The sequence below is a fragment of the Telmatherina bonti genome, assembly GCF_933228915.1.
Source record: "Telmatherina bonti genome assembly, chromosome: 18".
NCBI lineage: Eukaryota > Metazoa > Chordata > Actinopteri > Atheriniformes > Telmatherinidae > Telmatherina > Telmatherina bonti.
The window spans coordinates 15,482,275-15,626,453 of record NC_136616.1 but is presented as its reverse complement, the minus strand read 5'-3'; the positions used below and the strand labels follow the sequence as shown (position 1 = coordinate 15,626,453).

Here is a 144,179-nt window from a genome sequence, read left to right as displayed (position 1 = left end):
AATTTAATCATTCATAAAAATGAAAAAAAAAAAAAAAAAATAGAATTGTGGAAAAAAAGAAACGTGCGTTTTTAGTCCATGGTGTTTTCAGTTGACCAACAGGCTCTGTAGTACTTAAATAGATGGTAACAAAAGGTTGATGCAAACATTAAAAAAAATTATACATGATTAGCAAAAGTTTAATTATTACTGCAAAGCATTTTAAACATCTTTAGATCTTGTTCATTAAAGTCAAACATTTGATATTTTTCCACAATGTCTCCATGTGCACCAGGGGCATGTGTGAGGTGTTGGTCTCGTAGCTATTAGAATGGACATTATCTCTGGTTGTTGTGGATTCAAATCCAGCAAGAGACATTATGTAATACGGCTGCACAATACGACGTAACACCTTCTTCCTCTTTTTAATCAAGAAATTATTCCTCTTTCCGCAGTTTTTGTCACTTCAAAACAATTTTTCTTTTACACTTCATCAGATTGGAAAGACGGCTGCACATCTGCTACAAGCTGGAATGTGCTGCCACTAAGCTTTTTTGCATTATACATCAGCAATTAACACATCATTGCGTTCACACTTGCTGTTATGTAATGATAGAAATACTCTAGTTTAATTTTTTGTACACTCAGATCTTGAAACTTGTGAGAAACTATTGTAAAATACGGTGTCAGTGTTTGCAGACTTGTCTGAACTGGCAGGATGAAAGCATTGAGTAAAAAGAAAATGTCTTATTACACCTGTTGCCTAAAAAGATGAACAGAACTGTGTTCTCATCATTTTCTGTTTGTACAAACAAGAGTTACATGAAACAGAAGAAGAACAAATAAGGGTGCAAAGTAAAATAAAAAGAAAACTAGTTTACCTTCAACATTTGCATCAATGGATGTACGGAGCACTGCAATAAAGATTAAAACTTTAGATTTACCAAACTGATTATACAGATGAGAGTGAAAGTATCGATCACAAGAAAAAAAGAAGAGCAAATTAAAATGATAATCATCTACAACTTGAACAACAGATATGCCATTTACACACTTCAGTTTAACCTGAGACAAGACATCTGCTGTTTAAACAATGTTATTAAGAAGTAAAACACACATCTGTTCTTCTCAGACTCTCAGAGAAACACATGACACCAATGACACACAGTAATTCTCAGTATGTAGAAATATTTTGTATAACCTGCAGACAGAAAGTCAGTGATGTACTTACAGAATAACCCCAGTACACAGAGGTGATCCATCATCACATCCAGTCCTGCTGCACAGCTAATCAGAAAGCCTTCTAATGTGCATCAGCAGTAATGATGAAGGCGATGTTACATCTGACGTGTATGGGAGACTCAAATCTTTCAAACTTGTTCTTAATAAAACACCTCCGTTTCCTTCCCTTTCACACTGACCTCAGACAGTGGTGATAGTTTTGACCGCAGTAGTTGGTTGTCATGGTTACATTTCCCTTTCCACTGCAGAAACATTTCAGTTTTTTCATCTACAGAGGTCTGTGCAGGATCTTCACTAATATAATTCCTAAAAAAGTATTACAGTACTTATTAATAAGGGAAGTGTTGTGTGGATGTAGTTATTTATGTGCTGTTTGGGTTTTCACAAGACTGTTTGTCTTGAATATGTTTCTATTTTCTGCTCCTCTGTTGGTGCATCCACTTCTTCACATGTCAAGTTACTAAAGTGGTCAGTTGCACCTTTCTCACCAGCTCCAGACACCTAAACTTTTGCACTCATCTGTTCACATCTCGCTCATCCTTCAGTCACCCTCACTGTATTCAACCAGCTCTCCGTCCTGTTACAAACATCATGTTTGTTATGTTGTTGACTTTCATTCCTGCCATTTGTGTTTCTTCTAACTTCACTAAAGCTGCATGGCAGCCTTTTTGTCAGCTTTAATTTTGCTGATTATGATTAAAGTGAGAACTTCAGTGACATAAGTTGATGATTTATTCCTGCAGTGATCAGATCCTGCCTTCAGGCTGCTTTATTTGAAGATACATCCTCTTTTAGTTAAAGTCTCACCTAGCATAACCTGAAATGACCATGACAATTGTAGTAAGCAATCAGCATTTCTTTTAACCATTTTTAATTACACAACCATTGTTTGATGTGTGCCACAGCAGAAATGAAAGATGGTAGCCTACAAATTCAACTTCCATGAGCTGCACTGAGGTGCATGAGAGAAAGATGTTAGCAAAGCATCATGAGACTGATACCAGCTGATCTGAGCAGCTCCTTCAGGCACAAACTGATTCACCCACAGTCTAGGAAGGACAGCTACAGACTCCCCAAAGCGAACAGAGTTTTCAGAAGCAGCAGAAACTAACCACAGTTGTTACAAATGACTTGCGTTTTTGTTTGACAGCCAGAGTGGTTCTTTCCATCTCAGACCTCTATTTGTCATTTCCTCTGTAACACACACATCATGCCTGGAGTGTATTTAAAGAACAGATCTGTGCATACATAAAAACTCAGGTATAGAGTGTTCAACCTGCCTAGAATAGATTTTAAATCTTTTTTATCTCCATTTGTCATATTTTCTTAATTCAATGCTTTGTTGTATTCATGTTAGAGTGTGCAGATGTTCTCGCATTGCATCATTGTGGTTTTGGCTCCACATAGAGGAAACCATTGACTGAATCTGAGACTGAAATGGAGCTGAACATTTTGTTTGACAAAAAGAACCAATTAAAAAGACAGAATTTACAACCAGAATAATAAACTATGACAGGTGAAGTGAAGAACATCGATCGTCTAATGACTTAAATTTACTGTCGGAAAATACAGCATTGCTTTGTTGTGTCAAACATTATTAGACTTCGTGGCCCTAAAACAAACTGGCAGACAAACTTTCCAGTTCCTCAACACAGACAAGGAGGTGTGAAACAATGACCTCATACATCACATACATCACATTCAGCTCAGAGTTTAGTGTATTTATAAGCAGATGAAACGTGTCAAACTATGCAAAGATAGAAATGGATACAATTTTTGTTTTAGTCCAATGATCCAGAAAATCCCATAAAGTGACTGAAGAAACATTTTCACATTAGGTTTATTAAATCAAATCAAACTTTATTTGTATAGCACTTTTCATACAAAAGCATGCCAAAGTGCTTAACATAAAAATAATTGCACACTTAAAAACACACACTTTACCCACACACTCACACACAACCCAACCCTTCCCCTGACCATTAATGCCAAAATCAGTCATCTGGATCTGGCTTGACACTGCTGTGAGGAAACAACATCTGGGGGAAAAAAAAAAAAAAACAAATTAAAAGGAAAAACAAGACGAAACAAGAGAAAACAAAAGGAAAAAAAAAGAAGAGACAGAGTTCCGGGAAGACCCGCAGTTAAATTTGCCGGCGCTCTGAGGCAGACTTTAGATTATCCAATCAGAGCGCAGGGGTCAGGACATGGGGTCTGAAGGTTTGGCCAAAATACTAAGTTCTTGGGGAATTAAACTTAACATTTTTCCAACCTCAAAACATGTCTATAAAATCCATTTATAGATGAGAAGAAGTATGAATGATCCTTATAAACATGAACCTTAAAACAGTTTTGCTGCTGTCAAAAGGGGAAAAGGTTTGTTAACAGGGCATTTCAAATACATTTCATCGATGATTTTCACTTTCCACGGACCTGGTGGGTCAAGAAATCCTTTCCACACAACAAGTTCTAACTTTGAGTCAGAGTTGTTAATAACAACAGCATATAATGTTAATCACAGAGTATTTAATCAGCCTGAAATGCATATCTCAACCTGTTCGAGGGTGTCTGCTAGATGGTGCCGTTTCTCCACCCAAGGAATCACAGAAATGAACTAACTTGCTAACTTCTGTGGATTTCACATCTGAAAAACGGTTAAAGTCTTGGATTAATTTAGAAAGGAAGAAGAGTCCATTTATTCAGGTGTGCTGAGGATACATCCAGTATTTTATACAGTTTAGAACTCAGAGCTTAAAGGTTCTGCTCTGGAATCTGGTCTTTGTGTGCTGTGGAGACAAAGGGACCTCCTGGGGTGATGGACAACAGGCTCTTACCAGGGTCCAACTTCAAAAGGGTGCCACAGTTTGTCTGTGTAGACATTTCCTACCAGGAACAAGATAAAACCAGCAGGGTTCCTGGTTTAAAGTGGAGGCCTGTATACCCGGATTGAGATGGATCTGCATTTTAGGGCTTTCATTGAGCTCTGTTTTGGAGATGTGTGGATGGACTTCCTTTTGAAGTAGAAAGTCATGAGTTCTTATCTGATTCGGGGGTTAGTTCAGCCTTAGGAGGTTGCTACACAACCCTGCTTTAACCCACCTGAATGAAATAAAGGGCTCGTTAACTGGCTGAGGGGCGTTAGAGGAGGATCATGTCTAAAACATGCAGGACAGGGGGTCGAAGGACCGGAATTGAGAAACACTGAGTTCGAGTAAAATTGTTAATCGTTTTGCTAACCTTGTTTGATCAGCAGGGCGTTATATTTCTTCATCTTTTCATAAGAACCCAATCCTGGCTAGTTTAATATCGCTGTCATTTTTGTATCCAAACCATCTTCAGACGTTTCTCTAATTCTCCCCGCCGCAGGTCGTGTCAGACGGTTTAACTGTTGAAGCATAACGAGAAACATTTTCTGCGACAACATATTATTTTTTCCAATTACCACCTCCTGATGATTCCTCATAAATGTTGCCCAAAATTGCAGACAGCAACGGTAATAGAAATCTTCCCTTTAAAACTGATATATCCCAGTTTTCTTATCAGCCAGCAGTCTGATCATTTCCTTCTGTTTGTGTTGACAAGAGGACAGAGGAATGTTTCCTTTTAAATAATTTAAAGCAATCTCACTCAGAGCCTGGAGAAGGTGGGATGAGCAGTGTACCAGGATCTCCTCAGACCGATGAGATTCTGCATGATACAGAGTTTTAAATAAACCTGCATTTAGCATCATCATGCACGCTGACATGATGATCTATGAACGTAAACAGCAGGCCACTGACCTGGGACTATCCCCAGTGTACGGTTCTGGGCAGGTAGCTGTCAGCTCCAGCAATAAATAGCAGTGGTTCTCTGGTGGCATCTTCAAAGCTCTGCAGAAAATAGGATTTTGTGAGGGGAAAACTTGATGTGCTAATATTGTCATCTGTAATTTATCCCGAGGATTTTTTAAGAAAAAAGCACCACATAGTTACTGTTTAAACTAATCATACGACTCATGAAAAATGTTTTGAGTCAGCATGAATACGCTTGTATCATTAGGGTGTCGATACTGCGTAAATATCTTCAGCACATCAGGATGTTCTGCTGCTTGGAACATGACATCATCCATAAAAAACAGGTGTTTCTGATTAGAAAGACACAAGTCTTTGTCCTCAAAAGAATTACAGTGAAGCTATAACAAACTTTGTTTTTATTTTTTTTATGCAATACACGGGTTGGAAAGAGTTGTAAATCCAAACATTGGAAGGCACTGCATCCATGACATGCCCAGTTTCTCAATGCTGTATTTATGAAATAGGATTTCCCACATGAACTGGGTCCTGCCACCAGAACAGAAAATGGTGTTTATCGTGTGCTCAAATGCCTTTACTTTGTCAGGTGCTGAAAAGTGTGACATTTCTTTCTTCCAATTTAATAATCAAAAAGCAGAGTAGAGCCATCAGGAAAATCAAAAGGCAGAGTAGAGCCATCAGGAAAATCAAAAGTAGAGTAGAGCCATCAGGAAAATCAAAAAGGCAGAGTAGAGCCATCAGGAAAATCAAAAGGCAGAGTAGAGCCATCAGGAAAATCAAAAAGCAGAGTAGAGCCATCAGGAAAATCAAAAGGCAGAGTAGAGCCATCAGGAAAATCAAAAGGCAGAGTAGAGCCATCAGGAAAATCAAAAGGCAGAGTAGAGCCATCAGGAAAATCAAAAAGCAGAGTAGAGCCATCAGGAAAATCAAAAGGCAGAGTAGAGCCATCAGGAAAATCAAAAGGCAGAGTAGAGCCATCAGGAAAATCAAAAGCAGAGTAGAGCCATCAGGAAAATCAAAAGCAGAGTAGAGCCATCAGGAAAATCAAAAAGCAGAGTAGAGCCATCAGGAAAATCAAAAAGCAGAGTAGAGCCATCAGGAAAATCAAAAAGCAGAGTAGAGCCATCAGGAAAATCAAAAGGCAGAGTAGAGCCATCAGGAAAATCAAAAAGCAGAGTAGAGCCATCAGGAAAATCAAAAAGCAGAGTAGAGCCATCAGGAAAATCAAAAAGCAGAGTAGAGCCATCAGGAAAATCAAAAAGCAGAGTAGTGCCATCAGGAAAATCAAAAAGCAGAGTAGTGCCATCAGGAAAATCAAAAAGCAGAGTAGAGCCATCAGGAAAATCAAAAAGCAGAGTAGTGCCATCAGGAAAATCAAAAAGCAGAGTAGAGCCATCAGGAAAATCAAAAAGCAGAGTAGAGCCATCAGGAAAATCAAAAAGCAGAGTAGAGCCATCAGGAAAATCAAAAGGCAGAGTAGAGCCATCAGGAAAATCAAAAAGCAGAGTAGAGCCATCAGGAAAATCAAAAAGCAGAGTAGAGCCATCAGGAAAATCAAAAGGCAGAGTAGAGCCATCAGGAAAATAAAAAAGCAGAGTAGAGCCATCAGGAAAATCAAAAAGCAGAGTAGAGCCATCAGGAAAATCAAAAGCAGAGTAGAACCATCAGGAAAATCAAAAAGCAGAGTAGAGCCATCAGGAAAATCAAAAGGCAGAGTAGAGCCATCAGGAAAATCAAAAAGCAGAGTAGAGCCATCAGGAAAATCAAAAGGCAGAGTAGAGCCATCAGGAAAATCAAAAAGCAGAGTAGAGCCATCAGGAAAATCAAAAAGCAGAGTAGTGCCATCAGGAAAATCAAAAAGCAGAGTAGAGCCATCAGGAAAAATATGTCGTTTGTCCTATACAACACAAAAGTTTGTCAAATGTTGCATCTTTTTATCATGATAACTGGTGTGCAGCGGGCAGTAACACACGCAGTGCTGTCGGCATCGGTTAGAAAACCCCCCACTAAATCTTTTACACAATCAAAGTTGACGCATGCAGAGAAATCATGGTTCTGCGTAATCCCTTTAACATTCATGACAACTTTCTGAAATTCACGGGTATGATAAGTGCAATTTTTAGGCCCTTCTCCGACATACCTTGAAGGTGTCACCATTCAGTTCATCCGTTAGAGCCGAGATTGTTACAGAGTTCCAGCCCCCTCACACCGTTTGACTACATAGATTAAAGGGCCAGTATTGCTGTGCAGACCACAGCTCTGCAGTTCTTCCACATAGCTACAGTTTTAAATGTGTATAAGTGATGGTAAAAGCGGCTATGAAAATGTTTTTTCCTGCGAGGAGTTATGACGCGATCGCTGCATTTCCACTGAACCATCGTGGTTTTGACTCCGGAAGGAAAAATATTCCATTTTGTACACGTCTGAGAGGACAAAGCTGAAAAGTGGCTCTGAATGACTGACGCGCTCGTTATGAAGGAGATGGTTTCTCTGGGCAAATTTATTCCAGAAAGAGTTCAGAGAGGTCTTGGCAAGCTGACGTTTGGCAGGGTTAACCTCAATTTTCTCCAGATCTAACTGGATACCTTGATGCATCTGATAATCTCTGTATATTTCACAGGACGCCTGATCAGTCGCACCAGCAGGATAACCCAGATGCCTCTTGCTTGTTCTTCGGGCGGATGTAACCGTGAAAGGTGGAATCATTGCATCTCTCAAAATGCCAGACTTCAGTAATCTCACTGCCTCTGTAACCCAACTCCAGAGCTTTACTCTACGGTCACCCACACCCCTGTCAGCGCCCTCCGCTCCTCAGTGTGGCTGCATGCAGACACCTAAACTTGTGTGCATTTTCTGCACATGTTCTGTAAAGATGAGCTTTTCGTACAAGGTTCTGAAAGGTAACACGCAGGAAAAGAGACCTCTCTACAATGTATAAATGACGCCTTTTATTTTTTTTTAATCACTTCACAATCTAGTGTTCAAGTTTTTGTTTACCGCCACCTGAAGGGTTGCTTATGATCTGTACGATGAACTACGTTGGAATCGGCAGCGATACTTTGGTTTGAACCAACTGGTCTAGTCACTCTTCAAAACTAGAAACAGTTTCTTCAGCGTTCTGATCAGCGATGGTCAGAGAGAGGTGATTTATGCCAGTTTTCACCTCGAACTTCTAACTGCAGTAAATCATTGCGGCCAACTTGCAGATGCAGTTCATTGACGAAATCTCTAATATTGTTTGGATGATGTATGAGTCAGTAAGAACAAGAAAAGCAAATCAACACATTTATTTGCTTAATTTTCTGTGTTTAAATCACTGATACAAGGAATAAAAATGTCACAAGTGAGACCTAAACTATATCCTCAGGTCCGGTTTGCAGAGGAACAGGGTGATGTAATATTTCCTACAGGATTAAAACTGCATGACAGTGGAAGAATAAAAATCTGAACCAAGTTTCCCACAGTACATTGTTTCTGTTACTTTTATATGTGACATGAATACATTGGAAAATGACAGGGCTCCTCCACACTCCAGGGGCCATGTTTGCTCAGTCTGCAGGGTCTTTGCTGCAGAGATTGCCCCGGTCTGAACATCTGGGGAGACCTGCACCGCAGCTTGAGGGTCATGGTGTAGGCTCGGTATGCACATATAGGGCTTTTTGACCTAAGAAGAACTGGTGCTAGTGCTGAAGTCAGTGCTTAGGTGGTTCAGCTTCGCTGCTAGCAAAGAACAGGTTTTTAGTTTCGACCGAAAGAGTCTGGTGCTGCGTCATTGCAGGCGGGTGACCAAGAACAGAATTCAGGATCTGGAAATGTTTGTTTCTTTTAGGTTGTTCGTTGCTGCTGTGCCCCAGCTCCTTTTTCTGGTCTCCAGAAATCTTTTGTAAAATGTGTTAAACTAATCTGCATTAATACTATTATTGTTATTATTACTGCATTACTCCATCACTATAACTGATTATTTTAATCTTATAGATTATGACAGAATGCATAAACCAAGTTGTTCTGTTATTATTATTATTATTATTATTTGGCAGGATTATATATAAGTTTATGCTTCTATCCATTCCTTTTCAACCATTTTTCATATGCTTTACTTCATTTCTTCTTTTTAAATTTGTCATTATGTTTAAAAAAAAAAACAACAACAAAAAAAAAAAAAAAACAACTTTCTTAACCAAATTAAATAAATAAATAAATAAGTAAAACCAAATCTTTTAATACTCATGTTTTGGCCAGGTAACCCCGTAAACCTGATGCACACAATATGAAGTGGTTCCAAGTTCTGGCCCATTAAAAGAGTTGGTGCCAGACAGAACCGGTTTTGAGAACAAGGAGCCGGTGCTTAGGCAGTCAAAAGCCAAAGAACTGGTGCCAAGTCTGGCTCTTGCTCCAAACCAGCTCTGGAACGAGCTCTGTTGAAAACCCCCCATAGAGACATCCTAACTCTGCTTTCCTGCAGGTAGCATTTCCATTTGGAGTTGAGCACATGCCCATAAATCAATGTTCTGTGTTTGAGAACAGCTGTATCGTTGAAAGACCGTGATGCTTTCAATAAAATGTATCTTATGCATGTTCACAGAAGCTCTATTCCCCTTCATTTTCTGTTTTACTGAATCCAATTCAGGGTGGTGGAAACACTAAAGCCAATCCCAGCAATTATCAGGCGAGGGTACATGCTGGATAGGTCACCAGTCCATCATAGGTTCTGAATCAGAAAAGTCACACTGCGCGAAAACCCCCAGAATCCAGAGATATCTTTGCCTGGATACCCTCAGATATGGCTCAAGCATGGTGATATCTGTCCTGGATACTCTCCAACCATGACAGCTTCAGATGTCATGTCAGGAGCAAATCAACTCCCGGTATGGGACCACTTTGATACTAGTAGAATCTGTAGTTCAGATTTTCTCCGGATATGGGATATGGGTCAAGGCCCATATTCGGAGAGTATCCCTACACTAGAGATATCCGGACAGGATATTTCAAGATTCTAATAAAGTAAAATCTAGTGATTTCTGATGTTAATGTAGCCATCATATCTGAGCTCAAGATTCTGTATATGTAGCCTGTAGCCATATTTGCAGTCCGAACACAAGTAATATCCGTAGTCTGGATATCTCCAGGTTCTACTCAAGTCAATTCTGGTGATTTCTGATGCCAGGATGCCAGGATACCAGTCACGTAAGCGGTCAGAATTCTGACATATATTCCAAATCAACAATATTCAGGTAAAAATGACAGCAAACCATTTAACTCCAAACATTTTAATTAAAAAAATGAATTCACAATAAATATTTCAAAATAAACACCATACTTCACTAGCAAACAATATCAACAGAAGAATACAAAATGCAGCAGAGAAAGGAAGTCTCCTAAGAGTCCTTATTACTTTCTTCCTCCACAGCACATCCATAGCAGCTTTTTGCAGGACATTGACTGCAGTTTGTAAAACCAGCACAGTATCTTGCAAGTGTTGACCTCGGTGAGATTCCCTTCCTCTTCTCATACAAGGCCTTTAGGCATCTGCTGATGACCGCAGTGAGCTAGATAGAGTGCCACTTTGGTGAGGGTTATTTATAACATGGTGTTTCCTCCTTGCTTTCCTGAAGTTTGCTTTTGCTCCTTTTCAATATGTGAGGTCATCTTCATCCGGATGTCCTTGTCAATTTTCACCCACTTCTTGAATAACTGTGGAAAAACAAGAAACACAAATTAATTCCAGCTTTCTCCAAACTATATCTATTTAAAAATAATCAAAAGACAAATGCTTTTAATTTTTTCTGTCAGTGGAAAAACTAAACTTGAAGGTGAAGCGTAAAACTTTCAGTTATATTCATAGCCAAGACATCAGTTTAGATATTACAGATGAGAGGTGAGTACTGGGCTTTGTCAGAGGGTCTGTAGACATCAGGTATCTTCAAAACATGGGAAAGACAGATGGAAAACAAGAATAAAGCTCTTTAAAGCACACAGATACAAGTGAATTTTTTTTAGCACCTACACACAAGCTACACAAGTGTTTATCATTACATGGGATCCTTTGACTGAGGATGAGGTATTCACACCCAGCTATGACAGACCGTATACTCAAAATATTACCGTATATTAAGTTAGGTTAACTAATTCATTAACCACAGGCCATGTCTGGATATATTGTACATATTAACAGACTCAGTATAAAGCACCTAAACTTTCCTAAAACTTTTGTATAACTAAACCATTATCAACATATATATATTTTTACAGATGCACCACAGCTTCTCCACTGGCATATTACTACCCTGCTTTTTCATCATCAAACAAATCAAACAAATTCTATTCTTTTTCTCCATCTGTTAGTGATGTTTCAGGCAATAAGTTGAAATGGACCACCGGTTAATAATAATAATCTAAAGTTGATAATTGATACACAAAACACACCAAAAACCCAAAATATAAAAAAAACAAAACAAAAAAAAAATGCAAACGAGAAAAAGAATCTATTTTAGTCAAAAGAAAGCCGTTCAGCAGGGTAATATGATCCAGTATAATAGAGCCAGAAGCAATGTTGTGCAGCTAATCCCAGGATGCCTGAAATGTCATGCAGAGCCAGAAACATGAAGCCTGACAATAGGTATGTTTCCATTATACCATTGCCCAAAAACTTAATATCACAACTAAAAAAATTCCAAATGGGAGCCACCACATTTTGGAAAAAAAATAATAATAATAAAAATCTAAAATATACACACTGCTCAAAAAAATAAAGGGAAAACTCAAATAACATGTTGTAGATCCGAATGAATGAAATATTTTTATTAAATACTTTGTTTTTCCATAGTTGAATGTGCTGACAACAAAATCACACAAAAATGATTAATGAAAATCAAATGTATCAACCCATGGAGGTCTGGATTTGGAGGTATACTCTAAATGAAAGTGGAAAAACTCACTACAGGTTGATCTGACGTTGATGAAATGTCCTTTAAACAAGTCAAAATGAGGTTCAGTAGTGTGTGTGGCCTCCGCGTGCCTGTACAACGCCTGGGTGTGCTCCTCATGAGGTGGTGGATGTTCTCCTGAGTGATCTCCTCCCAGACCTGGACTGAAGCATCCACCAACTCCTGGACAGTCTGTGGTGCAACTTGGCGTTGGTGGATGGAGACATGATGTCCCAGTTGTGCTCAATTGGATTCAGGTCTGGGGAACAGGCGTGCCAGTCCATAACATCAATGCTTTCATGTTGCAGGAACTGCTGACACTCCAGGCACATGAGGTCCTGGGTTCCTTCTTGCATCAGGAGGAACCCAGGGCCAACTGCACCAGCATATGGTCTCACAAGGGGTCTGAGGATCTCATCTCGGTACCTAATGGCAGTCAGGCTACCTCTGGCGAGCACATGGAGGGCTGTGTGGCCCTCCAAAGAAATGCCACCATTACTAACCCACCGTCAAACCGGTCATGCTGGAGGATGTTGCAGGCAGCAGAAAGTTCTCCATGGCATCTCCAGACTCTGTCATGTCTGTCACATGTGCTCAGTGTGAACCTGCTTTCATCTGTGAAGAGCACAGGGCGCCAGTGGTGAATTTGCCAATCTTGGTGTTCTCTGGCAAATGCCGAACGTCCTGCACGGTGCTGGGCTGTAAGCACAACCTCCACCTGTGGACATCAGGCCCTCAGACCACCTCATGGAGTCTGTTTCTGACTGTTGGAGCAGACACATGCACATTTGTGGCCTGCTGGAGCTCATTTTGCAGGGCTCTGGCAGTGCTCCTCCTGTTCCTCCTTGCACAAAGAAGGAGGTAGCGGTCCTGCTGCTGGGTTGTTGCCCTCCCACGGCCTTCTCCACGTCTCCTGATGTACTGGCCTGTCTCCTGGTAGCGCCTCCATGCTCTGGACACTACGCTGACAGACACAGCAAACCTTCTTGCCACAGCTCGAATTGATGTGCCATCCTGGATGAGCTGCACTACCTGAGCCACTTGTGTGGGTTGTAGACTCCGTCTCATGCTACCACTAGAGTGAAAGCACCGCCAGCATTCAGAAGTGACCAAAACATCAGCCAGAAAGCATCAGAACTGAGACGTAGTCTGTGGTCACCACCTGCAGAACCACTCCTTTATTTGGTGTTTAGACATCTTAACTGTGCCTCAGTCCAGCCCTCTCTAACTGTTTGACTGCAGCCTTCAAGTAGCTACTTACTAGATAACTCTAATATGAGATCTTCAAATCAAGGCTACAAATGATTACTTTAATATATTGAACAGATTGCAACACTAAGTACTCCCTCAGGGGGTTTCCTTGGCAACGCCCTGTGTCTGTTTGCTGAGAGTCAGCTTTAATGGTTTGCATGGAATTAAATATGGAAACATTAAATGTTGCCTTCATTATAATTTCCTTTGTCATATTTGCATTAACTTCATATCAGAAAATGATTTACTGTATGCCGGCCTGGATGTGCAGAACAAAATGCAACAGGGGGCGGTAGAAGTGTGAAGACAAAAAGGAAGTGTGAGATGTGTGACAAAAAAATAACTTAAAGACAACATATAATCTCATGATTTTGAAGGAAATTATTCTAATATTCACTGTGTACAAATCACTAAATATCTGAATAATTATGCTGTTTTTTCCTCCCTTACCATAGTTGTCTTTTATTTGTTTCAGCAACAAAAATATTTATTTACATTTGTAGAAGTTTGACCAGGTAGTAAAAAACAGGAAGTTTCAGTTTCTTAGTGGTGTAAGTGGACTAAGAGACCAAACCTAAGACAACGTCTGATCTCATGCCGACATGAACAGACATTGTTCTTGCAGTTCTCTTCAGATGCTGCAGTTTCAGCCCGTCTACTGATGCAAAGTGGAAATATTTCTCAGAAGCTCAGTGACACATTATCAGGGCTGGATGTGAGGATGGAGCAGACTTTACTCTGTGTGATAAAGTTACTGTGTAAGTACACACCTTATCGTTTTTTTATTGGTTGCTGGTTTAATTTGCTGCAGAGTTTGTGCTAAAGTTACAGATCAAAGAAAAAATAGTTTGTCCAAATGTTTTCATATAACATGAAAAGGCACCATTATAATTATCCTTTGATCTTCATTTAAATTGTTACGCTTAGTTCCTCATTTCTGACTTCATCAATTTTTTTAGTCTCACTTGTCAGTTATTTGATTCCTTGTTGTTTAATATGTGATGAAAGTTCAATCTTCCTTTTAGTGCTTGATTCATTCATCCATTGTGGACTCGCTAAAGGTAAACGATCATCTTTCTTTAATCTCTTTACTCCTTCATTTCCATCCTTTTTTGTGTCAGCAGTATTTTGTGCATCATTGCAGCCAATATGATATCTTGATTCAAGGACAAGTCCAGAGGCCCAACATGTTTTATAATAAATAATCTCAATCAATCAGGTTTGAATTATATAACAATATTATCCACCAAAAGCAATTTTTTAAATTACGTCCATATTAATGGATGAATTTATTAAATAATAGACACAAACATTCACACTGTAAACTCAGGCTTTGTTAATGACCATAAAAATACAATTGATTTTAAAACAGTAATAATAATAAAAAAAAATAAAATCCTGAACTAAACATATCTAAAGTAATTGTGATTTTATATAATAGCTCCAGTTCTTCTCTAATTAAGAGTCTACAACATGTTAAAGTAATTTAATGTTTAAAATGTTTCCATCATTACTTCAGTCATGCAGCAGAGGTGATCACCTCCTGCTCTGACTGCAGTTTGACGCTGGATGCAGCAACTGAGCTTCTTGTGCGTCTTTTGGACGGGGAGGAAATCACACTTTACATCTTCTTTCATGTTGCTCACCACAAGTCTCCAATATCACCAAATAAAGTTGCTAGATAGTCACTTCTTCTTTAAACAGACTCACTAAAGGCGTGTAAAAAAAATGGCTAAAGATAATGTAAATGTTGCTGAGTTAATGCAGAAGTTTACCGTATGCATCAGTGGTCAACGCCATGTCTATGGTTGCTATGTGTATTGTGGTCATGTTGCATGTCCTAGCTGCCTCAAAAGAATCCAAAGATCAAAAAGATACATGCAGCACAAAGTGAATGAAGTTTCCAAAATGGAGATGGAGTCCTGTCCGTTTGAAGAGTGCAACATACCTGTGTGCATGTGTGTATGTTTATTACATATTAATGGTGGGTTGTGTTCAGTTATTATACAAATGCAACCCCCTCCAAGATCAGAGACAGACCAACCGGGCCCCTATAGTTTAAAAGTAAAATAAAGATACATCAGTGCATCGCTGCACATGTTTCACAGTTTCACACATCTCTCATTGGTTGCTAAGATACTAGCTGTGAAAAGACTTCAGGGTATATTTTAGTTCTTGTTTTCACATCTCTCGTGTGATCATGCCCCCTGTCCTACACCTCAGAAACACTTTGTGCCAAAAATAAGCAACTACAGTTTTCCATTAGATGTCTTAGATCGCTATAGCAACGTGATCTAAAAACAAATATATGAACAACAACTGTTATCTTGCACTAAGTTTAAAAGACTGAAAGATTTCGCAACATATTTTGTCCATCAGTCTAGCAGGTAAGGCAAAGTGCTGCTTTCTGATCTGCTCACATGATGGAGTGGAATGGTCTAATGTACAACAGACTGAGCTGCAGGATGACAGAGTGGAGGTGTGACAGGAAAGCTGTGGGCTTATGGAGGGTGTGTGGTCTGTTGGGCTGGAGGCAGGGGGTGAACTGAACCTATTGAAGAACATGTTCAGGTTATTAGGTCTGTCCAGACTTCCATCAGTCTGATTCCCCTTTAACTTGAAGCTGGTGATCTTCTTCATTTCTGACCACACATCCCTCATGTTGTTCTGCTGGAGGAACTTTCAGTTTCCTGTAGCTCACTTTGCATTTCCTGATCTTTGTTTTAAGTTTGGAGTTTTAGGGCTACATGGTGCTGTGGTGGTTAGCATAGCAGCCTCACAGGGAGAAGGTAGCTGGTTGGATTCTTGGCTGGGGAGTCCTTTCTGTTTGACCGTACTTTGTGGAGTTTGCATGTTCTTCCCATGTATGAGTCCAAAGACATACATATTAGGTTAAATAGTCATTCTCCCAACACACTCAAAAATAGAGGTACCAGCTTGTACCTAAAAAGGTACAAATGCTTGTCGCTGGGGGTGTACTCTTTTGAGAGACATTTCTGTACCCTTCAGTTCTGGTCTATTTTTGTACCTTATCAAGTTCAACCTCACCTTATCAAGTCATGTTTTTTTTATGTTTTCCACAGGATTAGGCCTGGCCCATTCCACTTAGCAATATTATCTTATCTTTAATCTGGAAATAATCTTCAAAAACTCAAAATATTGACCAGACATACACTTAGTTTGCAGCATCTGACCTTCATTGTCTGGTGCAGTAAATGACTGTTAAGTAGTACTACTGTCATCACTCAACTCTGCTCCAGTTTGTAACATTACAGCCATTAACATTACATTTTTCAATGCTGCAGGTACCCTTATGGTCAAAATGGTACAAATTTGTACTTTATGTCACTTTGAAGCCTTTTTCATACTCTGAAGGTGTGCTTCTGGTCTCTTAAAGACCAGTATTGTACTTTTGCGAGAACATTTCTTTAAAATGTACCAATAGGTACAGAAATGTCCTTATCTTGTACCTCTATTTTTGAGAGTGTAGGTGTGTGTGTATGGTTGTTAGCCCCTCTGCGATGGGATGGCGACCTGTCCTGGGAGTGGATCAGGAGGCCCCATCTCCCAGGAAACCAGCAGCCAAGACAGGGAGCGGAGCAGAGGTCGCCCACCTCAAGGGCAACCGCATGCCCACCCAGTCAGGATGGGGTAGAGGAAAGCCACCCCCAGAGTCCCCTTCTCCCCATCAGAGGGTGTAGGCCCCAGGGGACCCAAGCGACCAGCCACACCAGCCCCACCAGGCCCCCATGCATGAGTCAGGGACAGAACCCAGGACCCCATGGGCCCAAGAGCCACCCACTACCTGGGGACGGCCCGGCCCAGCACCAGGGAGAGCATGGCCAGCCAGACAGCTGCCCACTGCCTCAGCCAGTCACCCCATATTTGTTTTACTAACTTTACACGGTACTGCTGGTCCTGACTGGAGAAGAAGACAAAAAAAAGGATAAAAATGAGAGCAGAAACAAAAAGGAAAATAAACAGAAGACAAACGGAAGAAAATACACAAAAAGTAGGAAACATTGCAATCCGATCATAAAACCAGGCACCGGTGAAAGGTAAATAAAATAAAAAAAAATTAAAACACAAACACAAAAGGGCAAAACCCCTTTTTAAGGGTACCACGCACACAACAATCAACAGAAAATGTGTGTTACTGAGTAAACCTGCAGGACGACTGACTGTGTCAGCATGCTGAATACACAGTGAAACATGTCTGCAGAGGAGTGATCATGTCAATGTGACCCCGTCTACACAAAGGTCAGAGGTGGGCCAAGAAGATCCCAACACCCAGGTAAACGGCAGCCCCCCTCGACCACAGACAGTCATCCAACTCCGAAGTCAGCCTGGCCCCGGCCACGAGGAGGCAGAGGGAGCGAGCCAGAGCCCCCCACAGTCCGTGGGGACAAGGGGGCCGAAACCTGCAAATGCAAATTTGTTGTTTTTAAACTTAAAACATATTTTAAGTTAAACCTGCCTCCATCAATAGAGCTGATTTCAGTTTTGATGCAGTGCTTCAGTAGAACCATAATATCACGGTTTGCCATCTTTACCCATCATTCATTCATATTGTACCTGCTGGTTGGTGGTCGTCTCTCTCTGTGCAACAGCAAAGTCCAGCAAGTCTGACTTTATTAATTCACTAAATAAAACACCAGCGACACACGTGAAGAATAAAGATAAGAACCAACAGATACCTTTACCACCCTGCCCCCCCACCCCCATGCTTTGCTCAAAGCAGAAAAGTGCTGTTAAAGTACAGTTCATAGTGTATTGAGATATTAACATTTAATATTTTAATTTTTTTGTAATAAACTGAATATTATATATTTTAATATATTTTAAGATATTTGACAAAAAACATGTTCAACTTTGAAACTAAATTTGATCTAAAATGAACATAAAAGCTTTCAATTCCCATAAAATCTCTCCTGATCAAATAAATAGAATATATATATCCTAAAGACTTTACATACAGTAGGATGGTATAAACTGATGATCATTCTGGAAATAATTTCTCTTTTATCTCTCCAACAGGACCAGAGCTCTCTGTGTCTCCATCATGGCTGAGTCCTGGATCCTCAGTAACTCTGAGATGTGAGGCTGAACATCCGTCTGCAGGACGGTTCAACAAATCAGGGTGTATTAGCTGAGAAACATAGTAAGTGTTCCAGTTTTATAAATAATGTTGATGTAATTATTTAGGTATGTAATATTTTTTTTCTTTTATTTAGGTTCTTTAGATAGTTACATATTTAATTATTCCTCTTTGTTTCCCCTAAATGATGCATGTGTTCAGCTGCTCCTTCAAGCTGCATTGTCCTTGTTTGTTAGGAGATCTCCAAGAGACACTTTTGCACTTTGCAGACAACAACCTGCAAAATGATCTCTTTTAACGGTGTGTTCAGACCAAACGCGTTTTCAGCGACCAGAGCAGCAGGTTTCCATATAAAGTCTATGTGGAGGCGTGGCAAGGGGGCGTCGAGCTTTCTCTATCGCGTTTTGGGCGTCGGACACAAAAGTGGCAGTTTAGTGACCAGCGTTGAGCGTTTTTGACACACTGTCATATTATACACTTTTAACTTATTTTATCATCAACATCGCTGGAAGATTCATGCCTGGTTTGTATCGGTAAACCCTCTATGTTAGCTGCAACCTCCTCTTCCCCACTCTTCATCACTTCTCCAGGTATTCACCCAGCTGAGAGGAAAGTAGTGGACCCACGTGGTCATCGTCGCCATGGAACTGAGCTTGTTACAATCTGTTTGATTCATTAAAAAGTGGGGAATTAGGGTATTTTTAAGGTCCCTATTGGGTGATTATTGAACTGTTTTCATTCATCTTCAGCAGTTTAAAACTAAGTTATAGAAATGAATGAAATCTCAAAAATGTCTTTGTCTTCCTATTTTTGTGTTTCAGGTTTTCATCCAGCAGCATCTCTGACAGTGAGTCCTGACAGAAAGCATCACCTCACTGTTAAAGATATCTATTTGCTCTGTGGAGGAAACTCTGCTGAGTGGAGAGTGATGAGGTTTACTGGAGGAAGTTACCTTTCAGACTGTTCCTCTTACTGGGGTACAATGACTGGATCCTCGTGTAGCTTCAGGATGCGTTGGTACTACAGTGGAGTGTACTGGTGTGAGTCTGGATCAGGAGAGTTCAGTAATGCAGTCAACATCACCATGAAAAGTATGTTCATGTCATTTTTCTGCCATTAAAATTCTGTGAACAAGACGTTTTATACATAATAAAAGACTTGAGTGTGTGTGCCATTATCCTGCTGGATGTTGTGTTAAATCACTGTTTTAACATGACAAATATGTCTATATTATAAACTGTAACACAGATCAGATGAAATTCTTCATAAAGTAATTCATGTGTTATTGGGAAAAAACATTGTTGTGTTTTCTTGTACTTTTGAGACATTCTAAATGTATTGTTGGTCAGAAAACAGTTTGTTTTCCTTCCTCCAACAGGACCTGTCCTCTCTGTGTCTCCATCATGGCTGAGTCCTGGATCCTCAGTAACTCTGAGATGTGAGGTTGAACATCCGTCTGCAGGATGGAGGTTCTACTGGTATAAAACTGTTCCTGATCTGTCCCGCAATTATGTCTCCTACAAGTATGAGCTGCTTCCTAACAGCATCACTGGGACTGAACATGATTCCTACATCATTCATGGACAAACACACACAGCAGGATATGTGTGTAGAGCTGGAAGAGGAGACCCAGAGTCTTACACTGGTTACAGTGAACTAAAGTTTGTCTGGTCTGCAGGTCAGTTTGTTTTCTGTCCTCTTTATGAGCAGAAGTTGAGATTTTTTTTCTTTCTGAAACTAAGTATAAATTTCATCCATTGATTGATAATCTATCCCCCCGATGTGTGGTTGCAACAGGATTGATGTTTCTGGACGAAGGGCAGGAAACATTTTAGACAATTTGCCAACAAAGAAAATATCTTTAACATTAAAACAAATGGTGATGATAAATCAAATAAGTTAATTCATGATTCATTTGTAAAAAAGTGACAAGAAAGACATTTTGTTTTTTAAATTAATGAATACATTTATGTTCCTGTTGTTTAAAGTAAAAACATCTAAATAACACATAGTGTGTGTGTGTGTGTGGTTAGGAAGGTTTACACAGTTTAGGCCAAAGTAAGCAGGCAGGTCTGTGGACAACGCCAACAAATACAGCAGCTGCAGATCAATAAGAATAAACATTGATCAGGTAGAAATAATAAATATCAGAATAAAAAAATATCAGTTTGATCAACTTGTTGAAGCATCAGCTCCGATCTTCACAACTAAACATAGAAACCAAAAGAATATTTACAGTAAATCACTCTTTTATTTCATAATATTTCTCTGTTTTAGTAAAATCTCATGACATGTTTGTTTTTCAGATTTTCATCCAGCAGCGTCTCTCACAGTGAATCCTGACAGAGTTCAACACTTCACATCTGACTCTGTTTCACTGAACTGTGGAGGAAACTCTACTGAGTGGAGAGTGATGAGGTTTAGAGGAACAGATAACTTGTTACAATGTTCCTCCAGGGGGACGATGACTGGATCCTCATGTAACATAAACACAGACTTGTACCACAGTGGAGTGTACTGGTGTGAGTCTGGATCAGGAGAGTTCAGCAACGCTGTCAACATCACTGTACAGAGTATGTTATGATTTATGTTCTTTATTTCCCATTTTTATCCATCATTTTCCTTTTTCACATGTTTAACACACATTAACTACACTTTATTACATGTCATAAACACAGATGTATTTTTCACTCTTTGTCTCTGATACAGTGCAGCAGACTGGATTTTATACTCTTGTGCTTATTAATAAAAATATTTTCTATTCTGCAATAGATTAAATATCAATCTGTTCTTTAGATAATCTGCACTTTTTAACTTCATTTAATTTCTTCATAAAACTATGAAACAATACATTTTCTTCTTCCTGACATATTTCTCAATATCTGTGTAATCAATGTGTTCTTCCAAAAGATGATAATGACTAAGAGGTTCTCTTCAATAAAGACTAAAAAATATCCCAAAATGCCACCAGATGTGGAAATATGTAAAACGTGATGAAGATTTTAGGAACAGAAATACAACTGATTTGTTTACAGAATACGAAGCTCAACATAGTTTCTATTTTTTACCAAGTTTTTATCAACAGTATATTGTGAAGTATTTGGTATTAATCTTCCACACAATTTGACTTCTTAAAATCTCATCATCATCATTATGTCCTCTAACCAAACAGTCTTGTTACATTAAGATCAAAATATTTTAAGTCACTGATCATAATGTAAAAACAACTATTTCATGGTTTATGAGACAAAGTGTTTTTGTGGTTAAAGGTGGTGAGACACATGTAGATGTTTCTAAAATACAAAAGAAAAGTTATTTAAATGTGAGGACTTGATGGTAAAATGTTCATTTTAAAATTTCTCTATATTCACTGATTTTTTTCTGACAGAAGGTGATGATGGCATCATCCTGGTGAGCCCCGTCCATCCTGTGACTGAGGGAGCTTCTGTCAGTCTGAGCTGCAGACTGAGAGGACAAAACACACTTTCCAATGTTTCTTTCTATCACAATGACAAACTTCTCCAACATGATGGCAGAGAGGAGCTGAACATCTCTGCAGTGTCACAGTCACATGAAGGTTTCTACAAGTGTCAGCGTTCAGGAAAGACGTCAGAACAGAGCTGGATGTCAGTTAGAGGTGAGAAAAACAAACCACTGCTCAGAAATAACGACATCAAGTCTGTTTTCTTGCTGACGTGCATTTTTACGTGTTAAAATCTGAAATCTCTTCATTTACTGGATATACTTAGGAAATTAAATTTTGAAATCTTCATTTAAAAAACAAATTTTACTTATTTTTTGTTTTCTAGTGTCTACTCCAGCTGCGTTCAGACCTGAAAGCTCTTCATTTTCTGTACTATTGATCATTGGACCAGTTATTGGAATCATATTACTGATTCTCCTGCTCTTGTTGATGTTGTGTCTTTACAAAGGGTCCAAAGGTGAGACCTTTTTTACACATTAATAAACTAAATATACAGATGTCTCTGATTTTTAGTCATCAGTAGAACAAAATGATCTAACAAGTTACTGAACTACTTATGTGGTTTTCACAGGTTCATGGTGCATCAGGTCGGTTCATCATTCTTTTATTTCATCTCATCTCAAACATAAATTATCAACCAACTATTATGTATTGAACCTTTTGCCGTTATGATGTTTTGTGATGTTTTAGGTCAGTTCAGTCACAAAGCAGCAGTCAGAGCTCCAGTTCACATCCTGGACTCAACCAGAATGAAAGTAATGAGTACAGCTCTCCTCTCCACGGTCAGGGCTTAAACTGGTCCACAGTTTTATGTTGTAACCTTTGATTGAACTTAAATATCAATAAGCTGATTGAAATAAGAATAAAAAAATCTAAATAACAAAAGTTTTTAAAAACTAAATGTTTTATAAAACATTTCATATTATTGTCGTTACATTGATGGAACCATTATCTTCCTTGTTGTTTAAACTCTTTTATTTCCATCAGTAAATGTTTGTCATTATGAGACAATTAAACCCACTGGAAACACTGGAAATGGTCCAGTATATCACCTGGAGAAGAAATGCAAAAAGTATGGATTCAGGAAACGTAAAACAAGAGACTGATATGAAAATATGAAACGTTTCAGATGCAGATGAACCCGGAGACGTCACATACTCTCTCGTTGAACTGAAACCGTTTGGGAAACAGAGTGAGTTCCATCAACACACACGATGTTTAAAGGAGGAAAACAAGGTTTTCAGCTTCATGTGTTTCAGTGGATGAATGTGATTGTGTTAACAGGGAGGCATCATGAACCAGAGGAAAGTGCTGTTTACTCTGATGTGAAGACAGGAACTGCAGGTACAGTCAGTGTCATCATGTCATCACACTGCAGCCGTCTGATTTATGGGAACTGTGTGTGAAGTTCATGTTTTATTTTCACCATGTAGTCACACTGTTGCACATTCTCACGAGTAATAATTGTGCTTTATTTCTTTCTAAATCACCACTTTGCTCTTCTGTCTCACACATAGAAGATGGAAGAGACAGGAAGAATTGTTGAATGTCACCTCAATAGTTTGGGTTATTTACAGAATGTAATCTATTAAATAATATTAATTGTAACCCTCAAAATTCCTCCTTGTTTGACGTGTTGTGTTCATCAACTAACAGTTTGTAGTTTATTGGTAAAAGACAATTAAAAACATTTGATGTGTTGTCATTCCTCAGATACAATATTTCACTAAGTCTTGTTTGTTAAGTCTGTTTTCAGTTTTAAAGATGATGTTTACAGGGAAATATTTGACTTTGATCATCTCTATTTACAGGAAAGTGGAGTCCTGCAGCAGGAGATGCAGCAGTTTATTCTGAGGTCAGATCAGGAGCAGATCTGGATAATAATGCTGCCATGTAGGCTGCATGCTGTGCTGGTTTATTCAGGAATATGGAAGAAAACTCACAATAACTCTGTGAACATATCACAGATGCTCTGTAGATTCTGTTTTTATTATGCATCATTATATACATGTTCCTCCTGTGGGCTCACCATCTGTGGGAGGAGCCGTAGGAGTTGTAAGATTGCTTCATTATTTCTCGCAAAAGCCTGAGTTCCGAGGACAACTGGAATGCACCATTAATAACATAGTTTTACTTACTTTTGGGTATAAGAATATGTGAATAGAGTAAACGTGTGAAACATGAATTACTTTCTCATGTCTATTTTGTAGCTTTACAGTCTGTATTGATTAGTTGATTACATAAAAACATTTTTTGGACTTGACTTTTTACCTTGATGGAGTTTGTGTTTTTATTTGTTGTTTTTCTAAGTTTGGATCATTGTATGTCTTCATGATTTGATTTGCTTTGTCAGAAAATGTAAGATAATTATTTACTTTTTACATTCATGCTGTTGTGTTTCATTTTTGTCAAATCAACAATTAAAACAAAAAAAAGAATCTTCTGTTTTTGTTTGAAGGATTGTGATACACTGAGATGACGAAACACTGACAATTGACAAAGAACTCTGGACTTTCACACAGATTTTTGTTTGTATGTTTCAAAGTAAAAGCTAAAAAAGCCCCCTTTTGTTTCCATTTCTTAAACCAAAATAAAAAACATGGATAATAAACCATCATCCATTTGAAAATGTTCTTTGAACAAAAACTTAAAGAAATGATTTGATGTCTCCACTGTCTTGACTACATGAGCAAATCGTTAAACTTATTTGATCATGGGAAGAATTAAATAGTTCCTTTTTTCCACATATATTAAGATTATTAATATGATTTTGGTGGCACTCTACGTTACAATATGCTGCTGGTGGGAACTAAAGATATAAAAACTTCCCTTATCATTAAAGCTTTGTTTATAAGTTGGTTTTTTTCCATTCCATTCACGCCACCACCTTCCTTCCATCTGCTGTCAGCAGCTGCGCCTCTGCATTTTGCTATTGTTGATTAATTTTAAAAAAAAAAAAAAAAAAACTCAATTAGGCTACCAACCAACTGGGCTCATTTTTGTCAACTAACAGTTTTCTCAGGGGAACGTTGGCAAACTGTAACCTGTACCCCTTCGAGATTGCCTGTGGTGAAAAAAAAAGTGTCAATGACAACTCTGGTCTGTAGTGAAAAAGATTAAAAAGTTTATTGAATAGAAAATAATGAAGAAAAGAATGATACAAATTGCAATTTGGAGAGACAGTTCAGAGGTCCGACTAGATCAGAAGTCCGAAATGCTTCTAGACTAAACTACCCTTTTAAGCCTTCCTCTGAACAGACGTCAATGAATTGATGTTATTCTAAACAAGAATGGTCTGATTTTAGCTGTAAAAATCAAAGGAAGAGAGTGTTCTAGTTAACCAGATCCTAGATGTCTGAATGCAGACATCTCAGGGCCTCTACACATTATCTACGTCTCTAATGGTGAATAAGCAGACACTGTGTAACTAAGCTTAAGTTCTTGAGTTCATCATGACCTCTTCAGACCAACAATAATCATCAGAAATTATATTTGCTAAGGATTATGAAACAAATGAATACCTAAAGCTAGAAAAATCCAATTTCCACAAGACCCAGGCTGAAGCTCCATGCGCAGAGCATCTTTCCCTCCGAAGGGAGCAGCTCTCAACCAGGAAAGGAATCATCCACAATACGTTGGCACCCTTTCTTGGTGGAACAGGGAAATGACTCATTGGTGGTATTGAGCGTCCCTGTTTGGGATGACAGTGCAGCAACTGAGCAATACCCCCTCTCACGCCACAAAAAGACAAAGCTTTATTCCCAGGGTGAGCTGCGGGTCCCACACCCATGGTGTTTATTTTCACAGCTTTGGTTTTTATTAGCTGCGTCCTTTGCATTTTGTCTGCATGCAGCAAAACACTTTTTATTTTCTGTAAGAAAACTGTGTGCGTGTTTGTGGACATGAAAAAGGCGCAACTGTTGAACCCTCTGTCAGATGTCCATTCTTCTTGCCTTACTCTGGCACGGTACATGGCAGCAGGGAAGTGGGAGCGTGGATAAACCTTAAATGCAAACTCTGGAGCCAACTGGAGCTGGGGAACAGGGAACTACCAGCTGCACCGGTGAAGAGAGCAAATTTGAGGCCACTCGCTTTTTCTTCCTGGTCTGGAAAGTGGCAACCTGCGCAGGATGTGACCATGGCCAAGGGTTTCTTAGACCAGCTGACCCGACCGAGGTTTCGGCTGTTTAGGTGTTTTAAAGAGCTTTGCGCTGCGCAGGTGGGGAGGGAACGGGAGGCTTCCAGGGGAGACAGAGTCTGAGATCCTCATCTACCTTCTTTATGGCTTCACAACATTGCTGCATTGAGGCCAACGCAGAATCAACAATTCCCTTCGGTGACCATGCGCATGTCGAGGACGTTGTTCTTCTCCCGGTCTGACAGGTTGGCGAGATTGGACCAACATGCTCTTTCCTGCAGCACTATAGTTTCCACCACTCTCCCCGTAACCTGACTGCACAGCGTTGGATGTGGAGACCCAGGTCAGTGATGACCAGAAATATCTTTCCACATTGGTGGGTCCTGACTTTGGACAAAATCCTCGCACAACTTAGCTTGACAAGCTATGAGCAAGGAGAGGACAGCCTTGCTCTCCCAGAGAGCATGGCCACCTTGTAGGCCTTCTTAGTCAGGGCTGACTGGAAACGGTTAGTTTTGGAGGGCAAGCTTGGGCTCCTGGAAGACACCTGGGTATGAATGTGAGATGGCACGAGGCCCCAGGAGTCGGGCTTCTGCTGCTGTTCAGGCGATCTCTCCATGAGCGTGTCAACTCATCCAGAAACTCCAGGAAGACAGGAAGAAGTTGTCTCATTCCACTCTTAGCCGAGGGCAATTTCTTCACTTTGTAGTGGGTTCTGGTGATCTCGGCTACGACAGCAGGCTAGGGGATGTCCAGACGGGCAAATATTTGAACATGTCGAACATGTCAAAGCTGGGGAGGGGAGAATCTGGTGTGCTACTCTCGCCTCCATCCCGAGTAGTGACAGAGGCCGCGGGCTAAGCAGCCTGGGCTGAAGTACTAAAAATGTTGTCCTCCTCTTCGTCTTCTGAGACTAGAGGCAACAACTTCATCTTCTCCATAATACAGTTCGGGACGTCTTCTTGTTGCGTGATGCTGGCCTCCAGGACCACCACCGTAGCGGACCATCTCTCCCCTCCCCTTTTGACAGCAAGTTTGGTTGAGGGGAGACAGGGGTCATGTCCAGACAGGCTACCTTTGTAAGCGAGCCGTCTGGGAAGACCTTTTACAGTGAAAAACACACAGTGTTGACATGAGCCAACCAGAGCCAATGTCACATAACAACCCCAACGTGGAGCTGGACACTTTCAAAAGTAACATGCTTTGTTAATGGGTCATTAAAATGCTGTGTTAATCAGGACAAAAGTCACATCTAACATGTTCCATGTTGTCTTTCCTGCAGCTTTCTATCGGCCTGTCTGAGCAGTGATTTCTCTGGATACTTTGGGTGAGGAGGACACAGAAAGCATGATTATGGTGGAGGCTCCAGAAGACCAGAGAGCCCATGATGGACGCTCCATGGTGATTGTTGGTCATCAGGGTCCCCCTGGCCAGGAGTATCCCACCACCCAGACCCCTAAGCACTCACCACAATCCTACAATACCCATGGAGGGTTGAGGAAGAGAAGGAGAAGAGCCAGCAGCCCTCCCAAGCCACAGGACCTACAAGCTGGTTACAGAGCAGAGAAGTTTGTTCCTGCTTCCATAGAAGAAGACTGATAATATGCCTAAATTAATGTTTTAATTGTCATTTCTTCTCATGTTTCTTGAAAAGTGACATATTGCAAAGTTTACATTTTGTGGAACTTACTGATTTCTTCTGATAAATGAAAAAATATCCAACTTTAAATCCATTGTATTTGCCATTGAATTTTTTACAGTGATGAACTGTATATCTAGGATAAATAAGATACTTAGCAGAAGATTCTCACGAATGGAAGGTAAAACCCCACAATCCCAAAATTCTGATGGATAATGTGTGGATGAGCCTGCTCTTTTAATTACAGTAATTTTAAATAACACACACACACACACACATATATACACACTAGTGTTAACAATGTGTTTTGATTATTTCTGCATCTTTTAAAAAATTTCCCTGTTTGATGCAAATAATCTGGCCCTTCTGACACAGATCAACATCTTTTTCACAACCACAGGTTTTATAAAAATATCATTGTACACTTTTAAGACTAATAATAATAATAATAATAATAATAATAATAATAATAATAATAATAATACATTTTATTTGTTTGGCGCCTTTCTAGACACTCAAGGTTGCCTTACATTATACGTGATGAAAATTGCATTAAATCAAATTAAGACAACAGACAGTTAAACAGACATTAAAAGATTATAGGTTAATTATGGGTGAAGTGAGTAGGCTTGTCTAAACAGATGAGTTTTGAGTCTTGAAGTCTGTTAGTGAATCAGTGTTGCGGAGGTCAGAGGGAAGAGAGCTCCAGAACTGGGGAGCAGAGTGGCTGAATGCCCTGTTCCCCATAGTCATGAGTCGGGCAGGAGGGACTCTTAACTATTCAAACTGCTTGTTTGATTAAAGTACAACTATTTATATCACATTGTTGGGCACTGCCCTGTAAAACCTGTTGAACCAGAAGACAACACTTCCTCTCTCAATGTGAGCTGTGGGAAACACTGACGCTGCAACCCTGTTGACATTGTAGCATTGAATTAGACTCTAAAAACAAACAAGCATCATGGAAGGAGGTGAGAGTGGAAAAGGGGATGAAGAGTGCCAGGACACGAGAACAACTCAGCCCAAGAAACAGGAGAATTCAGAAAGCAAAAGTTCAGAGAAAAGCTGTCACGATCGCTGCTCAAGGTGCTGTGAGTGCTGCAGTGAAGTGTGCAATGAAGAATGTTGCATGTTACTAGCAAGTATCGCAGAACTTTGTCAAGTCTGCAGCGATTTTGGTAAGTCCAAAGCACAAAAACACCAAGACACTATGGTGCTTTTTAATTGTCTGCTCAAATGGTTAAAAGAAGAATTTCCTTCTTGTATGAATCAAATCTTTTTAACATACAAATGACCAGAAAAACTCTGACATTAAAAGGGTGATTTTTTTTTTTATATGTGTTTATATACAATACAAATAAATATAATATACAATACAATTAAAATCAAACTTAACCATTTAGAGGGCAAGTGACTATTTTTAATCACTTCCACAGTCCTCGTACCTCACTGGCTTTTTGCACATTTGTAGAATGACATAATTTGACCTAGCCAATCAGTGGTGATCGAGTTGGTTATAGTTTGTACCATTGTGCCATTCGACCAACCAGCTGTTGTCTGTGATGCATCAAACATCAGTATTTTCCCAGAAACTGAAAGCGCTGATTCTGCAGCTCCATCTTCTGCATCTTTACTGTCAGATCACTAAAAGTAAATGTGGGATTTTTATGAAACTTGGCACTTCAGTGTTATTTTATACCCAAATTGCAGTTTTATTGACAATTTTATTTATTTAGTTATCTTTGTTTATTTATAATATTATTATTATTATTATTATTATTATTATTATTATTATTATTATTATTGTTATTATTATTATTGTTATAATTATTATTATTATTATTATTATTATTATTATTATTATTATTATTATCAGTGCTTTTCCAGTATACAGTTGATTATAATTGTAATTATAGCTATAATTACAATAATATGACATATTAAAATAAATAGAAATAAAATAATCTACATTATACAATTTAATGTTGTGTATTTGTATTTGTAAATAAAATGAATTAGGTTATAGATGATTAAATGTATAACTTGTGTAATAATGGACATCTATTTATCATTTTAATTATTGCTGTTATTTATTACATATTAGACTAATGTATATTAATATTTCATTTTAAAGTTATTTTATTTTTTTTTTTTCTTGAGTGTTTTATAATGCTCTATAATGTTCTCAGTTGTTCATTAAACTTGTTCTTGTTTTTTCAAAACTTTGTTCCATACTCTCTCATTGTACCTTTTTTTTTTTTTTTTTTTTTTTTTTTTTTTACCAGAATAGGGCAAGTGCCTATTTGTGATCACTTCATTTTCTTTCATTTTCGGCATGCAATTATTTTTCTTTTCATGCATTCATGCAACAACAGAATGGAGGTCTTGTGACAAACCACAAGGATACTTTAAATTTAAAATTTCTAATTTCAAAGTACTTCATTGAGTGTACTATAAAGGGTTAAGTGGTATTATAATTACCAATATAAATCTTTTTAAGAATTTTAAAGAACAGGATCTCAATACTGTGAATGCCATTCACAGTAATTAACCTTTCTTTTCTGTTTTATAATTGCAGAACCGACCCATGGCTAAGGGAATATCGAGCATCCTGCACCTTCCTGACAGACTTTTGCACTGTTTGATTTCCTTCTAATCTGAGATGTTTTTTTGTTTTTTTTTATTTCATGACCAAAGCTCAATTCAAATTGGATAACATTAAACTAATATTCTGTTATGATGTGGTACTGTTATGGTGTGGTGGTTTGCTTTTTCCTTGGTTCTGGGTTCCTGTTTTATTTTGGTAGTATTTCCTGTTTGGTTCCCTTGTTTGTTTGTTTAGCTTTATTGATTTCCTGGTCATTGAGTTCACCTGCGTTCACTTAGTTAATTTGCTTCACCTGTTTCTTGTTTGGTTTTTCTGTGTATTTATACCCCTCGGTTTCAGTTGTGTTGGTTGGTTCATTGTCATTCTGTTAATTGTCACTTTGTTGCTCTGCCCTGCGAATAAACCTGAGTTCTGTAGACTGGCGCCCCGACTCCTGCATTTGGGTCCACCTCCCTCCAGCCACTGTAACAGAATGAACCAACCAAACGAGGACCCAGCGGAGATGATCACTCTCTTTGAATTTCTTCGTCGGGAGGCAGCCAAACACCTCCCGACCTACGAGCCTCTGGACCCAGACCCTCTCTGGACCTCGCGACGAAAGAGACACTCCAGGCGCCGTAAGCAAAAACCCCCAGTGAGCATGACGAGTGACGAACTGGTGGGAATGCTGCTGGGGCTGGACGATGAACCGGAACCAGTCGACACTGAGGTCCAGTCGCGGTTCTGGGGAACCAGATTGGCTATCAAGCCACCAGCTCCACGGTCCACGTATCCAGTATCCCCGCCTGGTCCACGGTCTACGCCGCCCGCGTCCCAGCCCAGACCCACGTCTCCGGCGCTGCGGGCTCCCACGCCGGCGCCCGGAACCCGTCCGGCGCTGCAGGCTCCCACGCCAGCGCCAGGAACCCGTCCGGCGCTGCGGGCTCCCACGCCAGCGCCCAGGGCTCGTCCGCATCCCTTGCTCCATGTTCCCGGGGGGGTCCCAGGACGGGACGCTCCTCCCTTGTTCCATGTTCCCGGGGGGGTCCCAGGACGGGACGCTCCTCCCCTGCTCCATGTTCCCGAGGGGGTCCCGGGACGGGACGCTCCTCCCCTGCTCCATGTTCCCGAGGGGGTCCCAGGACGGGACGCTCCTCCCCTGCTCCATGTTCCCGAGGGGGTCCCAGGACGGGACGCTCCTCCCTTGCTCCATGTTCCCGAGGGGGTCCTGGGTCGGGACGCTCCTCCCTTGCTCCATGTTCCCGAGGAGGTCGCTCCTTCTCCCCCGTCTCCAGTGTCCGGCGAGGAGGTCGCTCCTTCTCCCCCGTCTCCAGTGTCCGGCGAGGAGGTCGCTCCTTCTCCCCCGTCTCCAGTGTGCGGCGAGGAGGTCGCTCCTTCTCCCCCGTCTCCAGTGTGCGGCGAGGAGGTCGCTCCTTCTCCCCCGTCTCCAGTGTGCGGCGAGGAGGTCGCTCCTTCTCCCCCGTCTCCAGTGTGCGGCGAGGAGGTCGCTCCTTCTCCCCCGTCTCCAGTGTGCGGCGAGGAGGTCGCTCCTTCTCCCCCGTCTCCAGTGTGCGGCGAGGAGGTCGCTCCTTCTCCCCCGTCTCCAGTGTGCGGCGAGGAGGTCGCTCCTTCTCCCCCGTCTCCAGTGTGCGGCGAGGAGGTCGCTCCTTCTCCCCCGTCTCCAGTGTGCGGCGAGGAGGTCGCTCCTTCTCCCCCGTCTCCAGTGTCCAACGTGGGGGATCCAGAGCCGGGCCTGCCTTCGTCGTCTCGGCCTCCCGGCCGTCCTCCAGAGCCGGGCCTGCCTTCGTCGTCTCGGCCGTCCTCCAGAGCCGGGCCTGCCTTCGTCGTCTCGGCCGTCCTCCAGAGCCGGGCCTGCCTTCGTCGTCTCGGCCGTCCTCCAGAGCCGGGCCTGCCTTCGTCGTCTCGGCCGTCCTCCAGAGCCGGGCCTGCCTTCGTCGTCTCGGCCGTCCTCCAGAGCCGGGCCTGCCTTCGTCGTCTCGGCCGTCCTCCAGAGCCGGGCCTGCCTTCGTCGTCTCGGCCGTCCTCCAGAGCCGGGCCTGCCTTCGTCGTCTCGGCCGTCCTCCAGAGCCGGGCCTGCCTTCGTCGTCTCGGCCGTCCTCCAGAGCCGGGCCTGCCTTCGTCGTCTCGGCCGTCCTCCAGAGCCGGGCCTGCCTTCGTCGTCTCGGCCGTCCTCCAGAGCCGGGCCTGCCTTCGTCGTCTCGGCCTCCCGGCCGTCCTCCAGAGCCGGGCCTGCCTTCGTCGTCTCGGCCTCCCGGCCGTCCTCCAGCGCCTGGCCTGCCTTCGTCGTCTCGGCCTCCCGGCCGCCCTCCAGAGCTAGGCCCTTTGGACTCTTTCCCCGGCCCTGTGCCCCTGGACTTTGTTTTTTCCCCTGGTCCCTCCTCCGGGCCCCCTCCTCCCGCCCGTCTCGGGACTCTGGACGTTTTTGGGGCCATCCGGTGGCTGGCACTTGAGGGGGGGGTACTGTTATGATGTGGTACTGTTATGGTGTGGTGGTTTGCTTTTTCCTTGGTGCTGGGTTCCTGTTTTATTTTGGTAGTATTTCCTGTTTGGTTCCCTTGTTTGTTTGTTTAGCTTTATTGATTTCCTGGTCATTGAGTTCACCTGCGTTCACTTAGTTAATTTGCTTCACCTGTTTCTTGTTTGGTTTTTCTGTGTATTTATACCCCTCGGTTTCAGTTGTGTTGGTTGGTTCATTGTCATTCTGTTAATTGTCACTTTGTTGCTCTGCCCTGCGAATAAACCTGAGTTCTGTAGACTGGCGCCCCGACTCCTGCATTTGGGTCCACCTCCCTCCAGCCACTGTAACATATTCTCTGTTTAATAGTGAAAAGGACAGTTACACATTAGATTGATGCTATTTTACTTTTAATCTGATTTTGGTTTTAACTTCCATTTTGAACCCTGTTTCTTGACTTAATCATTTGTTTGATCAAAAAGCATCCATGTTTGACACAATCCATATGTTTAACTATTATATTATTGTTAGAAATTAGATGTTTAATAATGTAAATAACTGTCATTTTCTGATAAAATGAATTTTTAATTTAAAGTGTTATTAGAGAGGTAAATACAATTTGTCAACAAAAAAATGCAGCAGTAAAAAAACTTTCACTGACAACTTGGTAGAAAAGGACACAAGTGCAATTAATTCCATTCTAAATATAATGAATTGAAATATTTTATGCTGTCAGCATCTACTTCTGGAGTTACATGGAAAGGTTTTCCAATAAGCTTGAGATGAAGATGCCATAACATGATGTCGGTGTTCCTAAAACCTGTGTATGTTGTTGTGATGGTTTGGACTGTTTGGTTTTTTTTTTTTAGTTCTGGTTTCTTATTTTATTTTGTTGTAGTTTTTCTTATTTAGTTCTCTTGCGTCTTCTTTCCTGTTTTGCATTGTTTATTCACCTGGTTTCAGTTTGTTGATCCTACTGAATCCTGTAGCCTACGGCTTATTTACATTTGGCACATCAGACATGTCTTCAACAGTTTCTTTGAAAAACATACAGTCAAGCCCGGACATGTAACAGATCATCACCATGAGCATGGCAACCTCTGGCATGCGACTGCAGTCCAGGTCGCTCAAAAAGTTTGATAGTTGTCATATTGCTCACTGTTATCTCAAGCCACATCTACCAGTTCATTACTAACAACATGACCTTCCCCTTTGAATGGGACACTATCTGTATTTTTGTGATGTGACATTCACAATTTGTTAGCATGACCACAAGAATTTGGGATTTTCCTTGATGACTGATCTGTCCAATCACAGTCTAACAGCCAGGTCATTTTGCTGCCAACACAAGTAACACAATCTGAAGGGGCTAAGCTAAAACTTTAAGCAACTGCAATTTTTAAGATCCACCAAAGATAAATACACATTCAGGGTGAATATATACTATATCGTCTCCTCACATCCACATTAGCAGTGGATCTTCAAGATTTATCTCTCAAGGCGAATGGATTAGCATTGTGATTCACAAAATACCATACTAGTGGACAAACATTTATACTTTAATTAACTGCTGAGACTCAGTTGATTTACTGATAATGATAATAAAATAAATACTTCTATTTATATTTGAGTCTGTCTCATGGCAGTGCATTTGAATTTCGTTGCATATATAAGAGCACAAGCAGACAGCTGAACAAACAGAACGGACTTATTGGAGCAGCGCTGTCTTTCAATCGCACGCACTGGTGTTGACTGCTCCTGATTGGTTGTTACCATTTTAATTAAGGGGACAGTTCAAAAAGGTTGCTGGGGTAATTATGATAAAATTAAACACTATTTTAAAATGGCACTTTTTACACGCAGCTATTCACCACAGAATGTGTTGTTCTTCTATTATACCGTGGTTTAGACATAAAAAACAGGGGCTTTAAACATCTTTATGCACAAAACAGAGTGTTTTATGTTGTTTTAATGCAGGATTGGTGAAATATGTTACAATAATGCATATTGTTTGGAGTAATACGTCCCTGTGATCACTTCAGTACCACAGCCCTACATACAGCCAGGTTAGACTACTTGCATAGTAAACCATTAGATCAGGTGTCATTAAACTAATTTGTCCTGGGAAAACAACAGACACTGTTAACCCTTGAAAGAAAATTTGCTTTAAATATTTATTAGATGAAATGCATGATAGCATCAATTCATCAATTTTATGTTGAGTAATGGTTAACTGAGTGATTGTGAATATAGATCAATCAAGTACATGTCGTTTTTTTTTTTTTTCAAGACAAACTAAACACAGACATGTGTTTAGTTAGTCCAGAAGCATCTACAGGATCCTTTCAACATTAAAAAAAACAGCAGATTTACAGTTTCAGTATGGTAGATGTGTGTGATACTGAATAAATCATATTTTCTTTACATTTCTGTACTTGATAAAAAAAAAACAAAAAAAACAGTTCAATGGGTCAAATCTGAAATATACTCAGACATAAATGAAAAAGGCAAAAGTGTGGATAACTTTACAATAATAATGTTTGATGAGACAGGGAGATAACAGCAAAAAGAAGACTAAATTAGAGTGGTTTCTAGGAGACACATTTTGGTGTCTTGAGTTGTGAATGGTAACAGTTTCTCTCTATGACTTTGTGTTTAGCTCTTGTACCACCTGCAAGTTCTTTCATAAAAGGGCATAGGTGAGGGTGGTTGTGGGTGGGTGAAAGGGGATGTGTATGTGTGTTAGTGTTTTATCTATTTTTATCTATTTTGATGTAAATTGTTTTATAATGTAAAGCACTTTGTATTGTTTTTAAGCACGAAAAGTGCTATACAAATAAAGTTTGATTTGATTTGATTTGATTTGAAAAGAAGGTATCACATTAGGATACTAACTTTAGTCAATGTTTTTTGTAATCTGGTGCATTAATACATTAAATTAAGCTTTTAATGTATTTTATTTTACAATAAAAACATGAGGATTGTAAGTAGTGAACAATATCTTTCACTGATCCAGTTTATTCCACATCAAACAGAGTTGGACTGGTCTTAAGTGTAAAACTCCACGGCTGAAAACGGTTTCCACTCCAGCTCTGAATGGCACCCTGTAAAAGTTAGTGGATACCAGTTGGCAGGAATTCAATTCCAATTTACTTTTCCTGACATGAATGCACCCTAATGTCTCAAAGAAATTGTCTCATTTCACCTGTGCAGCCGCTGCTCTAGTATTAGCTAAAGCAAGATTTTTTCAGCATGAAATCATAAGCAAATATCTTTGTACACTTTTAAGACTCTTCACCCTTCAAACTGCTTGTTTGATGAAAGTAAAACTATTTATACCACGTTGTTATGCATAGCTCTGTAAAACCTGTTGAAACTGAAGACAAAGGTCACCCTGTCAATGTGAGCTGTGGGAAACACTGACATCTGTTATTCATACCAGTGAGTGTGAGTGTGAAGGTATCATTGGACTCTGCTGAAGAAAGCCTCTTCCACAAATAGACGAGACTCCAACTGACAGGAAGCCGACTCCAAAAGCAAAAGGTAAAACCATTATTCTCTTTCTCGACTCCAATGGCTTTTCTTTCACTTCCTCTCCAGGCTGAGGAGGGTTATGGAGTATAATTTCATAAGATTGACAACCAATGAAATTTTGAGAGCAGATTAAAAAGTGCATTCAAACTGCCAGGATACCCTCCAGATGACACCGATTTATTTCCTGTCAGTGTTACTAAAAGGGGAGCCACCAGATGGCACAGATAAGTTCTTATTTCACTCAGACACAAGGTTGCCATTTAATATCAGCTGATGTCAGTGGAGAGCTGCTCTATCTGACAGATAAAACAGGTGGCTTCAAGTTCTGGCAAGAAAAAATGATCATCAGCATGGAAGAATCGTTAATATGTCAAATCAACTTTACTCGATAAAGTGTTCACAAAGGGACAGACGTTCAGATTGGAGAGTGAATTATTCACTCCTGTGGAAGATTCATTTTCTTTAATGAAACTGAACAGTTTTATTCACTTGTATGTTCAAAAGTAGGAACTTAGAGTAACCATCAAATTATCCAAACACAAACATCAATATAACTCTGGATATCAGTGGGGTGCAGCAACCTGTAATTAATTTAATTTGCGACAGTGTCCTTTAACGTATGTTTTCAGGAAGTGGCAGAAATTGAATTTAGAATATTACCTGGATACTTGGGATGATGAAAAACATGCAACCGCAAAGGCTGGGAGCAAGCGCAAAATGATTCATTGATAAAGCCACCAAAGAGAAAAACAGCAATATGGAAGTGGATCCTGGATGATGCTGCACTGCTGTAAACAATGAATGTATTGTAGAGCCTGAGAAGGCTTGTGAGTGTCCGAACATGGCAAGACTCCTTTTACTGTCTGTGGGTATAAACATAACTCCCTCTTTATTTCCAGATCCAAACCTCCTGTTTTGACACAATGTAGCCTTGAATTGGACTCCTTTAAAAACAAACAAGCATCATGGAAGGAGGTGAGAGTGGAAAAGGGGATGAAGAGTGCCAGGACACGCGAACAACTCAGCCCAAGAAACAGCAAAACTCAGAAAGCAAAAGTTCAGAGAAAGGCTGTCACAAGTGCTGCTCGACGTGCTTGGAACAGTGCTGCTGTGAAGTGTGCAGTTGCACATGCTTTGTTGGTATTTGTGAAGCCATTATTTAATCTGTAAGTCCAAACCACAGAAATACTAAGACACTATGGTGCTTTATTAGGTGTATTAACATGATTGTGACAATTGTCTGCTTAGATGGTTAAAAAAAATCATTTCCTTCTTCCTTCAAAACCTTTTTAAAATACAAATAAACTGAATAATATAGACATTAAAAGTGTGACTCTTTAAATTGAGTTAACTACACAATTAAAATCAAACTTAAGTGGAATTATAATGTGAAATACTAGAATATTCACTCTTCTTGCAGAAGAGCAGCTGAGAATGCCTGTTTATGCTGAATGATTGATGTGCAATTGCATAACCATTTGGAGAAGAAGCACAACTGTATGACTTGATTTAGGAAGGTACAACATTGGGATTTGAACCCACAAACATCTGAATAAGAGCCAATTCATTTTACCACTACACCAGCACAGCTCTCAACTGCACTCTGGCAGAAGCTTTACAATCATCAGATAGTTGCACTTCGCCTCCAAATGGTTATGCAATTGCATTTCAATCGTTCAGCATAATAGGGCATTCACAGTTGCTGTTCTGCAAGAAGAGCAAATTTTCTAGTAATAATAATTTTAAAGAACAGGATCTCAATACTGTCACTTATTCCCCTAAGATAGAAAGAACAGGATATCAATACTGTGAATGCCATAATCTTTTTTTCTGTTTTGTAATTGCAGAACCGACCCACGGCTAAGGGAATATCGAGCATCCTGCACCTTCCTGACTGACTCTCATACTGTTTGATTTCCTTCTAATCTGAGATGTTTTTTTTTTTTAATTTCATGACCAAAGCTCAATTCAAATTGCATAATATTAAACTAATATTCTCTGTTTAATAGTGAAAAGGACAGTTACACATTAGATTGATGCTATTTTAAAGTTACTTTTAATTTGATTTTAGTTTTAACTTCCATTTTGAACCCTGTTTCTTGACTTAATCATGTGTTTGATCAAAAAGCCTTCATGTTTGACACAATCCATATGTTTGACTGTTATATTATTGTTACAAATTAGATGTTAAATAATGTAAATAACTAACATTTTCTGATCACATAAATCTTTAGTTTAAAGTGTCATTAGACAGGTAAAGACAATTTAACACCAAAAATGCAGATGTTAAAAACTTTCACTGACAACTTGGTAAAAAAGGACAAGTGCAATTTATTCCATTCTAAATGTAACAAATTGAAATATTCTATGCTGTCCAGCATCTATTTCTGGAGTTACATGGAAAGGTTTACCAACAAACTTGAGATGAAGATGCCATAACATGATGTCGGTGTTCCTAAAACCTGTCTGTATTGTTGTCATTGGTTTGGACTATTTGTGCTATCTTTTTAGTTCCTGTTTCCTGTTTTTTTTTTTTTGTTTTTTCTTGTTAAGCTCTCTCATGTCCTGTTTCCTGTTTTCCCTACCGTTTATTAGTTCACTAGCTTTCAATTAGTCTATTCAATACACCAGTGTTTTGTTCTATTTGTCTGTGTTTATATCTCTTGGTTTCTGTTCTCTGTGCTGGTTCATAGCAAGTAGTCACCTGTTATGTCTCCATCCTGTCTCCTGTTCAGTTTAGTTTGATTATAAACCTTGTTTCTGCATCTTATCTGCCTCTCTGTCCTACAGTTGAGTCCCCACACCTCCATGAATGAACACAGAATGTAAATTAAAGTTTGTTCATTTTATCTTTACAAAAAATCTTTACATACTTGATCTATTTGATTTATCTGTATTTCTTGAGTGTAGTGGAATTTATTTTAATCAATAAGAATCTCAGTTGGATCGATGAACATATACTGTTTGGGTGATAACCAGGAAGATAGTTCTTTAGGATTTCACAGTAAACAAGATGGTCAGGATACAGGAAGGGAGGCTGAAGCGTGTTTCTTCATTAAACTGTCTTAGTTCCTTTATTGTAGCCATTCGAACTTGGCAGTGTTACACAGTTTCTCGTCATTGACTTAACACTGGGATAATCAAACTGGCTTGCAAACATCTGAAGAACACACATCCCTCAACAGGATTTCCGAGCAGGTAAGCTTCTCCTTGTTGAACCCGGAACAACTAACTCTACGTACGCCACTTCCTCTCTACTGACATCACAACATGAACATAGAATAAGTGTGCATACATTCAATACGAACATATTACATTATCAATTTCAACCTTTAGTACATATACATTTATTGAACAAGAGAGAAGCACACAGAGTAAAAAAATAAACCTGAGCGAAGTTCTGCTGCCTGCAGCAGAAAAGTTCTGAAAAACCTGCCTTTAGGCATGTGGCAGATAGTTTTTTTTTTTTTTCTGTCTGTGTGTTCATGGTTAACCCTCTTTCTTCAGCAATAATGACTTTAACCTAAAGACACACCCACTTAACATCACTGACCGGAGCAGCAATCAATGAGAAATTCAGACCTACCAGTGATGATCTGATCAGAAAGCACCGGATAAAACCTGCAATGAGATTTACCAGCGTTTCCTTATCTCTAGGCTTTTATTTTAAGGGTATAAACAATCAAAGACAGAAAAAAATCCTACCTGCAGGAGCTCTGGAAGTCAGGTGGGTTCGGCATGACACTGCTGCACTACCTTTATGCCAAACAGATCAGATCTTTTACTATGATCTACCATCATTAATAAGGTGTCCAGACGCTGCCAGTTGTAGTTAAAAGCCGATTTATTTTCCAGTTCATTTTCCATTATGTCCATAAAGAAACGGCACATCAACAGCATGGTCCCAGCAAAGTGGTCAAAACTGAATTTCCTTTCCAGCCTAACACACACCCTACACACACAATTTGCTGTCTTATATAGACTTACATCAATTGGCCCAAACATGGTCCTTAAGGGTGTAATGTCCACATGTTACAAGGAGTTTATGCCTCCTGCCCCTTTGTGTTTGTTGACAGACTGTGGACTGATGTAAAAGATAAACGTTTGGGATTTTATGAGGACTGCAACATGGCTGTGCCAGCGGGCCAAGCCCGTGTCTTTGCCTGCACTTCCTTCTTTCTGGAATATGAATCTTACAGCTTTGAGTCTGAATGGCACATGACAAAATACTGGTGTTGGGTCGCTCAGTCGGATTTTGAGTTGAAGTGAGGGGATGATTCCCACATTTTAGTCATGTCGGAGGAAGGCCACACACTCCTCTTGCAGCAGTTGGTTCACTCTGTTGTTCTGCTGGCGGCCGATTACTGATCAGAACTGGAGGATCCCAAGTACCTTCGATTTCAACTTCTCTTTTGTAATCTGTTCCCTTTTCTCCCCTCTTTCTTTTTCACCACTGTCAAGTAATATCTCAGTTTGAGTTATTTCTGGTGATTTGGTTGGTGCTGGATATACAGTCTTCACTGCTAGGGTCTGTCCTAATATAGCTTTGGAGGGAACTCTGATGTTATGATTTATTTATTGATTTTTATTCATTTAGTTATGTTTAATTTGATGTTTTTTAACCTTTTCTTTTTGGCACATTATTTATTGTGAAGTCATTTTATATGTGTTTTTTATGACAGCCAGTTCAGTGCTCATGAAGCAAAGGAGAGGGTGCAGCCGACCCCATGTCCCCCCATCAACGTCTGAAATTCTGCTCGGCTTTCCATATCAGACACACACTATTGAGTTAAAGTCAGCTTCTCAATTGTACATGTAACACAACATTCTCTTTTGCAAGGTAGACCTTGGTGACTTGCACTCGCCATACTTTAAAGATGTTCAGGGAAACACACACAATACAACACCACCACCCATTGACAGAAAAAAAAACCCACGTTACATCCAAAATATGCCTTGGTCGTAACACTTACATATTAAATAGGCAGAGTAGCTACTATATGTTAACACAGCTGAGCACAATGAAAAGCTATCAACGCCAGTTAAAATCTATTAAAGCCATTTTGATGCTGACAGTAAATATTCAATTCATTCAGTGTAAAATCTGTCTAAACAACACAAAATTGTTTTCAATCAATCCAGGGTCAAATTAATTTAAAAAAAAAACAAATTCTAACAGGTTTGTTTCTAGTTGGCACCTATGTAATATGTTACAAGAATTAACAAAGTAAAAGACTGACGTAGCTTTTGGGTTTCAGAAATGAAACCAAGGAGGAAGTTTCTTAACTGTCCACATTAATACTTTAATAAGAGATTGTCTGTGTTGAAGGAAATGTCTTCTCAACAACTCATTCTCTCAGTTTTTCTAAATATTTGAGCAGTTTCCAGTTGTGATGCATTTACATTGTAATTTAGCATGAAGCATATCTGGAATTAAAACTGACTCGTAAGCAGCGTTGATTCAACAAGATTTTACAGTCTTGGGATCTCATCTTACATCACCCATCTCTCCAAGGATTAAGCTTAGTATGGTCTTCCTCGCATTAAAATGAGAGCAAATATAAATGCTGTATTTCATTTATGATCAAATTAAATGTAAATTAATTAAAATTATAAAGAAAAGTGACACAAAACTCCACTAATTATACTCTGCATTGAAACATGAACATTAGTTCTTCTTGTCCACACGTCTCTCATTTGCTTGTGATTTTTAAGGACCTAAAACACAGACAAAGAAAATACTTCAAAGAAATAAAATGACAATGAAAATAAAAACAAGGTTTTTATTTTCAATGAGGTTTGACAACAGTCATGGTGAAACAAAGCCACATAAAAAGCTGAGTCATAGTAATCACATTTAACATGTTAAAGTGTGTAAACACAAAACATATTTAGTACAATTTGGTCTTTGTTTATATTAGATGTTATATTAGATGTATGAGAAGTGTCCCATTTAAACCATAAATTCCAGCAAATGAACCAGTTCATATAATATCTCATCCAGTTTAAAGACAAAGTATATAAATATTTAAACATTTTAACATAAACTGCATTTTCCTTGATAAACATTAAAAAAAAACATTTCAACTGCTGTAGTAAGACCTAAGGGGTTCATAATTATAGCTGCTAAATGACAAAAAAAGTTTCCTTATTACAAATATTAAACATATATATTATCTTCAAACACACACACATACATATATATATATATATATATATATATATATATATATATATATATATATATATATATATATACATATATATATATATATATATATATATATACATATATATTCATAATTGTAAAATATCTTTTGTACTCACTGCTATCTTTAGGGTCGAGAGTAGATGTGATGTTTTCGTATTCATCTTCTGATGCACCCAAAATAAATATACAGGTGAGACAAGTTGCTCTGTATACTATATAGTCTCCTGACATCCGCATGAATATAGTTTATACTGCACCAGTTTCAGTGTTTCCAGCAGAATCGGCTGTGTGTCAGAGGAAAAAAAGACAATTTGAGTGTAAAATAATGTTTCTTTATTATCAAGAGGTTATTTGCAGGACTGACCATGGAAGAGGGAGGAGTAAATCTAAGTTTCATCCTGGTCGACTGGTTGTTGTGCAGCAGAGATTCGGTCAATGCTCAGATTTGACCTGAAAGGAAAAAAAAAAAAAAAGTTAATTTCATGGAGCATCTTCAGATATAAACTGCTGTATTTTATCTGCTATTTTTGTATAAGCCTTGTACTAAGCTGTTAGATGATAACCCTGTAAAAATACAAGAAAAATAGTATTTTGCATAAATAATGTGTTTAACCATGTTAGAACAGTCATTTTCAGTTCATCATCGTGTCAAACAGTCTCACCCTTTCTTTTAAAGTAGCAGCCAAACCACTGCACACAGAGGGCCAGTAAACTTCCACAAACTAGTCCGATGAAGAACGGCAGTGAATATGAGCAGCGTTCAGATGTCAAACCTGAAATTATAAATCACTTTTCAGAACATTTATTTATGTACAACATGATGTCACACAGAAAAAAAAAAACATGTACATCTGGTCCTGTTGAAGATTGAAAAAAACTACTTTATATGATAATGAATAAAAAATAAAACTGAATAAAAGAAACATGATGTGCAAAAAAAAAAAAAAACCAGGACACAGAGGTTTCAGGTAAAGTGAGACTAAATTCACCTGAAACGGGTTAAAATTAATTATAAGATCTTAAAACACTCAAGAAAAAGGGGCTTCCTATAATAATGTCATGGTGATATGATTTCAAGGTTTTTTGTTGTTGTCTTTGTGTCTTTCTTTCTGGTGTCATGAATTTTATTTTGTAATTGTAGAGCAGGGATCCCCAACCCTGGCTCAAGGACCAGTGTCCTGTAGGTTTTCCAAGTGTCCCAGCTGCAACACACCTGATTCAAATCAATCTGTATTTAGCAAACATGTGCAAAGCTTGTCTGAGTCATGTGTGTTCCAGCAGGAACACTTGGAAAACCTGTAGGATACCCGGTCCCTTGAAGACCAGGGACCGGGGAACTTCCACAGAAACATTAACAAATGTGATGTCCAGCAGCGATGAGGCAAAAATTCAAAAATGCAAAAAAAATGTGAAAAATTCGACTCTTCATCTCCTGTTCTAATATCTTAAAACTCATAATGACTGAATAAACATAAAGAACACACCAGTGATATCTAATGTGTAGCAGTAACAATGTGGAAAATATGTGGAAAACACTAGAACTTCTGTAGTCATATCTTAATAAATAATCATTTCTAAATAAACACAATTTAGAAGCATAACATCTGGAGGATGATGCTGTCCCATAGACCTGGGCCTCGGCTGGCTTGCCTAGGAGATGGTGCTGCTGGCCCTGAGAGGGTTGCCGGTCGGCTGGATCTGTGGGGGATGGCGGGGTGCACTGGGGGTGGTGGGCAGTGGTCATGGGGGCCTTGGTCAGGGCTTGCCTACCCTCTGTCCCCCCAGGGCGTCTCGCATGGGGCATGTTGGGAAAGAAAGATGAGGGTGACTGTAAGCGAACGGGTGAAGTTGCAAATGGAAGGTGAGAGAGGTGTGTGTGTTTGGATGGGGGGGGAGAAATCAGGGGGAAATAATTCAAGTAAGTGGGTGGGCAATGGGACACAGATGAGGATGGCTGGGATATGGGAAGGGGCATGTTAGGGGGGACACAATGTAATGGATGCATGTATGATGTGGTGTGCTTGTGTATAAGGAGTATGAGGCCGGATTGAAGAGGTGCTAAGGGGTGTGTATGTACAGTCGTGCTCATATTTATTCATACCCTTTCATTAAAGAAGGCAAAAAACAGCTGCCTGTAAAATAAGCTGAAATTGACTAAAGTAATAATAAATAATTATTATTTTCTAATTCTCGTTCAAGAGAAACATTTTTTTTTTAAAGCAAACAAATAAGATAATTTATTACATATTACATCACTCATAAAGTAATATTTAGTTGAACAATCCTTTAATGTTTCCACTACAGTCAGGTGTTTTCTGTTCCTCTCAGTCAGACTTCTGCACCTGTTGACAGGTATTTTGTCCCACTGTTCAACAGAAAAGTGCTCTAATTTGTCCAGGACCAATTTGTTTGTTTTTTTTTTCTTTCTTCAGCTCAATTAAATGAAAAAAACTGTGTCTTATATTACTAAATTATATTTTTATTTTTATTGTTCCTTTTTTAAGTCTCCCATTATTTGAGTTACTGTTGTAAATTCAGCCTTTTCTTTAATGAAAGAGGATGAATACATATGAGCACAATTGTATGTAGAGTGGAGAATGTGACGGGGTGTGTGGGTGTATAGAGGTGAAGGGATGCGGTCGGAGGTGTGGGCACAAATAGGGGGCAGTGTATTTAGGGGAACTGGGGTGGGTTGTGTGTAAAGCAGAAGAGTGTGTGACTGGGGAATGAGTAGATGGGGCTTGATGAGTGTGAGGGTGTTTTGAGGAGGAGCGTGTGAGGCGGGGATGTTTTGGGGTGTGTCAATGTGGTGGGGGGGGCAGAGGAGTGGGGGGAGTGTGAGATGGTGTGTGTAAGAGACAGGATAGATAGGGTGTGTGTAGGAATGGGAGTGTGTGTGTGTGTGTGCGTGTGCATGTGTGGTTGGAGGGGGAAGAGGACCTTGGTGCACTGGGGCGCGGCCTAGCTGCCGCTCGGTGGCGGTCTGGGTGTCCTGGCTCTCCATTGGTGTGGGCTGTACCGTCTGCCTGCAGGGGTGGGGTTCGGGCTCTTGGGGCCCTGGGGCCCGCACTCTGTCTGCCCTGGGTGACCGATGCCCAGCGGAGCCGGGCTTTGCCGGTCCAGGCCCGCTGGGGCCTGCTTCCCCTGACTGAGGGGGCTCTTGCTGGGGCCCCCCCTCTGCCACCTCCTGGGTGGATGCATGGCTGGCCCCGGAGCAGAGCAGTTGGGATCTGTGCTTGGGGACGGCCGCCAGCTGCTCGAGCCTCGGGGTTCTCCGGGCCTTCCTCTTGCCTGCATGTGGGCGGGGCCACATTGGCATGATCACTCTTCTCTGAACACGTTCCACTCTGTATGTTCTGCATGTGACACAGTCACTGAGTCGCCTCTAGGTTCATTTACTAACAATGGCTGGTTTTCTTCCTGTGTGTCTAATTTAGCTTGTATGTAGGTTGTTCTCTTTCTCATTCTTTATTTTTCTCCTTCTCTCTTTCTTTCTCTCTTTTCCTCTCTATGAGGTCTATTTCTGTTTTCTCTTCTTTTCGATTCTCTTTCTGTCCCTCTTCTGTCCTCTCGGGTCCAGTCCAACAGTACAAACTTTGTAATACAAACAATTATGCAAAATAAATAGAAAAATAAAGTAAGAATCCAGAATATCAAGGGGAGCATTATATCTATGATGCTTCCCTTGGCAAAGTAAATTTCCCCAGCAGAACACAGCATCCAAAAATTATTATTCTACCTGCTTAAATGCTGGACAAGGCAATGAATAAATAATTAAATGAATAAACATAACAAGTCCACATGAGAACATATGTGGTCATACCTGCAAAACGAGAAACTTCCAAATAAACAAAAAACCAAAAACAACACTAGAGCTCATGGTCACATATTAATACATGTAATATCTTGAACACAAACAGACAGACAGATAAATGCCAGGTAAAACGTAACCTACTTGGCAGAAGTAACAAAATCCAGTTTATCAGTCTGGACTTGTTCAGCTTTATTTGGAGTATTAATTTCCATCAATTATTAATTGGAAGACATAATCTCATTTTTCTTCTAGTTTGAATAAAAATTGTTGTGTTACTTCAGAAAAATGGAGATTGAACAATAAAACAATTAATGTCCTGCCCTAAGAAAATTCATGTTGTTGGATTTAAAATAAAATTTCTAAGCGCACCAGTTTGCTGGATGAAGACTTCATCACTGAAAGATGTGATGAAGTTTGTGTCTCTTCTAAATCTTCTGCAGATCTATTTACCTCCCTCTGAGATGCTGAAAACTCAACCTGGTTCACCTGTTTGTGAGAAGTTATTATATCTGAACAGTTCATAACTGAAGCCTGCAGGATGCTTCACAGAGCAGGTCAGAGTTACACTGCCCCCTGCTGGTAGGATTGAACCGTCTGCCGTCAAAGTGGCTTTGGCTTCATATTTGAGTTAAGCAAACAAACAAAACAAAACAGTAATCAATATGAATATTATCACTGTTATAATATCTGTTTAAAACAGCGAGCGAGATGTTTGACAAAACTCTGATCTAATCATTTATTTAATTGTGTCCATAATTTCTGAGACATTATTTGTTCAATCTGTAAACATCTGTTACTCTTTTTTCTTAAGATCATTAAATTAATGCTTTTTTTCAATTAAATAAGCAATTTTATTATATATATATATATATATATATATATATATATATATATATATATATATATATATATATTTTATGGCTAAAGGTGAACACAGCTGTTCCTGTTCATCATTTAGTATTAACATATACAACCATACAAAAGTTTAGTAAAATTTCGCATTAAATCCAGTGGGAAATTGATCCGAAGCTATTCTGTAGCAGTTTAAAACAGGTTTTTACATCACAAATAGTCAGAATATGAGGAAAAGACATAAATGTGTGTTAATTTTAATAAACATTTTAATGATTTCTCACCAGCATTTGCATCAGTGGGTGAATGGAGCACTGCAATAAAGATGAAAACCTCATTAGATTTATTGATATGATGAGAAATTAGGTTTTCTGTAAAGGAGAATTTATTAGTTAACAGAATAAAAGCATATTAAAACCAGAAAACACTAAAAAAAAAAAAAACATTTCTACAACAACTTTGTATTCATGTTATTTTCTGCTAAAATAAGGATATTAGTAAAAGAACCCATGTCTGCATGTCGCTAGTGTTCAGATAAACGTGTACAATATAAATCTCACCTTGTAAAAAACATGTAATGTGCAGACAGAATCACAGCGATGTACTTACAGAACAACCCCAGTACACCCAGCAGCGTATGACCCATCATCACATCCAGTCCTGCTGAACTCTGCTGCACACAGAAAACCTTCTAACCAGCAAAACAGAAATCTAACACATATGTGGGACTCAGGTTTGTTTCCTTCCCTTTTACACTGATCTCAGACAGCGTCAGTGTTAAACTGCAGCAGTTCTGATGGTTTTATATTTCCTGTGTACTGCACAAACATCTGAGCTTGTTTCATCTGCAAATGTATGTGCATGGTCTAAATCACAAGTACTATCCTTAAAGAGGTTTTCCATTATTAGCTGATCAAGGAAAAGTGTGGAGATACTGTGCATTTGTTAATAGATTCTTCTTTATGTTTATTACTATTATTGTTTATTGTTTATTACTCTTCTGTTGCTGCTTGCATATCTGCAAATAGGACATTTTTAAAGTGGTCAAATGCATCATCCTCATGCAGGAACTGAAACTTATCTGCTCAAGTCTCACTCATCCCACAACACCCCCCCCCCCCCCCCCTCCCCCACCCCATCCCCACTGTAACAGCCAGATCTGCATCCCTGCTACAGACTTCCATTTTTAAAAAAAGTAAATAAATAAAATATAAAAATAAATTTACATTGTGATAAATCTTAGGCAGGTTCACCACAGGCAGAAATATGTTTCAGATATTGGAGCCCATCAGTCAGTTTAAAAAGGGAAGAGTGAACTTGCAGAAAGAACAGAAACTAAAATTACCGAGATAAAAGTATTAGATATTTGGCTTGAGAGGCCTTTAACCTTTCATGCATAAAGACATGATATAGGACACCAATTTACAAGCTTTTTCTTGCATGGATGGTATTTTTTGTAAAATGAACCACTCCAGTGGATGTTAGGGAGTCATCTGAAATGTTTCCAGTCACTGGAGGATAAGTAAATAAATTGTATAAATGAACACATTATAACTACACAAGTTTGCTTTTGCAATAAATAGGAAAGGAAAATGATACAGATATGTTTTAAAGAAGATTTACCTAATATTATTATGATTATATATCGTTTTACAAATATTTTACAGAATACATGAAAATAAATCATAAATTATGATAAATTCTAAATATCAGTAATAAACAACAAAAGAATCATTGCACATGTCTGTAGAGGTAAAATACTGTATTTAAAAAATGTTGCATTGTTTTTTTTTGTTTTTTTTTTAATTAGTTTATGCATGAAAGGGTTAAACAAACTGTTTAATTTAGCTCCAACACAAAGAGGTGTGAAAACAAGAACACAAATATTTAAAAGTCAGTTCACAGCTAAGATGTCTAAAAGTACATCAAATGTGTGAAACTGTGAAAGATGTGCAATGAGTCATGTGTGTGGAAGGAGTGTGGCACAACTCTGCTGCTCCGCTGCGGGCCACAAGGTCAGCGGCAGGAATATTCCGGTTGGTGCACGCACACTGATCTTTCTAACAGTTTGTATATTTAGCCTTTCACAGAAACAATGAGACATACAGGAAGATGTTCTTTTCATGTCCGATATATCATGTGGAGGAAAAAAAATCTTACATCTTTAGGTCAGTTTGTGACTTTTACTTAGTGAGGAGTAATGAGGGCGTGATTCCCAGAAACTGCGAAGGTTAACTGGACTGAGTGGTATGGAAAATGATGGAATGAATGAATGAATGAATGAATGCACTTTGATATTTTCAGACCACAGTCTCAGAAAGAGAGCATGATGAGGTCACAGTTTTGGGGAAGTTGTGGTTCATCCAAAACTGCAGCTGGATGGTAACAGGACAAAAAGTGTTGTTCTCAGTGTGATAAAACACTTTACTTTGCTTGACAAAACTAAAAGTTTATTCTTCTCTCTAGAAGCTTTAAATAATGTTTATTCATTTATACATGACTTCAACTTTTTCCTTATTCTAGGTTTATTTTTTAAAAATCAATGTAGACAAAGATCTGCTGGGAATCATCGGATGCCCCTGTTGACATGATGGCATCAGTGTTACCTAGGCAACCAGACACATACATGTTTCTCCCCTCCCTGCAGTGGACCACTAGAGCGCAGCAGCAAAGCGTGGACCACTGCTGCTTGTGAACTCCTTGATAAGACACAAATACCATTAACCATTAACATGTAAAAATACCACAAGAGAGGACTGACTATTCATAACAGAGCAGGTGGGGAGGGGTCTAAAACGGAGCCCCTGCCCCTTTTGATCCTCCTCCCTAAAGAGTTAAGTTTGTGTGTGTGTTTTGTTTTGTTTTTTTCTTTTTGCAGGCAACCTTCTTTGTGGGATCAGGAACATTTCCTGATTTGGGTACTCCAGCTATAGAAGCCCCAAACAGAACGGTGTAATTAGTATTGTGGCCCTGAGTTTGCTGGCTTGTAGGCCCTTTATGCAAATGAAGAGACTCCAGAGCCCACAGATAATTGGCGGCCATCTCTCCACTCCACCCACACGTCCCTTATGATTGGTGGATCTCCTCTCAGGCTCTTTCTCATTGGTCCCCCATCGCTGTGTCTGAATGTGACGCCGGCTTGACTGCGACTCACTGTTGCAGTAGTTCGTTATTTCTTGGTTTGTTGTAGAAGTGTTGATTTTTCTGGCTTGCTGTAGAGTTACAGATCCTTTAGGGTTGCCTTTTTTTTTTTGTTTGTTTTGTTTGTCTAGGTTGGACTTTTGGTTTGTGGTTACAGAACTTTTGGTTGGCTTTTGGAAATTGGCTTTTCAAATAAAATCCATTTTTATCTTGTACTTAGTTGCCATTTTCATTTTGTGTTGCCACCCCTTCTCTTCCCGTCGGCACCGCAGGAGTCACAACGTTAGTTAAAGGAAAACAAAGGAAAGGTTCGCATGAGGCAAATAGCTAATGATTTTTTAACAAGTACTAATAACTCAGACAAATAAAAAATAAAGAGGTTGAATCTTTATGTACTGTGATCAGCTGCAGTAAGTCACTTCGTAGAAGAGTTAACAGACTTTGAGTGATGCCTTATAACATACGTTAAAATCTCCCCCTTTTCTTTTTTATGGCTGAAGTTTGATGTTAGAATTTGCTGCTAACATGGCGTTTTGGAGGCGTATCTCCACCTCTGCAGTCTGCGTGGTGGGTAGGCCTGCAGCAGACCAGAGTATACTGCATTTTTCAGCACGGCTTTATTTGATCAAAAATGGTTTCATTTCAGGGTCCTGTGTCGTTTTTAATTTTCACTCTGATATAACTTTCCACATTTTTTTCTCCCCTAAACTTTCCATCTGTTTGTAACTGTGACGTCCATGTCACAATAAAATCTGTATTACAGTGTGTAACAGTACATTGTGTTAAAACGCATGTAGGTCATTGCAACCTTAACAGATTCCTGCGTCACACCACAGTTTAAGTTCACGTTTGCCACTTTAAAGGTCTTTGCATGAGCCTGGTGGAGACCACCGACTATGTTGGCACCAACACACTGATCTCCATTGACATACCAGTGTTTGTCACGCCAACAGGGAAAAAGATTTTATCTCAATTAAAAGTTCAAAGGAGAATCGTAGTGTTCAGTTTATGAGTAGATATGTTCCCTATAGACTAATGGAAGTTGAATTTTTATATCCCTGCTAGAAGTGTTGTTACTGAGACGTTATAGCAGAAGATCCAGCAGTCAGGGTCAGAACAGTGTTTGGATCTTGATGTTTATCTCGTTTGGTTTTAATCTTTGAAAACCCAAAGCTGCCATTCTCACATACTGTAGCAGAGCGAGCTTTAGTTATTATGTTCTGGATGAAAAGAGTCTTGGAGTTTAAGTTTCCCATTATTTCCTGGTTCATTGCTCAAACCAATATATGTTTATAGGATCTGGACAAACTCTTGCAGCACTTTGTCGCCCGCTTTACCGTCAGGACGACACTGAAGCCGGACAGAGAGACACGGGAAATTTCCAGTGTTTGGCAGAGAAGTGAATCGTCATGTTAGGCGGCATCTGATTGGTGTTCGTCAGTTTACCACAATTTTATAATTATTTCTGATTTCATGGTTCAGCAACTATCATAATAAAAAATAAAGCAATGTCTTATTCTAAAAAGCCTCTTTTCACAGAAATACTTTTTTCATGTACATTTCTCTTTAAATGTACAAACATTTAAATCAGTATAAAGAGATGGTAACTCAGCAGTACAGAAATGGTATAAAATGAAGTAATATTATATAGACTCAATATTTCTGTTGCCGTTATTATTATAACTCCTGCTATTATTTTTACAGAAAAATTCTATCATTGTAGTTAATTACTGTAAGATTATTGATTATATGACATAATGAGGAAAATATCATCACCATACAAGTTTCACGAATACACTGTCATTATAAATAAATAAATAAAACACATATTCTATAGGGAGATGTTAACTGGTTATGTTGCGTATTATTAGCATTGCTGGGTTTATAAGGTTGTGTAGTGCTAAGTTGTAATTGTGATAATGGTTAAATGTCTGAGGGTTGTTGTGATTACTGGGATTATATAAATTTATATTTCTGCCTACTCCATTTGAATTTTTTTGTTTTTCTCTTCTTCAGCCATATATTTTATTTCTGTTTTTGATTTAATATTTGTCATGATCAAATCAACCTCCTCAATCAAATCGAAATGAAAACCTTTAATAAATCATGATCTTTGACTCACTCATCTTGGGAAGGAGGAGACGTGAGATTATAATATTCAACGGCAGTTTCATCTGAAATGATGAATGTTACACACATTTTGATCTGTTAGTACGAAACGATATTGTCTCACAACTTTAACTGGAGTTAAAGTTTATGCCGTACCATTTCCAGAGTTTCCAGATCTTCTCATTGATTCATAGGCAGAAGCATCACCTGCAAGGTGGGAAAATCCAGACAATGACAAAATAATCTCTTCAGCTTTTGTCTTTAAGATGAAGTCAAACTATTACAAAACTATTGAATTGTTTAAAATGCGGACCATAGAGAAGAGAGCAGTACACAGGAGTTCTGTTCTGGGTGACTGTTTGAGTCGCAGAGCCTTCACTGACGTTCACACACGGAGTTGTGCTGAAGAGAGACAGACTTTACTGGAACTGTACAAAAACACTAAAATGTTATGATATTTTCTTTGAGATATGTGTCATACAAACCTGATAGAAGAAATATCTTTACTTTTTTCTTTAAAAAAAAAAGAAAAAAGGTAGAAAACATATGTAAATAATTGGAACTGATTATTTTAGGCAAATGATCAGATGAAAAAGATCTCACCCTTTTTCTTTCTCAGAAAGCGAACCAGCAACAGCAGCACAATAAGCAGTAATATCCCACTCAACTGCAGAGTGACAACATGGACTCTGGCGGGAGAGCTGTCACGACTGGACTCTGTAATTATAATGTATCAAAATGATGTTTGTCATGGCAACGGGCTGCTTAAAACAAACTCATATTCAACAAGGGCTTTAAAAGCTCAAATTACTTTGTTGTAAACAAATAATGCCAAAGAAACCAATGGAATGAAGACATCTGGAACACCCTTCCATGTATGTTTTCAATTTATAACCCATGAAAAGAGCCGATATATTTAGAAATGAATCAGAAATTAAAAGTATGGCGGTTTCATTGTCTTGTGGCTATTTTCTATTTTGATGTCTTGAATCAAATGTTGATCCTAATGTAAATTTAAATCTGGGACATCATTGACTACCTTGTCAGAACAGACTAAAAACAATATTTTACCTGTTTTTCTGCGTTGTAATTTCACAATAAAAAAAAAAAACATTAAAATTAAACTATTTAGGCTCCCTGGTGACTTCACATATGTCTTTTTTGCATGAAGAATTAGTGATGTAGTCCATGATAAATGCCAGTATAGGGAGTATAAACCCACTTCTTTTTCCAGTCAGCAATGAGTATACCCTCTTCTGAAATCCCTATGATGCTGCTTTTAGTTACAAACATCTCTACACATGTACCTATGTACATGAAACAGCAGTTCAGCTAATGTTACTGATGCCATACTGGTGCAATGAACCATCAGCTGCATTAACTTTACCTTGAACATAGACGTTTAGGATGTTTATATGTTTGCAGCCAGACCATGCCCACTTCAGGGCAATAAAATAGTCACTCACTTCTTGAGAGACCACTACACCAATGGGAAATATGATTAGCATTAGCATACAAAGCAAAAGTTTCCATTGCCCATTAGCTTTGGTACAATGGTTACCAACTTCTACTGCAGATTTCCAGCCAGTCAACGGATACAGCCTTTTCAAACGTATGGCCATCAGAGGCTAATCCACTTTCTACATGCCAGATGTCAGTCTCTCCAATGCTAACAGCAACATTTTGTTGCTAATTGACAGCCGAGGTTTGGATCATGCCCAGTGCTACAAACGTAGCAGAGCCCGGTACAGATAGCAGAAGGCGAACATGCTGACTAACCTGCAGAGCAGACGTACTTTACTTTGCTGTAATCAGTGTAATACGTTTGCTGTCCTCGTCCAGCCCTGCACACATATCCCGCTGTGTGTGTCCACTCGCGCATGATGTGTGAACCTTTGGTGGTTCCGTCAGCACTATAAGCCAGTTCCTCGAGGTTGTTTTTCTTGACTGATTGATCAGGAACAACTTTGTACCAGTAGAACCTCCAACCCGCTGATGGATGTTGAACTTCGCAGGTCAGAGTTACTAAGGATCCAGGACTCAGGTGTAATGGAGACACAGTGAGAACAGGCTTGGGTTTATCTGTTGGAGAAAGATTTTCCAGCAATAAAACATGTTTATGCAGCATTTTTAGCCAGGTTAAAAACTGGACTTAAACTGAACATTGCAACAGTTTGACTCTTATCTCTTTTGTCGCAGCTTTTTTCATCCAAGCCTCAGCTGTTAGACAGATGGATGAGTTTACCTTTGATTCTAAAATACTACAGACGTTTAAGTACGACTTGATAATTGCAACTGGCTTGAAGTTTGGTGGCTGCTAAACAAAGATCACATCCAGAGCTTCCTAACCCCCCTGGTACCTGTAGACCAGTGTTTTTCAACCACTGTGCCGTGGCACACTAGTGTACCGTGGGACATCATCAGTTGTGCAATGAGAAATGATCCAGTTTCACCTAATTAGTCTGAAAAGCAGCTCTGTGTTCATTTAACAGGCCTCAGCCCAGGTGAAAGATCATAAAATTCCTTTTTCTTGTGTTTATCTGATTTCGTTTCAAGACACTTTGACAAGAAGGACTTTATATTACTAATATAGGCTTCAGGAAATTGTTCGTGGTGTGCCTTGAGATTTTTCCAGTGGGAAAAAGTGTACCTTGGCTCAAAAAAGGTTGAAAAACACTGCTGTAAGAAGTTACTTAGTTCTTCCCACATTGCTTTGGTTATTTTATTTTTCCTCCGCCAATATTTTGCCAGCATTTATCTGTCTGTTAGCAGACTTCATGAAACTTTGGGAGTGATCCAGATCACTTCGTACCCTAGGGCTGCTATTACTGGAACAAGGTAAGACTTGACTTGGATCACATGACCTTTTTCTTTTCTCCCTATCCGACTGGACCCCTTTTCTCGTTTCCTGATCAGGGATTTTCATATGGCTACAGCTGTTCAGTCCCTATCACTTGAGTTTCCCTCACATTGTGTGTGTGGAAATGTTTATACTTTTACTATAAAAAATCACCCTGAGTGCTTCTTTTTCTCTTCAATTTGATTTCAACAAACTTTTAAGTGATTTCTGGTCATGTTCATTCAAGATTTTCTTCCAACCCAATTTCTACATGGGATATAATGGTATCCCACCATCATTTCAGGTTTTAATTATGTTATTATTGTTATGGATGGTTCTTAACCCAGTTTTGATCATCCCTGCAGTCTGCTGGGATGTTTTCTCTGCTTCATGCATTCCAGTCTGGCATACTTGAAGACTGGCCTCCCTGAGCCAGGTTCTGCCAGAGGTTTTCTTCCTGTTAAAGGGGAGTTTTTTCCTTCCCACTGTCGCCTCGTGCAAGCTCAGGATGGGTGATTGGATCGAAGTCATGATTCGATGCAATCAGTTGGTTTCTACTATAGGCTATGTATGAACTGGCTTGAATTGATGTGTATGTAAAGTGCCCAGTGACAACATTGTTGTTAAGTGGCGCTATACAAATAAAGCTGAACTGAATTGAATCAATTACATATGTATAACAGGGCAACCTTAGAATCCACCAGCCGGGGTGCGTCAATGAGTAAATTAGCCAAAAGTCTGTATTTTTTTGTTTGTTTTGTTTGATTTTAAAGCCAAATATAAGAACAACAATGTGAGAAGGTATTTCTGAATGAGGGTCATTGGTGCTTTTGGTCTCAGGTCCCTTCCCCCACACTTTGTACAACAAGAAACCCCCCCAAATTTTAGGTTTACAGTCCAAAACTTAAAACTATTGCAAGGAAGAAGCAGTACAATGTTAAGTTAGGGTCTTTTCTCAAAATAAAAAATAATAAATAATAAATACATACAGCACTAGTGAATCTATTTATATTAGATTAACAACCAACAAAGGTTACCTTCTAATGCTCATAACTGTGGGTCATTGTTAAGTTTGCAAACTACTTTTCCTGCTTGCTAATAGAAATTCACTGAGGTCTCACCTGACACTTTTAAAGGCAGGACGTTACCGCAGGTTTTAACATCAGAGTCCTTCTGGCGACAACAGCACTGATATTCACCACTTTGATTTGAACTCAGAATTATCCGGAAGAAGTAGTTGCTGGTCGAGACGGACCATTCTTGACCATCCTTGTTGAGTGTGTATTCCCAGGCAAAGTGTTTTCTGTCTTTTAAGTCACAAGTGAAAGTAACATGCTCCCCAATGAAATAAGTCGACCCGCTGGGTTCAGTGGTCAGAACGGGAACTGGGGGAAGCACAAACAGATGAGCAACACTTAAGTTTATATCGTTGTCTTTTTATATCTTCATCATGTAATAAGTTAAACATGAAAAACGTAGATTTTTGCAGAATAAAATTCATTCATTCATTCATTCATTTTCCGAACCGCTTATTCCAATTCAGGGTCGCGGGGAAGCTGGAGCCTATCCCAGCCGGCTTTGGGCGACAGGGTACACCCTGGACAGCTCGCCAGTCCATCGCAGGGCCACACACAGAGACGAACAACCACACTCACTCCTAGGGGCAATTTAGAGTGACCAATTAACCTAACATGCATGTCTTTGGATGGTGGGAGGAAGCCGGAGTACCCGGAGAGAACCCACGCATACACTGGGAGAACATGCGAACTCCACACAGAAAGGCCACTGACCAAACCAGCCAAGGATGGAACCAGCGACCTTCTTGCTGTGAGGCCACAGGGCTCATCTCCACACCACCATGCAAACATTTTAGACTGAAATAAATTCTAATGTGAATTCACAAAAAAAAAAGTTACTTATCATTCATTCATTATCCAAACCGTTTAGTCTGTTTAAGGGTTGCAGGGAAGCTGGAAGACAGGTCACCAGTCTGTCACAGGGCCAACACAAAGAGACAAACAACTGCTCACGCTCACTGCTCTGGAGTGTGGAGAGTAACCAATTAACCTTCTTGCTGTGAGGCCACAGTGCTAACCACTATGCCACAATGCAGCCAGCCATTAATCAGTTATTTATAATTACATATGCTATATAGATGTCATTGTTTAGCTTTGTATGTCTTTGTCATTGATTTAGATAATTTAGAAGATTTTTGAGGAATAAATGTACAAATAGGTAAAAAAAAAAAAAAAAAAAAAAAAAAAAAAAAAAAGAACAAGTTGGCTTTATGACATGCAAAGTCATCTCAGGGTGTTTTTAGAACTTAAATTAAATTGCTGGTTAATGAGATTAAATAAGAAAATGAATGCGATAAAACCCCTACAAATTAAGACAACGTTAACAAAACCCTGATTTTGGTATTAGTTCATGCAATTATTTCAAGTTCACTTTAGTTAGATTAGTTTATTAGCCTGCTCTGCTGCAGAAACTTGGTCCAGGTGTTGTTTCTGCTCCACTATAATCGCACTGCTGCGATGAACTGGCGGCTTGTCCAGGGTGTACCCTGCCTCTCGCCCACAGACTGCTGGGATAGGCTCCAGCTTCCCTGCGACCCTTCATCGGACTAAGCGGTTAGGAAAATGAATGAATATAATCAGACCGCCAACCTTTATGCTGCAGTGCAGCAAATGCTGCTACATTTTGGAGGTAGAGCTTAGCCATACCTCCTATTACAGAACAATTAAAACCCTGCGGATGACCCTAATGAAGATGCTTTTTCCATTTTATTCTTACATAGGTTTTTATAGTGTTAACCAAATACAAATTACTTTAGAAAAATTTACATATTTAAGACTGGAAAACTGTTACAACATTCATTCATTTTCCAAACTGCTTGGTCCGATTAATGGTCACGGAGAAGCTGGAGTCTATCCCAGCATTCACTGGGTGAGAGAAAGGTTAGACCCTGGACAGGTTGCCAGTACATCACATGGCTTGATACAACATAGGATATTATATGTATAAAGATTTATATACTGAATACTTTTAATTGATCGTGGCTTATTGAACAAAAAATCCAGGTTGTGTTTGATTTTGTCAATATATATATATGTGTATACACACACACACACACACACACACACATATATATATATATATACACACACATTTATATATATATATGTATATATATATATATATATATATATATATATATATATATATATATATATATATAGATATATATATATATATATATATATATATATATATATATATATATATATATATGTATATATATATATATATATATATATATATAAATATATATATATATATATACATACACACATACACACACACATACGTCTACTGTGCATGATAAGTCTGCCATGTGAGGTCTGAAGTGTCTTAATTTTGTTTCTGATAGGATTGGGCTTCCCCACGTGGTGCGAGCACCCAACACGTTAAGCCACAAACCACCCGATGTTTTAACTTTCAACCGCTGCTCATCCCTGTCTTTGTATTTGATTCATTACTTTTTACTTAATTGGACACATTTAATCAGCAATATAACCCAAAACAGATCAAAATGAGCATCACACACTCCAAGTGTGTGGAGGTGCACATTTGCACTTATGTTAAACTTCCACAATCAAAGTGAGGAATTTAATTTTAGGCAACATAAGGAAGCTGCAGGCATGCTGATGAAAACGCTTGACATTTACATGCATTGGCTTGATCTCAAGGCTTCACGTTCTGATTTATTATATGAGGAAAACTCCTGTTAAGCTTCTCCATCATATCCAGTTCCCAGTTTCACACCGCCTGTCATCGTGGAATCATTTTGACATGATACTAAGACACACACACAAGGTGTAAGGTGAACTATTTCACACGAGCTATCTCTCTATCAAAAAGATGTTCACCTGGACTGTGGGAAAGGGTTACAGCCAGACAGGATGAAGCTGAACTCTGGCCCGAACATTCAGTCTGTTCTTGCACGAAAGAGACACATGAGGTGATTTTAGAAGCCTGTAAAGACTGAGCTGGTAGCAACTGGTGGCGCTGTGTTAAGTTCAGTGTTTGGTAAGCTGAAGAAATATCTGATGTAAGCTTCTACTCTGTCAGAGTGACACAAACCTCTCACCACAGACTTCTGTTTAAACTTTCCCCCCCATCTGCAGTGATGATCTAAAGTGTCTCTGAAACACAAGTTGTTTGGTCTTCAGGTAGATTTAGGCTGCAGCTCATAGCGGGACTACCAGAGATGTTGTCGATGGATGGAGATGGATCTGCATGCAGCAGCAACTTGTATTACAATGTTTTTTTCTTTACTAACGCGGTCAGTCTGTGATATTTTAAATGACCATTTGTGTTTTCTGGCTCAGTAACAGCAGTATTTCCTCTGCTTTTTAGGCCCGTCTTCCATCTTCACATATCAAAAATATAAATACTACTATCTAAATGAGAAAAAGACCTGGCATGAAGCACAGACGTTCTGCAGAGAGAGCTACACAGACCTGGCTATTGTGCATGACAAGGTGGATATGGAAAGACTCCGTAACTCCACAGGCTCTCAGTTCCAGTCTACCAGTCAGGAGGAAGCTTGGATTGGACTTTACTCTGATTCAGATGAAGGGACAATGAAATGGAGATGGTTTCTGCCAAGAGACTGTGATCGCATAAAATGGGTAAAACAATGGATACAGCATGATGGACATCAGGACTGTGTGGTGACAACGAATAAGGCCAAACCAAATAGTTACAGATGATACCTGCAGATTTATTTATTATAAAAGTAAGATTAGACAGGTGTTTATACTTATTATCTTGTGACTGCCATCTTGGCTGATTTTGGTGAAATTTGAAATGAATGACCATGATGTTCCTTTATTTGTATTTTAAGCAGAAGTTAAACTAGTCGGTGTTCCCCAGTAGAAAACATGTGATCACAAAGTAATAAGAGTAACCATTCACATATGTCATGTCAAAGCACTCTGAATCCAGTTTGCTTGTTAGAATCAGTGAATTTGCTTTTAGGAAAACAATAGAATGAAAATTCACAAGTTATTTAGTGAAGAGACTCAACATCTTACATCATTGGGAGTAATTTTCCTCTACTGATTACTTGGTTGGCATCCAAACTGAGCCACTGATAATTCCACATTAAAGGAGGAAAAATCCCATTTTTAATTAAAAAAAAAAAATTCCTGGGGAACCAAACTGGGATGAAGGCCTTTTACCTCGATCAGTTGGAGATGTGAGGACGCTACGCCTACAGAGTAAGGAAGCAATAAGGCATGAAAGCATTATAAGAAGCACACTGGCTTTTTGGTGATCCATCCTAACCAGATGGTGACATATTTAGAGTTTATAAACAACACAGGAGTCTCTTCTTTTCACACTTTTGGCAAGAAAAACCAGTAATGTGTTTTCCAAACTATTAATCAGTGCCTTGAACTGCCTTTTCTTATAAGATTAAAACTTTGAATGCTTTATTAAAAACTTGCACTGAAATTCATCCTTATATCCATGTTTTTACAAAAAGCACGAGGTAGAACATTTCAGATGCTGTCTTTTTTTTTTTTTTTTTTTCTCTCCACAGAGAGGAATCAACCTGCTGAATATCACTTCCGTAGAGACGGACCGACTTGGCGAGGGGCTCCAACAGACTGCAGAGAGAATTACATGGACATGTTCAGAGGATTCAGGCAGTTAAATGGCAGCGAACTTGGAGATGCGGTTAAATTTCAACACTATCAATGTCAAAAACGTTGGTTCATCAGCCTTTTCAGAGACAGCTGGGAATGGTCCAGTGGCAGCAGGTTCTCTTTCAGATACTGGGACGGCAACTCTGATCCAGACGTAAAGAGATGCGCTGCGACTGATCTGAAGCATGAAGGCAGATGGAAAAAGGCCCACTGTAGTGAGAAGAAACAGTTTTTCTGCTATGATGGTAAGTTTTGCATGTAGTTTAAATAGTATTTATACACGTACTGCACACAAGTCACATTTCTAGTGATGATGAGTTCAAAGCCTAAAGCATATAATGCAGGATTTTAGTTGTGATTGTTGTTCAGCAGCGGTCCAGTAACATGACTCTGAGTCTTCCCCATGTTTCATCATGTCCTGGATGTAGTTTATATGTAGTTTATATTTGCATCGAAAGCATCTGATTTCCACTATTAGGCAGTAAAATCCAGTTTAAAGCCCAGCTTTCACAATAAATATTGTTGATCTTGATGAAAGAACAAATGATCCTGATCAAAGAAAACAAGACCTGGGAAGAGGCCTTGGATCACTGCAGAAAGAAGAACATGGACCTGGTTTCCATCAGCAGCAGAAAATGATCCAGAAAAGAGCACAGAACGCCTTGACTCCTTTTGTTTGGCTCGGTCTGCGCTTCAGCTGCGTTCTGGACATGTGGTTCTGGATCAGCGACCAGACGGTCTGCTATGAGAACTGGTCTTCACGTGGAACCAATGACGCGTGTGACCAGGCTGGAGCCATGGAAAGAGGAGGTAGAAATGAGTGGTACAGTCAGGGAACCCATGAGAAGTATAATTTCATCTGTGCTGTGAAGTTGTGAAATGAGCCTCGACACGTTCGTGCTGTACTTCATCTTCCAGCCAAATTTCCAAACGTTAACGTCTGAAAGGCAACAAGCTCCCAGTCTGTTTAAAGGAGAGGGAATGAGGAAACAACACCCCCATTCTGAAGATAAAAAAAAAAAAAAAAAAAGAATTAGTTTTAGAAAAAAAAAAGAAAAGGAAAGAAAGGAAAAGAAAAAAAGATTTTCATTTTGTTTCGGAAAAAAAAAGCAACATGATGATATATTTCTGTGTCTCATGTTTATTTGTTTGTGGCACATTTTAAAGCATTACAGTGTGTCGCAGAGAGCTTTTTAAACTTTTAGAGGAAAAAAAGACAAAAAAAATTAAATTAAAAGTGAGGAAAAATGCTTAATTAAATATTCAGGTGTTTATTGTGTTGCAGATTACTGTGTGTAAAGTTTTGCCCAAAGTGAAACTGTGTCGTTCCACAAATCTGGGTTGAGGTTTTACTTCTGGAGTTTAAAGTTTTACTCCAAGTTTTATCATTTTCTTTTTAGTTTTAGACTTATTAAAGAAAAATAATAATAAAAAGGAAGAATAAGTAGCCCAAACTGTCCCCCTTTTATTGAAGTGAACTTTGTATATTCTGTGTTTAAATGTTCCAAATGATGTTTTTAAATATTTTGTGTTTCATCTTCTGTCTTTACAAAAATTAATATTTCATCTTCTGTTTCAATTTAATTTTAAATAAATTTTTGTCCAATTTATACAACAGGTTCATGTTTAATTAAAGAGCAGCTATTTTACAGTTTTATTAATGAAACATCATGAGTATCATCTGCTTCCTTTTCCTCTTCTGCCCTCTAGTGGACAGATTCTGTAGTACAATCATTCTCTGCAGCAAATCCAGTTTAAGAAACTGTAATTTCCCCTTATTTTGTGTAAAATACAAATTAGGAATTTGGAAGCATACAAGTTTAGGGTTTTTTATGAGTTTTTTCTAGTTCTGATGAATTAAAGCTGACAACCAGAAAGTTTTAAAACCCTGGATTTAATCTTCAGAACAGTGATTACTGGAGTTAAATACTGGACTGTATGAAATGTGAGCATGTTGGATAAATCAGGGTGTTTACTGGCTGGAAATCTAAACATTAAGTGGTAAAAAAAAAAAAACTACTCTTCATCCTCTTTGTGCTGTATTCAGGAAGGAACCATGTGCCTCCCTTTGAGAAGGAAGCCCAACGCTGCCGAGGCTTTCATTAAGACATGTCTGACTTCATCTTTTTTATTTTCTCTCTTCTATCCTCCTCCTGGTGATTGTTCAGTGGTTTTTGTAGTGAACTCCATCATTTCTGTTTCCAGAACATTTTACTGCTGATATAGATATGAAACATTAATCCCATTTGTTAAACTGGACTCAGCGTTAATGGTCGTCACAAATATATTTAATGTGACAGAAACAAGAAAACGCAGCAATAAGCTGCAACAACGCGATGCAGCGGCATCACACAGTTAAAAACATGGCGCAGAAAGCAGGTCGCCATGACAGTTCAGAAAACAAACAGCAGAAAAATTCTCTGCTGACTTTGTCGCCAGTCTTTCTTCTGCTCTGTAATTAGTCTGTTTCTAAAACCAGAACAACCAGTTCAAGTGGTCCCAGATCAGTCCTCCACAGCAGGACGCCAGCAGCAAGAAAAAGAAGTCTTGATTCTGCTGAAAAGCCTCTGAATCCTCTTCAGCAGAGTTTTGGAGCCGGCAGAAGAGACGGTAGAGGAGGCAGAAGTATCTTCATCACTGAGGATGACGGCTTTATTATCACAGCTCTTTGTAGATGTGGATCCATCCGCTGATCTGCTGGATGGAGGATCATCTCCGCTTCCACTGTGTGGATCTTCAGCCCTGGACTCAGTGGAAGACTCTGGATGGGGTTCAGACGCTGCAGAGGTGTCCACCACGTCAGCCGAGTTCATCGCTGAGCTGAAACTCATCAGGATTTTGGAGTTGATCCGACTGGATAAAGAATCAGAATCAGTTGATGGATCAGTGGCTTCATCTGATGTCTGTTTCCTGTGAGGACAAACACTCGCTCACGTACTAGTTCCTGCTGCCAGGCTGCCGGCTCAGGCGGGACATGGTGATGAAGGGATGCTGCAGAGCTTCGCGGGCAGAGATTCTCTGATCCCCGTCGACGTGCAGCAGCTGCTTGAGGAGCTCCACAAAAACCTTCCTGTCTTCATATTCAGCTGGATCTTCTGATGGATAAATCTGGGTTTGGAAGCAGAGTCAGGTCAGCTGATCGGCTCTCAGAGACAGATCAATAACTGGCTCCGACTCAGCCGGAACTCCTCCAGAACAGCAGAGGGGACCTACATGGACCAGGTCATCCAGAGAGCTGAACAGCTCCGAGTAGCTGTGCAGCTTCTCTGCTGCAACAGATGAATCTGTTTCTGGAGTCTGAAGGAAGAAAATAAAAGATGAAAAGCGTCTTAGAAGAGTTCAAATGAGACGATTTAAGCTCCTTAAAGTGAGAAGATGTTTCTCTACCAGCAGCGTCCATCTTGTTCCGTCAGCCGTTTCCTCCTCCCTGAAATAATAGTGGCTGTATCTTCCAGCGCGGAGCATGTGCTCCTCCGGCTGACCCACAAGCTTCACCACGCTCTTCATCTGCAGACAGAACTGTCACATCAGCTGAAGCTCTGCAGGAAGTTTCCAGCTGGTCCTGGACATCTGCCTGAGTCGGCTGACTTACCATCTGATAGGGACAGCTGCAGGGGAAGAGGTTCCCAGCGAGGTAGAGGAAGGCCAGCGTGCAGCCGACTCCCCACACATCCACAGCCTCAGTGAAGGGGAGGCCGAGGGAAACTTCTGGAGCCCTGAGGAGGGAAGACAAGAGCTGAATGTGAGGAAGCTGCTGGCTGATGTTTAGGAGCAACATGGAGGTTCAGACTGACGCAGCTCCTCTAGATAACAGCCGAGCAGAGCAGGAGGAACCCACCTGTATCCTACTGGCTGAACCTGCAGACCAGGATGGACTTGGGAAGCTGGAATCGCTAAACCAAAGTCTATGAGTTTGACCCTGAGAGAGCGGTCCGGAGAACTGACAAGCATCACGTTGTCAGGTTTGATGTCTGTGTGCAGGATGGCCAGACGCTTCAGGGCGTCCAAGGCCTCCAACAGCTGCAGCAACAAAGCAGGAGCAGAAAACTTCAGCCTTTCTACCTGCAGCTGTGTGGGACTGATGCTAATGTTTCCCTAACCGATGCCTCACACACACGCAGAACCATCAACGTGTTTCCTTTTACAACCACACAAACCTGCGCTGCGATTGGACGGATCACATTTACAAGCAGCGGCTCAAAGTTGTTCTCCTGGAGCAGCTCATACAGAGTCCTGTCCAGCATTTCAAAAGCCAGACAGGTCTGCCCCATGTGTTCAAACCGCTCCAAGAACTTGACCACATGGCAGACGTCAGGGTTCAGGACGCTGATGTCCTTTAAAATGGACAACTGGACAGACAAGAGGACACAAGGTAGATGATAGTAAACCTCCCATCAGCTCATGATTCATCTTCTGCTGAAAGAGTTTCAATAAAACGAAGAGAAGTCCAAAGATGCACCTCTTTCTCCGCGCCGTTGACTAAACCAGTGTCTGTCCTGAGAATCTTGACGGCCACCGTCTCGTTGGTCTCCAGCTTCTGACACTTGGCTACTTTGCCAAAAGAGCCTTCACCAATAAACTCCAGAACGGAGTAAGAAGAGGAGGAGGCGCCGAGCAGAGTTTCTCCTGCCTGGATCTCAGGTGCTGCTGGTGCGACTGGGGAGAGAAGTCGCTGGTTTCAGTGTTACAGCCACTCAGTCAACACAGAACACAGCTCAACCACCAATCATGTCTTTATCGACCAGAAACCGATCAAATACTGATGGTTTCATGAGCGTGTCGCTGAGTTTGTTCATTTAAAGTGGATGTACGGAGGATAAAAGCTGCCAGAGAAACACCAGCCTCAAGCCCGCCGATAGAAATCTGTTTCATTTCTTCTAACAGGACAGATGGAGCTGTTTGTAGTTTCTTTCCTCTGGTCTGAAGATGTTTGTCAGACCTCTGAGGCAAGAACATTTCACTTGTTTTTAAACATCATTGCAGCTGGAGGATCATTTTGCTCATTTTAAGTCATTTTCATCCCATTTTATTACTTCTGTTCCAGTTTCAGTTCTCTTTCTATAAGGAGGAAATACAGATCATTTGCAAAGATCGAGTCAAATAATCCTCCAGTGCAGTGAGATAAATACATGTGGTGAGATTTCCTGAAGTAAGAAAACTATCTAGAGTTTCTATAACTGAGAAACGTCTTTAAACAAGTTGAGAAAAACTCGTCTCACGTCCTGCATTAAGTGGAAAAAACTCTTCTATGTTGTTTCTTTCTCACTTTGAGAGAAAATCTTTTTAAAATATTATAAACTAAGCAACATGATTTTTTTATTCAAGAAGTGTTTTTTTCTTTTTAAATTCGACTAAAACTACAAAATGACAAAAGTAAGAACCCCTGAAAGAAGAATTAACAGGCTGCTTTTCAGAAGGTTTTATGTTTTACTTTATAAAAGACTTGAAATGAAAGTTTCCCCAGATGTTTTAGGATTTTTCTCATGTCTAAACTATAGACTGTATTTAAAAAGATGGACGGAGCCTCCGTGACGTCACCCATATGTTTCCGAAGAGCTGGATTGAAGCTCGGTGGGCGGGTCCTACCATCGCCATCTTGCCAGGGGCGTGCGCGTCGTCTCGCCCGGAAAATATATATATGGGCAGAGAGGTGGAGCTGAGAGGGGGGCTGTGAGCTAACCCGGAGCTAACAGGAGCTAACCAGCTAACGGAGGTAAGCGGGCTAAAGCTAAGTCATGTTGTTAACCGGCTAAAAACCGCGGTTGTTTTACGTTCTTCTTACTTGAAACAAGAGATCGGGTACCTGTCAATCAAAAGGACACGCCCCTAAATATGCCAAACTTTGAGACTAAATTACTTTTAAACGGGCAAGTTAGAAAAAAATTCACTCCCCCCACAGTTGTCATGAAGGTAAACCTGACCTATTAAACCTAAAATAGATTTTTGAACCAGGCTGTAAACATGTTTATTTCTGCCGTGAAGTTGGTCTTTTTAACATGGGAGTCTATGGGGATTGGCTCTGTTTTGGAGCCCCTAGTGGATGAAGGGAGAACTGCAGTTTTACGCACTTCCGCGTAGGCTTCACTTTTAACCACCAGAGGTTGCCGCTTGATCTAAAGTCTGGATTATTTTCATTATTTCGGGAAATTTTTACCAATTATCTTGTTCCTCATCCTAACAAGGTTTGTTTTTGGAACTAGGAAGTCTTCAAACTAATTTTTCCTGCTAAAATTAGCTGTGAACGATTTATGATCTCAAACAGCATCTCAGTAAAATCCTTTTACATCATAACTTCATGTGTAAAATAAGCAGTTTGTGGATTAAATGAATCAGTAGGAAATAAAAGACGGAAACCCTCCCAACATGATAAATAACGTGGATATTCTGCTTTAGTAAGTTGGATTTAAGATTTCAGGCTCAGATCGTCTCTTTACAGTGATTCTTCAAATCAGGATGTTTTTCTTCAACAGGAAACACCTCAGTGTGAAACAGAGCTGCAACGACCTGCGCTGCGTTCAGGGACCAGTGGTTATTTTAGAGCATCCAGTGTGTTTCCACAGCAGATGCATTTAGCAGTTACCTGATGCAGCGACAGCATCGGGGCTCAGCTGTGATGACATGTTGAAATCTGATCTCAGGTGTGTGTTTCGGGGGTCCTGAATGAATCTTTCAACTTGAATCGTCTTCAGTTCACAAGGTGTGTTTGTCCCCATCAAATCTCTTTCCTCCCAAATGTGTGTTTGTCTCTCTGGATGTTAAATGTGGAACAATAACAATCAATCCATCATCTGCATATAGACTCCTGAGTGTGATGACATCATACATGTATTCAGAACTCATTGTGTTCTTTTCTACTCGGGTTCTATTTAGAACTCACTGACATGCAATTCAAAGCACCACGGCAACAGAACGACACATGTTTTTATTCACATCTATGTAACAATATCAGATATTTCAGACCTAAAAAATAAAACTTTTTCTATGTTAACAGTTTTTATTTCAGGACATGAAGGTTTCGGGAAAAAAATCTGGACGTTTTACGGTCCTTAACTGTTTAATGCACCGTGTCCACTACAGTGGACACCAGTTTAAAGGCTGTTTTCTAGTATATTCATAAATCAACATGGTATATTTGCAATTTGCTACTTCATTAGACATTAGGAGAGTTACCCTGGTACTCACTGAGTAATAAACAAATATAGTATAAAATTATATCAGAAACAAATAATTAGCAACTAAAATAACCCAAAATGGACGTATCAGCAAAAGCCCAACTAAAACAATACAACAGTGTTTATTACTAAGAGTTTGCAGAAATAACATGCAGATTAACGGTGAGCAAACCTTTTCTTGGCTTTCAACAAATAATGTTCTTGTAAGTTGTTGAGCTTTAGCTGCTCCTGACTGGACGTTACTGTCAACCTGTCTGGTGGGAAGTCTTACAAGAAATGACTGATCAGAACTTCTGGGTGACAGACGTCTCCTAGCAACATGACGTTCAAATCAAATCAAATCAAATCAAACTTTAATTATATTGCACTTTTTTTTACAGTTGTGTACCAAAGTGTTTCATGAACAAAAAACAGTTTAACACTTACACACACACACACACATGCAACCACACACCCAGCCCAAGCACACAACCCCACCCTTCCCCTGACCCTTATTCTACCTAAATAAAACCACCTTCAGGTTTCTGTCTCTGTATCTGGCCTGACACTGCTGTGAGGAAACGATATCTAGGGGATCCATCCACATCAGGAGCCACTGACAGACACAGTCCCAGTAAAAGCCCAGGGCGGGGACGGGGGCAGGGCCCACACGGCAGCCATAAGGCTGCAGTGCAAAAACTCCAACGACAACCCTGACCAGGGCGTCCCCACAGATCAAACAGGCACAGCTCCCGATACGGAGGATCCTCATGAAGAAAACACAGAAGCAAAAGAGTTACAAACATAAAATAAGAAAGAAACACAGAATAAAATAACAAAATAAAAATAAACCTAAAACTCTATAAAACACTAAGAATAAATATAGATACATACAAAGTACATTTTATATGTCATAAAATTTGGTGGGACAATGATAAATTGGAGATGAAAAAATGAAGAAAATCACCCTGCCTTTGTGTTCTAGGTTAATACAACAATTACAAAGTGTTCTGTTGTGTTTTATTTTTATTCATTTACTGTATATGATTACTTATTCACGCTCACTTTCCCAACAACATAAATCATTTTCGCTCAAACAGACACACAGGAAAGTGGAATTTCAGAAATATTTTATAAACCAGCTGTGCTGTTCAAACTGGATCTGAGATGACGAGTGACTGACGTGTCAACCAGAGGAATGTGTCAACACCTGATGTACACACACCCAACGCCACAGGTCCCTCCCCGATATATAAAACACTGTTTTAACCCCTGCTTATTGGGGATTTTTGTTGATCTGTAAGTTATTTTACCTGATGAACAGGGAGAGGACAACATCCTGGTGTGTACTTTTACCCTTCACAGAACCATTTTACACTTAATAAACTAGTCAGGCCCCATCAGAAAGGTTTTATTGTTGGACAGCAGTCAAAGACCAGGGTGGAGGAGGACTGCACACAATGGTTGCAAGAAGAAAGTGCAGAACTTCCCAACACACAAAACCAACTATTCAACAGCACAGAAATGAAACAACATGCTATCGGCAAACCTGTTTGAATTCTTCACACAAATATCTCATCAGCCAATCGCATGCCGCTCAACACATGTAGACATGGCTGAGAAGACTTACTGAGATTCAGACAGAGCATCAGAATGAGAAGGAAAGACGGTTTTTGGAATGTGAACTCATGAATCCACCTGCTTTGCATCAACTCTTCAGGCTGAAGGTGGAGTAATGGTGTGGGGGGGGGGGATGATTTGAACCCTTTAGAACCAACAAGGTGCAGTTTTAACACCACGGCCTAATCGTGTTGACCAAATCCATCCCTTCATGACCACAGTATCTTTGATGGTTAGCCTATACTTCCAAAAGGATAATGCACCACGTCTCGCAGCTCAAATCATCTCAGGTTACTTGAACACAAAATTAAGTTCATTTTACTCCAGTCAGCAGATCTGGAACCAGCAGAGCATCTTAGAAATATGGCGGACCCCTGCTCTTCATTTGGATGATTTCTGGTTGCTCCAGCAGCTTCCCTGTGATCCTAAACTGGACTAAGCAGTGAAGAAAATTAATTCATGAATCAATAAATGAATCAAATGTGACAGAATGGGAGATCGTCATCAAAGACGTGCAAATCTGCAGCAGCTGTTGTCATGACATTTCCAGCTAAATCTCTGAGTAATGTTAACACCTCTTCATACACACTGAAGAACCAGCGTTATCGGTTCTGAAGGTCCAACCCTGTACTGGCAAGGTATATGACCTGTGACTGTGTGACCCCCACAAGGTTGCAGCACATTTCAACAAGAAGTAAAAAGAAAGGAAGACACTGCGCCCTCATTTATTCTTTGCGTGTAAACAGACGAACCAAAAGCGCAAAGAGAAGGAAATGACTTGCAAAAAAACAGGATGACGTAATATTTGTGCGCATTGGCAGTGAAGGTCTAACTTTACAGACGCCAGAAAAAAAGGCTGAGTGTGTGTTGTCACAGATTGTTCCGCAGCTGATGTCTGCTGGCACTGAACACACACACACACACACACGTCCAGTCGGAGACCAGAAGAGCTCACATACTATGCGCAACTTGTCTTAATTCAAGCCTAAAAGATGGAAAATCCGCACCAGTATCCGGTTTTCTTTGACTGCGCCAGTTTGAACGACGAGCAGAAGAAGAAGGTGGAAAATTATTTTCATATTTCCCGCAAATCGAGCGGAGGGGATTGCGGCAGGGTGACTGAGGTGGATGGTGAAGATGGCAAAGTGTACAGCATTGCTTTTAAAGAACGAGAGGGTAAGAAATAACACCGGATCCTGTTCAAATGTACGCTTTAATGTTGTATTTAGTCATATTACGTGTTGTTGGACTGAAAGTGAAAGTTTTTTTTTACGGGAGTTTGCAAACGTGGAAACTTTATTTTGAGGTTCGTGTTATTTTGTCTGTTCTTAGTTTGTCTCTATCTTAGTTTATGGATCAATGTAACTTTACTGTTTTTGTTATGTATTGTGAAAGTCGAGAGAAGAGCGTAGCTTTAGTTTCTCTTTCACAGTTTCTCTTTCACTTTCCCCGAGGCTTAGTTTACCCCCCCCCCCCCCCCCCCCCCCCCCCCCCCCCACACACACACACACACACACACACACACACACCCTGCGTGACAAAGCGTCATGAAGGGGACCACCTGTGGTCAACAGGTAGAAATCTTTTTCTTTTCCAGCAGCTCAAACTTTCTTTGTATTAAAGGAACTGAAGCAAAGAACTGCACTTAATAACTCCATTAAATTCCACTGGCCTCAACACAGTAATAAAAGTTCATATGATGAACTATGAACCTTTTAAAGGCCAACCTAAAAACAACTTGGGAGAAAAAAAAGTACACATATATATATATATATATATATATATATATATATATATATATATATATATATATATATATATATATATATATATAGTCCTTTTAGCAAAATCTAAATATACAGTCTTTTGCATTTTGGTAGGTACCAGGATACATGAGACCTGTATCTTATCTTTAACAGGATTTCCCGTAAAGTTTCTTTCATACAGTGACGTTTGGTTGGATAAGGTTAAAAGAAGTGTGCCACTAGCATTTCAGATTAATTTGTGTTGAATTAATCTGTAATAAAATCAATCAATGTAACAATAAAATATTGTTTGTATATCTGAGATGCACACAGTGAAACAGATTCTAGCTTCTTTTGTCATCATGCATGTAGCTAAGAGAGGCAACCCAGGAACCTCAGGCAAAGGCCCTGGTAGTCACTGTGTTCTTTCTCGCCCTCAGCTCAGCAACGAGTCCTGCAAAAATCTGAGCATGTGGTGAAGTTTGCGGGCCGTACTCTGGTTCTGGTTTTGCGAAACAACCAGGCTCCCCACAGCTCGCCTCCTCCTACCCAGACTCCTGGTCAGTCAGCGGGGCCAGATTTATCATCGGTGAGTTTAGAGATTCTCTCTGAGTAAATTATCATTACTACATACATACAAGACAAAATATCCTTATTCTACTTATTATTTACTGCTGTTTGTAATAATTAATCAGTTAAATTATGCAGTGACAATTAATATACAAAGAGATTAATAACAGTAAATGCTTGTCTTAAATATGAAACTTTCATTCATTTATTTTATACTTTACTAATACAGAACAACTGATACAACATAAACATCAAACACGAATGAAAAGGAGCATAAAAAGAAATTCTTCATATAACCTGTCCACTTTAAATTATATGTATTTTTATAAACAAAAAAAAAATGAACAACCTGAAATAAAGATCATGTTTGTTGGGCAGGAATGTTTTATTTATTCACCCGTGAAATAGATGCATCTTAAATGACTTGAATTAGAAAAATTACTTTATTACAGAACCTCAGAGAAGAAAAATTAAATAAAAGTTAAATGTCGGATTAATGTAAAAGCCACTGAGGAAAATAATATGTATATATTTAGTTTAAAATAATGATACATCATAATATCGTTAATAATAAAAATTCATAAATAAACATGTACAACATTAATTTCCCTCAAGGGATTAAAGAAGAGATTTCTTCTAATGTTATGTAAAAAAATAATGATAATGATAATTTGAAGAAAAAATCCTTTAAGACATTAAACTGTCAAATTTACTGCTTTAATAAAATATTTTTGGTCAAACAGTGTCTCCATTTATATGAAGGAATACATAATATGATAGAAAAACAGCTTGGAAAACTACATTTTTATATTACTTTGTTTTATTTAATTCAACAAGCTTTGTCTGTTGTGTTTTTCTGTACAAATAAACCTAAATAAAGTTATTCTTTTATTGTTTTACTTAATATAATTTTTTATTTATTCAGCCATTGAGGAGGGTAGGGTGTCTCTTTCCATAGTAGAAATAAAGAGGTAGTTTCTTGAATCAGCTTAAGATGTCCCTGCCAGTGTCTTTAATATTGTTTAAAGCTGATTTTCAGTGACTGTTTAGTGCAGCTGCCATGTTCCGAAAATAACCTCTAATGGATGGTTTTATTTCCATCAGCAGAATCAGCAGCTCGGTGCGTCAAGCCTGACCCCTAGTGGTGAAGAGTATGAACTGAAGCTTGACTCATATTTACTTCGTTACCTGAAGGAACATCAAAAAGCCAAGAAAAAACTGGAGCAGGAGCTTGCTGCTGTGTGCTGCTCTGCTCAGCTTTACCCGGAGGAGGATAGGGTTTTAGTCAGGCGTTTAGCTGTGCCTGGTGATGTTAGTAACTGGAAATCTGAGGTAGACAAACTTTTTGATGGTTACCTCTGCCACTACGAGTTGGACTCTCATAAAGTCAAAGCGTTGCTGCAGTCCAGCATGACGTTTACTGAAGAAGATGAAGTGAAAGTGTACAGTGGTGTTGGCATGACTGTTGTTGTCGGGGCTCGTTCTATGGTCACCTCCTTGCTGACAGATTTAGAGAACTTGTTTTTTAAACATCGAAGTTCGCTCCATGGTGAGAGGCAAACCAGTGTTCGTCGCCTTGGTGAGGGGAAACTCCGCCTGCTCTGGAAAAAGATTGAACAAAATTTAGGACAACATTTTCCAGGACTGAAGGTCACACAGAGAGATCCAGGCCAGCTGGTTTTGGAAGGTTTAGTCGAAGATCTTCTCAAGGCTGGTGAACATATTTCTGCTGAGGAGAGTTTGGTGTTAGACAGGACTGTTTCTAACAAGAGCCCCCATTTTCTGACCTTCTTAAGGAAGGCTTATGGAAGTCCAGGGGTGCTTGGTAAGTTTTTAGGAGTTGGTGACAAGGTGGAGGTCGAATTGCGCGACACAGAGTTGCATTTCTTCTCTCTGTTTCCTGATGAACTGGACAAAGCAGAGAAAAAGCTAGAAGAAAAATTCAAGGATGTGAAAATTTATGTTCCTAACTGCTCTGTTGTGCCTCCAGAGCTTCAGGAAACACTCAAGTCCAAGGCAAAAGAGATGAACCGAAGAGAGTGCAGGGCTGCGGTTGTGTTCGCTGCAGACAACACTGTGTGTTTACTGGGACACACTCTAGAAGTCGAAGACCTAAATGAAATGGTCACACAGTTTATTTTGGACCAGTCGAGGGTTGAAGGACAAGTCTTTCTCCCTTACCCAGAGTTGGTTCAGCTCCTACCAGAGCTGCTCTCGCTTCATATGTTTGACTTTTCTGGCGTAAGCTTCTGTCCTGTACCATCTTCCACCAGGCCCATGGTGGTGCTCCAAGGTCCCTCCAGCAAAGTGACTGAAGTCAGGAATAGGCTTGGTCCGTTTTTGGACTCTCTTGTGCAGGACCGAATTACCATTGACCTGCCGGCAGCGGTGAGGTATTTTGAAAGCCACTCTGGAAGAGAAAACCTCTTGCATGTTTCTAATTATCACAAGTGTCTAGTCCAGTTAGAAGAACAGCCTCACATGAGTAGGAATAAGGGAGTTGCTAAGTACAGCTTTCAGCATGGCCTTCAGGTGCTGGTGTATAAGGGCGACATAACTCAACAATATGCCGATGCCCTGGTGAACGCTGCCAACGAAGACTTGGACCACTGCGGTGGTGTTGCTGCTGCGCTGAGTAAGGCAGCTGGTCCTCAGATGCAGAAAGAAAGTAAAGATATAGTCAAGCAGATGGGAAAAATCCCAACAGGTGAAGTGGTGGTGACCACAGGTGGGAACCTGAAATGCAAGAAGCTGCTGCATGCCGTTGGACCTGTAGCTGGAAAAGCAGGCGGCAGAGAGCAGGCCTTGCTTGAAAAAACTGTCCGGTCTGCTCTGGATTTAGCTGAAGTGATGGAGTTCAACTCCATTGCCTTGCCGTGTATCAGCTCAGGTTTGTTTGGTGTTCCCGTCTCAGTGTGTTCTGAGGCTATTGTATCTGCTATTAAGGAGTTTGGTAGTCAGGGCGGTCGCAGTCTGAGCAAAATTATACTCATAGATAACAGAGAAGAGGTGGTGAGGGCCATGCAGGAGGCGTGCAGCAGGATTCTTCAAGGGACAGGTGGCGGAAACGGCACACAGTGTGACGTGGAGATCCAGCTTGGTGCTGATGGCCAAGATGCAGAAAGAGGAGCTTTTGCTGGCGACGGTGACATCTGCGTTGAGATTGTTCAAGGAACAATCGAGACCCAACAGGTAAAAAGAAAGGAAGAAAGTCAATTATACTCAACAAGACGACTGGAATCCTCCAGGAAGTGTTCATTAGATGCACTTACATGGTTGTTTGCTTCCAGGTGGATGCTCTTGTATCTCCTATGCTTGGCCACAATCCCCTCTCAACCCGTGTTGGAAATATTTTGTCCAACTGCGTTGGACCTCAGTTTACTCCAGAGTTTAATAAGGAGGCAGGAGGAGCGTCGCAGCCTGGTGATGTAGTCGTAGTGGAGAACCTGCCCAATCTTAAATCTAAAGCAGTCATCTTCCTCAACCAGGTCTGCTGGGATAATGATCCACATGGAAGGGCAGTCCAGGTAAAATACTTTTGCTCATTTTGAGTATCCATGTTTGTGCTCGTTGTGTTTCCTGCAAACTACACAAAAACAGTTCTCTGACCTTCCAGGTGCTGAGGCAGGGAATCAGAAAAGTTCTGGCTTCCTGTGGAATCCGAGGCTTTAGTTCAGTCGTGTTTCCTGTTCTTGGCACCGGTGCAGTCCTGCGTTTTCCTCACAGCGTTGCGGCCAAGGTTCTTCTGGAGGAAGTCAGCAGGTTTAAGCAGAGCCGAGCCAGCAGATCCCGTTTCCTGGTCCGCATTGTTGTTCATCCCAACGACAAAGAATCTAGCAAGGTAAAGGAAATGGCCCTACAGCCTGCATGAAAACTTTAGATCACAAGGGGTACGGTCACATGATGTTTTTTAATTCGGAATTAATAATTCGGAATTAAATCATTCGTAATTAACGTATTCTCCTACGAGTTTACATGAACATAATAATTCCGAATGAACGTTTACATGAAACACGTCCTCACTTAATTCCTCTTTAGAGCAGTGAGTTGGGAAGGGTTCTGATTTGACAGACGGTGCACGGGACATATGACGTATACCGGAAATAAACAAAGTTGGTTCCCTGCTTCTCGTCTTTTCAGTCGTAACTTGTAAAAACGACATAGTAAGTACCAGTTTACCCGCTATTTTTATTATAAATATGAAGTAGCAGCTCAAAACGAGTGTACTACTTCACTTTTTGCAGCAACTGGGAAGAAGAAAAAAGATAGACCACCGAACACGGGAGACAAAACAATGCGCGTCATCGGGACAGGACAAGATATAGAGCATGCGCAGAACGACCGGAATTAACTTAGAGTGGGATGAAGGTTTACATGACAGAGGAATTAAATAGATCGGAATTAAAATGGGAATAAACCAGCCACTTCCATGGGAATTAGGTTTAATTCCGAATAGAAATTTGCATTAGGAATTAGTGTTTACATGGTTGTTTTCCATCAGTTTAAAGCAGATTTAACTTTTATTCGGAATTAAACAGGAATTAAAACTCCCATGTAAACACACGGAAGGAGATTGTTTAACCTATTTACTTTTCTTCTCCAGGCCTTCCAGTCTACCCAGAAGAATCTGCATCTCAAAGGATTCACAAATGATTCTAATCCAGATCAAGGTTAGTGTGACTAGTTCATATGCGTTTTGTCAAATGCAGGAAAACTGGATGTGGTTATGAACAAATTTCAGGCTGAAATGTACATCGTTATGAATAAGTTCACAACTTAAAGCAACAACGTTCTGTGAAAATATTACCAAAGCTTATAAAAAGCCACTATGGTAGCAAATATTGCACAGGTTAGTTGTCAAAACTGTATTTTATTACACATACATTATGATTCTTCCTTGTTTGTCACCACGCCTCTAGCTTCCTTTTACCAAAACGTGTCGGTAACGAATGATGGGGTCACAGCCATGCTGGGTGGAGTCAAGCTTCAGATGCTACATGGTGACATCATAAAAGCCGGCACTGATGTCATTGTCAACACAACGGACTTCTCCAACTATGACTCTGGTACAACATTAATGTTATATTCAAAGAATATAAATTAGGCCTCATAAGCTTTGTGCGTCTTTATATAATTTATATCGCAAGTCTTAGAATATTTTATCCTCATGTTAAATGAACTCAACAGGTGTCTCCAAAGCCATTCTAACTGCAGCAGGACCCACTGTCCTTGCTGAGTTAATGAAAGGTAAGCCTTCTGATAAAAAAAAAAAAAGATAATAAACAACCTTTAAATATGTTTTTAACTCATGCATCTTTGCTTTTTTTCCCAGTGGGAAATCCAGCTGATTTAGTTTGCACCACAGGACCAGGGATGCTCGGTTGCAAGGAAATCTTCCATGCTTCCTTCAAATGTGATCCTGACATTTTCCGAAAAAACTGCAAAAAGATCGTGAAGCTTTGTGAAAGAAAAGGCTATAACTCGGTGGCCTTCCCAGCCATCAATACTGGTTTGTTCTGTGTGGCTGCATGCATGACTGTTATGAGTAGCTGTATGCATGACATTAACCTAACATCCCATAAGCCTGTGTATTAATTACTGAAAACTTTACACATTACAGACGAAAGAAAATGTGTTCAGGTTAAAACAGCTGATCTTTAATTTGAAAGATGAGAAAAATGGACCATTGCAAATAAAATCTGAAAGTGCCATGCTGTCACTGCAACAGCTGTCTGTTTTGCTCCAACAGGAGCAGCTGCTATGGACTCTGCTAAAGCTTGCAAAGCAATGTTGGATGGCATGGCCGCTGCTGTCACTGCTCTGAAGCCCATTTCTCTGACACTTATCCGAATCATCATTTTGCAACAACCGGTCTTCCAGGCTTTCAGGTGTGGCTTTCACTTGACGCAAGCACATGACAGTCCCATCCACTTCAGATTGCTTGTTATTTATTATCTGTCTTCTCACATATTCACAGATCAGAGCTGGAGAGTCGGTTTGGACAGAAAGCTCCACGCCGCCTCAGCTTGAAAGGTTTTTTTTTTTTTTTTATTTATAAAGAAATGTTTTCTTCAGTTCAGCTTATATGATATTAACAGTCGGTTGTCCGTCACACATAAAAGAGGGGATTTGAACAAGTTATTTTGTAAAAACAAATTATGGATGTGAAGAGTAGCCGGAACAAATCAGAATCTGTTGAAAATGGTATGCACTCCCAGGGTTGTTGCTTCAAAACTTAACAGGGATAAAATATGTCCAGGGTCTAATGATGGTACTGTTTTTCTGTGCACCAATGATCTTGAAGTGAGGAAATCACTTTGTGAAATGAAAATGAAAAATTCTTTATTAATCCCCAAAGGGAAATTCAACATTGTAGTAGATAATAATAACTTGAGGAAGTCTTGTTCCGGAGGCTGACGCCTGCTGGCGGGAATGGTCTTCTGTCTTCTTTTGTGTTTAAAAAACTAGAAGAAAACACAGATCCAGTTTGTTGGAAGGACAGTGTAAGCATGGCATACCTGGTGAGGCGTCACTAGCTGATAGTGCAACTATACACGAGATCAGCCTTTCATGCATGAACTGGAGTTATGAAACACTTTAGAGCCGGGGTGTCCAAAGTTGGTCATTGACAGCTGCTGTCCTCCAGGTTTTCCTTGTATTCCTGTTCTACAAGCCTGGCTTCCATTAAATGGATCCAATACTGAATAATTTGAGTCAGATGTGTTGGAGCAGGGATACATAGAAAACCTGTAGGATCATGACCCTTGAGGACCAGAGCTGGACACCCCTGCTGATGGGTGAGGGAAATTACCAGGAGAAATAAGAGACTGTTCAACATCAAAGTAAAGAAAGAAGGTTTAAAAGAACAACCTTTTGTTCAAGTACAACACAGTATCCACATAAAAAAATATTTTAAAGTTTAATTATTACCACATCACATCTAATCTAGGTACTTGTTCAGTCAGGACCGACAAAATTCTGTAAGTCAGACTTGTATAGTCGGGAGCTTGTTGGCTCCTTAGCAAGGCTTTACTTTAGGCTAACTGCTAGCAGCATGCTAGCATAATGATCACATTCGTTTTAATCTGCTCTCATGCAGTCAGTGGATTCTTTGTGTTAATGTCAGAAGCCCAAAGTGTAACTGGAGTGATGGAAATGTCTTCAGTTTTGCTTTAAATACAACGTGAATCGCACTGGACAAAACAACATCTCGACCATTTATAGAACTAGAACATAAAAGAACAACTCAACTCAATCCGGCTTTATTTGTTTAGCGCCACTTCACAACAATGTTGTCACAGGGCACTTTACATACACATACAATAACACAACTGGATCATAGACACATAGTTTCACTGTGAACCACAAATATAAAAAACAGACTTGCTATAATTCAGACATTAGCAATAGAAAAGTGAAAATGAATAGGCATGTCATTTTCTTTTTTTTAATATAGAAAAGGCCAAAGAAAAGCTCAAGAAGTTGCAAGAAAAGATTTCCAGAGCAACCACACGCTCAGCACCACAAACCCAAGCCTTCATGCCCTCAAACCCCCAGCCAGCGGTGCTCCGCGTAATCAGCTGTGGTCCGGACGCCATCAAGGCCATCAAAAGCGATTTGGAGGGCATCTTGCTGAAGGAGCTCATAGAGAGAGTGGTGGAAGTGCATCAGCTGTCGCTGCTTAATGACATGGAGATGGAAGCAGTGCGGGCTAAAATCAGCATCTTGGGAATCGGCATGGAGCGCCGGCGACATCACGGCTCGGACGCAGGGAGCGGCAACAGAGCGAGGGATGGCATTAGATCCGGTGCCAGAGCTCGGTCTGGGTCGGGACAGGAGGTCTATGTGCTGAAAGGCTTGAAAGCAGATGTTTTGAGTGTCACTGAACTGATACACAAAGCAGTCCAAGAAGCACTTTGTAAAGACCTCCAGGATAAGGATGAGGCCATGCTGGCCCTTACGGTCCAGTGGTCCATGAAGGATATGAACGGAGAATGGCAGGAGCTGAGCCTGCGTGACAACTACAGACTGGAAGAGGCTCGCCTACGCAGGCAGACGTCTGTCGATATGTCTACACCGGACGGCAGGACGCTGAAAGTAAACCTGACGAAAGAAGAAGCAACGGATTCTCTGGCAGGTGTCACATACCAAGTGAAAAGATCTGAATCAGAAACAGGTAAAAAAACAAAAAAGTGATGCCGCTTATTTCAAATATTTAAAACCATAAAATAAATTTCTGTTGCTTTTACTTTAGCCTTGGAATTGCCACCACACTGGGAACCAATGGATGGGGAAATCTTTAAGAAGGTGGAGTTACAGAGTAACTCGCCCGAATACCAGAAGGTAGCCGAATATTTCCTCAAAACGGCCAAGTACAATATTCGCAAAGTAAGTAGGCTTCATTTCTTTCTAACAAATGAAAACAAAAGCTGTAGAGATAAAATAAAATAACGCTGTTTCCTAAACTCAGATTGAGCGCGTGCAGAACCTCTACCTGTGGCATGCCTACAGTGTCTGCAAGCAGCGTATACTTGCTAAGAACGGCGCAGCGGAGCTGGGGGAGAAGTTTCTCTACCACGGTACATCGGCAGAGTCGTGCAACTGCATTGAAAGAGACCGATTTGACAGGAGTTTTGCAGGCGCACATGGTGAGACTTGCTTTTCTACTCCATTTGTGATGGGCCGAGCAGTGAAGCACAGTCAGGCACAGGTTTAAAGTTCAAGAAATAGGGTTTTTATGATGACCCAAAAAGAAAAAGTTGTTTTAACATGAATGAATAAATCAGGCCTATAAAAGAGGTCAACTTAACAAAACTGTAATAAAAGAATTTGTAACAGAAGTAACTCAAACAACAAAATGAAACCAACTGACCTAACAAATGACACACAAGGGTAAACTTAAATAGTGGCTGATCAGCCCAAACAAAACAGACAAAGGGGATGACACATAAAAACATAACTAAATGAACAAGACAAAACTCTAAATCCCCCCCCCATTTCTGCCACTGGTTCGGTCCAATTAGCTGGCTCCACCCCGTGGTCACCTGCTGGTTCACAGCCAAGGAACTGGAGCTACTGAAACTCAAAGGAAAAACAATTATACCATCACAACATAAACTAGAATGCGCGCTTTTTCAGAATAGTTGTGATGCTGCATGAAACTAATGTCTAACAAAAATATTGGTTTGCAAATTAAATCCTGGTTGAACAAAATAAATCTAAGTGTATGTGTGATGGATTTTGATATCACCTATGTGTGGCTGTAGACACAGCCATCTCACCATTCATCACCACAAAGCGAGAATATTGATTAGCTTTCCCCATCGACAGTGACTGCTTCTTAGCTATGAGGTAGCTGATCCCAAATGGCGTAAAATGACTTTCTTTATGTTTCTAATCGCAGCTGCTGCATATGGAAGAGGAGTTTACTTCGCCGTCAATGCAAGCTACTCGGCCGGTGGATGTTCTCCGCCGGATGCGTCGGGTCTGAAGCGGATGTATGTTGCTCGCGTCCTGACTGGCCGTTACACCGCTGGGAGGTCCTCCATGAAAGCCCCCCCTCCTCGAGGCACCGACCCCACCGACTGTTTCGACAGTGTCGTGAACAACCAGCAGCAGCCCTCTATGTTTGTGGTTTTCCACGATGACCAGGCCTACCCAGAATACCTCATCACCTTCAGCTGAGCGAGGAGACGAGAAGTAAAACTGCATGACGACATCAGCGATCGCCTTTAAATGCAGCTTTCTTACCTTGAGTTATTATTATTATAATTGTTTTCAGTTATTTCTCAGCATCACAGATGCGTTTTATGAGTCGCCACACTGAACGGCCATGCTCTGAAGGATATATTGTAATTTCATGAACTATGAAGCCATATGTTATTATGTTCTGCAAAATGTTCATTATATTCATATTATTTAAATGACTTTGATTCAATATAGTAAAATAAAAGCACTTTTCTGTTTTGTTTTTTTTTTGACAATTTAAATGATATTCAGCAGACATGTGTATCATAGTAAATGCTTTGCCGAACACACACCATTCACACTCCAACGGCACATCGGGAGGAAATGTTTGGTTCAGTGTGATGTCCAAAGACACTCCTATAGAGAAGGCAGGAACTGATGCAATAATTTGTTTTCTCCATCTCCTCCTCCTCGGCTGCAGATAGAGATTTGACTTATTGAAAATGATTTATCCATTTGACTAGAATAATTACAGCTGCTTGATCAAGTTTATTCGTAATATTTTGCTTGTTAATCATTAAATACATTTTGTTTGCAGATTTTCCATGTTTTGGAGAACTGTTAATGATTAATGTAACAAGGGGATAAATTGACAAATATAAATAAAACCAGCTTTGACACCTTCGTTGATTCATGTATGGTATTTTATTTGTATGCTAATATGGTCTTTCAGAAATTTGCTGCGAAACAAAAAACTCTGAATATAAATGAAGATTTTATTTAATAATGTAGTTGAGAGAAGATGTTTTTCTGTGTGTGAAAATAGGAGATCTGAAGGAAAAGGGATAATTTACTTTTAAACAGATGATCCTGTTTGAGGTGTTTATACTTATATAGAAAAACCTTTGTCACATTGTGAGTAAAAGAGATTTAGTTTAGTTTCTTGGGCAAACGTCTCTGAATAGCTTGACGTACATTTAAAAAACAGAAAAGCATATGCAAATGACCTGGACTTCTGAGACATCTCAAGACAATCCACTTAAGCGTGTATGTTTTGTTAAGAGATTTATTTGTGTACTTGTGTTACTAATAGATTTTAATGTCTTATTGTCAAGAGGGATGTTATTTATGATTATCACCACAGTGTGGCGCTGTTTTACCAGTTGAGCACAAACTGCGTAATCACTTTCACGTCTGCAGAGCACATCCGTTGAAGTTACCTTTTTGTTAGTTGTGTCTGAGTTTCCTGAAGAGAGAAGATGTCAATTTTCAATCAGTAGGCCTACAAATAAATCCGCAACAGAGGCTAAAGAGGATCATTGTCTCCGTCATCGTTCCTTCCAGTCCATCGCTTGTGATGCTGCAATGCTCAACAGGTGTAATGTGCAAATAAGGAGCTTTGAAAAGATGGAAAATCTCAAAAAGGCATCAAAGTACAGGTTAGACATTCTTATAACACATCAAAAAAAGTTACATCTTATTTCCATCATTTAAACCTTCAAAATAACAGAAAACAAAATATGGTGTCTGTAAAAGTTTGGGCACCCTGCAGAGACAGTACCTTGTATGACCCCAATTTTACAACTGAAACCTGACAGTGTCCTGGATTGTTTACAGTTAGTGTCTGGAAAGACCAGGTGATGTCAATCTCAAAGGTTTTAAATGCCCAGACTCATCTGACCTCGCCTCAACAATCGGCACCATGGGTTCCTCTAAGCAGCTGTTAAGAACACTGAAACGGAAAATAGTTGATGCTCACAAAGCAGGAGAAGGGTGTAAGAAAATAGCAAAGTGTTTTCAGATGCTAATATCCTTTGTTCCAAATGTAATCAAGAAATGGCGGTCATTGGGAACAGAGGAAGTTAAAGCAAAATCTGGAAGACCAAGAAAAATATCAGACGGAACAGCTCGCAAGATTGTAAGAAAAGCAAGTCAAAACCCAAGTTTGACTGCACGATCCCTCCAGGAAGATCTGGCTGATACTGGAGTTATGGTACACCATTCCTCTATAAAGAGGTACATGTACAAATATGGCCTTCATGGAAGAGTCATCAGAAGGAAACTTCTTTTACGTCCTTACCACAAAAATCTGCATTTGAAGTTTGCAAAGGAACATATAGACATGCCTGATGCATTCTGGAAACAAGTTCTGTGGATTGATGAGGTTAAAATTGAACTTTTTGGCTGGAATGAGCACAGGTACGTTTGGAGAAGAAAGGGCACATAATTTAATGAAAAGAACCTCTATCCAACTGTCAAGCATGGGGGTGGATCAATCATGCTTTGGGGTTGTATTGCAGCCAGTGGCACAGGGAACATGTCATGAGTAGAAGGAAAAATGGATTCAATGGGATTTGAACAAATTTTGGATGCTAACCTAATGCCATCTGTGAAAAAGCTGCAGTTAAAGAGAGGATGGCGTCTACAGATGGATAGTGATCCTAAAAACACCTCAAAATCCAAGGTGGATTACATCAAGGTTTTGCCATGGCCTTCACAATCTCCTGACCTCAACATAATTGAAAGTCTATGGATAGACCTTAAAAGAGCAGTGCGTCACAGATGGACCAGAAATCTCAAAGATCTGGAAGACTTTTGCAAGGAAGAATGGGTGAAGATACCCCAAACAAGATTCGAAAGACTATTGGCTGGCTATAAAAAGTGTTTACAAGCTGTCATACTTGCCAAACGGGGGAATAGAAGGTACTAACTATGCAGGGTGCCCAAACTTTTGCAGAGGCCATTTTTTGTTTTCTGTTATTTTAAAAGTCAAAATGATGGAAATAAGATCGAACTTTTTTTTACATGTTATGAGAATGTCTAATCTATAATTTGACGCCTTTTGGAGATGTTCCATCTTTTCTTAGCTTCTTTTTGGCAAAATAAAATAAATTTTTACCAGGGGTGCCCAAACTTTGGAGCCCCACTGTAATTGTGTGAATGCTTTTCCGCTAGGTTCTACCAATTTCAACAAGTTTGGTATCAAAACATTCAGCTCATTCAGCAGAAGGTGGGAAACAATTTTTCTACTCTGTAACTGTTTTACTTTTTAAAATATTCTACTTTTTCTACTTTTTTTCTACCACTGAAATGAATGGAAACAGCTGAAAATTCCACAAAAACTTTCGCCCTTTCAAAACGCTACTCCTTCCACAAATTTTCACCTAGAAACACCATTCAAACTTTATACAAGTCACAAGAAATTCAGGTATTTAAAAATGACTTTACTTGTCCATATGTTCTACCGTTTTTGAAATATCGCAGTTGTAAAATCATACAACTTTTTTCAAAATCAGATTTTTGCTGTCACTCTAGCTCCACTCTAAATTTTTAAAACTTTTCGCTCCTCAAACAAATTCTCATAACTCCTGAAGCTTTTGCCCTACAGACACATATTATACATCAAAACCTTGGAAATCTTCCTGGCTTTAACTCAGTCAAAGAATGAAAGAGCTCGGATCTACAGATTTTGAACTACGGCCCTCCAAGCGACCTAAAGTCTGCTTTTTCCCCATTCAAGCTGCTATAGACAATGGAAAAATGTCCTCTCAGCTCCACTTTTTTTTTTTAACTCGCTGTCATTTAAATTCAGTTCGCTCTAGGATCAAATAAATTACATCCCTGTGTTCCTGAAAGCCTTCTGCCACTCACGGTGAAAGAATTATTTTGATATCTGTTACGGTTTTTGTGTAACGTCGAGCAGTTCGGAAGGCTCACAGAGGGTCTGCGAAGCAAAAAGTCTCCCCCTCTCAGCCCCAGCGTGTCATTTTGGAACTGCAGTGAGTGAAGGGAGGGGCCGTTGTCATGACAACTAATAGGTCAAAGGTGTTCAGTGATGATTCAGCACTGTTAATACAGAGCTGTTTATGTCTCCTGTCCAGCTTAGGCCTCAACAAGAACATTTTAATCACGCTTAACTGTCTTTTACTCATTTTTCAACCGTCGTCAACTGTCTTGCACTCATTTCAGTTCAACTTTCAACCCTCTTCACCCCTTTTAAACACCATTTCAGGCTTCATCACTTGTACAAATGGCTTCAGCTTTATATATACTTCAGCTAAAGGCTTCAACCAGGACATTTCAGCCATGTTCAACTGTCTTCCACTGTTTTTAGTTCAACTTTCAACCCCTTTTTACTCCTTTTAAACACCATTTCAGGCTTCAACACTTGTACTAATGGCTTCCGCTTGAGAGTAACTTCAGCTAAAGGCTTCAACAAGGACATTTCAGCCATGTTGAACTGTCTTCCACTGTTGTCAGTTCAACTTTCCACTCTCTTTACTCCTTTTAAACACCATTTCAGGCTTCAACACTTGTACTAATGGCTTCAGCTTTATATATACTTCAGCTAAAGGCTTCAACCAGGACATTTCAGCCATGTTCAACTGTCTTCCACTGTTTTCAGTTCAGCTTTCAACCCCTCTTTACTCCTTTTAACACCATTTCAGGATTCAGCACTTGTACTGCTTTCTCCATCTTCATTGATAGTTCAGCTTAAGGCTTCAACCAGGATATTTCAGCCATTTTTAACTGTTTTACACCCATTTTTCAGCCAAGTTCTACTGTCTTGCACTCATTTCACAACCTTCAAACAATTTCAACACCTTGAAACACCATTTTGATCTATAAATCTTTCAACTGTTGACCTCAGCTATACAACTTCTTCATCTAATCCTTCCACAACCACATTTCAGCCATATTCAAACACATTCAACTAATTTTAGCTCAGCTTTCAGCAATTTTAACTCTGTTTAAACTATTTTAACTGTTTTTTTTAATTAGCATTACAGTTTAGCATTACAGTTCAAGCGTTTCAGCATGAAAGCATTCACACTGCTGTTCTGCAAGAACAGCAATTTTTCTAGTTTGTTATTTAATTTGGCTTTTTAAGTAGTATTTTATTTTAGTCTGTTTCATTTCATTTTATTTTATAGTTTTTATCTACATATTTAATCCCCTTTTTTTTAATGTTCTCAGCCTACATACTTTCTTATTTTTAAACTATGTCTCTAGTGTTCTTCAGTCTGCAGTGGGGGTGCTATCAGCCCTGGGCGAACAGTCTCCATCTCATGCTGGATCTGGAGCATCAGGTTGGACTGTGGCTAGAGTGGAGAAGCTGAGGCCTGGGGCTGTTGGCGGGACCTGGTGCAGGCGACCCCTTGAGATGGTGTTTACTGACTTAGGGTCCTCGGTATTCAGCCACAACTTTCTGAGGTGTAAATTTAAAATATGTGTGTACACGTGTGTGTATATGTGGTGGTGGGTGTTTTTGAATCTGTAAAGCACTTTGTGTTGTGTTTCTAACATATGAAAAGTGCCTTATTAATTAAATTTGATTTGATTTAATAAATATTGAAATAAAATACATTTTTAATTTAATTTCTTTGGAAAAGAGGTTTTGTTTCTATTTTATAAAAACAGTTTTTACAGCATCATGTTTTTTTTTTTTTAAACATAATTTCTTCCTGTCTATCCAGGATTTCTACCCACCTTGTTGTTTTACCAATCACTAACTATTTGTGGGAAAGTTTAAAGTAATTTTTAGATTATCTTTGTTTTGTTTTCTTACATGGTGATAAAAATAGCATTGAGTATTTGTTTGGTATCAGTATGCAGGTAGATTACTCAAGTTTCTATTAGTTATTAGTTCTTCAGCTACTGGTACATCTGCACAAGGCAGCAATCCTGACAAACACACAGATATAAAGTTATAATGTTTTAGATCCTTATTTACAGATAAATATATCCTGTAATACATTGTCACATATTCAAACTTAAGTGTTTTTATATAATAATACATACATGAGAATGTTTTACTTTAAGTTTATCAAGTCAGTCACATATTTACGTTACATAATTAACAACAAATATATTTAGTGCAAACGTAACATATTACTATACATCATCAATAAAGTGAATGAAAAGGCACCAGCTCAGGCATAATGCTTATATTTAAGCCTATCATATTTAATAAATTAAACTACCCATCAACGTGTATAAATACTATAAAAATAAAATTTAAAAAAAACCCAAACTTTATTTTTAAATTTTTTCAAGAGGAGAAATGTGTTTTGAAATACTAATTCACACCTTAGATATAAATAAGTGAGAGGGAAAAAAAATCACAAGTAATTCTTGCATTATGAACAAACATGATACAACTTTATTTCATGGGGTTTTTCTCTCCCAGTTGGCACACAAAGAAAAACATGATTATTATTTATTGAAAATGGCTGTGCCACAAAGAAGATAAAATAAACATACATAAAAACAAACATAAATAAACACAACTTATACACATAAAATCATATATAATTTTGTATGAAAAGGTTTTACAACATGAATATTTGTTTCTTCTTAATATTTATTTAATACGGCGCTTGCATTGTTCTTACATGGGAAAGAGCAAAAATCCACTGAATGTACAGTAACCGTTACCATTATAATCTATCTTGTACCCAGGCCAAACACGAACACTGACCATGTCGCCGGTTTGAAGCAGCAAGATGGCGCTGTTAGATGCTGAGTTGGAGCTACCTTTACTGTTTCCATACCACGACACAATATGGTCTCCATTGTGGTACAGGCTTCCACCTGTGGTTGGTTTTCCAACCCACGTAAAAGAAGTAAAGCAGAAATAATGAACTCCTCATGTTGGTGGTGTGAAACGACCTGCACAGAGCAACAGCTGTGTCAGGTTTGATTCATGACAATATTAATGAAGTGGAGGAGAAACTGCACACTGACCTGTTACTGGGCTGTAATGGCCTCCACTGTCAAACAGAACTCGTCCGTACACCAGGGGAGTATGGAGTATAATATGAGAGTGTGCAACGCAAAATGTGCATCAACTAGAGCGGTCAACAAAAACCACAGCTTCCCAGCCGCCCTCTCCAGCAAAACTCGAATGACTGGCTGACAGTGCCCTTTTAACTCCTCAGCCCTACGCCGATCCACATCCACGTGACCCCAATCCATATCCATGGCAACAATGCAACACCAACCACACACCCAGTGACAATACCCTCTCTAAATTATGTGTATGGCTCCTACAAATATATCCTGTTATACATTTTCACAGATTCAAGAAGTTTTGAACTTAATACATACATGAGAATGTTTTATTGTAAGTTTATCTATTCAGGTACATATTTAAATCACATAACAAATGTATTTACTATAAATGTAACATATAGCCTAAATCATTGTGTAGTGAATGAAAAAGCACCAGCTGAGGCCTAATTTTTACATTCAAGCCTGCCCTGTTCAATAAATCAGGCTACCCATCAACATGTATTAATACAACAAACTAAAATTAAATGAAAAAGCAAACTTCCTTTTCAAATGTTCTTTTTTTTTTTTTTCAAACCATTAATTCACACCACAGATGCAAATAACTGGAAGGACAAAATCAGGACTCATTTTCACTATATCTATAAACATGATACGACTTTATTTTATGAAGCTTCTGTGCCAGTTGGCAAACATAAATCATTATTTTTGATTAATGAAAATGGCTTTGCCACAAAGTAGGTCAGATAAAAAAAAACAAAGAATACACATATGATAGCGCATTACAAAGTTTTACAGCATATCTTTTTTTTCCTTGCTTGTTTTTTTTTAACCTCTGTTGACAAATGTTGCAATATTTTACATGGGAAAGAGTAAAAATCCACTGAATGTACAGTAATAGTTAAAATCATCATTTATATTGTTTTTCCATTGTTTTACAGTTTAGATATGAACATCTTGTAATGCTGACGTTAGATTAAATGGCACGAGACAAAATCTGGAGATTGTGGCTTCATAATCTGCCTCTGAATAAAAGAATAAGTGATGCAACATGGTGATTAACAATGAATTAAATGACTTGGATGTTTGTGCATAAACATCTCCACATATCATTATAAACAGTTTGTAAATATTTCTTTTTTTAACCATAGATGACATTTTTCCAAAGTTTATTCAACTATAATCTGAAAAATCATCATTCATTTGTAAAAACATATTTTCTATCCATTTCAAAACATGACTAAGGTTAGTTTTTATGAGGCTGATAATTTCACTGCAAGGCTGCAGCAAAATGCAGTAAAATGTGACAAAACAAAAAGGAATGAGTCATAAATGATAAGATAATAAGAAAGGCAGCAACATACAAATCTCCTGAGTGTGCTGAAACTGGGTCGTTACTGTGAGGGAAGTGACGGCTTTTAACAGGACTGGAATAAACAGGAACACACATATGTGCAGAACACACTGAAAGAGAAATTACTAAATATATTTGTCAGAATTATTTAGTAATTTCAGAATTAAACCATAATACAACAAATTAAAATAAAACAATGACACATCTTTGTGCTTTTACAGCCTACATTTACAGTCTTGAAGCAAAAAACTCTGAACTTGTTGCATTTAAATTTCAAGGCTGTGGTAAATATGTCAATATACAAGTGTGGGCTAGCTAAGAGAACTTAGCTTTATCATTATGAGATGATAATTTATCATTTGTGGATTACAAAATAACCTCTCATGAGGACATGTTCTGGTAAATGTCACTGACCTTAAATCAAACTGGGGCTTCTATAGCTAAATGGTCAAATGTGTGATTGGGAATGTGATGCTAGGTTTGTAAATCAATGGTGATGCTAGCAGGATGACAAACTGCGAAAAGCAGGCTACGTTGTGTTTTCTATAGTATTTTTTTATAATTTACTCTTTTTTTTTCTCAAATTAGAGCAGCAGTCCCTTAAAATGTCAGTATTTTACTTATTCCATCCCCAGACCATAAAACCAGGAAAGCTGAACAGATTTTTTTGTAGCCTAAAATGATCAAGATTTTCAATTAAAGGTACAATATGTGAGAATTACTGACATCAAGTGGTGAAGATGATCATAGAAACTACTTAAAATACCAAACACTAGCTGACAATGGATGAAATGTAACACTGGATAAAAATGTTAAACAGTTTTCAACTGTACAAAATGTACTTTTTGTCTGTCGTCACACCTGTTGCTGAGCAACAATTAGCAACTCCAGCTTTAGCTAGCCTGGTTGTTAGCTGGAGCAAGCTAGCTGCACACATTAAATCTCTATTGTAGTGTATGTGTTACTGCTATTATGAAACTGAATGAAGTATAATTTCAGCAGAATAACTGAAAAATCTTGGCTTAATCACATTATCTCAGTTTCAGAAAGCAGCTCTTTGATGGATAAAGATTCCACTTCCTGTTTGTTATCTGATGTTTCAGCTGCTGCAGCTATTGCAGCTTTTATTTATGCTGGCATTGGACTACTTTCTTTTACCTTTTGCTTTGTTACGACTTAAAAATTGCCCAACATGCGGAGTTAACTGTCACCAGAATAAAACAAGCTTTTCCATCTATCAATATTTAACTTGTAATCTCAAATACTGTCATTAAAATGTGGCCTTTCCTGACTTGTGGAAAACATATTATCATGTTTTCTCCTCTTGCATCAAAACTGAGCCGTTTGATTCATTAGCTGGAGATAATTACGTGTATATAGTTTGTCTTGCAAATATACCAAACATCACTAATTTGCAATAGTTGTTCCTCTTTTTCTAAGCAGACAGTGTGCACAAAGATGTATTTTCTTTTGCAAGTTTGTTGTAAATGTATGTAAATTCTGAATAGTATTGATGAAATGCTGACTCAGACTATGACGGTAATGCGTCATGTGTTATTATTATTAAATTTCCCTTTGGGGATTAGAAAAGTGCTTTCATTCATTCATTACTGGAGGGAATTTTTGTTTTCATCATTGCTATATTTTACATTTACATTTATTAAACACGATATTATCACTTGTTTGACATCCTTTAACTGGCTGAGATAAAAGATCAAAGTTCAAACAAAAACATCTCTATTTCTCAGCTGCTATGCTCGTGAGAAAAACAGGAAGATATAGTCAAATGAAGTAACATAACTGAGGTGTTTTTGCATAGTACATCATGATTCCAGATGATATGTTGATGGAAAATACAGTGAATACACAGACTGCCGCTTATATTCACAGGAAACACATTCACATGCTGTCTGAGTAAAAATAAAATAAAAACACACTGAAGCATGCAGTTTGTAAAGCGTCGTTTATCAAGCCTCGATTGATCACTGAAGCAGAAGGACTTCCAAACTGCATCATGTGCTACAAGTGTTGTGGAAAGAGAAGATGTTAATTATGAGTCTCAATGAGAAATATCAAAGGGAAATTTATTAAGACTTATGCAGAAGGAGAGCAGCTCACTGTTTTATAGATTACGGAAGATGTGCACCACATCCAAAAAGTGCTCTGCAAGAGTGAAATTTTTATTAATGCAGTGTTAATCGTAGCACGGAGTGATAAAGAGGGAACACAGGATGAACAGTCAGCAACAATACTCAGGCTGGAGCATTTAAACCGTGCTTAACTGGTACAAAGGGTTTACAAATGGCTTACAGAAAACTTAGAGGCATTAATTGTGCTATGAAAGCGCTCATTTTAAAAATAAACAGCATGCAAACACATTATCTACAGTTTTATACATAATAATTACAATCAGTCTGCAGCAACCACGGCTGAACAGACTGGTTGAGAGAAATAGACTGAAGTCTGAAGAGTCAGAAAAATCCTTTGAGCCGCAAAACCCCGAAAAATCTTCTTGGAAAAATTAACTTGATGATTATTTTCTTGGGGAAAACAACAAGGATTTCATCTTGAACAAAGAAAAAAAAGGAAACAGTGTGGTTGGACTTATTACGACGGCGCACCAGAATTTAGGACATGATTTGCTAAATGCTCTGACAAGCAGGAGTTTACATTTCAGTATGTGCTAAAGTAACTCTATGTTGGACTAAAATGATAAAAAAAAAAGAAAGAAAAATACAGTCACTGAAGCAAACTTCCTTTGTTTAGTTTTGATAGGAAACCAGTATTTTTATTTATCTGGACTAAATTTTGCTTCAAAAACTCCAGTAGAATTTTTATTGCAATGTGGGATACTTAAGTAGTTTAATGGTATTTTTATTACGCTTTGGTATTTTTAGTTCAATAAACTTGAATACTTATCCCACCACCATGAAAAGACCGAACATAATATTCTTTTAATTTTCACATATTTTTGTTGTTCGTTTTGTTCGAAACCCTAAAATGTCTTTAATAGTCAATTAAGAAAGAATCAGACCGATGTATAGTATAATGTATATACTATAACTATAACTAATGTATCTCACCAATTTATTTAGTTGAAAAATTAAAACAAAAAACTTAAAAGCGACATAAAAATGATTTTCTTCACTATAACTTAAATTTTCTTAATTTAACCAAACTTTGTAATCTAGTTGATTTGTTTTTAAAGAAAATATCACCAATGTATAAAAAACTACTCTGCAGCTTTACTTTTTTCATTTTTCCCAACTGTAAGTTACAATGTCTTTATTTCTCCGAAAGCTTTAAAAAAAAAAAAAAAAAAATCATTATTTTCAAAGATGATGACATACAATTAAATCAGCATGCAGCGATTATGAGTTTTAAGATTTAAAACAGATGAAATTAAACTTCTCATCATCTTTTTTTTTTAACCACTTATGTTGTCCTCCTGTCTCCATGGCTCCAGACATGTCACAGTCATCCCAATCTTGACCTGAAGCCCAGTTCTTATAGGTGACCCTCTCATCACTGACCCAGAACCAGAAATCCAGGGTGCAGGTGTAGTGCAGTCCCGTCCAGACAAAAGGAGTTGTGGCGTTCTTGGCTTTCTCCTGGACCCATCTCTGCTCATCCAGGTTGGTGATGGAGACCAGGTCACGGTGGTGTTCCCTGCAGTAGTATAAGGCATCCTCCCAGTTCATCTTTTCTTTTATCAGGATCATGTTATCTGCCATGAAAGCAATGGAAACAAGTAAAAAAAATTAATGCAGTTAAAAACACTTTAATTTTTTACTTCATGGTAAAAGAATTTATGTGCAAATCTAAATGTGACCTGCTGTCAGTGTCACACACACGTAGAACAACAGTCTGCATGAGAAAATAGCAAATTAAAAGAGGTCAGACTTTTTCCAGTTATTAAGCTAAATACAGAGATGTTGTCTGATCTTCATACATCATTAAAAATCTCACCGTCGTAACAAAAGAAAGGTTTCTGGTCAGAACAGTTGGAACTATTCCAGCTTCTTGAGTCCTTCATAATCACACCACATTGTGGTTGGTTCCTAACACCACTGTGTGTGAAGAAATGAAAAGGAAACATGTTTTAAAACACTTTTCTACAAAACAACATGCTGAAACATGAATGTGAACATACTCTGTAACGTCTGGATGCCAGTGTCTGAAAGAAAAGCTGCTCCCATCAGACCATCTGCAGGTGTCTCTGAACAGACCAATAAATACTTCGTCCTCGCCAGTGTTGTCCACCAGGCTCTTCAGTTCTTCATCCTTTAACTGGTGTCGTCCACTGACCAGGTCTGTGTGATGCTGTCTGCAGTATATCTGAGCTTCAAACCAGGTTTTCTCTTCTTCAATCAAATGGAATTTCTTTGTTGCACTTTCTGTGGAATAAAGAGACAAACTCACATCATAGTTTTATCTGCAGCTCTTTTGAGCAGAACACAAACTTGGCAATGTTGGAATCTGAAATAGATACATGGAGCATAAACGATGAAGTTTGTCCCTGATTTTTTTTTTTTTTTTTTCTTTTGTACAAGTGTTGCTTTTTTGTTTCAGTCTCTGTGAACTAAACGTCATCTGTGTGGTTTTATTTGATTAAATGTGGAATTTACATCATATCAATAGTCTATTTAATTTGTCAGCATCATGAGGTTTTTCATTTAATACAGACAGTTTTCACAACGTTTGTTTCTTTCAGCGCTGTGGACAGCAGCATTGTTTGTGTTGTAGACTGCGAGACGCACAAGCAGTAGCCACCTCACTTGCTGCTTTGTGTCTTTGTTAAAATAACTCTTGGTCCCTATATGAGATATTTCAGTTTGAATCAGCTGCATATGAGAGGAGCAGAAAAATTAATCTTTAATGATGGAATCTGTAATCTGCAACAGCTATGAAAAGTATAAATACTGCAGTCTGGTCCTGAGGTTTTTTTTTTCTGTTGCACCAGTGTTGACATTTTTATCTTTTAGCTATGTTGTTTATTCTATCTGTGCACATTATTTGATAAAAATGTGGAATTTACTCAGAAATCTGTTCTCACCGTTATAGCAGAGGAAACGTCTTCGTGTCTTGCATGGGAAATCGTACCAAAGGAAGTCTTTTTTCATTAGGACGCAGTTCTCTTGGTTTCCTACATCATTTGGTTCTCCTTTATTCCACTTTGCCTCACTGTCATTGAACTCCACTCCAGTCAGAGACCAGTGCCAGGTTTTCTTGACATCTGTTTTGTTGCGCAGACCGATCCAAGCTTCTTTCTCATGAGCCAATTGATGAAGTCTCTTCATATCCATCATGTTAGACACTGTGGCCAGATCAGTGTATTTCCCCCTGCAGTACTGCCGTGCTTTAAACCAAGTATTTTCTTCATCAATATAGTGATACACATAGAGGTGACATGTGATGAGACAACATTGACCTGAAAAACAGAAAATAAGAAGTGGATCGGGTTAAAGAATTCCTGACACCATTAAATAGCGATATATGTATAAATGAAGACTGAGCTGAGAGGTGACTAAAAGACTCACCCATCAGAAAGACAAGAATCAGACTCTGCTGCATTGTTGCTCCGTCAGATGAAACTGTTCTGTAACTTCAGCAGTATATTAAGTATATTAATATAAGTATATTACACGAATAATTCAGATAAAGTACATAAAACATACACTGTTAAATATTCAGATTTTGTGATTTAAGGAATGCTTCCATGTGCAGAAGCAGAAACACTGAATGGCACTACAGAGCTGAAACTTACTGGTTTCTCCTCCTTTCAGGTGTGTGTTGAGATGTCTCTTCTGGATGTATTCCTGGTGACTGGCTGCACTGGTAAACTGTTGCATTAATAACTCGTCTGTTCAGATCCACCTGAGCTTCAGCATTTAAATATGTAAAAAGGACGAACTGGACGTTGTTTACACATTAGTTATTTACATTCTTCTGTGGAAATGAGTCATTCAGTCTTATGGGTGTGGCTGGTGTCAAAACAACTAAACTATGTGCCTCGTAGATAGAAAAATGATAAAAGATAGAATAAATGCATCTAATTTGTACTTTAAACAACAGTTACTGTTGTAGCTGACAGAGAAATCATGTTGGAGATATTCTTTTTTTCAGCATCTGTTCAACAAATCAGTCATTTTAGGAACTACACACTTTTAAAATGAGACTGAGTCTCAAAAAAGAAATGTCCAAGGCAAAGCATTGAAAACGTTTAAGCTCAGTTCACGTTGAAACTGAATCCTGATTTTAATGCCCATGAAACTCATATAAGACCGTTTAAAGATAGTCTGATCAGAACAGATCAGAGTTTAATTTAAATCCAACTCGGGTCACTTTCATATGTAGTCCTAAATAGGATATAAATTTAATTTTTTTTTTTTTTCTTGTATATTTATTTTCAATGTCCACTTTCCAGGCACCTCAGTCTTAATGATCATGCTCCATTTCATCTGACTTTGATGTCACAGAAGTGAGCCAAACACAATTCTGTGGTAGTGGAAGTGGAACATGTCCATATAATCACGGCAGATAATGAAGTATGGAAATAATGAAAATTATTTCCAACCAAATTAGAAGATTCATGCTGTAACAGGACACGCAAAAACACTGTTCTCAGGGTAAAAATTATACACACTAAATTTCATGGGTGCAGGTAAAAATTTTATTTACTGCCATCTGGTTGCGAGTGTCACTGAGTGGGGGAGGAGTGGACCAAAACCCAGGTGAGAGGACACAGAGGCAGGTGGGATGTATGTAAGAACGTTTAATTTACAGAAAGCCAACAGACAACAGGAGAAACTGCAGGGAAGACTAATAAGAAAAAACTAACAAGATACAGGATGAACAATTAGTTAAATGAAACCAGGTGAACTAAAGAACAGGAAACAGGAAGCTAAACAGAGAACACAAGGGAGAAAAACAACAAAATAAAACAGGAAACAACCACTAAAGAACAACAAGCCTCACAAAATAACTCCAAAACCATGTGCTTTGTTCATTTAATGTTTTTTGTAAGCATATTTTGGCTCACTCTGGTGTAAATATATGTTGCACTGACTTATTTGATAGAAATGTTTTATCAATTGGAAAAAGCTGTACTTCTTTTCAGATTAAAAGTGCAATGCATTTCATGCAGAGACTCTTGAAACTAAATCTGTCTGACCCAGTTGCTATGAATAGCAGTTTGTTTACAGGGTGAGGATACACAAGTCTGAAAGAGAGTGGAGAGATTTACAAGGTTTTTGAAAGGGGAAGAGGTTTTTGAATGCAACAAAAGTCAGAGAAGCAAACTGATTCCATTCATGGACTATGCTGGATGTCTTCAACAACCATAAATACATCAGAGAAATAATCGTACAAGTGCAACAAAGGGAAATGGAGTTTACCAGACGTTACCTTCCAATGGAATGGGAAGAGCGATGGAGGAGAGAGAAAGAAAGGAGGAAAAGACTGATTGAAGAAGGAGGAGAAGGGATAGAACAGGACAGCCGTGAACTGAGGAGAATCGTTGCTTACAATGACACCAGAATGGGCCTGGCGAGTGAGAGGACTATCGGTGGAGGTGCAGATGTCAGAAGAAGCGGCACTAATCGGGAAGTAACAGGGAAGAATATGAGTGATGAGGCATTTGGGGATGATGCATATAAAGTCCATTTGTGTTGCAAAAAAGGTTTTCTGGAGGAAGTTTTTGCCACTATGAAAGAATTTCAGGATTCATCTGTTCTCACAGACCTGATTCTGACCACTTGGGATGGGAGTAGCTTCCATGTTCACTCCCTCATCCTAGCTGCTGTCAGTACCTTCATTATGGAGAAACTAAAGGAAAAAAGCAAGGCACAATCAGCTAGTATCCAGGAGGATGGAGCCTGCATGTGGTCAGTTCACATGGGTACTGAGGTTAACCATATTGGGCTCAAGGCAGTGATTGACTTTGCTTACAATGGAGATTTTTCTTCTCTAAACAAAGAAACATTGGCCGAAATCAAGGCGGCAGCTCAAGTCTTGGAAGTCCAACAACTGCTGGACCTGTGCAACCATGAAGAACAAATTGAAAAAGGGGATTGTCCCACGCAGGCGAGGAAATCCATGTCTGCAACAGAACAGATGAGCATTACTCTGCGGTCCATTGACCAGCTAAGGGCAGACAAAGTTGGCTGTGATGTCATTCTGGATGTGGATGGTGTTTTTTTGCATGGTTAGTAAGTATGATGTCAGCCCTCTGCTGGTAATATGTAGGCGATGTGAGCATCATTTAGTTGTGCTTCAAGTTTAAACTCATCTTTTGTCTGTTTCTAGTTCACAGAGTTATACTGGCAGTGAGCAGTGACTACTTCCGTGGAATGTTTACTTGTGGAATGAAGGAGTCCCATGAGACCTGTATTGCCCTTCCCTTTCTTTCAGCTATTGAATTAAAGGCACTTATTGATTGCTCTTACAGTGGAACCCTGAAACTCACTTGGGACTCTGTTTTTGAGATCACTTGTACCGCCCTCCAGCTTCAGTTCCAGCTTGCCCTCGTGCTTTGCCTTCAATTTTTGCGGGAAGAAATGCAGACAAGTTCCTGTCTGGATGTGGCATCGTTTGCTGAAGCATATGGAATGACAGAGCTCCTTGAGGAAGCCAATGACTTTGTGTTAAGGAACTTCAGGGAAGTGTCTGCCACACCAAAGTTTCAGGACCTTTCTCCAGAGAAGCTTCTTGACTTCCTCTGCTGTGATGGTCTGTGTGTGCCCTCGGAATTGGCTGTATTTCGAGCTGTAATATCATGGATTGAGGCTGATCCTGAGGAGAGATTGGCCCACGCTGGCTTACTCATGTCTGGAGTTCGCTTCCCCCTCATGACATTCAGAGAGTTCAGGGAAGTCCGAGCCATTAACTTGCGCATGGAGTGCTTTGCAGGAAAGGAGGTGGAACTCTATGGTTCAGCCCTTAAGGAATTTGGTTTCAGTCTTCCAAAATCCCAGGATCATTATCGAGTCAGACGACCCAAAGATGTTCTTGCCCTTATTGGAGGAGATCAACTAAACCCAGATATGGGTCAACGTATACCCAACAGAGAAGTGTGGTATACCAACTCCCTTCGAAGTGGAACCGGGCTGGTAAAAGATATAGAATGGAAGAAACTAAGTGAGATTCCAGACAGGCCAAAGTTCAGACATGGAGTAGCAGTAATGGATGGAAAGCTATATATTGTTGGAGGTTGTTATTTCTACACCAAAGATGACATAATGAAATCTGCATACAGGTAAAGAAACAAGTCAACCCACAAATCATTGCCCTGTCATATCCTTTGATTATAATCTCACTTTTGCCTTCCTTGTTTTCACATACATGCTAGTTATGACCCTATGATGGACAGCTGGAGGAGACTGGCTGACATGCAGGAGGCCAGAAGTAACTTTTCAGTGTTGGTGCTTGAGGAGCGACTTTATGCCATTGGTGGAGACAAAGAGATCAACACCAACATCGACAGCGTTGAGATGTACAACCAAGACACTGACTCCTGGAGGTAATTTTGTCTTGTACGGTGAACTGTTTGACAAATAATCAACCTTTCAAAATTGAAGTAACAGGACAGATGGAATCAAAGCCTAGCATTAGCATGCACTACATCAAACAACTCAGGAATTGTCACGAGAGCAGTGGAGATGTGGTGTGGACCCAAACGCGGAGACGAAGGAGCAGGGATGCAGGTTCAAGACTGATTTATTTTTAACCCAGGAAACTAAGAACAGACAAACTAACTGAGGTACAAAATGATCCAGCACCAAGGAGTGAACCTGAGTGGTATCAATACACAGGAAAAACCGAACGAGAAACAGGTGAAACAAATTAACTAAATGAACCCAGGTGAACCAAATCAATGAACAGGAAATCTAAGAAGCTAACCAAGAACCAAGATAGGAAAAACTACAAAATAAAACAGGAAGCCCAAAAACAAAGCACAGAAAAACCCAAATCATGACAGTACCCCCCCCCCTCAAGGGCCGGCCACCGGACGGCCCAAAAAGTTCAGAGTCCAGACACGGGTGGGAGGAGGGGGCCCAGAGGAGGGACCAAGGGAAAAAACAAAGTGCAGGGGCACAAGGCCAGGGGAAGAATCCAAACGGCCCAGCTCAGGAAACAGTCTGGGGGAAGGCTTGGCTCTGGAGGACGGCCGGGAGGCCCAGGCGACGGGGGCAGCCTCGGCTCTGGAGGACGGCCGGGAGGCCCAGACGACGGGGGCAGCCTCGGCTCTGGAGGACGGCCGGGAGGCCCAGACGACGGGGGCAGCCTCGGCTCTGGAGGACGGCCGGGAGGCCCAGACGACGGGGGCAGCCTCGGCTCTGGAGGACGGCCGGGAGGCCCAGACGACGGGGGCAGCCTCGGCTCTGGAGGACGGCCGGGAGGCCCAGACGACGGGGGAAGGCCTGGCTTAGGATCCCTCACGTTGGACACTGGAGACGGAGGAGAAGGAGCGACCTCCTCGCCGGACACTGGAGACGGAGGAGAAGGAGCGACCTCCTCGCCGGACACTGGAGACGGAGGAGAAGGAGCGACCTCCTCGCCGGACACTGGAGACGGAGGAGAAGGAGCGACCTCCTCGCCGGACACTGGAGACAGAGCGTCCCGACCTGGGACCCCCTCGGGAACTGGGGACAGATGAGGAGCGTCCCGACCTGGGACCCCCTCGGGAACTGGGGACAGATGAGGAGCGTCCCGACCTGGGACCCCCTCGGGAACTGGGGACAGATGAGGAGCGTCCCGACCTGGGACCCCCTCGGGAACTGGGGACAGATGAGGAGCGTCCCGACCTGGGACCCCCTCGGGAACTGGGGACAGATGAGGAGCGTCCCGACCTGGGACCCCCTCGGGAACTGGGGACAGAGGAGGAGCGTCCCGACCTGGGACCCCCTTGGGAACTGGGGACAGAGGAGGAGCGTCCCGACCTGGGACCCCCTCGGGAACTGGGGACAGAGGAGGAGCGTCCCGACCTGGGACCCCCTCGGGAACTGGGGACAGATGAGGAGCGTCCCGACCTGGGACCCCCTCGGGAACTGGGGACAGATGAGGAGCGTCCCGACCTGGGACCCCCTCAGGAACTGGGGACAGAGGAGGACCGTCCCGACCTGGGACCCCCTTGGGAACTCGGGACAGAGGAGGAGCGTCCCGACCTGGGACCCCCTCGGGAACTCGGGACAGAGGAGGAGGCATGGGAGCCTGCAGCGCCGGAGATGTAGACCTGGGCGCTGGCGTGGGAGCCTGCAGCGCCGGAGATGTAGACCTGGGCGCTGGCGTGGGAGCCTGCAGCGCCGGAGACGTAGACCAGGGCTGGGACGCGGGCGGCGTGGACCTCGGAGCAGGTGGGGACACTGGAGACGTGGGCCTCGGAGCAGGCGGGGAAGGGAAGCAATGTTGCTTGCGGTCCCGCCTCCTCCTTGCCATTGCTGCAGTCCATGTCAGCCCAAGAGATGGAGGAGACCAAATTGCCAATCTGGACCCCCAGTATGGATTGGGTGCTGGCTTACCCCAGCTTGGAGAGTTCATAGCAGCCCGTCTGCAGAAGAGCTCATATGGGGTTATTTTCTCCGCTGGGTCCGTGTCTGGCTGGATCATTCTGTCACGAGAGCAGTGGAGATGTGGTGTGGACCCAAACGCGGAGACGAGGGAGCAGGGATGTAGGTTCAAGACTGATTTATTTTTAACCCAGGAAACTAAGAACAGACAAACTAACTGAGGTACAAAATGATCCAGCACCAAGGAGTGAACCTGAGTGGTATCAATACACAGGAAAAACCGAACGAGAAACAGGTGAAACAAATGAACTAAATGAACCCAGATGAACCAAATCAATGAACAGGAAATCTAAGAAGCTAACCAAGAACCAAGACAGGAAAAACTACAAAATAAAACAGGAAGCCCAAAAACAAAGCACAGAAAAACCCAAATCATGACAGGAATGGGTCATGTTGATTTTCAGTGGGACAGGTTCAAATAGCTTCTCATGCTTCTTTTCCATTAGAATCCGCTTGTCTCAACTTAACTCGCCTCAACTCGTCTCAGCTTGTTCCTGTTTCTTTTCAAGTACAATTTAGTACCCAGCCTAAAATGGGTGGGGTTTTTGTGAAATCACTGTGACGTCAGTGTTGTCCATGACGAGCTCTATAACAACATAGGAGCTGGAGGGAATCTGCTACTTGGTCTGTGGCTCGCTGGTCGCTGACTATAAATTGTATCCATTTGTTGGAACAACTTTCAGTCTTGTCTGTTTGAGCCACTCCGACCATTGTGGTCCTTGACCTGCTGATAGTCCCTTCTGAGCTTTTTCAGCTTCTCTCGACACAGCTGAAAACTCCTTTGCTCCCCGTAGTCATTGAGTCGGAAAGCTCTTGATAGATTTTATTCATTTCGTGTCGCTCCATCTAGTTCCCTCTGTATCCTTTCCTCAGCAACCAAGCAAAGAAATGTCTCCACCTCAATGTTGGACCATGGAACAGATTTTTGTTGTGCCATGCTTGTCACGTAATGTAAATAACTTGCGAGTTGGTATTGCTCTTCCAGTGATGTCACTCCCTGACCCCTGATTGTGTCTGGCGACATCACACACGACTCATTTCAGCGCGCTTAGAACCTCAACTGAGAAGTTACAAGAAAAGTAGTGGTAAACGGTTACAAAAGTCGAGTGGAAAACCCTACAAACCAAGCCGAGGCGAGTTCAGTCAAGACAAGCTGATACTAATGGATAACAGCCATCGGTGCAAGCATTAAAAACCACTACCAGTTACCCATACAGCTTTGGCCTGTTGGTCATGAACACATGACCGTTGAGGTCCGTTGAGGGGGGTCAGGAAAATTGACTAGGCAACTAATATTTTGTGTCTAGTCTTTTGTGGGATACATCCTTTGTAGACTGGACTTGATCTATTGAGTACTTTAGAGCATGTTGAAGCTGTATAAACATTTTTATTTCGTTTTTTTGATTCTCTCTCCTGGACATGTCTTGTAGTCTGGTAACAGGAAAGAATGTGCCATAACTAAAGGAAATGTTCTCAGTCTTCAGTAGTTTAGGTTGGAAGTGTTATATTTACGCTTGGACCCAACATTTAAAACACTTGTTGCAGCATTTAAACTTAAGCTCAAGAACAAAAGACAAATCTTGTGACTATTTTGGTCATTTACTTCTTCATGCAAAGTGCATTAGCAATGGTTAGACAGCAGATGTCACTATTTGTTTAAGACAGTTACTCCAAGAGATTAACCCATGATAACACATATACCTTTATCTCTCAATTTAATCACTATAATAGAATGACAGATGATTAAATAAAGGCCTTTCAGTTGCTCACCCTGTCAGTTCAACGGCGACATCGGCCCCTCACCTAATTTTTGCTTCCTGTTGTTTCACTTTTCAAAGCTTTGTCCAGTCCCTGGATCAGGCTCTCAGTGGCTACGCTGCTGTTGCCTTAAATGAAGAGGTTTTCATCTCTGGAGGTTTCAACTGTAAGTATGTATGTCTGGTTTCCATGTTTCTCTACCATCCCAAGAGAGGAACAGTCTACCTTGCAGACATGACCCACGACCGAGCTCAACATTGCATGGAAGCCCTGAAAGGATGTCTCTATGTGGCCGGTGGAGTGTGTAATCTGAGAAAGTTTTATACTGACCAACTAGCCTGTGAGGTGTATGACCCTGTGACTGACTTCTGGACTGAGTTTTTACCGCTGTCTGTGCCACATGTGGGTGCCGCCTCAGCCGTTTTGGAGGGGAAGATCTATGTACTGGGAGGATACTGCCAGGAAGACTACAGTGAGTCCGGGCTGGTCCACCGCTTTGATCCCACCATACAAAGGTGGGAAACCATGGGTAAACTACCAGGGGCTGTAACTGACATTAAGGCTTGTCTGCTACGCTTGCCGCAGCACCTCAGATATTAACTTGCTTACAAGAACAGCATAAATAGATCATATCCTATCAGAAAGTGCGGCTAGTATATGTAAAAACATTGACAGACAAAAGTGTGTATATATTTTATTTTCCAAATTCCATTATAATTTACAATATTAGTACATCAAGCATTTACAACACGTAAAAAGTAGACTATAATTATTACATAGGAAAAGAAATCGTGATTTTAACAAAATGACAGTGAATTTTGTGCTGTTTTTTGCAGAATCAAAACAATATTTTTCAGACTTGTAATAATGATAATAAAAAAGACACATGAGAGATTAATTTTGCTGATAGTGGCTTTGATAATGTTTAAAGAATAAAATACATATAAATGTGCTATGTATGCATATATGCAGGTTTAAATTGGTATTCTACATGCTGTTATAGCAGTAGCTGTTTGATCATTGTATCATTAAAAAGTAAGATTTACAGTTTGAAGGCTGACATAAACATATGCAAAAAACAGTCTTGACTCTTCATTATTATGGAGAAAATAATGGAACTGGTTCACTAAGATCAATTACCTGTTTTCTCTGTTTGTTATTTTCTTAACTCATATCCCACCTTAAAAGTAACTTTTATTAGTTTGATTACAGTTTTTTGTCTTTTTTGCCATAATCCTACTCATAATGACCCCCCCTACCTGTAATAATACAACATGAGTGAGTACAATTTATTCAAAAGAAGACAAAAAAAAATAATTTTTCCTGGAAACAAATATCCTGCTAATATTCTTAACCCCAACTATCTAAATCAGTGGGAAGATGAGGAACCCACTGAACACGCTGTAATATATTTTACCACCCAACCGCAGGATGATGTTGACACAGTCTCCAACATTCAGCTCAAGAATGACCGTGTTGCTGGTTGTGTCGCTGTCATCTGACCCTGCAGATTCCCAGGTGCACACTTGGTAACGCCCGTTCTTCAACAGGATGGCTCCAGAAGTGTGGGAGTGGTAGCCGAATGTCATGAAGGTGAACTGGTAAACACCTTTGACTGGAGCTGTGAAAATGCCTGCAAAAGAAATGTTGCACTGAGTAAACTTTACCACTATATTCCATCGGTGATGGGGCGCGTCTTTTGTTCTTTATTTATTTGATTCCATAATAACATCTGCGTCTAGTCAGAAGACAAATCCCAGTATTCCCATAGACTTGTGACAGTTAAATTTGTCATGTTACATGAATGATATTAGTTCAATCATAAATGAAAAAAAAAAGTCCTTAAGCCAAGAGTAGCACCTGATATTTCATATATTTACTCTTAGGTTTATTATTTATGTTGGATCAGAAGTAACATTTACATAATTGAGTTTAATGTGTTGATTGTGATCATTTACAGTTTATATACTCTTCATATACGGTGTGTTTTTGTATCAGTGTATGTTGTACAATTGAATCAATTTTTTCACATCTACCATGTGTTAGCATGACTGAGAGTCCCCCTTTAAGCCTTACTCCTGCTCAGATTGATCAACATGCTGATACTATAACAGCTTCAATGCGTACAACCTTGGATAATGTTGCTCCCCTAAAGAAGAAGAAATTAGGTAAGATCATGAAGGCTCCCTGGTTTAATTCCCAGCTTCGAGCTCTAAAACAGGCGTCAAGGCGTTTGGAAAACAGATGGCGTTCATCAGGACTAGAGGAGTCTCACTTAACCTGGAAAGAAAGTTTAAGCGTATACAAAAAAGCCTTACGTACGGCAAGAACAGCTTATTATTCATCATTGATAGAGGAAAACAAAAACAACCCTTGGTTTCTTTTCAGCACTGTAGCCAGGTTTACTAGGAGCCGGAGCGCTGTTGAGCCATGTATTCCTTTCTCACTTAGCTGTGCTGATTTCATGTATTTTTTCAGGAATAAAATTGACACTATTAGAGATCAAATTCACAATACTCTTCCTTCTACCTATAATGTTGAGCCTGTTGTGGTCTCCAAAGCATCCTTAGAACCAGGATCTGACTTGTGTCTAAATAGTTTCTGTCCTGTCCAACCCTCTGAATTAACTAAAATAATAGCTTCATCTAAACCATCCACCTGTATCTTAGACCCTCTCCCAACGAGCCTCTTTAAGGACATTTTCCCTTTAATTAATACATCACTACTAAATCTTATCAATATGTCTTTAGTGACAGGATATGTACCACAATCATTTAAAACTGCTGTAATCAAGCCTTTACTTAAAAAGCAATCTCTGGATCCAGAGGTGATAGCAAATTATAGACCTATATCTAACCTCCCGTTTATGTCCAAAATTCTGGAGAAAATAGTTTCCGCTCAGCTACATGCCCACCTGAGCAGAAATAATTTATGCGAGGAGTTTCAGTCAGGATTTAGAGCTCATCATAGTACTGAGACAGCATTGGTGAAAGTTACTAATGACCTTCTTATGGCCTCAGACAAAGGACTTGTGTCCGTACTTATCTTGCTTGATCTTAGTGCTGCATTTGATACAGTCGATCATAACATTCTGTTACAAAGACTAGAACAGGTGATTGGAATTACAGGTACAGCGTTAAGCTGGTTTAAATCATATTTATCTGATAGACTTCAGTTCGTTCATGTAAATGACAAGTCCTCCTCCCTAACTACAGTAAGTCATGGAGTTCCTCAAGGTTCTGTACTTGGACCAATACTCTTCACGCTATGTATGCTCCCTTTAGGCAAAATTATTAGACAGCATGGAATAAACTTTCATTGTTATGCAGATGATACTCAACTATACTTATCCTTTAAACCAGATGAAACAAATCAGCCCAATAGGCACAAAATTGTCTCATAGACATAAAGACTTGGATGTCTAGAAATTTTCTCCTCTTAAACTCAGATAAGACTGAAATAATTCTCGTTGGATCTGAAAAACTCAGAGCTAAATTTTCCGGTTTTGTAATGAACCTGGATGGCATTACTTTAGCTTCCAGTGCTACAGTGAGAAACCTTGGAGTAATATTTGACCCTGACCTGTCCTTTGGCCCACATATTAAGCAGGTTACTAAAACAGCCTTCTTTCATTTACGTAATATAGCCAAAATTAGGGACATTCTGTCTCAGAGTGATGCAGAAAAACTGGTTCACGCTTTTGTTACTTCGAGACTAGATTACTGTAACTCTCTATTACTGGGCTGTCCTAAATATGCCCTGAAAAGCCTTCAGCTGATCCAGAATTCTGCAGCCAGAGTCCTGACCAGAACCAGCATGAGAGATCATATTTCTCCAGTTTTAGCCTCTCTTCATTGGCTGCCTGTTGAATCTAGAATAGAATTTAAAATCCTTCTCCTTACATATAAAGCCCTCCACAACCAGGCACCACTATATATCAAAGACCTCATTGTTCCTTATATACCAAGTAGAGTACTTCGTTCGCAGACTGCAGGCTTACTTGTGGTTCCTAGAGTCTCAAAGAGCCGAGCAGGAGGCAGAGCCTTTGGTTATCAGGCCCCTCTCTTATGGAATAAGCTCCCAGTTAGTGTTAGGGAAGCAGACACCCTCCCCACCTTTAAGACTAGGCTGAAGACTTATCTTTTTGATAAGTCCTATAGCTAGGGATGGTTAGCATCCCTTAGTTATGCTGCTATAGGTTTAGACTGCTGAGGGACATTTCCTGATACACTGAGCTTCTTTCTTTTTCTCTTTATCTCTTTCTTTTCTTATATAGGCTGTTATGAATTGGCCTTCATTATGTTTTCCCCTCTGTCTGTAAAGCGTCTTGAGATGGCATTGCCGTGATTTGACGCTATATAAATAAAGTGGAATTGAAAGTTGAATTGAATTGTACCTGTTTCATTGCTGTAAGCATTGCCAATATTTGTGAAGACCCTGTTAAAGACCAGAACACTTTTGCCACCCACAGTTCGGGGTCCAGTGAACACATGAGAAGATTCGAAGATAGAGGCTGAAAATGCCACCTTTGCATTTGCTGAAGAGGAAAAAGCAGATATTTTTTATGACCCAACTGAGCTTTTAAACAATTTCATATTGAGTTTAGATGTACTTTTCAACCATTACCTTCTGTTTCCATTCTTTTGTCAGCTGACAGGAGTCTTTCTCCCAAGTCTATCAACAGACACAAGTTATTGTGTTAAACAAGTCTTTATTTAATGTCAGTCAAAGTCATGCTGAAGTAAGACTTTCTTCCTTACCTGTAGTTTCATTCCTGAGAAGATTTACGGTATGGTTTTGTGTTAACAGCTGCTTGCTGACATTATCCAGTCTGCTGTTAGCGTGTCGTTTAACGTTCCTGATTTCAGCTTCGAAACTGTCCAGTCTGGCACTGAAGGCTTGAAACAAAACCAGAGTGAGATGGAGCATTGCAGGAAAGTGATATTTGTATTAATTCATTCCCATTATGTCAACAGAACAGACTGCACATTACAATGTGTGATTTTGATCATTACCTGCGTTTTTCTTTTGCATTTTGCTCAGCTCATCCTCAAGGTCTGTTTTTGTGGCATTCAGTCTGACATCGACTGTGTCTTCAAGGTCCTGGGCCGTCGCGTTTAACTTGGAAAGTTCACGCTCGTACAAGCTCAAAAGTCTCCTCGTGTCATTGAAGGCGGCCTCAGTTTGAGTCTCCAGAGTTTCAAGATGCGCCTTTTTCTTCTCTAGCTGGCTCTCAGTTACTTCAAGCTTTTTCTCAATCTCACTGAAGTTCCCTGCTACGTGATCCTTATGTCTGACCAGTTTACTGACCTCCTCCTTCAGATGTTTGATGTCTCTCTGCTGGCTTTGCGTGACTTTGGTCAAATTTGTCTCCAATTGTTTGAGGAGCATCCTGTCGTTGTTGATCGTCTTATTTAGCTCAACCATCGTTTTATTCAGCATCGCCAAGGACTTCATCAGTTGCTCCTTTTTTGCATAAACAGCTTCAATATTTTCATAATTTGAGCAAAGAGTCGGCGTCTGCTTCATTTCCTCATCATCACACGTGCGAATGTTAGGAAGGGTAGCGGATGCTAACCCAATGAAACTAAGAAGGAAAAACACTTTTAAAGCCATTTGCAATAGAAAGTCCTTTCCTGTTAGTGATAGCGTTCCTGCGTGAGACTAATGACAATCTCTCATCTGGCAGCTCTTTTTAAGTTCAGCTCCCAAGCAGGAAATAAATCTGAAAGAGATTTGAAGTCATGTATGTTGGTGTCTGCTTGGTGTTTTCCCTTCTATCACACTCCTGAAATAAAGAAGCTACCAGGAAATGCCACAGCGTACAACAGGTTTTTCTTTTCTTCTTCACTTCATTGTTTTGCATGAACTGCATTTTGTGACGTATGACAATGTCATATGCCATATTTTCACAAAGTTACATTTTCTCAGTGGCACAAATGAGCAAATAAAACAAATAAAGAATGACATACAGAAAACTGGAATTGGAGCAGACGGAGAATGCATATTTATTTTGTGAGGTTATAGAAAGATGTTAACTTATTTAACCAGATAATGACAACAAAACAGGCTCACAAGAGAAAGAGCCAAAGCATCGGGGCATTTATGTTACTTTATTTCTTGAAATCTGCATTTTACAAACACAGAAAATGTTTGTAAAATAGGATAATATGACATTTTAATAATAAATTATCCAAGTCACAGACTAAGTGGACGTTTAAAGCTTTCTTTTAAACATCCCAAGTGAAAAAAATGTGCTTTTGAGCTGGTTTGTGTTTAGAATGAGGAAGAAACTGGTCGGGGTTTATGATGGAATGGAGGATGAAGACAACAGATAAATCTCAGTCTTCCTGGAAGATCCTCTGCAGTCTGAAATATTTTCATAATTATATATTTCATGTGTAAACTGCATTTAGTACTGTAGAACTTGTACAGCCAGAAATGCCCAATGGTTTGTTCATAATGTTTTACAACATGTCTTTCTAGTTTTTGATGAACATTTCAGAGGTTCTTTTCTCTGTAACTCTTGAACACAACAAAGGTTCATTTTACAGCATCTGCACTGCTCTGTGCAGTTCAAATATAAATCCAATGCAGTTTAGATAGACAAAATAACCTAATTTAATCAACAGGTTAAAAAGTAGCAATTATTAGAGTCTGAAAAGGAGCAATGCTTATGTATTCCTGCCCCCCTTTTACAATTAGAATCTCTTCTTCCTTGCAGTTGTTAAAATAATCCCTTTAATAGTCAGTTTTCTTTTCTTCTGTTTTTGTATGGAAAAGAAATAACTAAATGCAGAAAAATAATAAATATAGACATGTACACATACATACTCATGTACACATCTGCATATATACATTCATACATACACACTCACAGAAGCAAAGTAATGACATATATACCATTATAGGTGGTCATACGCCTATCTATATATTTATACTCTCTTAAAATCTTGTTAAAATGTTGGCTTGAAAGAGAAGATATTTAATGTAATATCCATCTGAAACCCAATTATCTAAAAGATCACCAGTGCGTCTCATCAGTTTTGAAAACAAGACATCTTATTTTTACCTTGCTGACAGTATAAAAGTTGAAAACAAGTTTAATTTAAAATCCTGAAATAAAACATAGTTTACTGAAATTTCTTTTTTTATCTCCTAATGTAACGCTTTTAAAGTAATGTTTTATGTAATACGACTTATACATATATATATAGTTTATGAAGTAGATTTTAAGGGGGGTTTTTTTGTTTTGTTTTTTTTAGCAAGGTTGTTTTTTTAAGTTCAAACCAGACAAATTTTAATGTGATGTTTTTGTCAAAGATTAAGTTAAAGTGTAAGTGAACCTCAACATAAATTGGGTTAAAGATACAAACAGGACCAGAAATGTTACACATGCCGAACTTTGTGTTGGGCATGTGTAGAGTGGCAACAAAGCTCAACAACTTGCTAAATCAGACAGAAGTTGGCTGCATGACAGTGACATAAAGCAGAGCTGTCCAGCTACAATCCTTGAAGGCAACAATTAGGCAGGTTTTCTATAAATCTTTGTTCAAGCACACGTTACTGAAATGAATGAGTAATTCTGCAGAACTCCATTTGTTGTTGGCAGAGGCACCATTCAATTCAATTCAATTCAACTTTATTTGTATCGCGCCACTTCACAGCAATGTTGTCACAGGGCACTTTACATACACGAATCAACATACACATCATTTCGAGCCGATTCATACATATCCTATAATAGAAACCAACTGATTGCATTGAATCATGACTTCGATACAATCCTCCATCCTGAGCTGCACGCGGCGACAGTGGGAAGGAAAAAACTCCCCTTTAACAGGGAGAAAAACCTCCAGCAGAACCCGGCTCAGGGAGGGCAGCCATCTGCCTCGACTGTTTGGGTGGAGAGGACAGAAAAGACAGAACAACATGTACAACTGCACTTATTCAGGAAGACCTGCATAAAAAAGGAGAAATAATTTAGTCAATATAGTCATACATTTATACATTAATATATTAGAGAAATAGAGCGAGGTACTTCTCAGTGCATCAGGTAACATCCCCATTGCTACATAAGTAATGGATGGCTAGACTACCCATAACTATAAGAGCAATGAACATAACCTGGAAGATTCTAGGGGCCCCATGACTTGACAGGGTCCCAAAAAGATGAACAAGCTAAATAAGAAAATCATTAAACTTTCATTAAAAATAATAAATACTTCTTTCAAAGGTTGTAATAACATATAGCAATTATATAAACTGATAAACCATTTACATTGAAATAACCTAGTTAGATGTATGCACTGTGATTTAACCCTTTAGGGCACTCAATGAAATACCTTGAAATTAGAAAATCTTAACCTAAAATTGTCCTTCTGGTATGAACAAAGACCTCCATTATGTTGTTACGTTAACACACACAAAAAAAAAAAGTTTCATGCTGAATATGAAAGAAGACAAAGTGATCAAAAATAGTCACTTGCCCCATAAAGGGTTAAACACAGCCCTAGATCTTAATTATTCCCATGAAAAGCCTTTTATTTTTTTTATCAGCTTGAAGCAATTGAAGGAAAAACAAAAGTGGTGGGGTCTGTCATTTGTCTTTCATAGGGCTCAAAATTCCTGGCGGCGCCCCTGGCTGTTGGATCCTTTCATTTGAGATGTGTTGAGGCAGCGATCCTGTTGGGCTTAAACCCCAAATATATAAAGAAGTGAGACGGACACATTTTTTGTGCTTTGCAAAGGGAATAGTTTCAGAAAACCGACCAGTCTGCAACTCTCTTTAACCTGTTCTCCTTAGCTTGGCCTTTTTATTTCACAAAGCTGGGTGTTTTCCCATCCCATTGTTCAAGCATGTGCATCATATACCTTCTAGGTAAGCAAGTCATGCAAAGTCCTGACACAAAAGAGTTTTAAATAAAAACAGAACTATCCTCACCGTAAAAACCTGTTCTAGAACTTTACCTATCAATCAGGAGGTCAGGAGGTCGGGGTGTGGATCTTTTAGATCAGACTGTGGAAACTTTAAAAGCTTGTCCTGCTTATAACTGGTTAAAATAAGATATACAAAAGAATAAAAACAAAATGATAATGTAAAACTCTGACAGATACCCTGCAAACCTGCAGAACGACGCACCTCGAGGACTGACTTCTACAATATTAAATCTGATCATTTACCCAAAGTACTTGTAACAAGCACAGAACCTCACTGCCACTGACCACCAATCCAAAACCAGGAACAAACCTCTATTTTATTTTATTTTATTTTATTTTATTTTATTTTATTTTGTTTTATTTTTAATTTATTTCATTTTATTTTTAATATTTTCTTTTATTGTTTTTTATTTTATTTTATTTTATTTTAATAATAATAATATTTTAATAATAATTCATCCATTATCCAAACCATTTAGTCTGATTAAGGAGCGCGGGGAGCTGTAGCCTATCCCAGCAGTCTTTGGGCGAGAGGCAGGGTACACTCTGGACTGGTTTTATTTTATTTTATTTTATTTTATTTTATTCATGGTTTGTTAGTCCACGTGATGCCAGTGTCACTCACATGTTTAAAAAAAAACTCTTTGACATCTACTCTGTGCATTTGTTGTTGACACTGTTGTTTATTTGTTGTTCGTTTTTAGCTGATTTGTGATGGAAAAGTTACATGTTATGATTTTCTTTGTTAAGTGATCTGTTGGAATTAGAATTAAGCCAAACTATGTTTCCTCAATTCTGCTTTTTCTTTGGGAACTCTTGTGTTTCTGATCTAAATCTTTTTAATAATGTTTGCTAAAGATTTAGATCAGGAAAAAAAACTGCCTTTCACCTCACATTTTAATGATGTGTCCAATACAGAATGCTTCATGAACTGTAGTTTTTGTAACCCCACAACCATCCACTTTGTGTTTATAACCTCGCCTTTAAACAGGCTGGGACACGATGTGGCCCTTAGGGCTGAAATACTGAGTTTGCTGCACACTGACATTCACAAACCCTCCTTTTTAAATACCGAGGTGTTTTAGAAAGCAAGGAAACAAGAAGATCCCAGCTCTAAAAGGAAAGAAATGGAGCAGAGGGCTTTGCTTCTGCTCACCTCTTTGGCATTCCTGTTTGTGGAGCCATGTTTTGGGCAGAGAGGAGACATGGACATCAACGAGTGGATGAAAGAAAAAGAGAAGTTGATAAAGACTTTGGAGGACAAGCTGAAAAATGTGGAGCAACGCACGACTGAGATTCAGGCTCTAAACGGCAAACTCAGCTCAACCTCTGATGAACTGACGAGGCTGAAAGCTGAAATGGAAAAAGTGAAAGCAGAGAATGAAGGTTGGGACTTTTATGACAAGTAACTCCATTTTTAAAAAGTTACGTTTTGATTTCATTTTCTTTTTTTTTTTCTTTTTTTTTTTTCTTTTCCAGGCCTGAAAAACAGACTGGCTGCTACAGAGAAGGACATTGATGTGCTGAAACTGAAGAGCAGTCAAAGTAAGATACAAGTCACTATGTTTTGGGGGGTGCGTGTGTTAATTTATGTAATATTAGCAGGCAGAAATTAACCTTTTATGTCAAACACTAAATACATCCTAAGTCTCAGATTGTTTTCTTGTGAAATGCAATTTGCAACTGTTGCCTTTTATTGACATGTTTGACCTAATTTGTTTCTTCTTTAACCTTTTTGTCAGCAGATGCTCCTCAGATCGCGTTTTCTGCATCTCTGACAGACTCTAGTGAGATTTACAAAGGGCCCTGCACAGACAAGACGTTGGTTTTCCAAAGGATCTACTCCAACGTTGGCAATGGCTACAACACAGCTACAGGTATCACATGATGGGATCCTCCACTTTCAATCTGCTCCTTAGATCTTTTATTTTTGAAAAAGAAGCAGAAATCTAGATTTGTTTGAAAGCTGGCTTTTTTTTTTCTTGATATTTTTCTGTCTGTAAGATTACATGATGACACTTGCATGCCCTAAAGTAATGAAACTCATCCTCCCCTCCACCCAAAATGAAAATAGAATAATTCACATTCTTGACTCTGCTCCAAGAACTGATGAACATATTAGCATATTTAGCAGTACGTGGCCTCCACTAAGGACCACTGGAGATATAGAAATAAAATTACATAGGCTAAGAACATAAGAATTTACATGAAAATAAACATTAATAAATAAATGACTGTAAAGATAAACAAATAAATAAATAATAAAATAAACAATCTAATGAGCTAATAAAAACTACAAGGTATTATTATGCCAACCTAGTTATAAAACCTCTTCAGCTTAGACCTCTACAATAATTTATTTTTCACATTATTTATATGTTTTTCTTGTCCATTTAAAAAAAAATAAACCTGTTCTTTTCAAATCATATCGACTCTGTCTGGCTTCAAGCAGCTTCTGAATACTTCAGCAAAGTAAATTATTTTGTGCTTTATAAATTATCTGTTATTTTTAAACCCAACTGAATCATTAAATTAAAGAGTCTTTAAATCATTAAACAAAATATTGGGTGACTGACATTTGATTTGTTTATATTTCTTATTGATTTCTTTTATGTAAAAATAGTGTGTTGGATAGGCAGAATATTGGTTTTAAGTTCAAAATAGCTTTTTAAAATTAAAAGATGAAGACTGATTAATTTGCTCTATTTCAGGGATCTTCACCGCACCAGTGAGCGGTCTCTACTACTTTACCTTCTGTACTTACGGCTACAACACCCATGTAACAGGAGCCCTGTTGATTAAAAACAATGTGCCTCAGGTTTCTACGTATGAATACCCCAGCGTAGATGGCTCTGACACCAGCAGTAATTCTGCTGTTCTGCAACTGGCCGCTGGCGATAAGGTGCACGTGGAACTGTGGGATGATGGCAGAGTTTTTGATAATCTCAATGGTCACACAACTTTCAGTGGCTTCCTCCTCTTCACTTTGTAGATCAGTGGATCTTAAGATGGGGGTTTAGGGATTGCAGGAGCATTTCAGACAATTGTACAAAAATATGTACCTACACACATCAAATAAAGTTGTGACTTTTACTTTACAGACACAATTAAAGCAGTAATGCAAGAAAAATCTGTGAAATTAGCATCGTAACTTTGTACACATTAATGTATAAACCAGAAAATCAGTGCAGGTGCTATTAAAATCTGAATTTGATGGATTTGGTGGATTTGGGTTTTTTTTTTTTTTGTTTGTTTTTGTTTTTTTTTTTCTTTTTTCGTGCTTATTTATGAGGACAGTTTTTTCTTTTGCCTTACATTCAAGGGATGACTGCAAGATGACCCATATGATCAAACAATTAATCCCTTAATCATCAAGTTGGGGTGGGGGTCATGGTTCAAAAAGTTGAGAACCACTACATTAAATGATCAAACTTGGCATATCTGGACAGAATTTAGAGGTTGCTGCTGCCCCTTTAAGAATTTCAGTCTTCGTGCATATTTACTGATAGAAAACCTACTTGTATTGCTTATATTTCTACTATAATTACCACTATAAGATTATATTTGCATGCTTTGTTGCTGTCATAACAAAGAGAATAAAAGCCATAAAGAGTAGTCAAAGTTTCATTGTGGGTTTTGTTCTTTTTTTTGTTGTTTTGTTTTATGAGAATAGTATCAATATTCTGCAGAATAAACGAAAAAAATGCAGGCTTTTTCGTTCTTTTTTATGAATAACATGTACAAAACACTTTTGCCACATGTGAATGGCATAAATGACAAGTGAAGTGGGGGTAGCGCTCTCTGGTGGCCACTACTTATAATTACACTAACACTCTGATCCTTGAATCAGAGGGTTAGTGTAAAACTAACGATGGCACATCTTTTCACAATCAATATTTTACTCGTACAGACATGTACAGAGACATTTCATATGTCTTTAATATTGTCTGACTTTTTATTCAGTTTATTCAATCAATTCTATAGAACTATTTATAAAATGATATATTGCCACATTCATACAATAGAAATATTCTATACAACTTGACTAGTGTCACTTTCTTTTCCTGTTTATCACTGAGGTAAAGTTCTTAATTACATGTATGAGTATATATGAAATTTTATACTATATTTGTTTATCTGTCAATGAATGGCAGTGGGTTGGGTGACTCTCATGATGTCCACTGAAGTGGCAAAAATGAAAATATGCCATCGTCACGTATGAATATAATAGAAAACAGCCTATAAATAGGTGTTCCCTGAGGTTGACATGATGCCTCCAATAGTTAGGGAAGGGAAGGGGAAGTAGCGATTATTTTTATGTTTTATTGTGGGGAATATTCCCATTTCAGCTGAAAGATGAGCTATTTCACCATAGCAACTTAATTAATAGATAATAATAATTAATAATTAATAGAATAGATGATAATGAAAATGATTTGCATTTATAGCAGCAAAATGCACCGTGACACAAATACCCTACTGTGACAAGATTAACATACTTAAAAAAAAAAGTAGCAAAATACAAAAACAGTCGTCTTAAAACATACCATTTGATATTTCTGTATATTACCATTTAAAAATGTACCTAGCTTACAAACAGCTACAGCAAGAATCCAACCTCTTAATGGCTCTAAAGGCAGACAAAAAAAAATCCAAATCATGAACATCTGTCAGATGGTGTGACATCAGTAATTCTGCATTAAACTACAGCACACAAGCTAAATGCTCATGTCCAGGCAGGTGCATAATGTTTACTGCATTGCTTGAACAAATTGTATTGTGGGGATTGCACTGCCAAGCTCCACAGTTTTGGCCACTATGTATTTCACGTGGCACCCAATCTCAAATGTCCTCCCAGCACATCATGAGCCCACTTGGCCTTGCTCAAGGAGGGTGTCCTTGTTTCCATTTCCCAGGCAAGTTTACTGCTGCAATATGGTGTCCATCCATTAGGTGTTTGAATCATTCTTACTCTGACCCCTCCTCTGAGGCCTCAAAGCCCCTCCACCATGGTAAGGTGGAAATTCCTGGTGAAGTGTACCAGGCAGGTCCCAGCCGGAAGAGGCACCAAGGAAGACTCAGGGCGTGCTTGAAGGATTACATCTCTTTGATTACATCTCCCCCAACACGAGCTGGAAGAAGTGCCTGGGGGAGGTAAGTATAGGCTTCCCTGCTTAGGCTGTTGCCCATTTAATCCAACCTCAGATAAGCAGGGGAAAATGCTATATCTTAGTGACTCCTTCAACGGAAGCAGGCCATTTCATGCAATAAATAACCTCAGGATTGGTGATCTTTATCATGAAGTCTCATAAGCGGAAATGTTGTGGCAAACGCAGCACAGATGCTTGCAACTCATTATTTGGCCCCGGCATCTTTCCCATGTTCTCCCATTTCTGTATGGAGGCATCATAACGGTGGACCATCTTAGTGTCACTGTAGTCCTCTTGGCTGTATCCACCCAGCACATAAAACTTTCCCTCCAAAACGGCACTTCCTGCTCCAACATGAGGTACTGGCAGAGGTTCGAAGGCAGTCCAAAAGTCAAAAGCGGGATTGTACACTTCACAAGCTAACTGGTCAGTGACAACCATGTTGTCATGTGTGGTGATTCCGCCTGCTACGTAAAGATATTCACCCAGGATCTCCATGCAGTGGTTAGCCCGAGATCTGGTCATATTTGCAAGATAGGTGCTTCCTGCCTCTGGGTGGTACAGGATCATGGACGCAAGGCATAGGTAGTCACTATTTTGCCCACCTGAGATGAAGATTTGCCCTTGTAAGACCCTTGCAGCATGTCCACTCAAAGGTAGATCCAAGGGACAGGTGAAGCTGAAAGAGAAAAGATGGTGTATGCTGAAATTTTCACATTCATTGCAAGCTACAATAAATATAAGTGGTAGAGACAGTGAAGAGACCAATTTAACATCAAAGGGTTGACAGTAGCGAAAATGGCGGAAAGTATCTAAGGCAAGACAAGACATGCTTGATTGATTTAACATGTCTGATACTGCTGCTGTCACTTTTTTCTGCCATGATCTAAAAATCAACCAAAGACTAACCTCAATGGTCATCATGTTTATTCAGATTGGTCCCACAAGGGCCACCGTCCAGGTTTTCACTGTTTCCCTTGTCCAGTACGCTTGACTCAAATTAAATGGATCCAGAAGCCTATGAAGTTCTGCACAATCATTCATTCATTTGAATCAGGTGTTTTGGAGCAGGTAAACATTGAAAACCAGGATTGTCTCTTAGGGCAGAATTGATTGGCCCTAGTATGTACCCTATATGTTCAGCAACTGTTGCTGGTAAGAGTTCTCTAATATACCCATTAGGAGAATCATACGTGTAACACAAAAGCTTACTGTGGTCAGTTACGAACCAAGCCAGTTGCCAATCTGAACATGAAATTAAAGTGTTTTTTTCTCCGATCCTGGGTATTTTATGTTGGTGTCTATGAACATTGATTGGTTTTATGAACAGGTAAAGTAGTTTATGGTGTTTGACTTGTGACATTATTCTTAAACAGTGGCTGCTTCTCTTTGGTTGAAATTCTAGATTACATTGTATTTAGTAGAAGTTCAACCCCAAATACTCAATTTAACCCCCCCCCCCCCCCCAAACAGCAGAGCCCAAAGAACATAAACTGGATGAACACACTTCCCGTGTTGGATTTAGCTTTACAGTTCCACAATAAATCTTGTTGCTTTTCTTGACATTAAGTTCATTGTAACTCATGTTTTCATAAGATATCTGGTTTTAGGATTTATATTCAGTCTAATGTACCTCCAAGAGTTTGTAGAGGGACAATAGCATTCAACAGTTTCATTATGGTCAGGGTCACAATGTCCTCCAATGGCATAAACTTTCCCATCCAGTACAACCACAGAGAAAGAACATCTCTTCTCCAGCATTTCATGCAGGTACTCCCAGCTGTTTTGAAGGGGGTCATACCTACAAATGGAGTATAAAGGCAAAAATGTAAAGATAAAGTCATGCAACATGTATATTACACACTGTTAATTGAAGTCTCCCGTGTGGCAACAATAAAGTTCTCTATATTTATGCACAATAAAAGAGATGGATCATCTAGTCCTTATGAGGTCTTAAGATGAGGTGCATACACCCACAGGTGAACAACATTACATGACTTATTACATTGTGTAGTACTATGCAGAGTGATGGAGCTGATTAACTGATCATAAGCAAATGGCAATAACTCTATAAAAGCAGAAACCTGGGCTGTCTTCTAGTCTAGAGTGTATAAGTGTGTGTTTTCACAATTTCCAGGAGGAACAACATCAGCAACAATCAAAGAAAGACTATTCTGCCAATCAATCTGGGAAGGATTCCAAATAGTTTGAGATACATAATTTTACCAGAGAAATATTATTCTCACATGAAAAGCATTCAACATCATTGAACCCCAAGATCATCCTTCTAGGAGCGGACATCCCAGACGTCCCAGTAAGTTTATCCCAAGGTCATAGAAAACGCTAAGAGCCACACATCAGGCTGTACAGGCCTCAGCTACCATGTTCAGTCTAAAAATAACATGACAGTTCAGCTTCAGTTTGCAACATTGCATATGATGAAACCATAGGACTTTTGGGACAATGTCTTTTGGACATATGACATTCTTGGAGAAAACCAAGTATATCAGCTCAGCCAGCATGTCAAAATTTTGATGATTTAAGGTCATTTTTAAGCCACGGGACCTGGCCAACTTGCAGATGTTGAGTCAACTACAAGGTAACAGAGGTGGGGTCATCTGTCTGACCATTAAACCTTGTCTGAAACTGTGTCATGCAGCAATGATCCAAAATACACAACAAAACTGCAGCAGATTGATAACAATCAAGGTGTAGCAAAGGACCAGTCCAATTATAGATTTCAACTTGAACTAATTTCATGGTAAGATGTTATGGGGGAGCAAACCCTAACTGAGCCACAGCAGCAATGTAACACAAAAGTGGGTCAGAATTCCTCCATAATGATGTCAAACGCTACCAACATCAAACAGAAAGCTATTATTTCCAATCATAGTTTATAACATGATTATACATGTTATTAAATATTATCACACACTGCCTCTGCATTCCCACTTTCAGTATGTGAAATATAATGGCACGGTGTTATATATCATGTATTTTTGTGGATGTGGGGTTGTATTAACCAAATTTTAATACCTTGTAAGGACTTAGTATATATGGAATTAGTATATATTGCATTTATATGGATTTTTGTTATTCTGTCTTACCTATAAACAGAGTTCAAGGTGTCATCAATGCCATAATATCTCTTGCCTCCAAAGACATACAGTTCTCCATTTAGCACGGCTACTTCATGACTAAACCTTGCTGGTTCTGGCATTTCTCCAAGTCTTCTCCACTCCATGGCCTTTTTAATCCCTGTATGGTTTCTCAGAGAATTCCCAAACCAGATATCCCTGCTGATGCTGCGGCTACCAAGGTCTTCAGAGATCTGGTCACCTCCAGTCAAGACCAGACTCTCTTTTGGCAGATAGATACGACACTGGTTCTGGAGCGCAGTCTCGTTGGAGCAGAAGTCTTCAAAGATTGTTTCATATAGATCAGCCAAGCTAGGATCCGCCCACATGTTCTGGGACTGGACCTCTTTGAATTCCATAAACGTCATCAGTGGGAAATGGACAGCTTTCATTAGCTCTTTTGCTAGTCGGAGCCGATTGCTGGGGTTTGCTTGAATCCACGCTACCACTGCTTTGAATACAACAAGCTCAGATGGAACACAAAGTGAGTGACTGTTCAGGTATTTGGAGAGCTGTTTAGCTGGCATGTCCTTGAACTTGGAGGTGCCTGCCACCTTTTGGAATTGCCGCAAGACAAAATCATCAGCAACTTCAAGAAGATGTGTTATTTCATAGGCTTCAGCAAAAGCCACCACATCCAGGCAGGTGTGAGGATTTATCTCTTGTTGCAGGAAGCTGAGGCATAATGAGAGGGCAGGCTGGTACTGGAGCTGGAGAGCAGTGCTGGTGATCTCAAAGACACAAGTCCAGCTGATGGAAAGAGCCCCACTGTAGGAGCTATCAACCAGAGCTTCCAGCTCTGAAGCCAACAGGAAGGGAAGACTCACACAAGGTTGATTAGACTCCTTCATGCCCAAGGTGAACATCCCCCGGAAGTAGTCGCTACTGGCAGCCAGAACAGCTCTGTGGACTACACAAATATGGGAAAGGGTTCACTTCACAGCTAACACATTCAATGCTAATACCCAGTTTCACTCAAACCAGTTATCAATAGATGATTTCTCTGGACACTGTTGCTTGTTTTCCCCACAGAAACATAGATCCTGTTCATGCCTAATTACAAGTGTGGAAACCTCTGATAATACAAATAAAGGTTAACAGCTGGGCTTAAAATGGCATCAACACGCTTCTCTAGTAACAACGCTTTCTGTGCGTTCACCTTCCCACTCTATTTACAAATAAACACTTACATTATGTTGGTTTATAAAGGCCAAATGCCTGAATTATGCATATGCCCATACCCCTAGAGCTCAATTATCTACCACAAAGAGATCCTTGCACACAATTTTCATTGTAGTTCAGATCCAGCAAGAGGCATTGATTCAAGTCCTGAAACATGAACAAATGGTTTATGCCTGGACAACAGTGCTTCATTGCCTAAAAGGTGTGTATACAGTTATTTCTTCTTGTGGATACCATATGGATTATGGTATGCACATGTGGATGTATCTGTCCATTGTCAGACTATTCTATTCTTCATATTACAGAGAAAATGTCAATCATGCAGCGATGGACTGGCGACCTGTTCAAGTGTACCTGCCTCTCCCCCAGTGATTGCTGGAATAAGGCTCCAGCTTTCCCATGACCATTAATTGGACTGAGCAGTTAAGAATGATTGGATGGATGGATGGATGGATGGATGGATGGATGGATGGATGGATGATGTCAATCATGGTGATAGGGTTAGGGTTAACACTGTTGCAAAATGTTATAAAGTAAAGAAATGAAAAGGACTGAGAACCCTTTGCAGAGCTATAAATACCAAGAAATCTGAAGTGTTGAAACACTAGATATCAAAGTTATTAATAAGCACATATGTAATGTGCTCCCGCTGTGCAACGAAGGATCAAGTGTTATTCTGATCAAGTGCCTTCTTGAGGAGAAAAACATACATGAGACATAAAATATGCATACTCAAAGATGGGTGTTTGAAGTGTGTATGACCCAAACTGGAGGCCTCTAAGTGCATTGAGGGAACATTTACCATGAAGCGATCTGCTAAGAGTTTCCAGAATGACATCACAGCCCACTCTGTCCATCCACATCTGTTTGATTGACTGAAGGCTGATCATCAGCTGTTGTGCAGCAGGGATCTGTTCCTTTTTCTTCTTTCCAGCACTTTGTGCAAGCCACTCTTCTTCCTTAGCGCAAAGATCCAACACACGGGGAACCCCGAGTGTTTGAGCAGCAGCCTTTACCTGTTCTAAGTTACGCTTGTTCAGGGATATGAGTCCACTGTAAGCAAACTCCACAACTGCCTCCAACCCAGCATGATCCACCTCTGGGCCAAAAGACACTGACCAGACACGAACTCCAGAACTCCTGTCGATGTGAATTCTTTCATTAGTTCTGCTGTTTTCTACTTTGCTTCTGCCTAGATTTTTCCAGATGAGGGAGCTGACAGCAGCCAAGACTGGAGTATGCACACAGAAACTCTGCCCGTCCTCCGTTTGCAACGTGAGGTCAGTGAGAAGGGAGGAATCCCTGAACTCGCTCAGAGTGAGGAACAGGTTTACCGGGTAATCGTCTTTGGAGTATATTTTCACTTCATCTTCATCATCATCATACTCTTCGTCCTCATCGGCAGAGCATTCAGCTTCCTCTTCGTCAACAGACTCTTGCTGAATATCTTCGTCATCATCCTGTAAGTCTTTTTGAGATTGCCAGGATGCTGTGGCGGTCTCTTCATCACCTGTAGACTTCTCACTTCTGGCTTTTTCGTTCCTGAGCATAGCCCAAGCTTCAAAGAGGCCATTTTCATTCCTCCAAGATTTTTTGTCCACATGTTCTCGTTCGGTTGAATCTTCATCCTGTTTCTCATCATACTGGTTTCCATCTTTGTTCGTTGAACTTGTCTCAGAAGCTTCACTGGCATCAGATTCATCCGAATCTGAAAAGTCATCCTCCTTTTCGCCTTCCACATCTTCTTGACTTCCAGTTTCTCGATGGCTTATTTGATCTGCGAGTTCTTCCTCAAGGTGATACCTTCCAGGTTGTTCCTGATGCTGCTCATCATCATCATCATCATCATCATCATTCACCTCCTGAAGTTGTATTTCCTCCACCATTTCCACCATTTTCTCACTTTCCGCAGCTTCACTCTTGGTGTCATTACTCTTTTCTTCCTTTGCATCTGCATCCAACTTCTCCTCATCCTCAGCTTCTCTTACCTCTTCATTCTGGTTACCATCCAGTTCCTCTGCATCTTCCTCTTCCTCCACATCTCTCGCATCTCCTTCAGACATCCCCCCGTCTTCATCTTGCTCTTCATTTTTCTTCTCTTGAAATCTCTTCTGAAGTCTACTCCCTCCTTCTTCATCAGTTTCTTCTTTCTTCGCCTCATCCCTCTTTTCTCCTTCAACATTTTCCACCCCGTCCACGTTCACATCCTCCTCGTTGCTTTCCATCTCCTCACCATCCTCCTCCTCTTCCTCCACATCATCATCTTCCTCATCACTCACATCTGGGTTAAGCCATCGTCTCACCCTCTCCCTCCATCGTTTCCTCCTGTTCTCCTCCATCTGTCTCTTCCATTCCTCCCAGTTTTTCCGTTGGTATGGATTTGCCACAGCCATGTCCTCCAGCTTTCCTTCTATGTTGTCCAGTTCCTCTTGACTTCTCAGAAGTTCCACACCTCCAGAATCCAAAGGATTTTTGGTAAAATTTGCATCTACGGATGGTAAATGATGAAAATGCAGCTGCACTCTGCTGTCGGATGTCGCTGTTACTGCTGCAAGCAGCTCCTCGTCCTTTCCTGTCAGCAGCTGTGTTGTCTGTTTGCACCTCTCCTGCAACCCGCTCCTCTTGAACATGAATACTGATGTGGCACAAGTGCCCAACTATTCCGCATGTAACCAAATAGGCTGCTATTTACAGTCTACTATATCACTGGGTAATTGAAATTCTAAACGGTTTAATGTGTTGGACAGAAACTTAAAGCTTTGTGAGGGCTTGATGCACCACATTTTGGGTAATTTTTTCACTAATAAGTTGTTCTATACTTTATTCTTTCATATTTCTTACCTTCTTATTGTATTGCAGTGCTACATAAAGACTCACTGTAACTTTCTTTAACAAATCATCCAGTTAATCTTCATGTTCTCTTTAATTTCCCACAATGTCCAACAACAGAGACCACTGTTTCTATAGCACTATTGTTCTTCAGTTTGTACAGTAATGATCATGCTTAGCAAGAACTGAATAAGATCTAAACCTGGAGGCAGCCAGGTTGCCACCCAGCTGGAGCTATGAACAGTAATATCTCAAGGAGCCTTGGCAGGAATTTTATTCTGGGGCATATGACTCGAGGATCAGTGATAAATGCCTAGAGGGCCATCAGTGGGATCACATTGCTTCTCCACATCCAAACACAGAAGAATTTGGGTCAAGGATCAGCAAGTAGCAGGGGAAGAAGGAGGCTGAAGAGTACATTAAAAGACTCAACACCTGTTGGTTGGTGGGCTTTTGTGTCAACAGAGCAAGCAAACAGCTGGGTCGCACCATAACCTTGGCTTGAAAAATAGCATCGCAGATCAAAGGTGGATGTAATTGACCCAAACAGATTTGCTCTGTCTTTGTGTTACAGCATTGTTAGAAAGGGCATTTGGATTGGGTTGCATCAGCTGGTTGGAACTTTAACATCCTTTAACATTGAACTAAATTGTGCAGCACTAATAAAATTTAACAGCAGTCTTAGCTGGTAACAATCAAAGCAATGCCAGTGTAATAGTTCAAAACTACAGAAAAATCCGTTTGTAAAGCATTAAGCCTCTCAATGTATTATATTTAAGTGTTTTTCCTGTTTTCACCTGGCTGTTGATCTTATTTTCTTCAACATCAAAATCTGAATTGGTAACCCTTTGACTTTGCAGGAGTAACACTTGGATTTTAGTAAGCGTTCAATAAAGCCTCGCGCTGAACAATGAAGAACTGTGAGTGGGCGAGTTGGAAATGAAACTGTGGCTCATGGTTTTCAAAAGAACTCCTACCTGAGGACACACTGACTGGGACTGCCTCTCACAGCTGTTTGCACACGGGAAGATTTAAGCGAGCACACGAATGACTCGTGCTGTTATTCAGGCAAATGAAAAACCAAAGGCATTTTCACTGAATCTAAAATTTAAAGTGTTATGAATGAATAAACAATCTGGCAAAGAAGCAGACTTTCTTCGCAGACGGTTTTAAATTTGTTTTCTGTCATGTCAACATCCAGTGTTTTATAACAGAGCAAATGTGCAGATGTTGCTGTCATCACATTATCACCTACACTGAGTGTTAAGCTCTAGGCAGAAGCTCAGTCTACTTAGGATAAGTCTGTTTTCTCAGCAGTCCTGATTGTTACCATGACAACACAGAAAAAGTAGAGTGTTAACCTCATTATGTGACACCCGCACCACATCCACCACTCTCATCCCTAGATCCCACCCATTGGCCAAGAGCAACAACATTGCTGGGACAAGAGGCTTGGATGCATAGCCTATACATGTATGTATATATATATATATATATATATATATATATATATATATATAAATATACATATATATATATATATATATATATATATATATATATATATATATATATATATATATACATATATATATATATATATATATATATATATATATATATATATATATATATATATATGTATATGTATATATATATATGTATATATAGATAGATATAGATAGATATGAATATTTTTTAACATTATCCAACATACCAATTTAGTTCAACTCTTAATTTCTGATCCCGATATCAACCGAAAACAATATTTTTGGAGTGAGCTGTGCAAAACAAGAAGAAATATCTTGAAAACTTTACATGACATGTCTTATATTTAGTCATTTTGAGTTAGAGGAGACTTGGTTGGCTGAAGAGTTTAATATATAACGAATATATTGCATATTATCGGGATTGAAAAATTAATCTAACCAAGTAAAGGGAGATCTTTAGTCATTAAGAAGTATATCAGTTTAAAACAAAAATACATGATCATTTAAGCAATCTCTTGCAACATGCTCACATCACGACCCATCATGTTTTCCATTCCTTCTTCTCAAGTTTTGTCGTCTTTCATAAAATTCATCCAAAGTGGCGCTTTTAATTGTATGTCAAAAGAAACCAGTGCAAACGTGGCTACAGTAATGATCAGTCAACATTGCACCTTTTGATTGGTGACATCTAATGGTAAATTGGTAAACTGCAACTAATCAAATACCCTCAATCTTTTGCTTTTCCAGGCTGGTAAAATACAGGAAAGTTGTTATTTTTTGACAAAATACAATCTAGTTTTATTGAACTTCTATTGCCTCATGAAACACAAAGATGACATACACATACAACAGAGGGAAAAACATTGAGATTTAAGAAAACAATACAGCAAGCAGGAGGATAAAAGAGCTTACAAACAAATAAGTAAATACTGTACAACATGAATATAATTTCTAATGAACATTTCTGTGCAAGCAAAAAAAGAACATCTAAATTTAAAAACTTAAAAAACAAACATAACAGAAAAGACACTACACAGTAGCCAAAATGGCTTTTACTAGTTATTTCAGCTTGAAATAAGTAGCATGACTGATTGTCAAGCTGAGTTCTTTTAAACAATAATAATTTATAAACAGAGACATAAATAAGACCAACTGTAGGACTGTGTAATCACTTTAACACAATTACAGTAGATTTCACTAAAGCTCATTTTATGCCAAGATCAGCTTATTCAACTATAAACATACACATGTGGAGCCAGGAAGAAAAAGAAGGATGGACCTGTTTTTAAATCAGTATGCAACAAGTAAAATAATCCTTGTAATCCATTAATTAAACGAACAGATGTCCAGTAGATTATACATGACAGGAGCTGTATCAGATCTCTGCTGCTATCGCCTTTTAAATTAGGTCACACTGTATTTTAGAGCCACAAGTCCCTGCATTAACAAAGTATATTCCTCAGAGAAGAAAAGGGGGGCCAAGAAGCTGATGACAGCACCAAAGACAGGGGACAGCAGCAGTCAAGATGCCACAGCAGGACGGAGGGATTGCATAGTGCAGCAGCATCTTCTTTCACGTTGGTTTCTGTGGTTTTGAAGCCTGATTTGTCCTTTTTCCTTACATTTCTGATAGTACCTGCACATCCCTGAAACTTCTCCCTCCATGGGTCACTGATGTGGCTCATTAGAAGTGGGAGCAGAATGAGAGGGCTATTTTTATAAAAGAGGGGGTGAGAAGGTGAGACTTATGATGAGATTTTATGTCAGCATCAAGCACTGAGTTTGTTCATCATGAGAAGATTCTGGCTGGAAGCGGACGAGTGTACTATGACAGACTTTATTTTAAAGCTCAACCTGTGTACTTTTTGGTTTTGAGAAAAGCTAAATTTCTTCCAGCATTTTGGACAAAACCATTATTCAGACTATGTTTACTGTAGTTGATCTGGTACTGTTGGAAAATATATGCACTATAGCGTTTGAGGTGTCTGGTTTTCTTGTAGTTTAGTCACATCATGCACTGGCCCACAGTAAGAGAAATGACACAATGAAAATGATGAAGGAGAGAGAGATCGGCAGCAAAAGGAGGAGGGTAAAAGATAGAGAGAGTGATGACTGCCACACGAACATCTGCTTGGAGCTTCGCGGCAATTCCGCTGGACTCTTCTGGTTCTCGACATTTGGCCTACAGATCACGAGTGGCCTGACTTGTGATACACTCTCCTAAAAGACAGGAAAAAAAAATACTTTTTAAAAAAAAAAAAAGTATAAATAATTAAGTATAAATATTTAAGTATCTAAAATAACTGTCAACCAAAAGAGTATACACAGTCCCTATCTGTTTTGCTTTTGGAACCATTAAGCGTAAAAGTCTCAAATTTAATGATCAGCTTAGATTTGTTGAGTACTTTAATCAAACTTTCAGCTCAAAGTAAAAGTTTTTCCATGATAAATTTTGCTTTATAATAATGACAGAAAAAGAAAGCAAAGGACGTACATTTAAAGCTGTTTTCGTTTTCTCACCAACGCCCCCCTGTGGCAAAAGAATGCAATAACATGTAGACCTGTGTTTTTGGAAGACTGCTGCAGAACGTGTGCATAGATCAATGTAGAACCTTAACACGTCACAAAACAAATGTAGTCCAATATAGTCGAACCAAAAAGATTACATACAGTCTTTGGCCACTTTTTTTTCAGAAGGTCCACTTTGCTAGTACAAGGTTTAATGCTTTTCCTTCAGAACTTTTTTCCTTTTTGGTGGCATAGATTCAACAAGGTATTAGAAAAAATCCTCAGGCATTTAGTTCCATATTGACACAACAACATCACACAATCGCTGCAGATTTGTTGGCAGCACATCCATGATAAGATGTGCCACCACATTCCAAAGATGCCATGTTGAGATGTGATGACTGTGGAGGCCGGAGGAGTATAGTGAACTCATTGTGATGTTCAAGAAACTAGTTGGAAATTATATGAGCTTTGTGACATGGTGCATTATCCTGCTGGGAGTATCCATCAGTAGATGCTACACTGTAGTCACATAGGGATGGACACGGTCAGCAACAATAGGCTGTGAGGTTTAAACCATGCTTGGTGTAGTTGGTACTAAGGATCCCAAAGTGTGCCATGAAGATATCCTCCACACCATTACACATCTGTCAGCCAAAATGGCTGATAAAAGGCAGGATGGATATATGAATCCACATTCAAAATGACTAAAATCCCCTTTCATCTTCATTATGATGTTCACTTTAAACTTCAGTAAGTCGTCTTGTCCATGTCTCCTTATCTGAATGCAAGAAGTTGCGGCAGTGTCAATCAGCGGGTGAGTTTACGTGACCATCATATTACCTCAGTATTACATCTGCAGTGTGGGATTTTCGCAATGTGGACCAGTTAAACTCATAACTCATTTTGCCTACAAGAGAAATCCAATCTGAAACCCAATTGACTGTGTTCACAATGAGGGGTGTTGTGGAAAACATAGCTGACGAAAAATCTCCGTAAAACTAAGTCCAAAGTCATAGGTTTTCATGTAAAATGATCACTTGTAGAGAAATGTAGGTGCTGAGAGGAGCTGAGTGAAGACTAAGCAGAGGAGATGGGCTGAGGAGAAGGGTGAAGGAGTTAATACACTGGTAACACCTTTCCAGTGCATGGTATAGTATCGTATAGTACGGATCGACTCAGCACAGCTTTGCATGCTTTGTTCTTTGATTCTAAACAGCATCTCTCACTGTGGGTGGGATCAGCTGTTTATCAGTGCAGTGTATAAAAGCTGTGGATACAGAGATGAGACACACAACTTCTGTGTGTGTTTGTGTGTGGGTGAGTGTGTGTGCATTTTATTATATTACAATGATCTTGCTACTTAAAAATTAGGAGTAGAGACTAACATCACTGAATGAGTTGAATGAAGGGTCTGAAGATAAAATGTTGGGAAATGATCTTTCACGACTACACACGGAACTCAACCCATTGGAAGGCACAAGGATCAATCTGTAAATCAATATTCACAATTGACAAACATGTATGTATTAAGTATCCATTAGTAAAGAATGCAGCATGTGATATATCTGGATATATTTTTACAAGCACGTACTGACTTTCAACAGCTTCATGAAACAAGGAGGTGTGTTTTATTTCACAAGAGATGATGATCCTCTTATCTCTTTTCAGGCAAAACTCTTCCAGCTCACAGTCAGAGCTAGTTATAGAGCCAGTTTTAAGTAGGTTCTCGCCATGGCCTCGTTTGACTTTCTACAGACTGACGAGCCTTAGAGCCACATCATTACATAACTTTACAAATCTCTTCCTCCTGTGTGTTCTGCATTTCTGGAAAGGAAAGTTTATTTTCACAAAAACAACAGATAACAGTGTTTGTCTTGTTTTTCCTGCAAACTGTTCTGTTAATATCAGCAGTGCAGCTTTAAAACACTGTTTAAAACAGTAGTCGGTGTCTGGGAATGCTCTCAGTCATGCCGACGGGTATTTCCAAATGCATATTCACATCTGTATCCGTTTTCCTTAAAAGTAACTTTTTGTATTAAGCAAATTAAAAAATAGGTTGGTTTTATATGCTTGACCATGGCATTCTTAACACTGAGCTTGGCTGGTGGTCTCCAGAACCTGCCTCCAGCCCCTGCCCCAGCAGTAAAAAGGCTTTTTTTTGTATTCTTGTCTGCAATCAAAACAGACCGAACCGGTTCCAAATCAGTACTGGAGTCAGTTCTGCAGAGTTTTCTTCATTCATTCATTTTTTTAACTGCTTAGGACAATTTAGGGTCACAGGAAGCTGGAGCCTTACCCAGCAATTATTGTGCAAAAGTCTGCAGAGTTTCCACATCGTCACATAACATCAGTTCAGTTCGCTTTGGCTCATGTAACAAGAAGGCCTACAGTGTCATTATCAGTAAGCATTTAACATCATCAGTTAAGCGGTACTACCTACAATGGAAACTGAAAGAAGAGGAAAAATAATGGATGTTGAGCTGTAGTGCTAATAGATGAGGCGAGCAGAGGAGTTATTTTAATACTGACTGCTAAACAGAAGAAATCTAATGCATGTATTGATATGAGGGATATTTCTTTACCTTGTTGATAATAATCACCTAAACATGAAGAAGGTGATCAATCAGCTCTAGGATCCGTGTACGTTCAGAAAATTCGTTATTTCGTTTCAAACCAAGATTGAAAAAAACGAAATACCACTGACTTTCGTTTTTTTCCATTGACAATCAAAAATGGAAATACAGAAAAACAGCGCCAATTTTTGTGTTCTAACGCAGTTATTTATATATAAACATTATCCAATATTCTTGCGCAATTATAAGTGCTTTTGTTGGGTTTTATTTTGAAATATTTAATCTAACTTCCAGGTCATCTGTTTCCTGTTCCTTGTCTACCAATTCAGAAGGAAAATTTATCAAAGGAATCGCCAAAATAAAAAAAAAGGCAAAAGGCTGTTTTTTCATTAAATTTTTCTCGTTGTTTGTCTTTGGAACACAAAAATTGACGATGTTTTTCCATTTTTTTGATTGTAAATGGAAAAAACAAAAATACATGGTATTTCAGTTTTTTCGATTTTGGTTTGAAACGAAAGAACGAATTGCCTGAACGTACACGGACCACCCTCTAGCTTCAGTAACAGTCTTTGGTTAAGGGCACCGAGGAAAAACTGCCTCGCAGGCTTTATGCAAATGTACAGTGTGTAGAAGTAAAAAATATGTGGTTGTAACGCCTTTTAAGACTTTGTAAGTTTGCATGCTTAATACATCTACTCAAAACTTTATAACACACGCACCAGAATGGGCAAAAAGCGTGGCATGACCTCTGTAGATACCATTAACAGATATCACAAGTGCTTCATTGGTATTAGGTAGAACAATCAGATCACTTTTGGGGGGTGTTACCTCCAGTATGGTCCTGCTGTGTGCTCTGTCAGGACTCAGCCGGAGATTCCAACGATGAGATCTGTGACTCCGCCCACCGTCGTCTTCGCTCTCCGTGGTGTCTTGACGCGCCACCCGAGGACGCTTGCGCCTCCGTGAGCTGATTCGCTGGAGAGAACCGGGCTCGTGGAGTCTGAACCAATCAGGCAAAAAGGTCAGAAGCAGTGGAAGGAAAGAACCAGTGGAAAAGCAAAGCGCTTGCCCACATCACACCTGCAGTCTGTGTCCTCTATATCAGCATCTGCGTCACTTTCTCCCTGAGGGTCGGATAATACGCACTCCTCCTGCAACAAAGGCAAACACAAACGCACAATGTGATATTAAACACTTTGTATTTTGTACTTGTTCAACAAAATCCAGGTGATTCATCATTTATCATCACAGTTAGTTAAGCAAAAGCATCACTTAGTGATGGCATCTGTCTGTGTGAGTGTGACCATGTGTCACTTCTTGTTATGTCACTATTGTTATTATGCATGAATCAGCTGACGCCTCTGTCCATAAGGTGATGAATGAGCTCAGAGATCATATAAATAACCTCCTATTTATATCTCCACGACATCAACCTTCTCAAGAACATCATCCCAAAAGGTGAAGTTATTATCACTTTAGCTTAGCTGCTCTCAAGGTTTATCGTAAAGTCAGTGAAAAAGGAAATTCAGGATGACATCTGTGTTAAAAAGTTTAGTTTTCTGATTCTTTTACCATCTGTGTCAGGGGTGTCTGGCCACAGTCCTGCAGGTTTCCCTGCTCCAACATACTTGACTCCAACTAAACACTCATTGTGCAGAACTTTATTGGCTGTTGAATCTATTTAATGGACGCTATGTGTGTTGGAGCAGAGATACAGTCCGTGCATTTACATGAGAGTTTTAATTCCTGTTTACTTCCGAATAAAAGTTAATTCCACTTTAAACTACTGAAAAACAACCATGTAAACACTTAATTCCTAATGCAAATATCTATTCGGAATTAAACTTAATTCCGATGTAAGTGGCTGGTTTATTTGCATTTTAATTCCGAACTGTTTAATTCCTCTGTCATGTAAACCTTAATTCTGCTCTAAATTAATTCCAGTCGCTCTGGAATTAATTTAATTTAATGCTCGTTACCCTGTTCTGTCCCAATGACACGCGTTGCTTTGCCTCCTGTGTTCAGCTGTCTATCATTCTGTTCCTTCTCGGTTGTAGTAGCATGCTCGGGTTAAGCTGGTACTTCAAATATATAATAAAAATGGTGGCAAAACTGGTGCTTATTACGTAGTTTTTACAAGTTACGACTGAAAAGACAGGAAGCAGGGAGCCAACTTTGTTTTTTTCCGGTATACGTCACGTGCACCCTCTGTCCAATCAGAACCCTTCCCAACCCGCCGCTCTAAAGAGGAATTAAGTGAGGAAATGTTTCATGTAAACGTTCATTTGGGATTATCATTTTCATGTAAACTCGTAGGAGAATACATTAATTCCAACTTATTTAATTCCGAATTATTAATTCCAATTTAAAAAAACATCATGTAACCGTAGCCAAAACCTGCAGGACAGCGGCCCTCGGGGACCGACTTTGGTCACCCCTGATCTAGGTTAGAAAACAGTTACGTGTAAAAGTCTTGAGCCAAACTTAATTTTTTTTCATATAGAACATGAGGATTGAAAAATCAGTCAATACCCGAAGAAAAACATTGAAACACATTCAGGTAGTTTGAATAGCTAATGCTTAAGACCACTTCAAGGAATTTCAAGGTGTGGCTTCTTCAAAGCAAAATGTAATTTAGGGTGGCATGAGACTTTTGCACAGCAAAGTGTATTGACACGCTGCTTGAGTTTTGGGGGAACTGGAGTGGTTCCCAGCTGAGAGCAAGGCACTCAGGATGAGTTCTGGGCTATGGTTCTTAACTGAGAGAGAGTGGGGAGCTCAATCTGGGTTGTATAGGAGTCATCGCCTCAAGATTGGCATCTCAGGATCTTGTTTACGAGTGACAGTTGGATGGAAAAGGAGGTCGACCGCGGTGTCTACAGTGATGCAAACTCAGCATTAGTCTGCCTCAACTTACCATTTCCTCTGCTTTCCGACCCTCATCTCATCACAAGCTATAGGTAGTGACCAAAAGAGGAAGACAATGGATGCCAGCAGCAAAAATGAGTTTCCACAGGACCAGTTTGACCCATAGACTGTATATAAAAAGATGGAAGGAGACTCTGTAGTCACCCATAGGTTTCTGAAGAGTTGAACTGAAGCTCGGTGGGCGGTTCCTACCATCACCATCTTAGCAGGGGCATGCGCGTCATCTCGCCCAGAAAATACTAATATGGGCAAAGAGGTAGAACTGAGAGGGGGCTGAGTGTCATGGTGGATGATGACATCTAGTAAACTCCGAGCTGCCTGTGGCTAAGAGCTAACCGAGCTAACCCAGAGATAAGAGGAGCTAACCAGCTAATGGAGGTAAGCGGTCTAAACCTAAATCACATTGTTAACCGACTAAAAACCGCGGCTGTTCTGCGTTCTTCTTACTTGAAGCGGGAGCTCGGGTACCTGTCAATCAAAAGGACATGCCCCAAATATGCCAAATTTTGAGATTAAATTACTTTTGAACGGGCAAGTTCGAAAAAATCCACTCCCCCCACAGCTGTCATGAAGGTAAACCTGACCCTTTAAACCTAAAATGGATTTTTGAACCAGACTGTAAACATGTTTATTTTTGCTGAGAAGTTGTCCTTTTTAACATGGGCCCATGTTAAAACATGACAACATGGACAAATTATATGAGGATTCGCTCTGTTTTGGAGCCCTAGTGGATGAAGGGAGAACTGCAGTTTTAAGCACTTCCGCATAGGCTTCACTTTTACCCACCGGAGGTTGCCGCTTGGTTTGACCAGACACACAAAAGGTCAACAGATGTCAAAATAATGGACATTTTTAAAGTCAAAATAGAGCAGTGGGCCTTTTAAACTATCTACGGTGCCACTGCTGTCATCTTTTTCTTCCCAAAAGCTTCACCATGGACTAATCTCAGGCATTTTCTATATTTAACAAGACATCAAACTCACTTAGCAGTTGCTAAAGTTAGCTCTTCTAACTTGCATTTATATCACCTAATAAGAAATGTACACTTGCAGCTACTTGTCAGTGTCCAATTAGCTCTACTGATCACTAAAAATATCTCTTACGACATTCTTCTGCTTTTGGTAAATGATAAAAAGAAATATCTGGATCTCCTGTCTTGTTTTCACACTCGACTGGACAACATATGGATGGCATCTACGATAACTTGAATGAGTTGCTGTTGCACCAGATACCAGTGCAGGTACTCAGTATGACAGTTATGCCGGGCGGACACTGTGCAAATTTGAGGCAATTTCACCACGATTTTGCTGTCGCAGACCACACTGCGTCATCGTGGAAACATCGTAGCGTCGGGATGTCCGGTCGGGAGGTCGTAAACCGTACAGTGTGAGAACACTCAAGAGGAAGGATTAATTGCTGCAACGTTCTAACGATGATGCTGCGACCTCCCGTTCAAACTTCTGACATGTCAGAAATTTTCGCCGTCGCTCGTACAGTGTGAGTGGTGTTACGTCACGATTCTACGTTCGCACCTGCGCAGAAGACACCGGTGGAGCTTTAAACAATGACGGGCAACCCCAACTTCAGATGTGTGCAGTGGACATGGCTGCTAGAAGAGAGATTAGTAGAGCTATGGAGAGAACATGAGGTTTTCTTTTTTTTTATTCTGTTTCAGCGCACAAGACAGCGCACACAACTGCAACAACTTGCTGCCTGCTCGCCATCTTGTTGTCAGGCACGCTGTGGTTGTCATAGGAACTAGGAACCTTTGTTTTTCGTTGTTCACACTCTAGCACGTTGTGCCGTCACACACCGACTGACGCCGACAAGTAGTCGTGGTTGTCAAAAATCGTGGCTGACAGCAGTCGTACAGTATGAGTACACATGTCGTAGGGTCAAATAGAGTACGAGGGACAAACCCGGTCGTGCAATGGGAGCATTTCCCCGACAGTCAGATTTCTAAAATCGCACAGTGTCCACCCGGCATTAGAGTTTGATTGCGGTGATGTGCGGTTTCGTCCACCCCAACATGCATGAGTTTGTTATAGGTGCAACAGCAGTGTTTATCTTATCTGACATCATTTATGAGCTGAACATGTGAATTCTGAATTATGCACCATTATCAGTGCAATGGTGTTACGGCCCATGGCCAGTCATCTAGCAGATCATCATTCCAACCATCATCACCTGGGGGATTGAATACACCTGGCTGTCACCAACCTTTGTTCCTGGCAGCTGTGTTTTGGTTGAGCCTTGGTGCCACAGCTTGCCACTCATTCACTGCCTGTGAATGAGATTGACTGTTTGGTGTTTGTGACATGACGCTTTTGTGATTACAGCTGGGTTGGTGCCAACTTTGGTTTATATTTCTGTTGTTGGGTTTGTTTTGGCTTTTGATTTCTGGGCTTTGATGCTTTTTAAGGACTAGTGGGTCCTAAATAAAGCCTTCATTTGCACATCTTCCTGGTTTTCTTCTGTTAATGTTGCCACCCCTTTGTACACCTGGACAAACTCCATCAGGGGTCGTAACAAGTGGTAAAAATGACATTTTCCGTTTTATCAGTCAATAATATCTAAACCCATACAACAAAAGTCTTACAAGGTTTCAGGTCAATGGAACCATTACCTCTGTGCCATATCCCTCGGAGTACCTGGTTATCTTGACTCTGTTTTTTCCACAGTGCTCACACAGCAGCGTGTCCTAACAACAGAAAACAATATTACAGCTGAGACTGCTCCTTTAAAATATCGAGTAAAGAAAGAAAAGCAGTAAAAAAAAAAAGGATGCAAAGAGGTCAGTGAGAACCAAGAGGCATGTATTTACAGCCTGATTACAGACAAAGGAACAGTCTAAGCGGGCTGATCAACACCACAGACACTTAAATGGAAACACTGAGCACTCACCAGCGTAGGTGTGTGTGCTTCTGAGTAAAGTGTACAGGGACCAGTCTCGCACAGACACACTATATCTACCTCTTCACAACTCGCCCCCACCTGAGACGGAGACAAAAGACAGGGAGGATGAACTGTTGACTTTTCAAAGCCTCTCATCCCTTTTTTTTTAATGCAAACCAGTAATATACTGGCAAAGGTAGAGACAAGGTAGTAATGCTCTGGTGGAGCCTTAACTGGGTTCTCAGATGTTAGTGGAAGTTATGCCATGCATCTCTTAATGCTTTAGTGATGTAATATGTGGCTTGTAACCTTTTCCACCTACTTATATTCTCGAGTGCTCCAAAATGGAGGCTGATTAGACTGCAGATGTGGAAGTTGTGAAGGCTTAAAAACCCTTTAATCAAAAAAAAAAAAAAAAAAAAAAAGAAAAAAGAAAAAAAAACTAGTGACTCATCCTGCTTGTCATTTCTTTCACCTGGCTGTTGTGGATTATAAATCGCTCTAGTTTCAGTCTAACTTAGCATTTAGCTCGTAGAAAGTAAAAACATCTAAAAAAAATCCAACCTCACAGTCATTGTCAGATGTCTCTCCGGAGGTAAAGAAGCTGTGGGAGTCCCTCCGCAGCATGACCTCTGACCTGTCTCACACACTCACATTGACCTGCTGAGACACACAAGCATTATATGTCTTCATTCTTATGCTTATGAATTACATATACACCCATTTAACTCAAAGTTAACTCAACATTCATGCACCAATATTGCTCTTTTAAACCATTTCCCCTGCAATTACCAAAACATGTAGTGCCTGTATTTTTGGAACTTAAGCAGACTTTTATTTTATTTCCTCACAGTGGTGTGGCAACAGCCTTGATGGTGTTAGTGGTGTAAAAATGATGCTGTTTTTACACAAACAGCGGTGTCGTGAATCAGATTTTTCATCACAGCCTCTCTCAGTATGTAACATCTGCTCGGCAGTCCGCACTGTCATTACGTAATAGTCCGACAATCAACGTTTAGACAGCGGCGAGAACTTTTATACATGGAGAAAAGACGCAGAAATGTCTTTTAAATGCTTCAAACTTGAAGAATAAAAAATATTTATGCACAAGCAAAAGTCAAAACCCAAAGCAATTCAGACTGATAAGCCATGATATTGTATTAATAACAATAAAATAAGATCAGAGTAACCCATCTTACCTTAAAAGCATGCAGTCCGAGAGCAGAGAAGCCTGAATGGAGTATTTAGAGAGCCAGCCGTAGGATGCTGTGATGCGTCGCATTGTGGCGCTGGGAAGCCATGAGCTCGCGCTGCGTGTGAACGTGTGACATTGTGGCAAATCCTCTGTGTGATGTCAGCCAGGGCGATGACAGGCAGCTACAGTCCGGGAGGCGCGCGCTCACTCACCCAATGCGCCGTACTGGTGACGTACCCATGACAACATCGGAAGCGCGGAAAGCGGGAGGCGGGACTTCCGTTTGAGGCTTCTAAAAAAATAAATCCATTCATTGAATTTAAACTTCAATTGCATTTACAAAAAAAAAAAAAAGCAAATTAAATAGTTTGAATATAAACTGAATAATTGTATTAGAATTTTATAAAAAAGTTCTTTGAAGTAATTATGTTAATGAGTTGTGTTCACATTTCATATTTTGCCATAAGAGTACATTCTAAAACTGTATCCAAATAATACTGATAAAAATAAAGAAATAAAAAAAAAAGAGTATTTCGTACCTTGTTTCGTTCTTAGTGTTTGCCGTAGATGATGCCATCTAGTTGGTTCACTTTGAAATGAGGATGGGGTAGGTTTATTAACATTAATTCTTCTTTCTACTCCAGTTTTCTTTTCTTTTCTTTTTTACATGAAATGTACTACAATGGTTGTGTAGTAGTTGTTGTAACTCTGCAGTATATTTTCTGTTGTTGTTTTTTGGATTTGCCAATATATTATGGAAAAGAAAAGAGAATAAAAAATGTTGAAATGAAAATAAAGATATGAATGCACACTGTGCTATCATGTAATTTAATGAGGGGAAATATCTGTATATATTAATGACAAATTACTATAAATTAAAAAGAAAAAGAGAAAAATATTTTCCTCATAAGGTATCCAGAAACTACGGTGTTATTAGTAAAAAATTAGAAGCGGGTTTCATTCATCTAGAAAAGCAGAAAAAAAAGAAGAATGTAATTTTTAGGGTAGTAAATTAATCAAGATATCCTTTGCATTTGTGAATAGTAACAAATCCCCTTCCTCTAGCACTTCCAACATGTTTTTCTCTTCCTCCTCTCTCTTCTCCTCCTTCATCGACTCAAAACCTATTTCTTCCTTTATCACTCTGCTGTTGTTTCTGTCTGATTCCCATCACACACCTGGTGTAGTGGCAGCACCCTGTGAGGACTTCCCCGACATTCTGCAGCCGAGTTTCTCATGAATTATAAGGACAAAATTAACTTATTTCTTGTTCTTGCCACCTTAGCTAAAAGAACAATTGTCTGTTGTTGTGAACGTAGAGGCTTTTCGACTATTGTGCATCAAACGGTGGTCACATTCTTCTCACAAGATGCAATATCAATTCCAAAGCTATAGATATAATTGAAGCCTGCATAGTACAATAAATGGCTTCTTTCTACTTATGGTATTTACAAGAAACAGACTGAACTTACAGGATTCTATTTTATTATTCTTGTTTATTTCACCAAGAAGTCACAGTAAGATGAAATATGTCTTTTGTAAAAGAGTTTAGCATTATGTATCTTAATAGCAGAAGTTTAGACTGGAACAACTTCTCCAGTTTAGACTGGGTGAAAGAAGCACCCACTATCTGCCAGTAAATAGAAAAGAAGATATGTTAAAGCAGCAACTAAACCAGTTAGCTTTTGCATGCTAGAAAATCAAAGAACAACACACGATTCAGAAGGCTTTCAGTTTTGGTGTTGCAAAGTTCTCAATGCAAAGGTCCAACAAATCCAACCGTATTAAGCAACTTTTGCATACTGGTACTCTCTCTAATGCTAACACCAGCATCTCCTTCATTTGCCACCCTCAGTTGGGGTTTACCATTGATCAGATAAGGAGTTAGCTTTGTAAAGACTAACCTTCCAGAATATGGCTACCTCTATAATGCTCCTACTAATACTGGGCCTTGATAGTGTGCAGTCCACATTTTGATAACCCTGCTTTCATCTTGGCCTTTCTGTTCATCTGATGGAGGATGCCTGTTGCAAGCAAGGGCCTTATAAAACACGTTTTACTACAGCCAAGCACTAGCTAGTAAAATCAGTCATCATTCCATATTTACTACCATCTGTTCTGCAGAATCCATCACAACTCTATTCTGTAAATTAGCAGCTCTTGCAGCAACTCATTGCAAAACAGCTGCTTCAAGGGATTTATACAATTTAAACTAATGAATCCAGTCTGAGTGAAATATTGTTCAGAAGAACAGAATTTGAGCGCTGCTTCTGCATTGTGAACTTTCGGATCTGTCTTCCAACACTTATTCTTCTCACCATTTCTTTTCTGCCAACACGCAAATTCTGCTGTTTTGACCTTTTTAAGCTAAACAAATAAAACAAGCAAGCAAACATGGGAGAGGACAAGTTGTGTCCCAATTGGGAGTGCAGTTACTTAAGATTGAATTGTCTACCATGGCGCCAAAATGTTCTTAATTTTGTGAAGTGCACCGTTAAAAGACAGCTTAAAAATTAGGCGACAAACCAGAATGCACCTTAAAGACAGACATTTCCCAGTTTCTCATGCATCAGCTCAAGACAGGAAGTAATATAGCTGAATCAACAGATAAATGAGCCTAGATCAACCATAATAACAACAGCATGTTGCACTGACTTAGCATCTAAAGCAGGGGTGCCGAAACTGGGGCCCACGGGCCAAAACCAGCTTGATGAAAAGACACTTTCAGTGTCATGAACCCCAATGAGACCAGACTCAGAGGGACCCTGACTGACTCACACCTCAATCACCTTGTCAGTGAGCCAGGTGAAACCTAACATGGAGAGACTGGTAATGTCCAAAAATTACCTTCATGTTTTTCACTAACTAACAACAACTCCCGTTGTTCCACATGCACTGTTTTTGGTTGTTGACAGGTTGCACTTGGTTAAAGTTTAGTGGCTGTAATTATTGTTTCTTGCCCCTCTAACTATGGCTTGATTGTGCTACATTGATTTTTTTATGTAAAATTTAATCTGCCCAGATAGGGAAAAAAAAATCCACTGTATTTCCTATTGAACAATAATTAAAATAACTTTGTGCATTTTCTTGTGTTTCATCCTTAAAGCTGCAGCGTTTGGCCCGTGGCTCACTGGATCATTTTCAGTTTGGCCCTTGGAGGCAAAAAGTTTGGGCACCCCTGATCTAAAGGGTCTTACAAGTGAGGAACAGATCTTGCTCAAAGCTACTTCAACATGTTAACTTGGCCACCTTTAAAAGTGATTCCGTCAGTGCTGCCAACAAGTAGTCCTGCCTACTCGACAAAGCATTGTCACCGCTGCACTGCATTGTTGCAGTGACTATGTGTTGCATGAGAATGTGGTGCACTGGTATGTTATTGTCTTTGAGGAAAATGAGACGTTCAGTTACTTGAATGTTTAGTGGTTTGAGCTCAGTTCAGTATTGTTATGTCTGATAGAGAAACTGAGATAAAGTTCAAAGTGCATCTTACTTCTTGTATACATAGTATGAATGACCCATCAATTCAAACTGATACTCACATTAGCATAATGTAAAATGAACATTGAACATGCTTCAAAATGAGTCATAAAACCATATCCCCTTCATTAATCTAGCATATCAGTCCTGATCTGAAATGAGGAGTTTGTTTTCATGACCTTGATGTGAAAAAAGACCTCAAACAGCAGTTACTGTAATTTGTTTTTTCAACCATGATCTTTATCTTGGCACTTAGAGAGTCAGACTGCAGTCAGTAGTTGTGCTGAGACGCACAGAGGAGCAACTGAAAAGAGGTACATATATTCTATTTTCACATCCCCAATCACACACACACACACACACACACACACAGGAAGGAGAGGTGGAACATCCCAGTCAGGTTCATCGAGGGAAATTGTCTGGAACTGTTTAATCCCAGCGGGTTTCTGTCTGTTCCGGTGAGCCTGACACATCATTGCCAAAACATTGCAGCTATGATGGCTGAGATCCTGTCTGGAAGTAGTTTGGAAATAAGCCAATTTTATGTAAAATTTCTAACTAGTTTGAACAGATAACAACATATATCTTCATAGTTTGTAAAAAAAAAAAAAAAAAAAAAAAAAAAAAGACAAATGTCCGACAGTTGAAAAGTTTTTTTTTTTGGTCCCCTAAATTTCAAAGTTTCCAAAAACAAGCATTTTCTGTATATTTTCCATCAGACTTTAAAACCCCCCGTTGATAAACAAATATGCAAATAGAGCTCATTTTGGCTGAAATCTCCCAAGAGCCCCACTGCCGCCTGCAGACAGCAGGGCCACTGAGTGAGATAAAGCGTAATTGGGAGAGACTTAATGGCCGAGGGAGGGATCCTCATTAAGGCTGCATGTGGACCATGCAAGTAACCCCTGAGAACAGCCGTTTGCTGTGTGCTTTGAAGACTTTTCAAGACTGAGAAATATTGTCTTTCGTTCATTTTTACCTTAATGTGTTGTAGAGGGTCGCAACAGGAATCATCCATTACAGTTTTAAGATATGCTTTCATTCAACGCCATTGACTGCTGAAATGCCATTCAGAAGCGTCTATGAAGGCAAATTTTGGTCTATCATTCCCCTTTATGTGATGGTAGGAAGGCAGTGGGGGGGGGGGGGGGGGGGGGGGGGGCTGAAAGAGCAGGGAAGGAACAGATCTTCAGAAGCAGATAGAGAGGTTTGTATATACACCACTAGCAATACAAACAGGAGATGCAGCCTCGATAAGGAAATTAAGGGAAAGGGTGCAACTCAAATAAACCAAAACTGATGCATCCATGCATCTTTTTTCCCTCTTTGCTCTCTTAAGTGAAACTCTCACTGGCTGTCAGATCCAGAAAGTCAGAGGGAGACAACAGTCAGGGTTAGCTTAGCCACTACAGAGACATGTTATTTTGGATATTAAGAACTGTAGAAAAGCATTCCTTGGATTTTCTCATCAGATCTACAGTCAGGACTAAACACAAACCATCAGAAATCGCAAGAATTCTTCCCTTTTCACTGAGGTTGCAGGTTTTTGGCGCACACACAGGTCAGCGGTGAACTCTTGGATCAGAAGCTTCTTGTCATTTTAGATCTGAGGGATCAACACGGCAACCCCGAGGCAATTGCAGGTTACGCTCCAGAGAGAACAACCAGAGGTGGCTCAGAAGTTGGGATTTGGGCGTGTGAGCTATGCGCTTCTGTGGTGGACAAGTGAGGCAGAGCATCCATAGATTTTCAGATGGAGTTGTGTTTTCTGTGAGATGGAGGTTGACTGCGCTGTGAGAAGAGAAAACAAGGAGAGAAGGGAATTTTGCTTTCATGTGGGACGTGACAGTTGAAAGAAACATGCTTTGAAAGACCTTTGCTTTGGATTATGAGGAAGAAAAGTGCTTTTTGGAAGCAATTATAACCTGTTTTTATCAGGTTAATGCTACAGGACTTCTTTTTTTTTGTTTTCTTTTGAGTGACAGACAGCTCTGACGAATCAATGAAGGAGTCGGATCTGAACTGGGATTTTGACCAGTCCTGGGATTCTATCGTAAAACCAGCTGCACGTCTTTGTCTGAACACCTTGGATTTTTCAGATTTATGGGATGAGGACGACGGCGGAGAGGATGAGGAAACCCTTAAGTCAAAAGAGCCAAAAACAAGCTCCCAAGGCCCGCCGGCACCTCCTCCACTTCCCCCTCTAGCCCCACCGTTACCTTTAGCTTACCCTACAGGTGCAAACGTTAAAAGCAACACCCTGAAGCTGCACTGGAGGGAACTACAGAATCTAGCCCCGCTTCCCAGGATGACGCGCTTTGGGAGGCAGACTATCTGGGCGGGTCTTGAGCCAGTACATTTGGATACAAACAGGCTCGAGTACTTGTTTGAATCTAAAGCCAATACCACCAGTTTTAATGTGGTCTCTGCACGGCAGGTAAGGGGGATGAGACTGGGTTCAGCTTTAGAAATGAATATCTGCTCTGCAAAGTACTAATTTCAGTCTAATGGAAGCTACAGAGCAACATTAAGTCCATTTTTTAGTCATGCATCTCTCAACAAACTATTCCTTGGCATGCAAACTCTGTAAGCAGCTGAAAACCCTCGAGCAAAGGAATCTCGAGCAAAGGAATCTGGAGCAAAGATTCCACCAGCGCATTAAACAATGCGCTGGTGTTTGGTTTGTTTATTGTGTGTTAACATGCTTTTATTACTGTGCATGAAGGTGGACTGGGAGGGACAGGATCCATATTTGGCCAATGTCTTTTTAAAAGACGTCAAGTACATTTTTCAGCAACATCTGTGG

At 39.7% G+C, this 144,179-nt stretch overlaps 4 protein-coding genes and 2 long non-coding RNA genes across 8 annotated transcripts; 4 read left to right on the top strand and 2 right to left on the bottom strand.

The window, feature by feature from the left end:
• Positions 1-28,530: 28,530 nt before the first annotated feature.
• Positions 28,531-30,282, top strand: LOC306769429. Its single transcript, XR_013771682.1, has 2 exons — positions 28,531-28,723; positions 30,124-30,282. It is a non-coding gene; the product is annotated as an uncharacterized lncRNA (long non-coding RNA).
• Positions 30,283-36,056: 5,774 nt separating this feature from the next.
• On the top strand, positions 36,057-38,954 carry LOC306769428. Its single transcript, XR_013771681.1, has 3 exons — positions 36,057-36,151; positions 37,042-37,308; positions 37,990-38,954. It is a non-coding gene; the product is annotated as an uncharacterized lncRNA (long non-coding RNA).
• Positions 38,955-70,585: 31,631 nt separating this feature from the next.
• On the top strand, positions 70,586-81,993 carry LOC306769189 (protein mono-ADP-ribosyltransferase PARP14-like; the record flags this gene model as incomplete). The annotated part of the gene is made up of 15 exons (XM_079257755.1): positions 70,586-70,769; positions 71,779-71,927; positions 73,016-75,100; positions 75,199-75,435; positions 75,525-75,749; positions 76,512-76,578; positions 76,828-76,974; positions 77,096-77,155; positions 77,241-77,417; positions 77,658-77,796; positions 77,886-77,941; positions 79,365-80,084; positions 80,163-80,296; positions 80,379-80,556; positions 81,312-81,993. 15 exons carry the CDS (start codon positions 70,586-70,588, stop codon positions 81,590-81,592), a joined length of 4,839 nt encoding a protein of 1,612 aa, XP_079113881.1. The 3' UTR covers positions 81,593-81,993.
• Positions 81,994-96,969: 14,976 nt separating this feature from the next.
• Positions 96,970-106,649, top strand: LOC306769423 (kelch-like protein 33). 2 transcript variants are annotated; one of them, XM_079258014.1, is made up of 6 exons: positions 96,970-97,947; positions 98,049-98,997; positions 99,091-99,261; positions 103,147-103,232; positions 103,485-103,581; positions 104,577-106,649. In XM_079258014.1, exons 1-6 carry the CDS (start codon positions 97,062-97,064, stop codon positions 104,782-104,784), a joined length of 2,397 nt encoding a protein of 798 aa, XP_079114140.1. In that variant the 5' UTR covers positions 96,970-97,061; the 3' UTR covers positions 104,785-106,649. The 2 variants fall into 2 exon arrangements, with proteins under 2 accessions (XP_079114140.1, XP_079114139.1); XM_079258013.1 differs by having other exon boundaries at positions 103,147-103,581.
• A 5,670-nt stretch (positions 106,650-112,319) lies between these two features.
• Positions 112,320-124,105, bottom strand: LOC306769188 (uncharacterized protein; the record flags this gene model as incomplete). Its single annotated transcript, XM_079257754.1, has 4 exons — positions 112,320-117,835; positions 118,790-118,957; positions 120,264-121,203; positions 122,278-124,105. 4 exons carry the CDS (start codon positions 124,103-124,105, stop codon positions 117,313-117,315), a joined length of 3,459 nt encoding a protein of 1,152 aa, XP_079113880.1. The 3' UTR covers positions 112,320-117,312.
• Positions 124,106-126,615: 2,510 nt separating this feature from the next.
• Positions 126,616-138,045, bottom strand: LOC306769427 (uncharacterized protein). 2 transcript variants are annotated; one of them, XM_079258020.1, is made up of 7 exons: positions 137,901-138,045; positions 137,266-137,364; positions 136,711-136,800; positions 136,433-136,507; positions 131,959-132,029; positions 131,707-131,878; positions 126,616-128,014 (listed from the first exon to the last, which is right to left on the bottom strand). In XM_079258020.1, the coding sequence occupies exons 2-7, from the start codon at positions 137,326-137,328 to the stop codon at positions 127,805-127,807; spliced, it is 681 nt and encodes a 226-aa protein (XP_079114146.1). In that variant the 5' UTR covers positions 137,329-137,364; positions 137,901-138,045; the 3' UTR covers positions 126,616-127,804. The 2 variants fall into 2 exon arrangements, with proteins under 2 accessions (XP_079114146.1, XP_079114147.1); XM_079258021.1 differs by having other exon boundaries at positions 137,266-137,361.
• Between the last annotated feature and the right edge of the window lie 6,134 nt (positions 138,046-144,179).

What these genes read in the sequence shown, in the direction of transcription:
- LOC306769423 (XM_079258013.1), top strand. Translation starts at nt 97,062, where the DNA reads ATGCTGGATGTCTTCAACAACCATAAATACATCAGAGAAATAATCGTA. An exon ending in GGATGGTGTTTTTTTGCATG is followed by an intron (nt 97,948 to 98,048) that starts GTTAGTAAGTAT and finishes GTCTGTTTCTAG; the next exon opens with TTCACAGAGTTATACTGGCA. An exon ending in TTTGATCCCACCATACAAAG is followed by an intron (nt 103,582 to 104,576) that starts GTGGGAAACCAT and finishes CTGACCCTGCAG; the next exon opens with ATTCCCAGGTGCACACTTGG.
- LOC306769427 (XM_079258020.1), bottom strand. Translation starts at nt 137,328, where the DNA reads ATGCTGCGGAGGGACTCCCACAGCTTCTTTACCTCCGGAGAGACATCT. An exon ending in AAGCACACACACCTACGCTG is followed by an intron (nt 136,508 to 136,710) that starts GTGAGTGCTCAG and finishes TTCTGTTGTTAG; the next exon opens with GACACGCTGCTGTGTGAGCA. An exon ending in ATAGAGGACACAGACTGCAG is followed by an intron (nt 131,879 to 131,958) that starts GTGTGATGTGGG and finishes TGATTGGTTCAG; the next exon opens with ACTCCACGAGCCCGGTTCTC.